This window comes from Eschrichtius robustus, chromosome 6 (assembly GCF_028021215.1).
Source record: "Eschrichtius robustus isolate mEscRob2 chromosome 6, mEscRob2.pri, whole genome shotgun sequence".
Taxonomy (NCBI): Eukaryota; Metazoa; Chordata; class Mammalia; order Artiodactyla; family Eschrichtiidae; genus Eschrichtius; species Eschrichtius robustus.
The window spans coordinates 11724781-11868959 of NC_090829.1; the positions used below are offsets into that span (position 1 = coordinate 11724781).

The window sequence follows — 144179 nt, forward strand, 5'->3', positions numbered from 1 at the left end:
AGGGAATCTTCATTTAAATGGCATTGAAGTTTGACAGGAAGAGCCTTAATTTCACAGGAAGGAATCCCGTGATTGCTTCCTTGGGGCACAAGTTTGGTGGGGACGTGTCTCCCCAAGTAGGAAGACCCTATGACTTTGTCATCTCCGTGTTTGGGGCACTCAAATTGGCACCTGGAATTGTGCATACATGTCAGAGGTGCTTAAAAACATATTGAATTCATTTTTCTGACCACTTGCAGCTTGCAGTTTTCACTTTTAAAAACATTTTTAAAAATCTCTTGTGTAAAATACCTGGTTCCCTCAGGTCTAAGCCATGGGGCAGAGGAAGAGAAGACAAAGGAAGCACCATGAATTAAAGTTTTGTCAGGGGACTTCCCTGGTGGTCCAGTGGATAAGACTCTGAGCTCCCAGTGCAGGGATCCCTGGTCGGGGAACTAGATCCCACATGAATGCCACAACTAAGAGTCCACATGCTGCAACTAAAAGATCCCGTGTGCTGCAACTAAGACCTGGTGCAGCCAAAATAAATAAATAAATAAATAAATAAATAAATATTTTAAAAAAATAAAATAAAGTTTCATCATGTGCCAGTAATTCTGTAAATACCATTTTATTTAATCTCCACCTCTCTGATCGGGAGGCACTGGTGTGATTACTCTTATTGTACAGGCAAGGATACTAAGGTTCAGCTTGTCCAAAGTCAGCTCACAAAGGGTTCAGCTGGGATTTGAACCCAGTTAAGATATCATTTTTGTCATTGCAGCTCTCCAGGAGCCCCACCAAAAGAAGAGATTTCCACTGCACCTCTGTTTCCTGGAGGCCCCCAACGTCAGGAATAAAACCCGCATGATCCTTGAAGACCAGGTGAGCTGGACCCCACTTGCTACGGTAGGGAAGTGTATTGAGGCCACAGGAAAGGTCTTCCAAAGAGTTTTGTTCAACCCTTGGGTAACCTGGATCCCTATTTCCAAGTACAACAGAGTCGAACAGTCAGGGTTTTCCCTTTAAAATCAGTATGTTCTAGAAAAATGACAATTTATTATCTTTCCAGCCCAAACTTCTATAGCATAGGTCCCAATTAATGGTGTCATCGAGTCCCTCAAACTGGAAAGTTTGGAATCATCTTTGACTCTTCCCCCTCCCCCCCTCCCTCCCCCCCTCTCTCCCTCCACATCTTACCAATCACCAGCTTCCATGTAGTCTCAGATCCATTCCCATCTTTCTATCCGTTGATTCAGGGATGGATCATTTCTCCCTGGAACTATTTTAACAGCCCCTCCCTCACCCCCTTACGCCCGCCCTTCCCGTTTGATCCAGGTTAGATCCCATGAGCCACCGTTAAATCCCTACACCTGCTGTCACCCACGATTCCCTCACCCCTCTTCCCCACCACTGTGGGAACCCAACATAATCCCAGCCTTGAGGAAATCTCGTGTTCTTACTACTTTCCACCTGTATCCTGATGCTGAAGTTGGGTAGGCAAAACCATTCATCCTGTGATGAGTGGTCTCCTTGAGAATCTCCAGCCACAGATGGGTCCTCAGTGCAGCCTGACAATTATAATATATTCCCCTGGGCACTCACTTCCCAGCTCTGCTGGATAGCCATTCACATCTCTCCTCTAACCTCCAGGGTTGCTCTAATGCCCCCCATGCCCCCCTTATTCACAGCCGATGACCTTGCTCACAATTTCACTGAGAAAAGGGCAGTAACCAGAAGAGGCATCCTCATCTCCCAGCCTAACTATCTTGCCTTCTCTCCCACCAAGCTCCTGGGACCCCCTATACACGCTTCAGGCGCTGGAGTGCTCTTCCCCAAAGGGACGCGGGGTTTGCTCTCTCATTTCTTTGGGGTCTTGACTCAAAGTGCCCTTCTCAGGGAGCCTTCTCCATAACCACAACAGCACCCCTCTTTCTCTGTCCATCCCCTGCTTGGTCCTTGGCCCTGATCACCCTGACCTATTATACATTTATCTCCATGACAGCAGGGAGGTAGTGTCTTTTGTTCATAGTGATACCTTGACCTCTGGCATACTGTCTAAAACATATTAAGTACTCAGTTAATATTTGTTGGATGAATAAATGGACAAACAAATGAACAGCATCTCATTGTCTATGGTCTGTATTTCAAAGGTTGAGCCTGTCACTCATGACCCTTGAGGACCTGCCCCAGACCCTACTTTAGGCTTCATCCCCTGCCCCTTCCACTTCCCACTGTCCCTCCTGGGTCCCAAGTTGAGATGGTCTCTCTCTTTGCTATTCCTGACCGGTCCACCCCCTCCATGGCTTCCCCATGTTATTGCCTATCTGGGAAGCCCTTTCTTTCTTTCTTTGGCAAAATCCTCCTCCCTTGTTTGAGGAGATTCTGTTTATTATTCAAGGCCCAGTGTCATCTTCTCCATAAAACCACGCTGGCCCTTGCAGGCAGAAGATGGGATGACCTCTGTGTTCCCACAGAGTGTGACACAGCCCTTTACAGCAGCCAGGAGGGAAAGGGCTGCTCCTTCAGCCAGGTGAATGGCCAGCACTATCCCTCATTCTGCCCTAAACTCCATCCAAGCTCCCTGAGGTCAGCAGACCTCCTTACTTCCTCTCAGGCCTCCACTCCTGGGTGTTCATGAGTTTGGGGGAAAAGGTCACGTTTCTCTTTTCACAAAAAAGGCCGAGAACATTTTAAACACAGTTGGAGACCCTCTCTTCACCTGAAGACAGGAATGTGAGGTCTCTTGAACATGGCAGGATTTTCTTTGCATGTTTATTAAATAAACCCAAGTTTCTTTCCACACCTATGGAAATAGAAACATCCCCAAACGCTCACTCCAACTGGGGGACTAAATAAGGAGAGGGTCTCTCTTTGCTGGACACTTGCTTGCTTTATAATTCAGGGAGGAGGAGGCTTGGATGATAAACGTGTGACACCAGTGAGGAGGTGGGGTTACAAAAGGAGAGGTTGACATTAATCCCATGAAAGAAACCAGATCATGACAAGTAAGGACCCAATATGGAGAAATATGTAAACCTAGGCTCATCCTGCCAGATACATTTTCCTCCTTCTTTCTAAATGTCAGCCCACTGTGCTCTGTGGCAACTGGGACAGCACAGAGGCTGTGATTTTCATCAAGGAAGACTTTCAGCTTGAGGAAGTGGAGGGGCAGGGAACAAACGCACATATTTCCTCCCAGTTTAACCAAACTACAAGGAGATAGTAAAAATAAATTGAACAGTGTGGACAAAGAATGTTGCAGCCATCAAGTCATCAGCCCTGCTGGCGAACCCTGCGGGGATTCAGGATGGAGAAACCAGGATACTGGCCCTAGATAGTTACGATGCACATCTAAGGAATAATTTCAATGAGCCCAGTCGCTTGCATCTTCACATACATAGAAAAGCATGAAAATCATTAACTTGAGATGTCTGTTTTTGTGATTAGCAGTCATCTTTTGATGTTTGGCTACATGTTTCCCCCCACCCCGAGCAAAAACTTTTAAATGTCCTGGCTTCCCCCACCTCTTTGGAGCAGTTCCTTCAGAGCTGCCTGAGAGGCTGCCTCCCAGGCTATAGTCCTCAGGACGTTCCCCAAATAAAACATAACTCGCAACTTTTAGGCTGTGCATTTTTCTTCAGTGGACAGCAGGGAGTACGTCTCCTAGTAAAGCAGTCCTTGGGATTCTGCTAAGACGTTGGCCATCCCCACTTTGCCCACATCACGCACCATGTGATCAGGCTGCCAAAAATCACAGCTCTGGTACAGGTGTGCCCCCCACCACGCGGGACCCCCCAAAGCCTGGCAAGCAGAGGCGTGTTCTTGGAAACCACATCACACACAAGGCACTAAAAAGCTGACTGTTTCTCCAAAGGGGCAATGTTATAACTGGGTGATGAATTCTTCATAGGCGTTGACAAAATATAGATCCCAGGAAATAACCATACATGAGCAGCACCTTATCTAATGATCTCAATCATTTAAATTATTAAATTATATTTAAAGTCTTTTGAAATGGGCAAAAATGTACTGTGCCCCAAATACTCCACCAACGGGGTCTTGGGAGGGGTGATGAATCTTTTGAGTAAAGGAGGCAGTGGAACATTTATAGAAACAAAAAAGGATAACTCAAACTGGAGGATATGTTTCCTCTAGCTCAGTGGTTCTCAAACTCTTTGTTGCCAGTACTTCTTTATATTTTTTTAAGCCATTGAAGATCTCAAAGAGCTGTTGTTTATGTGGTTGCATCTACAGGTGGTTACTGTGTAGAAATTAAAACAATTTAAAAAACTTTTTTTATTAATTCATCTAAAAATAACAACACATTCGTTACATGTTAACATAAATATCATAATTTTATGAAAAATAACTCATTTCCAAAATGAAAAATAAAATTGTTTCCAAAACAAAACAAATAGTGAGAAGGGCATTGTTTTACATTTTTGCACATCTCTTTAACGGGTGGCTTTAGCAAGACGAAGCTGGATTCTCATATCTTCTGCATTCAATCTGTTGTATCATGTGTCATGTAACTTCTGGGAAATTCCAGTGAATACTTGTAAGAGAATGAGAGTGGGAAAAGCAAGTCTTGTCTAGTATTTGTCTGAAACTAGTTTTGATCTCATGGGCATCCTGAAAGTTCTCAGAGACCTTCAGAGGTCTCCAGCCCATACCTTTAGAACCGCTCATCTAGATCAATATGGCAGCTAAAATAAATACTAAGCATTTGCTTGGGTTACGAGCCACTTACATGGCTTGCCTTCTTAGCATGTGAGGTAGTCAGAAGTATAAGATTGCCCCATTTCCTGCCCCCTGCTGTACATATTCCTGTAAAATGTGGGAGCTTGTGAATATGATGGGGCAGTCACCACCATGATTAGGTTGTGAATATGGCACAGTTGACTTTATTCTGTGTGGACCTGACCTAATCAAGTGAATCCTTAAAAGGGACTGGGCTTTTCCTGAAGAGGAGATTGTAGTGTGAGATGGATTCAACCCAAGGAAATTCTCTGCTGCTGGCTTTGAAGATGGGGGATGCCATGTGGCAAGGAATTCGGGTTGGCCCTTGGCTGAGAGCAAGGAAATGGGGACCTTAGTCCTACAACCACAAGGAACTGAATTCAGCCAGCAACCTGAGTGAGCTTGGAAGGACTTTTTCCTCAGAGCCTTCAGAAAGGAATGAAGCCTGATCAACACCCTGATTCAGTCTGGGAGACTCTGAGCAGAGAAGCTAGTCATACCCTGCCTCAACGTCAGGCCTACAGAACTGTGAGGTAATGAACAAGTGCTGTTTTAAGCCTCTAAATTTGTGGTAGTTTGTTACACAGCAATAGAAAACTAATACAGTATGCACTATTTTAAATTTATTTTAGAATTACACAAATAAGCATAAATACATCCTCCTTGTAAAAAATGAAAACATTATCAAGAGATTAAAATTTCCCTTTGACATGCCCAACCCCATCCTAGCCAATCTTGGGCCCCTCCATACTGCCTTTTCCAGGGCTAGCCAGTCTTTGTTGGGTATGAATCTTCCTTCCAGACCCTTTTCTATGCATTGATGTGCATATGTATGTGTCAACAGAAATATACAGTACTGCTGTAGTTTATTTATTTCCCTTATTTTAACTTTAGAACATCATGCTATAGCTGACCCAGGTCTTCTAAAAATAAAACAACAAAAGTCTACAGTGATGTTCAGTGTTCAGAAGCAGTTTCCCTATATCCCATAAAGTCATTTTTTTTTAAAGAGACTACATTTTATTTATGTATTTATTATTATATTATTATTATTATTATTATTATCATTGGCTGTGTTGGGTCTTCGTTGCTGCACGGGGGCTTTCTCTAGTTGTGGCGAGCAGGGGCTACTCTTCTTTGCAGTTCACGGTCTTCTCTTGTTGCGGAGCATGGGCTCTAGGCACGTGCGCTTCAGTAGTTGCAGCATGCAGACTCAGTAGTTGTGGCTCGCGGGCTGTAGATTGCAGGCTTAGTAGTTGTGGTGCACGGGCTTAGTTGCTCCTTGGCATGTGGGATCTTCCCGGACCAGGGATCAAAACCATGTCCCCTGCATTGGCAGGCAGATACTTAACCACTGTGCCATCAGGGAAGTCCCCCCATAAAGGCATTTTGAACCACCCTATTGCTCTTAGATCTAAGCTTAAACAGTAATGGAATTTGGAGGCTATTGTTTGAATGGTGATGATGAGGTTCCACCACTTGGGAAGCATTTAGAATCAGGGCTGACCTCACTTGTTTTCAACCTCTGTCTCAGTTTGTGACTCTTAATGGCCATCTTGACCCTGCCTTCATCCATCACTGGAAAATGAAAAGCAACTATGTCTTTAGCAGGGAACTTGAGAACATCTCACAAAGAATTGAGTTGATGTAAAAACAGTGAACAGGTGTGACCTGTTCAGAACCAAACCCATGGTGTACACCTGTGTTACCTCCAGGAGACAAGGAAGCTCCTGGGATGGTGGACCACAGTGCCAGAGTGTGTAGGGCGGAATCTTGCCCAAGGAGTAACCCCCCCAACTTAGCTTTTGATAAAACCGTCATAAGCAGGTTTCCCAAGGTTGGCTTTAATGACAGGCTCATGGAAAGAAGCTCCTTTCTCAAGCAAGTCTGCCCTCCGAACTTACAGAGCCCACAGGCCACAAGCTTCTGTGTAGAAAGTGTGTACGCTCTGCATTTTTGTAGTGAAGGAGACATTAGCAATGGCCAGTGGCAATGTCCTTGCCTGCTTTGCTAAGGTCATCTGACCTTCTGCTCTCCTGACATCACACTGGCCCTGCCATTTCATAAAAGCACAAACATTCCCCTTATTCTTTGGCTTTTTGTGATGTTGAATTTGCCAGGCAAGTTCTGGCTCTCCGCTCATTCAGGTTGGGCAGGAAACCTCACCAGTTCATAAATCCTTGGATGGCGCGTGCCCATTAACAGGGGTTACACTCGCATCTCCTTGAGAAGGCTGTTCTCACAGGCACCCACTCACCCACGCACATCCCTGATCAATGGATTTTCCATGCTTCCTGCCTCTTCAGGTAGGACCATCCCGCAACTGTGAAAGCACAGGAGCTTGCATATGGAGGTCTGCTCAATGGGGTCTACAGCCTTTGGGCAAGGAATCCACACAAGGAGCTGCAGCTGGCTCCCTTCTTTGTTTTTTTGTGTCTATGTGAGCATATGTTTCAGTTCCCTTTTCTGGGGAAATCTTCAGGTACACCCATTTCCCCAGGTTAACCCAAGGGGACAAAAGTGCTTTGAGTGTACACAGGGGTTTGAGTGAGTCTTGAAACTGGTCCAGGGTCACTGAGTACAAGCTTCTAAAGGTGCTTTCAGATGGTGGGAATACCCCAAACTTTCCTTCCATGCAGTCAATTGCCTCAGCAGAGGAGGGAGGGAGAGAAAAGCACCCTGACACCAGGCGGCCGACGTTGGGTAAATTGTGATCTATTCGGGCTGTTATGGTAAAAGGGGGTGAGGGCTCCCCCATTTCGCCACCCTCACGCTTTCCGGGAGTGAGGTTTTGTGACGGAGCCCCGGCTACCCCGGCCGGCCAGGTCTAGAGTCGGGGCAGCGCAGAGCGGGCGGGCTGGGGGCGGAGCGGGCGGCGCTGCGCTGCGCTGACGGCCGCGGCGGAGAGGGGGCGACCGCGCCCACTTCCTCCTGAGCTGGGCCCGGGAGCCCGCGGCGGTGAGCGGCGCCTTCTGAGTGCGCCGGGCGGTGGCCAGACGGCTCCGGCCCAGTCTGCGGCCGCCACCCCCGCGCTCCCAAGTCCGCCGCCCGCATGGACGCGGCGCCGAAGCGGAGCCGTCCGGAGGAGCCGGCCGAGCTGCCGCCGCCAGCCCGGGACTCGGAGGAGGAGGAGGAGGAGGAGGAGGGGATGGAGCCGGGGCTGGAGGAGGAGGAAGAGGTGGACCCCCGGATCCAGGTAGGGCGCGCGGGGGTGCACAAGGACCCCGGCATCTGCACTGAGCCCGCCTCGCAGCCACCTCCCCCAATCCCCCAGCGGTGCCTGCGCCCGCGGGAGGTGGCAGCGTAAGTCCGGGGCTGGAGGAGAGGGTCTGAGTACCCGGTTTCACCCGGTTCCTGGGAGGCTGCGGTGCCCGCGTGGACGCAGCCTGACTCTATCGCCGGGATTCCCCGGCAGGATCCGGGGGTCGCAGCAGCGTGCCCCGCGCTGCGGGCGGTTGCGCAACAAAGAGGAAAGGGGGCGGGGGCGCCACGCCGGCGTCTGGGTACCCGGCCAGGCTCGCGGCGCGGCGGGCTTTGCACAACCTCCGGGCTCCGGGAGCCGGGCCGGCCGCTTAGGCGCGGGCTCCCGGGGCGGTGGGCGTCGTCGGCCCCTGCAGGCGGGCGGCCACCCGTGCCTGGGGGTCGGAGCCTTCTGCTGGCAGAGGTGCCCGGCCTGAGCCATCTCCCTTCTCCTCTGATTCATTGTTAACAAACCGAAGGGCTTATTGTCACCACTGGCTCACCTCTCCGCTTGGCCTCCAACGGTTTAAAACCCAGCTTTTCCTCCTTATGAGGTCGGGTGTGAACAGAAATCTGGGACAAGCGGTGCGCATAGCTGACGCGCGAGAAGGCGAGAGGGTTGGCGTGGTTCCTGTGCCTCCATTTCTCTGGGAAATGATTAAAAACAATTTCCAAGCCGAGGTCTCGGAGTGACAGCTTAACCTCTTCACCCTCTAAGCAAAAAGCACAGCACATCCCTTTCCAAGACCCCTTTTTCTACCCTTTCCATAAAGCTTTCTTTTTTAAAAAAAAAAAATATTGCTTTTCAGCATGTGCTGCAGTTTCTGGAGACTTAATTGGTTTTTCAGCGCACAGATCAATTAAAAGCTCATTTAACTCAGCTGTTGCATTTGAATGAATTGTTATGGCAGGTTAGCAAGATAAAAATCAGGTGGAAAAATCTTTGCATTAGGAATTCTATTAAATAAAATCAGTTCTGGCTACTAAATTTTGTTTTCTTGGTAGGGGAATTCTGTTCACAGGGTCCTTTGTTTGCTGAGTAAAATGAGTTAACTCCATGCTGGGCACTTTTTTACAAAATGTCAGTTTGTAAATGTTTATTTAAAGGATCAGGATTAAAGCTAGTTTTAGTTGTTTGTTTTGTAAAACAGCCAGGTAGGTTGAATAACTGGCAGTTTGAAAAGACTTTTCATTCCTACAGAAAAATACTCAACCATGGATGAGATAATGCCAGAATTGTACTCTTGATTTAAATTGTTTCATTGGGTTTATACTTTAGGCTTGGCTTTGTTTTCTTTTATTATCTTTTCTGCAAAATCCTTGCTCTAAAGCAGAAAGCATTGTTTTGATTCAGCCTCTAAACCATTTGTAACAGGTGGGTTTACCTGAAGGCACATACCTGGAATAAATAATTGACCTTCTAAGAAAAGACAAATTCCTAGGACCATAAAGTCATTTTCAAAAAGGCCACCATCAAGAAAAAGGTTTCAGAAATGCTGACATTTATTTGTTCTTCCAGCCAAGGCTCAACTGTTTTCCTTGAGAATTAACACTGACTCGTTCCTCTTCCTACAAATTGTGCCAGAGTAATTTGCAGGTACTGGGGCTGAGTCATACTGGAAACAAAAGACAAATCCCTGAATCTTTTTTCTGTCCCTTTTCTTGATCAGGGAGAACTGGAGAAGTTAAATCAATCCACGGATGATATCAACAGACGGGAGACCGAACTTGAGGTACGGAAAGCTGGGTCTCTTTTCTCAGTGAAGTGGCGTCTGTCCCGCTGACTCCAGGCTGGTTCATTTTGTTTTAATAGCTGGAGGGTGGTTGCTCGCATTCCCTCCTCGAAGTTGAGCAACAGCCTGCTGCCTGACAGAATAAATTACACCACTGAGGCCAGCTTGTGGGTGGAACACGTGTGGATCCAGTGTCACGTGGTTTTCATCATGGAAGCTCCGAGGGGCCCAAACCAAGGGCATTACACACGCTTAAGCCCTAAAGTTAATGTGTCTGTGGAAAAGTTAAAAGGACTGAGAGGAAAAGTAGCTGTGTTCTTTAATGGACAAGAATGAATGAGCTCACAAAATCTTTTAAATATTTTAGGGTGGCTTCTTACACTGGTACTTGGAAATATTGTGTGTTTCCTCAGAAAGACTTAGACTTGTTTGACTTTCCGGCCCTAATCATTCACCCCCCTTCCACTCCCCTGCTTTTTTTTCTTTATTGTCTGCTTGTGCGTAGAATATAATGATCTTAATGGTACTGAAAAGCTGTTTAGACTGGGAAGGGCTTTCCTGCTGGGAAGAATCTTGGGAGCCGAGAGAACTTGATTTGAATTTCATGAGCATCTTCCAACCTGAGTGTAAACAGATTAGCATTCTTCACAGCTCCCACTTAGTCCGCATCCCTTTTCAGCACTGGTTGGTTTTACCATCCATCAGATTTGAACAACCCCCTGAGATGGTCTGAGAGCTGTGGGAGGACCCGTTTCTGTAGCAGGAGGAATGGCAGGGAAGGTCAGCGGAAGGGGCAAGACACCGCTGGTGCCTAGAGTGAGGGGGTGGGAGATAGGAATGTAATCTTAGCAGCAACAGCCTGGCGACCTTGATTTCTGCCTGCATGTCGAGGCCCTGGAGGTACTGTGGCCCAGAGGGTTAAAGCTAGTTTTCTGAGCTGTGTGTGAAGCGTTCTTGCTCTGTTCTGATTACAGGTGTCTATGAACACTCTTCTCCCCCAGGTGAAGTACAATCTGTGTGTTTAAATTTTTTTCACTTAGGATGAATCAAGTCTCTTCGTTGGGCAATTGAAATCTCTCAGAATCTCGCATTTGTAATACATTCAACAACAAAACCTCTACCATTTCTGTCAGGATTTGGCATTTCCAAAGTGCTTTTACAAGCTTTCTCTCCTTCCTGTCTGTCACAGCAGGCCAGAGCTGTGCCGTCCAGGATGGCAGCCTTTTGCCACATGTGGCTATTTGAATTTAAACTTAAATTAATTACAATTAAATAAGATTATATTTCACTTCCTCAGTCACAGTAGCCACGTTTCGAGGGCCCAGTAGGCACTGTATTGGACAGATCAGAGAAGACTCCCATCATCATAGAAAGTTCTACTGGACGGCGTGGGCCTGGCAGGTAGGGACCGGCAGGGACCACCTCTTCTCCAGGGGAGGACACGGAAGCACAGCGTCCTCACTGTTCTGCGACATGGCAGAGCCTGGTCGTTTTCCAGGTCCCCTCCAGCTCTCGTATTCTATCCCAAATATGAACAGACAACTTAGAAATCGTTTTTTTGTTTCTTTTTTTTTTTTTTGCAAAGTACTGGTTTATTCATTCAACACATATCTGTAGGCCTGCTCCATGCTGGCCCCTGTTCTGGTGGCGCTCCCCTTCTGAGGGCACAATTGTTTGATCTCTTAACTCTTTTCAGCCTTGATTTCTGAGCCCTCTTTCGGAACACACTTAGGTCTTTGTGTGTCACAGGAAGCCACGGGACAGGTGTTTCCTGCCTGCCTCTGGAGAGTATTCGGCAGTAGCCGAGAGAGGTGGTCAGGGCTGGCCTGTGTCACTGGCTGCCCTTTCCATGGCATTACTATAACCCAGGTGGACTCAGGCAAGTATAGTGCCAAGCTCTGTATGTCATGAAAACTTCCTAGCAGCCACGCTCAAAAGCAACAGGAAGCAGGTGAAGTTAATTTTAATCTAGTTCCTTTAACCCAGAATGTCCAAGATACAATAATTTCAATATGGAATCAATAAAATCATGAATGAGATGTTTTACATATATTTTTGTACCAAGTCTTGGAAATCTTGTGCATCTGTTACACCTAGAGCACATCTCACTTTGGACCAGCCACGTTTCAAGTGCACAGGAGGTGCGCGTGGCCCTGGGCCATAGTGGGCGTCTAATCGGGGGGTTTCAGCCTCTGTGCAGGCCCTCTGGATGCTTGTCATGCTCCCGGAACCCGCCAGGGACCTTGTGGCCGTGTGTGTGGAGGGCTGTGTGCCTTCAGGTGAGCACTGGCCACCCACCTTGTGTTGGGCACTGTGGCCCCTGCAGATACAGGTAGATATGGGTACAAGACAGAGGCTTTGCCTCCGGGAGTTGACGTTTCAGGTGGGGGTGAGGCGTGGAGGGTTGGCTAGTAATTACTGATTGTGATGAGTCCAGTAGAAGAGTGATGTGACAGAGGAGCCTCCAGAAGACACCTGAGCAGAAGCCTGCCGAGCAAGGGAGCCCGTGTGTGGAGTGGCAGATGGAGAGAGCAGTGGGGATGCTGGCGGGGGGTGGGGGTGGGGATGCCAGAGGACGCGGGGCAGGAAGCAGCCCCCTTAGTATATGGTCAGTTGTCCTTATTCGCGGTTGTCCTTATTTCACTAAGGTCGCCCTGAACCTTGAATTAGTGAATACTGAGCCATGGCTCCCAAGGGAGACGTTGTGACCAGAGGCTTTCGGGAACTTAAACCTCATTAGGCTCCTGTGAGCCTCTGGTCCCAACACCTTCATCCACTGATCAGTATGTAACTGTGTGTTATGTGTGTTTCTGTTTAAAGACACCTTACTTAATGTGTATTGTTGAACTTGGCCATCAGCACCATGGCTCAGCCTGATTGAAGCTCGTTTAACACATGTTTTCTCCATAATGCTCACCACAGCTTTCCTGGGCTTAGGACACTAACCAGCACTTCAGCACTAGGCTTGGGGGCCGTTTTAAACAGCCAAATCACCAACACAAAGCACAAAAGTGCAGAAAACATGGCACTAAATGGACTGTGTAAAGGATGTTTGTTTACAGCCTGAGAGCTGGACCAGGGTGGAGGGCGTCTGTTCGTCCTCCCTGGAAGCAGGCACGTTGGGCTACTGGAGTTTCTTGCCACTCTGTGCAGGTCCACAAATGACTGTAGAGCAGCCTGGTATTGATTTTGGAATCAGTTTTAGTGAGTCGGCAGATTCACAAATTTGGGATCCACAAATAATGAGGACTGACTGTATATAATTCGCAGCCACTAGGGGAGGGTCTTTTGCTGTCTGCATTTCCTTTCCTTTGCTTTTTGATTATGGTCTGCAGGGCCCAACACCCCTCCTGACTTTTGATTAAAGCAAATTGGTGACCCCAATGTTTGTAGCACTATTTACAATATCCAAGATATGGAAGCAACCTAAGTGTTCATTGACAGATGAATGGATAAAGAAGATGCAGTACATATATACAATGGAATATTAGTCATAAAAAATGAAATAATGCCATTTACAGCAACATGGATAGACTTGGAGGGCATTATGCTAAGTGAAATAAGGCAGACAAACACTGTATGATAGTGCTTATATGTGGAATCTAAAAAATACAGCCAACTAGTGACTAACATAAAAGAAATGACTCGCAGATATAGAGAACAGACTAGTGGTTACCAGTACAAAGTACTGGGTGTAAGAGAGGCTCAAGGATGTATTGTACAACACGGGGAAAATAACCAATATTTGGTAATAACTGTAAATGGAAAGTAACCTTTCCAAATTGTATAAAAAAATTGAAAAAACAACGAATTGGTGACCAGTTTGTGGCGCAGTTGCCTCTGGGCAGCCGCAGCTGAGGTGTCAGCTGGGATTCGCCTTTGGATCCCATTCCATGCCTCGGCAGTTTAAATGGGAGATGACCAAAGGTGTCTGATGGCTGGCCTGTTGTCAGGCAGACACCTGCCCCTTCCCATGACCACGGTTTGCCTCTGACCTTGTCTGGACAGCATGGTATCCCCTTGGCACTCTGATTTGTGTTGAGAGAGCCAGCCTTTTCAAGCTGTTGAAGGGACTAACCTTTTAACCAGAGAGGTTCTTGGATATAAGCCTGATGTTTCAAGTTAAGAAAGCACATGTATTTTCCCACAGGTGCATTGGTTAGTCAGCTTTAATTATTAACTCATGGAGTGTTTTTTGAGCACCTACTATTTGCTTCTGTGAAAGCCCATCTGGAGGGAGAGAGCCTCGGGGCCTTGTGCGGGAAGGGCATTCCAGCAGTGGGAACAGCCAGTGCTAAGGTGAGAGAGAGAGAGGGGCCTGGCCCGGCTGAGGACCAGCCAGGGGGGCCAGTGCGCTGGGGGTGGGGAGAGCAATGGATGGAGAGAGATAAACAGGTCATTCAGTGTGCAGCAGCCCTGCCAGGTGAGGCAGTTCAGGTAAACGTGCTGATGCACTTTTACAATGCGTACCCAATAGAGCGATCTCTTCTCAAATGTTTGTTAAAACAAGAGGCAGCACAGAGAATTTCTAAATCATTGTAATCAAGATTTGTAATAGTCCATGCCAGTTATTTATTTTTTACTATGATGTGTAGTGTTTTTGTATTCCCTCTGCTTCCTCTGAAGGCGGGCTGTTCTAGGGTGTGAAATGGTCCAGGAGGAGGAGGAGGAGGAAGAGGAAGGACACAGCCAGGCCTAGTAGCCCACAGACAGGTTTTCTGGCTCTGAGTAATCACAAGCTGACTTTTCCAGCCTGTCCTTCGCTGGGGAGGCAAAGGCGGTTGATTGTAAATGGCCGTGCGCTTCCCCTCAGTGCTTGGGCCAGGGCGGTTTGAAAAGCATTTGATTCTGGACATCTGTGTGCCTCAGACTCGCATAAGGCCTGCACCCAGCATCTGCCTTTGCCCCTGCCAGAAACCAGCAAGCATTTTCTCTTTAAAAAGAAGAAGAAAGAAAGAACGAAAAAAGGAGACTGTCCTGAGCTTGGAAACTCGGGGTCGCGGGGAGGAGGGGGTGAATTGGGAGCAGCCTCCTCTCTCGTAATGAATTTTTCACACAAGTCAGGGGAAGAGAGAGATTCTTTTCTGAGAGGACAGTGCCGTCACATCTTAGCACTTTCCCCTTGAAGATGTGTGTGTGTGTGTGTGGTGCATGAGTGAGGCTGGGATCTCTTTTGTAGCCAGGTTAGATCTAGTTTGAGGAAACAGTGGAACAGTGGCCTGGAGGCGTTCATGGAACTGGCATTGAGGGCCCCCTGCGGGCTGAGTCCTGTGTGGGGTTCTCACCTTGCAGGGGGGCGGTGGGGGGGGGGGCGGTGAGGGGGTCCTGGATTCAAGCCTTGGCCACAGAGCGAGGGACCCGGGCAGGGTCTTGGGAGCCGGGGGACGCTTTGCTGCAATAGGGGGCATTGGAGTCAAGGCCTGGGGACCCAAGTTATTTGGGAGGATCGGAGGGGACCAGTGCAGACATCCCTTGCAGCCTGTGCAGTGCTAGGGGCGGGGAGCGTTGTTGATGGGACCCTTTGTTCATTGGCTGGTTGTAAAGATCAACACACTTGAGGTCTTTACTGGGCCTCCTGGGCTCCCGAGCTGGGGCTACTTTTGTCCCCACAGCTCTGACCTGAAGTTTGGCCATCGGAATAGTAGGACTTAGGGCTTCCTGCTTGGGTGGTGGTCCCACACTGCTGCTGGGATGTTGGGGGACAGTGACTTTTGACCCAGCAGTTGCACTTGTAAGAATTTATTCTAAGGGGTTGACTGGGCAAGGATGCAGGTCCAACAGTGCTCACTGAAGCATTGTTTAAAAATGTTGGAAAAATTGTGAATCTGCATGACTGTCAGTAGGGGGTTGAGGAAATAAATGAATACCAAGCCCGGGCGATAGCTAAGAGAATCCAGGCTTTTAGATGATGACACAGCTTGCTATTAACCTAGAAAGGCATCTGAATGGAAAACAGGTTCCAAAAGCTTGGAGTCATGATTTAGACTCATGATGCTATTCTAAAAAATATGTTTATATGCATAAAACTATCAGGAAAGGATTACATGCCAGTTATAGCTGGTGAGAGTTGAGCAAGACGTATTCTCTTTATACTTTTCTGTATTTTCTGAATTATTTGCACTGAATTTGTATTACTTCAGAGTCAAGGGGGAAAAACCCCAAAGTCATGGGGAAGGGGTGGGTGGAGGGACGTTTTGGCATCAGGTGACGTGGTTAGAACCTGAGCTCTGCTGACTTTTGGGGGAACTTGCCCCATTGGAGCCTGAGTCCCCTCGTCTGTGAATTGGCGTTGTTATTCTTCCTGGGTGGCCTGGGGGACAGGGGGAGAGGAGACACTGTGTGAGGGAGGGCTTTGCTAGCTGCACAGCCTGGGTGAGGGAGAGGCTTCCTGCGTGCGGGGCTGGCAGCGAGCGCCGGGGACCGCCGGATGCAGAGAAAGTTCCATCGAGATGTGCATTGGAGCCAGGCCCACCGCAGCTCTGCCCTCTTCCCCCCAGGCCCCGCCATGACGTCTCTTTGTCAGAGAACGGCTCCGGGCAAGGGGCCAGAGAGAGGGCTCATAAGGCTAGGATTACAGCAGGGTGGACTCTGCAGTCTCTGGAGCAACAGGGTTTTGCTCTGTGGCTGGTCTGCAGGGTGTGTAAATCAGTTGTTTCCCTGCATGAGCCCTGCTGTGTTAGGCTGTCTTCTCCTGGGATATGCCTGGCACATAATGGGTGCTCAGTAGATGTTTGAGTGGATGAACGTCAAAAGGTTGCCCCTTCGTGGCTGTGTGACCTTGGGCAAGTTACTTAATGTCTCTGGGCCTCAGTTTCCTCATTCCATTGCTGATGCGTAGTAAGCCATCAATAAACATCATTGCTGCTGTTACTGGAGCAGGGCAGGTGAGGGCCGCAGCACGGTGGCTACTTGCAGGAAGGACTTGTGTCCATCCTGGAATATCTTTTCTGCTTGTTTTTGTCTGCTCTTCAATAATAATGATAGCTAATAATAATAACAATAATAACAATAAATGCCTACCATGTACCAGACCCTGTTCTAAGCACTTTGCATAAAGTCACTGAATGCTCAGCCCGACTTTCTGTGATAGATTCTATCATCCCCATTTTGCTTATAACAAAACTGAGGCCTGGAGTTCAAGTGTCTTGCTCTCGAGGAGTTGCGCGACTGCGCTGTTGACGTCGTCTGTTGACGTTCTTTGTTGTGGGGGGCTGTCTTGCCCACTGTAGGAGGGTTAGCAACATTGACTCACTAAAGGCCAGTCAACCGCACCCCCACCCCCCAGTTGTGACAGACAAGCATGTCTCCAGACTTGCAAGTGTCCCAGGGGAGGGGGGCAAAGTTGCCCCTGGTGGTGAACCAGTGCCCTAGAGCAGTGCCATCAAAGTGTGGTCTTTGCATCGAAGGACCAAGCTGGAATTGCAGAGTCTTGGGCCCCACCCAGACCTGATGACTCAGAATCTCCTGGGGTGGGGGGGGTGGGGCGGCGGTGCCCAGGAGTCTGTCCTCACCGGCACTAGCAGCCTCACGCATATCCATTAGGCTGTGTTCTGGTCATTTGTGTATTTGGCTCCCCCACTGGGCTAGGCCCCTGGAGGGAGGGGCTTGGCCTCCCCATCTTTGTGCCCTAGTATCTCATGCGGTGCCTGCACACAGGGGTATGATGAACGTCGGAATGAATGGCTAGAGTTTGTGGTTAGAACCAAACACCTCGTGGACTCGTGGCTCTTGGCGTTGCCATACACAGTGTCCTGCAAAACAGGCAGGTCCCTTTTCCCTAGTGCCTGCTCTGGAAATGCACTGGTCCCTGGGCTTTCCTTAGGCAGGGCCAACCCTGGGCACAATGGCAACACTGCTAAAGCACGACCTGTGACCTCCTTCCCGTCCCCTAAGCCCTCACTCCCAGAGGTCTTAGCTCATGGAGGTATAAGATTCTGCCCTGCTTGGAGATGCCAGGGTTTGAAGAGTGTTTTGCATTAAAGTAGGATGACATGTGTGGTTGTGGACCCATGACCATGATCTATTTAGTGGAAAAAAATCTAGTGGGGGAAAACATATAAAGCTATGTGTAGCGTATACGTAAAAGTATATATACATACAGTAAAAGAACATGTACATTTAACAGAAAAAATGTCTAGAACAGAGATATTCATAGTGTGGTCCACAGGCTATGATCTGTTTGTTACCAATTAAGGTGAAGTACATAGAGAAATTGAGAGTAAGACTTTAGAAATTCTTCTCTTTAGCAGTTTGACATTGCTGTGACATCCAAGTGGCTTTTCACTTTTCTAGTTTATTTTTGTTGTATTCTACAGAAGTGTTGATTCATGTTGGTTGGTGATGGGGTGGAGGGATGCATTACCGCAGAGTCTGAGAAGTATGTACCCTCAGATGTTACTAGTGGTTAGTGCTGGTCGCTAAGAATGCTGGTGATTTTAATTTTTCATTTCTTGATGTTTTCTGAATTATTTGCAATGACCATATTTTATCATTTTCATAGGCAGGGCATGAGGGTGGAGAACAAAGCACCATTATAAAAAGATGTCTTTATGAGTCAAAGAGAGGAATGTCTTCGGAAGGAATTTTAGGAACGATGAAGGCTGGTGGGAAAAAACTTTCAGATTGGTAGTCCCTGCCCTAATTGTAGATAAACGCAGATGTTGGTGGGTTTGCTTGGTGAATTACTGTATTGTTAAACTCTCATGTGGTAATTCACGGAGGGATGAAAAGTGCCTTAAAGGCATTTTAGAATTGTCTGCAGCCAAGAGACCCTCATTTATGAAAATACAAAACAATCACCAAGATAGAACAGTGGAAAACATTCCAAATATTAAGAATATTTAGATATTCAAACTTAGTTACTATATGGATTTGAGTAGTAGCATCCTTTCTACATGGATAAAGACTTGTGGGCACATATAAGTGGGCGTCATTCACTGTAGTCACTTATGCAAAATGATATTAGTGTGGGCTGTTGGCTAGAATATAGAAATAGCTGTCAATATTGAAATGGAGTCTACTGCTTTAAAAAAATCAGATGTGGGGGCTTCCCTGGTGGCGCAGTGGTTGAGAATCCGCCTGCCAATGCAGGGGACACGGGTTCGAGCCCTGGTCCAGGAAGATCCCACATGCCGTGGAGCAGCTAGGCCCGTGAGCCACAACTACCGAGCCTGCGCGTCTGGAGCCTGTGCTCCGCAACAAGACAGGCTGCGATAGTGAGAGGCCCGCACACCGCGATGAAGAGTGGCCCCGCTCACTGCAACTAGAGAAAGCCCTCGCACAGAAACGAAGACCCAACACAGCCAAAAATAAATAAATAAATAAATAAATTAATTAATTAAAAAAAAAATCAGATGTGTCTTTCTTTTAAACTATAAAGACCAGTGAAATAGTATGTAAACTTTCCTGGCCCCTTAACTGGCACCATTGTGGGAACATGGGCCATTGCTGTTGTAGTACAGTGACATGACTGTGTCCCCACATTTATCCGGGATACCGTCCCTCTGACTCCAGGGTGTCTAGGGGTGTCCCCACCTCAAAAGAAGACAGGCTCTGAGGGTTGGCAGATCCATTGTTGTCCCCGCGGTTGATAGAATCTTCAGATACCCCTGTTGGCAGAGAGCTGTGGTCCCTGTGGGCTGCAGCCTTTTAATATTGAGCTGTTATTTTTCCTTCTGAGCGTTTATTGTAGGAACTTTGAACATAGCGGTGTATTTGTGTGTGTGTTGGCTGGATGAATTAAACATCTATTGAACCTCATCCTTTGGCAGCATCCTGGGTATCTTCGCCCAGCCCTCCTTTCCGAGAGTTACTTAATCTGCCTATCGCCACATAGATGCTTCTAACAGTAGAGACTGTATCCCTTTCATGCAACACATCTTAACCAAGAGTCTCACGATAATTTGCAAATTTGCAAAGGCACTCTGAGCTCAGGGAATCAGCCTCTTTCATTTCCTTAAAGGAAGATGGAAAACAATTTCGTTCTATTTTTGCCTGACTTTTTTCCTTTGCTGTGTTTTGCTGGATTATCCAAGAGATATTAATGTTTGCTCTGACAGAAAGAAACTGCCAGCAGGGAGACAATGACAGGAACATCCGCTGTTTATTCTCACTGCAGCCAAACCCACGTAATGTAAACGCATACTCTGTGGCATCAGACTCACCCCAAGCATGATGAACGGGGTCCGGGTATTTTCATCCACCTGACCCTTTTGTTGCCAACATGCAAAAGGCTTCAGCTTCATTCTGATAAGATATGAAACGTGCAGATTTGATGTTCTCTTCCCTGGTTTTTGGCTTTTTAAAAAATAATTAATTAATTTTTGGCTGCGTTGGGTCTTCATTGCTGCGCGCAGCCTTTCTCTACTTGCAGCGAGCAGGAGCTACTCTTTGTTGCAGTGCACAGGCTTCTCATTGCGGTGGCTTCTGTTGTTGCAGAGCATGGGCTCTAGGTGTGCAGGCTTCAGTAGTTGCAGCACGTGGCCTCAGTAGTTGCAGCACAGGGCTCAGTTGCAGCACGCAGGCTCAGTAGTTGCAGCACACAGGCCCTAGAGTGCACGGGCTTCAGTAGTTGTGGCATGCGGGCTCAGTAGTTGTGGCTCGCGGGCTCTAGAGCGCAGGTGCTGTAGTTGTGGCGCACGGGCTTAGTTGCTCCGTGGCATGTGGGATCTTCCCAGACCAGGGATCGAACCTGTGTCCCCTGCATTGGCAGACAGATTCTTAACCACTCTGCCACCAGGGGAGTCCCAGCTTTTTTGGAAGAAGAGATGAAACGAAGATGTTCTTCCTTGTGGTTCTGGTTACTATTTCTACCTAATGAATTACCCCCCAAACTACTTTACCCCAAATCAAATGCTTTATTTTGCCCATGATTTGTTGGGTTGGGAATTTGGAGAGGGCTCCGCAGGGTGGTTCTCGCTGGAGGAGTCTTGAGCAGTTGCAGGCAGATGTCGGTGGGGCTGGGGTGGGGTGGTGTGCTCATCCGAACGCCCGACAGGACTGGATGTCCGAGGAGGCCCACTCCTGTGTCTGGCTGTGGATACTGGCTCTTGGCTGGGGGCTCAGCTGGTCAGTGGTCAGTGTTTACATCCGACCGTCCCAGCACGGCGGTCCCAGGTACTGTGACCTCCTCATGGTGCCTGGCTTCCCACAGTGGGCATCCCAAGATGACCAGGTGGGAGCATCACAGCTTTGGAAGTCTCATAGCAGCACTTCTGTCGTATTCTGCTGGTCCAAGCAGCCATGAGCCTGCCCAGGTTCAAGAGGAGATGGCCCAGACGCCACCTCTTGATGGGAGCAGTCCTAAAGCATTTTGAGCCCTGTTTTAGAATGGCCACACTCCTGGTGGTGATACAGAGACAGTGACTCGTTCTGAGGCCCGCAGGATGTCCGTTTGCTTCATGAACAGCCACATTTCAGAGTGCCTTGCCGAATTGCTTTAATAGTTAACCAGCCAGCAGAGCAAGGACTTTGATTTGTACTGTCAGTAACCCTTAAACCAGCCAGCGACAATTAAAGCAAGAGGGAGCAGTTTTGAGCTGTGCTATGGGTCTTGTGATAGGGAATTCTTTGCTTTGCCTATTTCTTAAAAATGTTGTCTGAGAGAATATTATGCCGTGGCTTCAATGCCTATTACAGAAAATTAGTGGAGCCTAGAGTCCCCAAAGTACAGTAGCTAGACAGACACTTTATAAATTCAGGGGGGAGGTTCTTAAGCTCCTTGGATAGCTCTTGAGCGCTGCTTTCTTTCCCTGCCACGGGTTTTGCTAGCGTCCCCACTGCAGAAATAGGATCCTGGTATTGCATGCATTTGCTGGAAGTTGGATCCACTCCCCAAGTTGGAACTTGTTCAAGCAAATCATGCTTTGATGCTGTGAACCTTGGGATCAAAAAAGCATAGGAAAACTTGTTTTGGAGCTAATAGAGGAAAAGCATGGGCTTGGGAGTTCAGGAGAGCTAGGTTTGAATTCTCCCTCTGCCTTTTCATAAGCTGTGCAGTCTTGGCAAGGTTTTTAGCTTTTCTGGGCTTTTCATTTCCTTCTCTCTAAAGTGGGAAGAGCAATACCTATCTTGCAGGGTTGTTAAGGATTAAGTAAGGTCATGATTTTAAAGTGCCTGGCACAGTACCTAGCATATAAAACATTCAGCCAGCTTCGGTCCTTCCCTTTCTAACCATTGCTATTTATTGAATAACAACACCTGCCACGACTATTTATCAAAAGCTTATTGTATTCCAAGCATTGTGCTAAGTGGTTTGTGTAGTTTATCCTGTTAGTTCTCAAAACTAACACAGTGTCTTGAGGACATTGATGAGACATGGAGATTGAACCAGTTCTCACGGGTCACATGGCCAATGGGATGAGGACCCAAGATTTGAATCCAGGAGTCTGAGGCTGGAGCCCATGCCCTGAAGTAGTTTTTAATATGTGTGTTTGTGGGTGTGGAGGCTTTATCTTCTGAGGTCCTCACCGGGGCTGGTGAGATGAAAGAATGCTGATCTAGAACTTAGGGGACCAAGTTTTCAGTCTTTGCCCTGACACTCGCCAAATACATACACATCCTTGGGAGAGGCTTCAGTTTCCTCCTTTGTGAAATGGGAGCCTCTAAGCTAAATGATGGGCAATGGCTTTTCCAGTCCTGATATTGAATGACCGAGATTTAAAAAAAAATTTTTATTTTATTGAAGTATGGTTGATTTACAATGTTGTGTTAATTTCTGCTGTATAGCAAAGTGATTCAGTTATACATATATATGCATTTTTTCATATTCTTTTCCATTATGGTTTATCACAGGATATTGAATATAGTTCTCTGTGCTATACAGTAGGACCTTGTTGTTTATCCATTCTCTATATAATAGTTTGCATCTGCTAATCCCAAACTCCCAATCCATCCCTCCCCCATCCCCCCTTGGCAACCACAAGTCTGTTCTCTATGTTTGTGAGTCTGTTTCTCTTTTGTAGATAAGTTCATTTGTGTCATATTTTAGATTCCACATATAAGTGATACCATATGGTATTTGTCTTTCTCTGTCTGACTTTCTTCACTTAGTATGATAATCTCTAGGTCCATCCATGTTGCTACAAATGACATTATTTCATTCTTCTTTATGGCCGGGTAGTATTCCATTGTATATATGTACCATGTCTTCTTTATCCATTCATCTGTCAATGGGCATTTAGGTTGTTTCCATGTCTTGGCTATTGTGAATAGTGCTGCTATGAACATTGGGGTGCATGTACCTTTTTGAATTACCGTTTTGTCCAGATATATGCCCCGGAGTGGGATTGTTGGATCATATGGCAGCTCTATTTTCAGTTAAAAAAAGAAAAAATTTATTTATTTGGCTATGCTGGGTCTTAGTTGTGGCATGCAGGATGTTTGTTGCTGCGTGCAGGATCTTCATTGTGGCATGCGGAATCTTTAGTTGCAGCATGCGGGATCTTTTTTAGTTGCGGCATGCAGGATGTTTAGTTGAGGCATGCGGGATCTTTAGTTGCAGCATGTGGGCTCTTTTAGTTGCGGCATGTGAGATCTCTAGTTGCGGCATGCAGGCTCCTTAGTTGCGGCATGCAGGTTCTTTTAGCTGCAGCACGTGGGATCTTTAGTTGTGGCATGCGGGATCTAGTTCCCTGACCAGGGATCGAACCCGGGCCCCCTGCATTGGGAGCGTGGAGTCTTAACCATTGGACTACCAGCGAAGTCCCTATTTTCAGTTTTTTGAGGAACCTTCATACTGTTTTCCATAGTGACTGCACCAGTTTACTGGAATGATTGAGATTTTGATTTGAATCTAGCCACATGCTGAATGAGCTGAGTCCCCCTCAGTCTTGATGATGGGGAAATAGAAAACATTGGTCAATCTGTGCTGCAGCCAACTTAAAGTTTGATCTTTATTGAAGCAATACTTGCACATAGTTGAAGAAAAGGCCCTGAGAAAATGAAAGTCCTCTGCCTCATTCCTTCCCACCCCCAGTTCTGCTAGAAGCAGCCACTTTTCCTGTTTTTAGCCACTTCTTCTGGGTTCCTCCATGTCTCTTAAACCAATGGCAGTGGATTTTTACTTTGTTTCCTTTGCATCCTTCGTCCTCCTTTCTTTCCGTTCTGTTCCGTGAGCTGCAGTCAGAAGGAAGGTCCTCCAAGAGGAGCAAGGCAGCAGCTTGCCTGGAGTGCTGGGCGGGGGGGTGCGTGCTTTCCACAGAGGCCTCACTGCCTGGTCGCTCGAGCTTCCCTAGGCCGGGCCGTGAACTCACCATTGCCCTCATGCTGACACTCATGTTAATTCTAAAACAGACCTTGTATTGCATAACTGCTTGATGGGTGGCTGAAACATCACCCTTGATAAATGTTCACATTAATTGTATGATCTGTCTAAAATCTAATATTTGCACTTTTTTTTTTTTAATAGGAAGGCCTATTTTATTTTATTTATTTATTTTGGCTGCATTGGGTCTTCGCTGCTGTGCGCAGGCTTTCTCTAGGCGGGGGCTACTCTTTGTCGCCGTACGCAGGCTTCTCATTGCAGTGGCTTTTCTTGTTGCGGAGCACGGGCTCTAGGCCCACAGACTTCAGTAGTTGAAGCACGTGGGTTCAGTATTTGCGGCATACAGGCCCTGGAGCACGCGGGCATCAGTAGTTGCGGTGCGTGGGCTCAGTAGTTGCGGTTCTAGGGTGCGCGGGCTTCAGTAGTTGTGGCGCATGGGCTTAGTTGCTCCACAGCATGTGGGATCTTCCCGGACCAGGGATCGAACCCATGTCCCCTGCAATGGCAGGCGGATTCTTAACCACTGGGCCACCAGGGAAGTTCCCCTAATATTTGCATATGTTTGAAAAAAAGTGAGTCTTAAAATTGAGGAAATATGTTAAGCCTTTCTGTGCAGACGTGGAGATAGTTCACTTGTGGTTGAACTGCATAAAATGCCTGAGTTTCAGCAGTTCTGCCTCCTCTCACACAGAGAATCTTGTGGGTTTAAAAACATGTGTTTGGCTCTGAATGAAAAAAGCAGCGGGTCCTGTCAGCCTTCTCAGCTCTGCTGTGTATGTGTGTGTCACTGTGCGTGTGAGAGTGTGTGCATGAATGTGCCTGTGTCTTTCTGTGTATGTGTCTCTGAGTGAGTGTGTGTGTGTGTGTGTGTGTGTGTATGTGTATGTGTGTGTAGGGTGGTTATGTAACTTCTGTCCCTCCTCCTGGGCCTCCTACAATTAAAGGGCTAAAGGGCTGATGGGTTTTCTCCTTTGTGGTGCTTTGGACCTTAGGCTATTTAAACGTATTTTTTGTAATGGGTTAGATTCTATCCTGGTGGCTCCTGCCTATGTAACATCAACAAAAAAGGTGAATTGAAAGTGAGTCTTTCCCAGTGACAGACATTCTACACAATAACTGGTTCATATTATTGAAAACTCTCAAGGCCATGAAAAACTGAAGAATGCTTCCAGATTAGGGAGACTAGAGAGAGATTGACAGTAGATGCCATGTGAGTCCTGGACTGGATCCTGGACCAGGAAAAATATCTTTTTCCCTTTGCTGTAAAAGATGTTGGTGGGACAGTTGATGCAATTTGAACAAAGTCATAGATTGGATTAATGGCATCGTATCAATGTTAATTTTCTGACTGTGATCATTGTACTCTGGTTCTGTGAGAGAATGTCCTCATCTTTAGGAAATACACACCGAAGTATTTCAGGGTAAAGGGACATCATGTCTGCATCTTACCCTCATTTTTTCCCAGTTGGAAATTATTTTAAATTAAAAAAGTTTAAAAAAGAGCTTTTTCCTTATTCCCAGACCTACCGACTGCCTTAACTCGGCCTCCAAATGGCTGTGGAATCTTGACGTTGCACGAAGCTGGGTGGTCCAGTGTGGGGACAGCTGCGGGGGCTGCCTGTGCTCTGGGAGACGGGAGTGGGTCCTCACCTGCTTGTTTGGAAACATCCCTCTGTCAAATCAGAATTCTAGAGCACAGCCTTTCTGCCTGGGAGTAACTTGGTTCCACTTAGGCCTAAAAAAGCTCTCAGACCCTTGATAACCTCGGAAGAGGCCAACTGGCCCCAGGAAACCATGCTGACAGCCGTCTTTTCTTACTTTCCTTTTCTCCTCTCTCAGTGGAAGGAAGCTGTTGGTGGCCCAGAACCAGGACAGGTGGTGTGGTGCTGTGGAAAGAGGAAGCAGGGCTGACCTTGTCACCAAGGCTGCCGAGCTGCACAGGGCCTGCCCCTGGGTCTGGAGCTGGGGTGGAATCCCCTACACTTTCTTCCAAACCACTCAAACGGCTTAAATAAAAGGCAGGATTTTCCTTCATGAACCCCAAGGGTGGGGAGGGCGTTGTAGAGCCTTGAGCAGGGACACCAAGCATCCCCGCATCGTTATTCGCAGTCCTCACTGCGAGGACCTCACGGGTCTTCACTCTCAAAGGTGCCTTGGTTGGGTTGGTAAATGATCTGGCTGTGTAATTGCAGAATTCGGGTCGGGAAGCGGGATCATCGCCCGTATCCCTCCTCTGCTGCCTCCTCTTCTCTCGTTTGCCTTCTCTTCCCTCTCGGTCATCTCTCTCTGTGTCCCCATCTCTCCCCCATCTGGCTTCCTCCGGTTTGTCCCCTGGGAGAGGGTCTTGTGTCAGAAGCACAGCAGCAGGGCTCTGCTTACGCGTGAGGCACAGTCCCCACAGAAGGTGGGTTTGGCAGACGCCTCAAGAAGCCTCTGCCTCTGAAGTTGGGGTTTGAGGTGGGAAAGAAAGAGGGGTGGAGGGAGGGAGCTAGATAGGCAGTGGTCCCTGGTAGTGATTCTGCTGCTTCCAACTCAGAGGCCCTGGTACTGTCTTCCCCTTCTTTCTTTTCCATGCACATTTCCATCCCTTTGCAGCTGTCTTCACCAGGCTCCCTGGTTGGATGAAACTCGCTGATGGGGAATTGGGCCTGAGGGGTGCTGGGCGGGGAGGGGTTGTGGTCCTCACGGGGCTGGCTCCAGCCCCCCGGGGGCTTCTGCCCTCACCCCACCTTCTCCACCTCTGCCTCTTCTCTGCTCCTGGGCCCTCTTGCCTTGGCCTTTCTGGTTTGGCTCCCCAGGTCACGGCTCTGCCCTGGCGCCGTCTTTCCACTTCTGCCTCTGCTGCAGAATTCCTGAAGGTGAAATCAGATTGTCCTGGCTGCCCTTCTCACAGGGCTGTGACAGCCGCTCCTTGTGGCAAGAAAAGCCAGGCAGAGGCAAGGAGACAAGGCAGCAGGAGGACCCGGGAGCGTGGCGTGATCTCTCCAAGTGGGGAGCGGAGTGAAATCTGGGGTCCAGGAGCTGGACCTGTGCTGTCCGGGATGGCAGCCACTAGCCCCATGGGGCGATTTGAATTATACTTTAAAAATTAAAATTTAATACAAAATCCAGTTAGCTGCACTAATAAGCACATTTCAAGTTTTCATTTAGCTGCATGTGGCCGGTGGTGTCTGTAGTGAGCTACACAGATACAGAACATCTGCACTGTTGCAGAAAGTTCTAGCAGCCAGCCCTGGAGGGCACTTGATCCCTTTCACCGAAGCTCTAGGAAGGTGGTTTCTTTGTGTGTTTTAGTAGCTACCACAGGTGCTCTTAAAGAATAGATTGGATGGGTGGGGAAAAAACATGATTTGAAGTAACATTAAAAACATTTCAGGTACCTTAGAATTGGTCGGGAAGTTGGAGTGTTTCTGGTGGTGCCTTTCATCTTGGAATTCTGGAACATTCCTGATACAGAGACTTTACATCCCAACTCTCTCGTTCTTCTGCCTCTGTCATAATTTTTGCCTTATTCTAGTTCTTATGTACCGTTTATTCTGTATTTTCCTTTACATGGATTCACATTCGTACTTAAGTTTGTTTGAAAATGAGACTTCATGACCAGAAGTGAAAAGTCATGAAAGGGAAATAACTTTGTTTCAAGCAGGCTTTTTTTTTTAACATTTTATTTTATTTTATTTGTTATTATTTTTTTAACATCTTTATTGAAGTGTAATTGCTTTACATTGTTGTGTTAGTTTCTGCTGTATAACAAAGTGAATCAGCTATATGTATACATATATCCCTATATCCCCTCCCTCTTGTGTCTGTCTCCCTCCCTCCCTCCCACCCTCCCTATCCCACCCCTCTAGGTGGTCACAAAGCACCGAGCTGATCTCCCTGGGCTATGTGGCTGCTTCCCACTAGCTATCTATTTTACATTTGGTAGTGTATATATGTCCATGCCACTCTTTCACTTCAGTGAAGAATCATATGGACGTGCCCAACTCAAAGGGTCCCGCCTGCTGACTTTGCGGAGCAATGCTCTTTTGTTTCCAGTGGGTTTATTGTTTTGCTTATCAAATTCTAGCAGATTCCCTTTGGGGAAGGCTCTGAGCCTAACTCCCCCTTTCTTAAAAAGGAGATTAGCAAACGTGAAGAAGGACTATGAAGAGATAGTGACCCCAAATGGAGGCTTTCTCCTTGGGAAAATCAGGAGTAAAGGAAGGCCTGAGAAGGAATAGCTGTTTCTCTGTTACTGAAAATACACTGGTGTTTCCCTCCAGCAGGGTCTCTGCAGGGCAGCCCAGGGGGAGGGTGTGGTTTGGTGGCACCAGCTGACCCGATGCTTTTTTTTTTTTTTTTTAATTGGGGTATAGTTGTTTTACAATGTTGTGTTAGTTTCTACTGTACAGCAAAGTGAAGTAGAGTTCCCTGTGCTATACAGCAGGTTCTTATTATCTATTTTATACATATTAGTGTACATATGTCAATCCCAGTCTCCCAGTTCATTCCCCCCACTTTCCCCCCTTGGTGTCCATACATTTGTTCTCTACATCCATGTCTCTATTTGTGCCTTGCAAACCTGACCCGATGCTTTTGGGCCTGAGGTTCCCTTTACACTCCTGTGATCACTGAGCATTTCAGAGAGCTTTTGTTTTTTGTGGGGAACATCTACAGTATCTGCCATGTTAGAGATTAAAACAAAGTTGTTTTAAACACTTGTATTCATTCATTAAAAATGACAGTAATAAGCCTATTACCTGTCAGCGTAAAGAATATATCTTATCAAAAATAACCATTTTCCCAAACCGAAAAAAATTCGTGGGCTTCCCTGGTGGCGCAGTGGTTGGGAGTCCGCCTGCCAATGCAGGGGACACGGGTTCAAGCCCTGGTCTGGGAAGATCCCACATGCCGCTGAGCGGCTTGGCCCGTGAGCCACAACTACTGAGCCTGCGCACCTAGAGCCCACGCTCCACAACAAGCGAAGCCACCGCAGTGAGAAGTCTGTGCACCGCATCGAAGAGTAGCCCCCACTCTCTACAACTGGAGAAGGCCCGTGCGCAGCAACGAAGACCCAACACAGCCAATAAATAAATAAATAAAAATTTAAAAAAAATCGTGAAAAGAAAGCTGTCATTTTATGGTTTTTGTGAGTCTCTTTCATGTCTGGCTTAATAGAAGAGCTGGATGCTCATTTCTGCTTCTTCATTCCGTCTCGTGATGTCACCGCTCAAGTAGTCTCTGGAAACTCCACTCAATGCTCATGAGAGAATGAAGGTGAAAGAGGCAAATTAAGTCGAACTCAATTATGAAAATGGTTTTGACCTTGCAGACTCCCAGAAAAGGTCTCAGGGAACCCCCAGCCCCTACCCCCGTGTTCCCTGGACCAGACTTTGGGAACCACAAGTGAAGGGAAAGACACATGGAACTTAGAACTAGCGGTCTGTGCTCCTGCCGCTAGCCTGCTGCTCCCCTGCGTGTGACCTTAGGTCAAGCCAGCACTTCTCCCCTGGGGCTGAGGTCTCTTATCTGGAGACTGGGGACCGCCCTTCTTGCTGAGCCTGGCCATCCTGTCTTACAGGGTCCTTGTGAGTCTCAGATCATGCCTGTGAAATCTTTCCATGAGCAGAAAGCAGTGTATTTATAAATGGCATTACTAGGGATCTTTTGAAGTTTGGTGTCATCTTTAATTTGTAGGACAGTTATTTTTAAAAACTGACATCGTGTCCTAATCTCGCTTGGTTCTGGGGACGCCTTTGTGAAGGGGAGAGGCTGCCCTTCTCAGCTTACAGGCGAGATCATCGAGGCTTGGGTGAGTGGATTGGCCAGAAAACGGGCTTGTCCCCAGGGTGGTGACCCCTGCCCGCTGTTTCCAAGGCACACTGGTGCTGGTTTCGTGGGGCTGAGGTTCTTGTCTGATATGGGGCTGCATTTTTGACACACTGACATATTCAAACAGGGAGACTGCCACCCTCAGCAGTTCTTCGCGTGAATAAATTGCCCTCAGTCTGAGTCACCTGATGGATGTGACACAGTTTTGAGACTGGAAGATCTGAGGCCTCATCCAGGCCTAGGGAGCCCTTTTAGAACTCTTTCAAGTGCTGATCTAAAAAAATCAGCTGGTGAACAGCCCTGGCTGGTATGTGGCTTATTTTTGTTGACTGGTGAAAGCTCTGCTCGTTCTCCTGAGGTGTTTGTACTTCTGAACTGCTTCCCTCCATGGATCACTTACCGTAGGGAAAACAGCCAGCTCTCCTCCCTGGACACTCCTGGAAGCAGCCCCCATTCTGATCTTGGGAGACACATTTGCCTGTAATTGTAGGAGACAAAGAACCACGGTCGAGTCTTTTCTCGAACTAGGAAATAAGGCAAAAAACACAAGTTCAGTTGTGGCCAGCTGGCCTTAAGATGGATTGAAAAAAAAAATAAAGAAATGCTTTATACAGGATAGGTTGAATTAAGTTCCCCAGACCCTGCTCCTTATAAGCATGGCTTTATTTTCAGGGGCAGAAGCCCTCCAGCAGTTACCTGTGTTTAGTTACAGTGCTTTGCCACGGTATAGACTGTAGATTGACTTTCCCCTCCCTGAATACGTTAATATGACTACCTTAAGGCATACAGTATTTTTCAGTTTTTTTTAAAGGCTTAATTCAGTTGCAAATGATAGAAATTCAATTCCAACTAGCTTAAACACAACATAAAGCAAGGGGGGACAATTGGGTGTGTGTGTACACTATTTTGGCTCTAGGAGAGTGGAGTATGGGGTTAGACTGTAAAGCATTGCTAGGTCCAAAAGCTCAAAGTGTCATAGGGACTCCCTCCCTGCCTTTGGCAGGCTCTGCCCTCATGGTGCCAAGATGGCTGCCATCTGCTCCAGCTTTCATTCCATCTTCTCAGCCATCTCAGTGCAAAAAGTTCCTCTAACAGTTTCAGAAAAGTCCCAGAATGAAATCTTACTGGTTCTGATCGGTTCCGTGCCCTCCCTCAGCAATCACTGAGGCTAGGAGTATCCCCGACTGATTGGCCAGGCATGGGACCAGTTCTGGGACCAGGGTGAGGCCCGGGAAAATCAGGGCTATTTTGTTGGGTAGGCAGGAAAGGTTTTGGTTTGTGGGCTCCCACACCCCAGTATTTGTAGTGAATTATTACTCAGGTAGCCATGACTCTTTGTGGGATGGTACCAGAACTAGGCCCACTCTTTTTTATCGGGAAGAAGACTGGCTTTGTGTTTAGCTTTTAGCACGTCTTGGATGAATAAGTTGTTGGTGCTTGGCTGTCAGCCAGCCATGCGTCATCCTCTCTGGCAACACAGCCTCTTTTATACAGGGAGATGCTGACGTCAGATCATATTTCCTGGGCCCAACACCCTTTGATGGTCACACGCTTGACCAGGCTGGTGGTCCCTGAATCTGCCGACCAGACTCACATGAAGACCCCAGTCCACTCTTTGGTAAAACCTGGATTTGGTCTGGTGATGCCTCTGCTTAAAAATCCACCGTGATACTTTACTACAATTCTAAAAAGGTCAAAAACAAAATAAAACAAACAACACCCTCCCCCCACCCCCGACTGATATCCCACCCCCCACCCCATCCCCATTTTTTTCTCCCTTAGAGGCAATTTAATTGATCAGTTTAACATATTTTAGCTGATTATTTAGGTATTTACATCTGTGACTCTAGTGGCATCTTTAGGATTTTCTATGTATAGTATCGTGTCATCTGCAAACAGTGACAGCTTTACTTCCTCTTTTCAAATTTGTATTCCTTTTATTTCTTTTTCTTCTCTGATTGCTGTGGCTAACACTTCCAAAACTATGTTGAATAATAGTGGTGAGAGTGGGCACCCTTGTCTTGTTTCTGATCTTAGTCGAAATGCTTTCAGTTTTTCACCATTGAGAATGATGTTGGCTGTGGGTTTGTGGTATATGGCTTTTATTATGTTGAGGTAAGTTCCCTCTATGCCTACTTTCTGGAGAGGTTTTATCATAAATGGCTGTTGAATTTTGTCAAAAGCTTTTTCTGTATCTACTGAGATTATCATACGGTTTTTATCCTTCAAATTGTTAATATGGTGTGTCACATTGGTAGATTTGCATATATTGAAGAATCCTTGCATTCCTGGGATAAACCCCACTTGATCATGGTGTCTGATCCTTTTAATGTGCTGTTGGATTCTGTTACTTCTGTGGCTCTAAACAGTAGGCTTTGTGTGGCTACTTCTTGACTTTTTAGTTTTAGTTCTTATCTATGGACACCCCCTATGGAAGATGAGGCTTTAGTCTCCTTCCTCCTGTGTCCTCCTCCACCCCCATCCCTCCCAGCAGGACCGCGTTGTAGTCAGTGTTTAGCATTTACACTGTTGCAGCTAGGAAAGCTCTATTCACAGCCATGCCGTCCAGGGAACGATGAGAACTTTTGTTTTTTGTGGTAGAGAATTCTTCAAGCATTGCTGACAACAGGCACGTGGCAAGTAAATTGAGACTCACACGAGAAACCCACCCTGTCTCCCATTGTGTGTGGGATAGAGTTCAAAGGCCTCAGTGTGGCCCACGTGCCTTTCTTTCTTACGTCCCACCAGCCCTCCCACCTGCCACCCTTCGCTTTGCTGGTCCCTCGATGCCCCCTTCTCTGTCTGGTGAAATCCTCCTTCGTCCAAGGCCTGGCTGGGATGGTGCTTTCTCTGGGTGTGTCCTTCCTGGTTGTGTGTTCACTGCGGTGTGTAGACTGAGGTCTTAGTACTTATCACACTGCACGGTGCTTATTTATTTACTGCTTGAGTTTAAATCTTGGCTGTGCTGTTTCCCAGCTTTGCGACCTTGGGCAAGCTACCTAGTTGCTCTGTGCCTCAGTTTCCCTCTTTGTAAAATGTGGATGACAACCATAGCACCCACAGGGGACTATACTCAAGATTTTGTAATAACCTATAATGGAAAAGAATCTGAAATAGAATATATGTGTATAGCTGAATCACGGTGCTGTACACCTGAAACTAACACAACATTGAAAATCAACTATACTTCAATTAAAAAAAAAAAAGGAACAACCATAACACCTACCTGGTAAGGTTGTTAGTGATTGCATATGCTGATGGAATGAAAGCATCTGTAGATGTCTACCCCAAGGGAAACTGTCCATCTGTTCCCTGTACCCGCCTCATGCAGGCAGGCGGCTTATATTCACTGGTGCCCAGAATAGCTCTGGGCAAATCAGAAGTCTCTGAGGGCCTGGCAGGGGAGCTCAGTGAGTGAAGCAGGCTGGGTGTGGCTCAGGCACAGGGCGTGGGGACTGGAAAGGACCGTCTCCAAGGGGTGTCTTCTCCTTTACTTCTAGCCAGTGGTTGCCAAGTAGGAATGGGGGCCCAGTTTTGCCAGATCATCTGATTTAAAAAAATGTTGTTTTTTTTTTTTTTTTTTTTACGAGAAATTTGAGTATCCACATTTAAAAAAATATACGAATTTTCCTGACATTTAGTACACAGCGTAGAGGCTGAAGGCACTAAGCCTGTGGGCCCATAGGCCACTGGTTTGGGGCACAATTCTCATTTCCCAGAGGAGGTGCAGCGTGATGGCTGTGACCTGCCCTGGGTCACACGCTGACTGATTTGGCCCCTGGTGTTCCCACCTGCGGTCTGGACGTGGTGCTGGCCCCTCCCCTGCCAGGGTGGTGACTGGGAGGGTTCAGTCGTGTGTGTGAGTGCATCTGCCAAGCCTCTGCCCACACAGGGTAGCAGGTTATTCCCGCCCTCACGTCAGCTCCCCCTGCCTCAGAGCCACCCCCTTGGTGGTGTTTAATAGGTCGTGGGTCTCTTTTTATGCCAGGGGAAAAAAAATTGTGTGCATTTATTGAATACCTACTGTGTGCCCAGGAACTAGTAGGTGTTTCACGTTTGCATTCTCTTTTATTCCTTCCAACAGCCCTCCCTATGAGATGGAAAGTCACCATTTTATAGGTAATAAAAATTATTCATAAGGAAGTTACCTGATGGGGGCCTCACAGAAAGGTTTAACCAGGATTAGATCCACCTCTCTGATAAAAATCCCTGAGCTCTAGACAACATGTTACCTCCCACGTACTGGAAGTCAAGTCTAACAGCAGCTTGGTGGAGATTTGCTCGTCCCTGGCGGCCTGCATGCATCTGTGGCGCTTCCTCTGGAGGACAAGCCTAGTCCTGTTCTGCCTTCGGCAGCTGTAGCTGTAGCACGTGACTGCAGGCCTGGCCAGATAGGAGGGAAGGCAGAGAAAATTAGGAGGAGGAGGAGGATACAGGCCTGGGGGAAGCAACCAAGGCCTCTGTCAGAAGTAGGATGGGGCTCAGGAGCTGAGAAGCTCCCGTACAAGACAAAGGCCATGTCTTCATATGCTGCAGCCCTGGCACTTTCAAACCCATGTAGAAAGCCCACGGTATGAGATGATGGGGGAAGGAAATTAGAAGTGATCGGGGCTTTCCTCACCCCCATGAGCCATCCCGTTGGCCCAAGAGGCCCATATAATTTTATGTTTAGAAATAGTTTTCAGATAGTGAGGCAGCCCCTTTGTAGCCAACGGAGCACACGTGTTTTACCAGCAGTGTGGCCGGCTGCTCTTGGGGCCGCCCCATGTCTGGTGATCATGTGTTGTTCCTCCTTCCCTGAGTACCCACTTCCCCTCTCAAACACACGCACACACCCCGAGGCATGGCTGTGATAGGCCAGTGCCCCAGGGAAGAGGAGCAGAGGGGAGGGATGTGGGGTCTCTGAAGCCCTCACCGACCGTCCAACATGTCCTCCTAGACCTGGGACTGAATGTTGTCTTTTTAATTTTTTTTCCTCCTTGTGGAATCCATGGATCTGGTTTCCTGACTTTCACAACTCGGTTAACCCTGGCACCGCCCTGTTCTTCTCTCCCAAACTCTTATCCAGGCCACCTTGCTCGTGGCATCTCTGGGAGGGGTGGCCGCCCTTATCTCTAGCCATTCTCCGCATTCCAGACGTCCAGCTTCCTTCAGTCTCTGGAAAACGCCACACTACTCCCTCCCCCCACCCGGTGGGCCCTGGTCTGCCACCTGCTCTGGACTCAGTATTTTCCTTCCTCCCTAGGTGCCCATCCATGATTCAGGCTTCTGTGCAGATAGTAACCCCTGGAAGTTTCCTGCGAGTCTCCCTCTAACCTCGCCCCCCTCCCCCCGCCCTCCTGACCTGGCCCTGTGAGGTTCTCTGCCCTGGGTTCCACGGCACCTGTACTGGTCCCATCCTGGCTCAGACTCGCTGGGATGGGCTGTAAGTGCTTCCCTCACCCACCAACTGGAAGTGCCCTGAAAGCAGGGACCAAGCCCAAGGCCTAGCTCAGGGTCTGGCATGTGGGAAATCTGTACCCGCTGTTTAATGTTGAGCACGTTACACGGGTGGGGACATCATGGGAGTGTGGCAAATGGTGCCATCATTAGGGACTGAAGCTGCCAGGGGTGGCCGGACTGGACATCTTCCCCTGGATGGAGCCTTTCAGTCTAACCTGCACTGTCCAGTGAGGTAGTCACTGGCCACATTGTTTAAGTTTAAATATAGTTACTTAAAATGAAACAAGTTAAAAACTCAGTTCGTCAGTCTTGCCAGTCAGTGTCAAGTGTTCAGTACCATGTGTGGTCAGTGGCTGCCGTACTGACCAGTGCAGCTGGTAGGACACGCCAGCATCGTGGAAGGTCCTCTTGGATGGTGGTGCTCTAGACACCGTCTTGTAAAGGCATGAACTCAGGGGCTTGTAGGCCGAGTGGAGGCCCTTCTGGGTGCTTCCGGTTAAGTAAAGCAGATTTCCGCACGTTCCTTCTTAAGCCTGAACTGTGTCCTCAATTTCCTGTCTGCAGGACATTCGTCAGAAGTTCCGCTCTGTTCTGGTTGAGGCAACGGTGAAACTGGATGAGCTGGTGAAGAAAATCGGCAAAGCTGTGGAAGACTCGAAGCCCTACTGGGAGGCACGGAGGGTGGCGAGGCAGGTAAGCTCTCCTGCTCTGCCCGTCACCCCGCCCCGCGCCGTGGGCGCACCTCTGACGCGTGGGCCTCCTGCTGAAGCTCAGGGGCGCGGGACAGCTGTGGCTGTGTCCACAGGTGCGTTTGGAGTCAGCCCCTTGTTTTCCTCCCCCGCACAGGTTGCTTTCACTCCCGCTCTTGGTGCTATTAGTAGGGTGAGCGTGCTGGCATTTGGATGCCCCCACCAGTGGGCGCTGCCCTGCCGCTGGAGCTGGTACCCAGGTCCACCTCCCAGGCGGCCGGACCAGAGGCTGTGCTTAGAGCGTCGGGCTTGCCCTCCGCCCTCCCTGATGACTGCCTGTCGGGCAGCGGGAGGAACACTGCCTCCCTCGTATTCTCCTCCCTGGTTTGGGAGAAATTAGCCATCTGCTTCTCTTGGAACATTGGTTCTTTGTCCTGAGAGCCCAAATTGGCAACAGAGGAGCCAAGACCAGAAAAGGGGGCGGCAGAGGGGCTGTGGTCAGGCGACTGCCGGGGCTGCTGGTTTCAGTGTCTCCCTTGGATCGTCACTGATGTGGGGACTTCCCAGCCTGAGATGCAGGCCCTGTGAATGGGAAGGAAAAGAGCTCCCAACACATGGTGGTGCCTGCTGTGTGCCAGGCCCTGGGCTGGGGGCTCTCACACCCCTTGGCCCACACGGGGGCTTCTGCTCAGGTGACTCACGAGCAGCTGGTCCCGGTTGAGTTCCTGTCCTGCTGTGTGTTATGTGACAGAAGATGCTGCCGCCTCCCAGGGTCTCTACCTGTAAGCAGATGCTCAGGGAGTGCAGGTACCACTGCAGGCCCCTACTGTGTGTGCGCAGTGTGCTGTTGGGCTGGGGTCGGGGGCGGGGGAGGCGATGGGAAAGTGAGCCCTTGGGAAGCGAAGCCCCAGGAATGTGTTAAGACGGGAGCCATCGAGGATAAGGGGCCAGGACTTGGGCATTCCTCTTCCTTGCCCCGCTCCGTGCACCCCTCAGATTTCTCATCAGGGATCCCCTTGATGCTTTGGTGGTTCTACCGAGATCCTAGCTACGTATTTGGGTTTTGCACTCTGAACGCTGAACTGAGCTTTCTGGTTGGAACCTTCCAGATAATGTGGCCTTTGTTCCTAGACAGACCAGCTGCCCGAAACCCTTCCTTCCCTGTTCTGCTGCCCTGGGCTGTACAACATCAAAGTGCCCATGACTTGTTGGCCTGCAACAAGCCTGAGCAGCCGTCCTTCTCTCCGCCTCCCTCTGGGCCCCACCCAGGCTGCAGCTTTCTAGAGAGAAGGAGCCCTTCTCCAGAAGGTGCTCACCAGTCCCCAGAAGCTCCCCAACCCTAAGGCATCCTCCCTCCAAAGTGCCCTGTGCCACGACCTTCAAAGTGCCCCACGTTGGAGATGTGTCTCACCCACCATAGCCCAGGGGGGTAGTGGTCTTGACCTTGCAGTGAGAAGGCTTCCGGTTAGGTTTGAGGAGAAATTTCTGATACTTTAATGTAAACATTGGGTCAGTGCTGAGGAGGTCATGAAACCTCCTCTTCTGAAAGTCTTCAACACTTGAATTTATGGTCCCTTTGAGGACACAAGTATCTATATAAAAACATCCATGTCCCCATGCCGTGGGGTGATTATATAGTGGTCTGTGAAAGCATCCCCTTGGAGCCTGGGCAGTGGCTTCCCCACGGGAGTTTCCCCACTGGGTCCCCTGAGCTCAGATTTTGGAGCAGAGCTGGTAAAGGGACCTTTGTGTTCAGGGGCCTCTGGAGGTTGGCCGTTTAGGCCAGCAGCCCCAGCTGATGGGCCTTCTCCTCCTTTGGCAGAACGGATGTCATACATGCTCCTACCTCAGAGTCTTTGAACTTGCTGCTCCCCCTGTTTGTTGTTGTCTTAACCATAGGATTTGCATGGTCCACTCCATCTCCTTCAGCTTTCTGCTCAGATGTCACTTTATCAACAAGGCCTTCCTGGGCTGACATTTAAATGACAACTGCCAGCCCACCATCTCTGCCACCCCAGCCCTCATTCCTCGATTGGCTTTTTCTTCATAGCAGTTCTCACCCCCGACCTGTTATTGTTTACTTGTTTATAGTAGTGAAACCCCACAAATTCCCAGACAGGGTATTTGGTCTGTTTGGGTCATTGCCAGCATACAGAAGGTGTTCAAGTCTTGAGGAAACAAACAAATGAACCAATGAGTGAATGATGAGGTTGACCAGATGTTCCTCCCGGCCTTCCGTTGGCATCCCGAGCTTTCCCTCTCCATTGCCGCTTTACTCACAACTTCTCCCCTGCAGAGGGATAGGAGCATGACTGGCAAATCCAGCTTCATCTGGGTTGGGTTCATTCAAATCTCATTTGGTGGGTGGGTCCCCAGTTGGCTGTGACACACCTGGGATAGATTTCACACCACTCCCTTTTTGTTCCGCACCCCAGTCCTCTTTGATGGAAAAAGAGGTAGGAGGGAGCTACGTTGGGAGGGTCCCACTGCTGGGCAGCAGTGAAGTGTGGCTTTGCGCCTTCCTCTGGTCTTACCCCCACCCCTTCCTTTCTATATTTACAAACCCCTCTGACTGTGTGTAACAGGGATGGTCTCTGAGAGATGCCTTCAAGGCGTCTCCTCCAAGTGTGTCTCGTGAGGCACTGCGTTCTCAGAGCCTCAGCGTCCTCGTCTCTGTGGAAACAGTGATCGAAAACAGTGAAACAGTGATGGTCATGGACCATGCGAGTCCTGAGGTGTCCTTAGGACTTAAATGAGCTAATGTTTGATGATGGAATCCCTGTATGATCTTAGATTTTGGTTTCACTAAAAAAAGATTGTAGAAAATTCAGAAAATAGACAAAAAGAAGAAAATAAGTCCCCATACCTTCTGTTAATATTTGATGTATACCTCCTTTTAAAAAAAAGAAGAAGAGGTAATACTGTAATGATGGTTTTATAACGTCTGGAATGCTCCTGTCCGTCCATCCAGAGTCTCAGCGAACAACGGAGACTTACAAAGGAAAAGACTTCTACAGCTTGGTTTTCCATAAAGAGTTTACAAAGACTTGTGATTGTTGGGCCAGTAGGAATTGTGTCTGATCATCAGAAATTTGCACTGACTTTATTGTTCCTGATGTCAACTCATTTTCCTACCAGGAGTCGGATCCAGTTCTGTGATCTTGAAAACCCAATCCACATTCTGCCGAGAGCAGGCAGAGCACTTGTTTTTTTTCCTGGGCCAGGTGGGGGCAGGAAACTGGCTTTGATTTATTTGAGGGTTTTGTCCGTGAGCCAGAGCTTGTTTTTAAGGTGGCTTTGACATATCTGCCAGCCCATCTGGCCTTCTGTGTGTGGCAGGGGACATTCTGAAGGGGGATGGGGGTGGGTGTGGAGCCCGTGTGACTCAGCAAACTTGAATGGCAGAGAGTTTCTTGCTTCCTTGGCTCCCTGTGTTCTAACTAGTCCAACAGTGGCCCCGGGCCTGGCATTTTATCACTGCCAGTCCCAACCCTTGTGAGTATTTTCCTTTTTAAAAAATGGTGGTAAACTGTATTTAGCATAGGATTTACCGTTGTAACTGTTTTTAAGTACACGATTCAGTAGCATTAAGTACATGCACATTGCTGTGTAACCCTCACCGCCATCCTCCTTCAGAACTTTATCATTTTCCCAACTGCAACCCTGTACTTAATAAATAATAACTCCCCACTCGTCCCTTCCCCCAGCCTTTGGCAACCACTGTCCTACTTTGTGTCTCTGTGAATTTGACTCCTCTAAGTACCCCATGTAAGTGGAGTTGTGCAGAGTTTGTCCTTTTGTGACTGGCTTTTGTCACTTAGCATAATGTCTTCAAGGTTCATCCATGTTGTAGCCTGTGTTGGAATTTCATTCCTTTTTAAGGCTGAATAATATTCCACTGTATGTGTAGACCACATTTTGTTATTCACTCATCCATTGGTGGACCTTCGGATTTTTAAATGGTTGGAATGTGTCAGGAGACTTTGGAACCCTGAAGGGCAGCATAAATGCAAAATAGTGAGGGATATTCAGTGCTGACAGTTGCCCGTTTTGTGTTTATGGGACCAGGTACGTCCACGTGCTTTAACCTCCTTTGGGGGAAGTAAGTGGTTGGGGAAATGTTTGAAACTTAGCTGACTTAACTGTAGGACCACTGGCAAAGCTTGGCCTCTGAGCCAGACTGCCTGGCTTTTAATCCCAATTTACCACTTAATAGCTGTGGGACCTCTGCAGGTTACTTAATGTTTGTGCTTTAATTTCTTCATCTCTAAAATGGAATTGTGTATCAGTTAGTTGTTGCTATGAAACAAAGCAAACTCAGTGACTTAATACATTTACTTAGCTCATGATTTTGCTGGGCAAGTTTTCTGAACTCAGGTTTTGGCTGATCTCATGAATGTGCAGTCAGTTGGTGGGTTGGCTGGAGCGTTGGCTGATCTGGGTTGGCTTTATCTGTCAAGCAGTTGGCTTGTTGTCAGCTGAGGTGTCGGGTGGCTGGACCACGTGCATCTCATCCAACAAGCTAGTGTGGGCTTCTTCATATGGTGCTGGGATTCTAGGAACAGAAATGGCAAGCCCTTTCCAAGCCTCTGCTTGCATCACATTTGTTAATGTCCTGCTGGTCAGAGTAAGTCACATGGCTCGTCCAAAAGCAAGAGGTAGGGAAAAAGCAAACTCCACCTGCAAAAATACCTGCAAAGTATTACGGCCATTTTTGCAGTTTACCACAGTGATTAAGTTAGTTCGTGTAAAGCATTTGGATGAAAGAAAATGAATGTTAAGTTATTATTCCAGATGTATTTTTCTATCAAATATTATATCTCCAAGGTGAATCTGCTATGTTAAAAAACAAAACAAAAACACCACCGCCACCACAAAAAAATACCCTGTGGGTGGAAGAAGAAACAGTCCTCTGCTGGCTGGGAGGGGATATGGAAGATGTAGAGACAGAAGGGTGACCCCAGGCAGGGTGGGTACATACCAAGTTGCTTGTGAAGATAAAATGTGGCAGAGGATCGAAAATGATGATGAGGGGATAGCTGACTTACCTTGCGACTGATGGAAAGCCCTCCAAGCCCAAACGGATGAGTGGCGGGGACCTTGAATGGAAGGGAAGTCATGTTTCCAATGAAAGGAGTAAGTCAAATATGTCAGATAATCCCCTGAATTCTTATGTTAATCACTATTGTAGTCTTCTGTTGTTGGGAAATCTGGATGTTGATTTTGTTTACAGAAGACCTTCCCTAAGTGGAGAACAGGAAGCCTGGGCTTTGCAGAGATGGGACGAAAATGCAAGTGTATGTCAATACAGGTTATACTCTACTTGTCCATGAATTTTTTTCTTCTAATTCATTATTTTCTTTCATTCGACGAATATTTACAGTGTTCCTACTAAGTGTCATGCACTAGTTTAGCCACTTGTCAAGAACGGAAGAAAGACTCTGTCCTGTAGAGCTGACAGTCCCCTCTTAGCAGTCTTACAAAAGTTGCGTGGGATGGAATGTTTTGGGCAAAAGTAGAATCTTTGTTACTGATCTGGATTCACGTGTGTGTGTGTGTGTGTGTGTGTGTGTGTGTGTGTGTGTGTGTGTGTGTGTGTGTGTGTGTGTGTGTGTGTGTGTGTGTGTGTGTGTGGGTGTGGTTTTTCCCCCTTCATTTGAGAAATGGAGTGAAGCACTGCTCCCAGGGAAACAGAGGATTGTTCCTGAGAGCCTCTGGTCACGATTTCATCAAACACAACTTTGTTTTATGTATGTTTCTCTTTAAAGACACCTTCTTTAATCTATATGTCTTATGAATAATTAATTCTATACAATGTTTCTTTACAATGAAACACTAGCCCAGAAGGGATGAACATTTCCCTGCCCCCTGGGTGACAGAACCAAAAATTTCTCTGGCTTTCAACCCCACACCGTGTTGTGCTTCCGTCGTGACCTCTCAGGCATTGTTGCCAGATGGAATCCACACATTTATCCGCGTTTCCACGGCTTCATCTTGCACTACAGACTTGACGTTGGCGCTTACTGGAGCAGCGACTTGTACGGATGTGCACATTTCCTCTTCCTTTTTCTGGATGTACTGTATTGTTGATTCATTAAAAGTGAACTCATGGCCAATGGCACGATGACTCACGCCTGGAAGCAGCTCATCTAAAACACGTATTTTCTCTGTAAGGCACGTCACAGCTGTCCGGTGCTTAGGTAGGACCCCAGACGGCACTCAGCACTAGGCTTGGGGGCCACCTTAGAGAGGAACCACCACCGAGAAGCACAGAAACGTGAAAAACATGGCACTCAGTAGACTGTGAGAAGGATGGGTGTTTGCAACCTGACAGCTGGAACAGAAGGCAGGAGGTCCTCTCTGCTTGGCCTCAGCTGGCATCGTGCACATCAAGACTCACGTTTTTTTGCTTCTCTGGGCTGGTCCGTGAATGACTCCGAAAGTGCAGTAAATACTGATTTTGGGGTTACAAGTAAGTCATAGTGGGTAGGCAAATTCACAAATATGGAATCCACTGAATGATGAGGATCAACGTACTCAACAAGTGGAGAGCCCAGTGGGGAGGAGCGTCTGTTAGAGAACAGGTATAGATGGCACAGGTGTAGACGGTGTGTGCAGGAGGCCGGTGGAGTGAGGTCACGGGGTGTGTGCGCTTGTGTGTAAAGCTTTGGAAACACACCTGAGCCCCTGAGTATGAGACAGTCTGGGTAAAGGACAGAGGAGCCGCAATCTGAGGGGGGAGCCGGCGTGGACAGGACCTGGCCTGAGTCCGTCAGCTCCAGGGCTGTGCGGTGGGGCCTCGGGCAGCTGAAGGACCAGGCAGGGAGGGAACCGCATGGCCCGATGAGGGAGGGTGCAGCCTCAGCCTAGTCTCCTGCCTGGGTAGAGTAGCCGCGGTGGCTCTTGCGTGTGGGCTCGGGTTGTGTTGGAGAAACTGATGGGGCACTGATGCCACCTGTCGGGTCCGTACCGGTGGCAGCTCTGCGTGGAGGTCCAGCGGTGTCTCAGGCACCACGTGTCCCTATAATACAGATGAGGAAACTAGCCTCGGAGCCCAGAGACCATCACTCGGGCCTTCGCATGCGCCTTTCCCGTGCTGTGATCTGATCTGGGAGGAGGTGGAGGGGGCTGGATCGGACTGAGTCGTTAACCAGCTGCCAAGAGTGAGTCATGAGAACTCCAAGGCTGTGACCCGAAGAGGCAGCAGGCAGTTGAAGCGCAGTTGGGTGTAGCCCTGGGAGAAGGTGGTGAGCTCCTCTTCCCCTGAAAGTTCTAGCAGCACCTGGTGCCCGAGTGGGAGCCTCACAGTGATGTAGGCACGTTGCAGGGGGGCGCTGGGCTTGGGCAGCACGGAGGTGACTGTTTCCGGGAAGACAGGGTGTGGACAGAGCCATCAGAGGTCAAGGATGGATGGGAGGAGGGGAAGGAGAGTTGTTGTAACACTCTTTGTACACCAGGCACTTTCCCAAGCACCAGGGCAGTACTTTTAAAAAACCTTCTGCAGAGTAGGAAACTGAGGCTTAGAGAAAGTCAGGTTATTCAAGGGGCTCCCACGGCCCTCATTTATTCAGATCCGTGGGGTGCCTGGGCCTGCAGGGGTGGGTCCCTTATAGACATGAACCCACTGGGGCCTGACGGAAGGTGGCCAGGCGATGGTATCATTACTGCCGTCACACAGAGGGGACGGTAACTAAGGCTTTGGGAGGTAAGGGAACGTGCCCAGACCACAGACCCCCATGGAGAGGAGCGAAGATTTGAACCCCCATCTCCCTGCTTCTGGCTGTTGCCTGCAGCCTGGTGCTGGCACTCTGACAGTACTTAGGGACTGTTGGAAACCTGACCACACCCTGGCACGTCTTGTGGAAACAGGTAAGAGAAATAATCGACTCGTAGGGCTAAGGGGAGATGCTGGGCTCATCTGCAGTTGTTTCCCTGCCTTTGCTGCCCTGGGGCACCTGGGAGGCTCTTGCCAAGTCATCGGTGGCCCTTTGAAACTTCTTCCCCTCCTGGGACCTGAGTGCACTTTCGTCCTGCCTCCCTCTTTCCCGGTCACTTTTGTTTCTGCTGAGCCTGTGCCTGCCTGGGTGGCAGCTGTCTGCGTGAGGCTCGGGTGAAGAGGTCTGGGTCAGTGACGTCCGTCCCTGTGATCCTGGTCACGTTCCCACTGGGCGGCCACAGGCCAGTTCCTGGGAACTGCATCACCCAGGTGCCCGGGCTGAGGGCAGGCCGCTGGGTGACGGGGCACCTGTCCCGAAGCAGAGTCCCTGGTGATTTACGGCAGGAGGGAAATGTGCTATATTAACCCTCCTTGGCCCGCAGGACCGCCCTGCCTTGCAGTCTTGGCTGGAGATTCCGGGGGGAGAAGCAGCTGCATTGGGAGGCCTGGAATCTTGCGTCAAGATGGGGTCAGTGGGGAGACGAGGGGCAGCCTCTGACCCAGGGTGAAGGCTCCTGACGTAGAACAGGTCTCGAGGCTTCCAGACGGGCCCACCCCCCTTTGGAGCCGTTGCCCCTTCTGCTGGGCTGGCTGTGCTTCAGGCATCCTCCACTCTCCCATGACTGGAGAGGGAGTGCGGCTGATCTGAGGTTTTCTCTTCTGTGGCGCGAGGACCACCTGCATTTGACCCTTTCCTGCCTGGCGGGCAGCAGGAAGCCAGGAATGGGGCTCGTGGCCAGCAGGGTCTCAGCGGGGCAGTATGATGCTGGGAGTGCTGCCCCCGCGCCCCCGCCGATGCCTGGTCTGTTGGGGGCTTCTCGGGGACAGTCCCCTTTTCCTTTCAGTGGCCTTTTGCTGAGGCCTGGCTGATACCCATAAGTGCGGCTTGAAGCTGACAGATGTGGTTTGTCACTGCAGGACAGCGGTTGGAGGGGAAGCAGGATGTGGAGTTCTGTACCGAATCTGAAACCATGAGGCTCCTTGGATGTTTCTCTTTTTCTTTTCTTTCTTCCCTCCCCCGCCTCCGTCCCCCCTTCCATCTATTGTCAATAAAATCAATGAAATTGCCGCTTCCACATGGATCGCCCTTCCCTCCCCCTCCTGTAAACCACTGGCATTCCCTAGAGGGGGCAGCAGGGTGACTGATTTCTCAGTTGAAGAAAATCAGAGTATGGGATGTATTTTTGCTATCAGTTTTGTCAACACGGGTAGGCCTCTTATGTTGCCAGGCGACAGGGTTTGGTCCCCAGCCAGCGGTGACGTTTCTCTTGAACATTTTGACTTAGCTTTCCTCGCCTGGGGACACCCCCTGCCCACCCTACTTTCCTCCTTTTCTCTCCCCCTTCCTCACCCTTCCCAGTGTGACTTCATGTTCCCCCTTCCCTTCTAGGAAAACTTCCCCCTAAGAATCTGATGGACTGATTCACGCTGAGAAGTGGACGACTGATAAGGCTTCGAGATTTATGGTCTTTGGATGTTCAAGTAGTTCTGCTTAGAAATACTCCCATAGCTTGGGTGGTTCTGCTTCCTGCCTGGTGGGATGGCTGATTCCCAGCTCGGGGCTCATCACACAGGGGGAGCTTCTTGAAATGTGTGTAACAGAACCATGCCCATCACACCAAGAGGGAGGTGCTGAGGAGTCCAGGCCATAGACGAGTTTTCATTTCTGCCTGGTGAAAGAAAGGTCCTTGTGGAGTTTAAGCCCTAAAGGTAGGGTCGGCAGATAGAATACAGGACACCCAGTTCAAGTTGAATTTCAGATCGTTTTTTTTAAGCATCACTCTGTCCCATGTAAACCTTGGGACACACTTCACTGAAACAGATTATTTGTTTATCTGAAATTCAAATGGGCCTGGGAGTCCTGTATTTTTATTTGCTAAATCTGGCAGCCCTGCTGAGGAGGGAGGTTGTGGTCTGAGTCATCAGCCAGGTGGAGAAAGTAGTTTCAGAGTCGGCCGCCCCTTCTCGGGGCTCCTGAAGTCACAGCGCTCAGCCGTGGAGAGTTGTGGTCCCCGCCTTGCCACCTGGCAGGTACAGGACAGGCGCTTGTGCTAGGATTCCAGATGGCTAAAATGCCCTCAGCTTGGTGCTTCTAGGCGGAAATGGGCTTCCTAAGAGAGGTGCCTGAGGCTGACATTTTTTCCTGTCCCTTCCTGGCCCTCCCAATGCAGCTTGATCGCTGCATTCCGGAGGGCCTCATGGGAGGCCACGCCACTGGGTCTCCTCTGAAGGACCTTCCAGAAGGTGAGCTCCCCAGCTGTCCTTCCTCCTCTGCCGGGCGTCAGCCTCCCTCCAGCTCTCTCCCCTTCCCCATCCTCGAGTGCCTTTATTAGTTAGTTTGGTCATTTATTCATTTGCTTGTTTATTCATTTTTCCATTTAGAACTTCCTTAGGCACTAGAGGAAAGGGTGCCTCTTTGCTTCAATTAAGGCAGTGATCAGCTGGCTTTAGGAAGCCTCACTTTGAAGAAGTGGTTTCAATGGAAGTAAAAAAAAACACAAAATACCATGTGTTCATCAATTTGTTACTGGCCTCCAGTGCATTCCACAGCCTTTTGGCAAAGCACTGTACTGCAGGGAAGGTGCTGGGCCTTTTTTATTTCTGAAAATCGTGGTGTATCTTCTAAGTTCTCTCATTCTTTGAATTTAAGTCTCTTGATCTCAGGCTCAAGCCAACTGAGCGAAGGTTCTGTTTATACAGGGACGACTGGGAGGTGTTTTCACACTGACCCTGGGCACTCAACCAGGGTGGCTGCAGGCACCTGTAGCGGGCTCTCCTGAGAGCAGTTGTTGGAAAGAAATTGATATGTGAGGCAATGTATTAGTTTAGGTAGGTTCATCTTCAATCTGGCTCTGCCCCAAGCCCATAAAAAATATACAGATGAACTTCTACAACCTAAAATTCTGAAATGTATATTGCCTTGTATGCAAAATAATGGCCTCATCCTGTATCAGCCAGGAATTGCATTTTGCTGCAAGTAACACAGGGCTTAAAAACAGTGGCCAAAACACACAAGAATACTTTCTCTCACCTGAAAGAAGACCTGAATTAGGCAATCTAGGTTGATGCCATGAGTCCAGGGTCATCTGAGATCCAGTGTCGTATTTATTGCTCAATCCTAGTATGTGAGTCCCATCCTCAAGAGTCACCTCCTGGTCCAGGATAGCTCCAGACGCTCAAGCCATCCATCTCATCTGTATTTCAGGAAAAGAGGGAGGGGAAAGGACGTATGCCCCTTGTACTTTAAAGAATCTACCCGGAAGTCCCAGGCAACACGCTGCTTCTCTTTCATTGCTGGTTCTCTCATTCTTTGAATTTAAGTCTCTTGATCTCAGGCGTACAGCTGAACAAAGTTTCTCTTTGTACAGAGAAGGCTGGGAGGTGTTTTCACACTGACCCCGGTCATGGTCGTGGGTAGCAAGAAAGGCTTGGCTTGGAGCGTTTTAGCTAGCAGGGTTGTTTCTAAGGATGAAGAGAAGCATGGATACTGAGAGGCAGCTAACCACCTCTGCCATGTCTGTGCTGTGGTTTATTCATCTTCTAGAGAGGCTCTTGGTTGGAAAGACTTAGAGGTGGGCATATGTGACCCGTAGAGCAGGCACAGGACTTCTCCGAGGAGGGAACTGCTGCAAACCCCGTATCTCTGCTCCATCACTTCTGTCCCTTTCTGCTACATGGGAAACTTCCTTTCCTTTGCATTGTGTTGGAGTCCTAGGAGAAAATGCTAGCTTACCATAAAGGAAGGTGTGTGTGTGTGTGTGTGTGTGTGTGTGTGTGTGTGTGTGATTTCGTCAAGTCACAGAATCCATTCATACCTTCTTTTAACACACACTCATTAAACGACTCATTTCCCATCACCACTTCTTCGGTGGAAGCCCTCATGTCTTGCCCGGATTGTTGAAATCGCCTTTTTCCGTTGGAATTCTGCCTCTCCCAGTCCCCCTTCTCCACTTCTCACCCATAACCTCCCAACTCAGTCTTGGCGAAGTCAGTTTTGCTGATAATCCTGCTCAAAAACTGTAGTGGATGTGCTGCTTAATTTTATGTGTCAACTTGGCTGGACCACAGGGCCCAGATACACGGTCAAACATTATTCTGAATGTTTCTGTGAGGGAGTTTACTGGATGAGATTCATATTTACCTCCGTGGGGTTTGCATAAGCAGATTGCCCTCCATGGTGTGGGTGGGCCTCACCCAATCAGCTGAAGGCCTGACTACAACGGAAGACTGCCCTCCCCCGAGCAAGAGGCAGTTACGCAGCAGAGGTGTGCGGACTTGACCTGCAGCATCAGCTCTGCTTTGGGTCTCCAGCCTGCTGGTCCACCTCGCAGATTTTGGACCTCCAGCCTCAAAAATAATCATATGAGCTAATTCCTTAATATAAATCTCTTTCTATACACAGATCTTCCTCAATTTATGATGGGATGACATCCTGATAAACCCATCATAAGTTGAAAATATCATAGGTCGAAAAATGCATTTGATACACGCAGCCTCCTGGACATCCCAGCTCAGCCCCGCCCACCACACACGTGCTCAGAACACTCACATTAGCCTGCAGGTGGGCAGAACCCTCTAACGCAAGGCCTAGTTTATAATAAAGGGTTGACTATTTCATGGAGTTTATGGAATACTGCACTGAAAGGGAAAAACAGGATGGAGTGTGGGTCCGGATGGTTGTCAGTGTGTCTATCGGTTGTTCACCCCCGTGACTGGGGGCTGCAGCTGCCCTGCCCAGGATCAGAGAGAGGGTCGTACTGCACGCCGGTCCCCCAGGGAACGGTCCACCTTTGAAGCGTGGTTTCTACTGAATGCATATAGCTTTTGCACTGTCATAAAGTCGATAACTTAGAAGTTGAACCATCGTGAGTCAGGGACCGGCTGTGTATACACAGCCCACTGGTTCTGTTTCTCCGGAGGACGCTGCCTGACACAGCGCTGCTTCTGTCTCTGGTGACACTCCCAGGTCTGAGCAGGGCACACAAGGCTTTTACCTCCTCCTCCGCGTCTGCTCCTCTCCATGCTGAGCCCCGCGTGCGCCCGCCTCCGCCGCTACTAACAATTGCTGGCCGCATCGTGTTGTTTCAGTCACAACCTCTGGGTACGTCATGGGGTGTTTTGCATCTGCGCACACCCTGTTCTCTTTGCCTGTGATGTTTTCCTCCCCAGACTGACTAGGTCTGTGAGGTTCAAAACAGTGGCCAGTAGCCACGCGTGGCTACTTAAATATAAATAATAAAATGAAATACAACCAAAAGTTCAGTCCTTCAGTCTCACCAGCCACACTTCAGATGCTCACTGGGCACAGGTGGCTGATGGTGGCTGTTTGGGGACAGTGCAGACAGAGGACATTTCCATGGTTGCAGAAAGTTCTATGGGAAGCTTTTGCCCTTTGCCTGATGACCTGATAAAATGAAGGCACAGGTCAGTGCACCTTCTTGAGACTCTTGCTGCAGGCCCCCTCCCGCTCTGAGCTTTCCTGCAGCTTTGCTTTGAGAACTGGATGAAAGTTGTGATGTCATCCTCCGGGAACACACGGATATGCACGGGGGTGTATACATCATAAACACAATTTCAAGGTAATCGTCAGCTCCCTTTAAGGGTGAATAACAAACCCACAGGACAGGTTTGTCCTGTGGGTTAATAACGACGAGCTAATACTACGTCATGCTTGCTGGTGTAACAGCTGACACTTCTGTCCCGCTCGCGCATGCCTGTTCTGAGCACTTTACGTGTGTTAACTCACTTGCTCCTCAGATCAGCCCCACAAGGTGGCTTCTGTTGTCCACATTTTACAGATGAAGAAACCAAGGCACTGGGAATTAAAATGCTCAGGGTCACTCAGCTAATGACCCAGGCAGCCCGATTCCCGCGTCTGGGTTCCTAACCTTTCCAACGAGGGCTGAGAACCCTGACCGCCCGCCCTGAATCTGAGCTCCTTGATGACAGAAATCGCATCTTATCTTTCTGACCTTTGCAGATCTTCATGACGCATGGTGCGTGGTAGACGTGAAATGAACGCTGGGTGGAAGGAGGGTGCTCTGACTGCCTGAGTTATACAGCGGCTTAAGGCAAAGTTGTCACGGCCCTGAGACCTTGGATTCTTCCCCTGGGTGTCTTTTCCTTTTTCTTTCTTCTACCATTGGCTGTGGTTTGTTCCTGACCCCCTAGGGCCGGGAGAGGCCCCGAGTCCTCAGACCTGCTTTGCTTGGCAATACCAGATGGAAAGCCAGCGGGTGCCCACCTGGCCTCCCCAAGTGGGGGGCCCTGCTGCACCCTGGCTCTTATCACAAGGCCATTCCTGTCTTTCTCAGAGAGCCCTAGGTGGCTTGAAGTGGCGTGGGCTCCGAGGCCTGGGTGTGCTTGCTTCTGTGTCCTGTTGCAGTGACGGCCTGCTCTGGCCCTGGCTGGGGGCTGCTGGCATTTCCATATACCGAGCTAGGCGGGAGGTGTGCTGTGCTTACTCTTATTTATATTAGGCCCTTGTTTTCATCTGTGTCCTCCTGACCTTGAGTTCTTTTGGGGTTCATCTTGCCGGTGGTAGTTAAAATTAAGCCAAGTCATGCTAACCCAGAGGCAGAAGATGAGTTGGAGGGGAGGGGGGTTGACCTTTCAGTGAATCAGTTGCTCCTCTGGCTGTGCTTCAGTGTCCCAGGCAACCCCTGGTGCCAGATGATCCAGGGCAGGCTGAAACCCGGAGAAGGTGGGAAGGGGGCAGCCAAGGTCCCTGGCGATGAAGGGCTTGGAATAGCTCCTGTTTCCAAGTCACCGTCCTGGTACAAAACATCACTGCCTTCAAGGAGTTAGCAGTCTTGTCAAGAAGGCCAAGTGAAGGATAAAATGATTCGAGATACGTTGTCAGTATGTTCATATGTTGGACAGTTTTCAAAGTGTTAATAACATGGCAAACTGTTGAAATATAAGTATAGAAGTTTGGTCTTGTGAATTCAGAGGGTAAAATTTCACCTGGCAACAAATTTCCTGAAGACCCACTGGAACCTGGGTTATATATCAGTCAGCTTGGAGGAGGCGAGGTCGAGTAGAAGGGGAATTATTTAGATCTCAAGAGAATGACATTCACATCACACGATTTAGTGTATACAGTGAAGTCCTTATTCAGGTGAGTTTTCACATCACGTAAATGGGCACTTCCGAGGATATGTGCGCCCAGAGAGATCAATGTCTCCATTGGTCTGGAGCCACAGAAGGAGAAAATTACAAGGTGCATTTGGATGACTGACCACCAGGAAGTTGTTTGTGGCTTATCATTTGTACCCTAGCTTGGTACCTAAACTAAACAGAGTACACTATTAAAATAAGACATTTCTTAAACGTCTGCCATGTACTGGCCACTTGGCTAGGTTTTGGGAATTAAAAGTTCAGGCATGGTCTCCCCGTCACTAGGGCTCCCCGGGTCACTGGGTGATGCTCTGTAGAGAGATCATGGAAACTCCCTGTGAGCTTTTCTGCTGTGGCACCAACTCTGAGGGCCCTCAGCCCGGAGGACTGACCAGGTGTCTCTGGTCACCAGCATGTGTTGGGGGCCCAGGGGTTGAGTTGCCCTACTGTTCCCCCGCCTCCCTGTCTCCCTTCATGGCTCCTCTGTGGGTGTCTTCCAGCCCCCAGGCCAAGAGTAGAAAGCTTTGCGAATCCTCTTCCCAACCATCCATCTTTAGTTGCCAAGTAAGTTGTGTGAATGGAAGTCACTTTGGAATGGGCATGTCCCCTGCCCCCGTTAACAGCAGCCTCTTGGGAGTGAAGCCAAGCAGCTGTGTGACGGAGGCACCGGCTGGGGGGAGGCCAGTCCTGGCCAATGTCAGGAAGCTTTCCAATTGAGAAGCCCCTTTTGTGGATCCCAGACTGGCGGGGAAGGGGCCCTTGACAGATATTCCCGTTATATCTTCTGAGTATTTCTTATCTCAGAGGCAGGAGGAATTTTTTTTTTTTTGGTCGTAGGGCATAGTTATTTATTTATTTTTATTTTTGGCTGTGTTGGGTCTTCGTTTCTGTGCGAGGGCTTTCTCTAGTTGCAGCAAGCTGGGGCCACTCTTCATCGTGGTGCGCAGGCATCTCACTATCGCGGCCTCTCTTGTTGCGGAGCACAGGCTCCAGACGCGCAGGCTCAGTAGTTGTGGCGCACGGGCTTCGTTGCTCCGCGGCATGTGGGATCTTCCCAGACCAGGGCTCGAACCCGTGTCCCCTGCATTGGCAGGCAGATTCTCAACCACTGCGCCACCAGGGAAGCCCAGGAGGAATGTTTTTTGAGCCCATTTATTTTAATAGTGTAGAGGCTGGAAATGTCTTTGGAGCCCATTCGGTCCTTGGTACAGAGCTGGGGGTGGGGAGGTTGGCCGGGACTTGTCCAGCTTTGGATGCTCTACAGAGAGAATGCCTTGGCCAGAGGGCTGGGCAAAGTGAATGTGCAGATGGCGTTGTAGAGATAGTTTGTCAAACTGAGGGTGGCCCGGTGGGTTCTGTGGTTTCTCATCAGGGTCTAGAGACATCGGTCTTGTCAGTCTCCCTGCTGGACAAGTGGAGTAATATGGGGCCTGTGCTGGTGCTTTTCCTCTTCCAGGACACTGCAGTCATGGCACCTGGGTCCGAGCCTGGTCTCCTTTCTTTCCTCCTTTCCTTCCTTCCTTCCTTCCTCCCTCCCTCCCTCCCTCCCTTTCTTGTATAGTTGATTTACAATGTCATGTTAGTTTCAGGTGTACAGCATAGTGGTTCAGTGATACATATATCTGTGTGTATAAATATTCTTTTTGAGATTCTTTTCCCTTATAGGTTATTACAAGGTATTGAATATAGTTCCCTGTGCTATACAGTAGGTCCTTGTTGTTTATTTTATACGTAGTCTATATCTGTTAATCCCAAACTCCTAATTTGTCCCTCCCTCCCCCCTTTCCCCTTTGGTAACCATAAATTTGTTTTCTATATCTATGTGTCTGTTTCTGTTTTGTAAATAAGTTCATTTGTATCATTTTTTAGATTCCACATGTAAGTGATATCATGTGGTATTTGTCTTTCTGTGTCTGATTTACTTCACTTAGTATGATAATCTCTGGGTCCATCCATGTTGCTGCAAATGGCATTTCATTCTTTTTTATGGCCGAGTAATATTCCATTGCATATATATATACCACATCTTCTTTATCCATTCATCTGTTGATGGACATTTAGGTTACTTCGGTCTCCTTTCTTTCTAGCCGTGTGACCTTGGATCAGTTCCTTAACCTCCGTTTCTTTGGGTTTCAAATGGGTACAGCAATACTTACCAACAGGGCTATAGGCTAGATTCCGTAGGTGAATACTGGTACAGCAGGAGTTTAATAAACACCCTTGACCTGGTTCCTTTTATCCTTTTGGCAGTAGAAGTGAGGTGCAGGTCAGGGCAGGGCTTACCCAGGTTTCTGCAGTTTGGTTTCTCCTCTCCTTGGAAGTGCTTTGGGCTGATAATGTGCTTTGTCATTGTAAGTGGGTGCCCTCCCCCCTCCCCCCCTCTCTTCGAGGGACGAGGGTTTTAAATCACAGCAGAAGAGATCAAGATTAGAGGTGAGCCGGAGTGGTTTGGCCACTAACAGGATGGGGGGGGGGCCAGTGTTGGACACCACCACATTTTTGGTAAGTTGCCCATGTGGGCAAGGTGGGTTTCGAGGGGTCAGGAGCCTTTCCAGTCTTGTAAACCTGTCTCTCGCTTGGCTAAAATTTGGGCTCTTTACCTCCCCTCATTGGCAATCCTACAGGTGTTTTGTTTTATTTTTTAAATTTTTATTTATTTTATTTATTTAGCTTAAATTTTGCCTTCAGTGAGGAGCACCTTTGATAAATACCTTTGGTTTCCCTAATCTTTTAGTGAATAGCATTTTCTTGAGTTTTGTGATTACGTGGCAGGTAAATAGCAAAAGTGATAACTGATGAACCAAAGCCTTCAAAAAACATTTCTTTACCACGTTTTATTATGTCATGTTTCAAGTGTGCACAGAAGTAGAGAGACTGTCAGTGAACCCCAGGCACCCGTCAACCAGCATCAGCAGCAATATCTTGCAAACCTGTGTTCCCCAGTGTCCCCAGTTTTAATGGTAAAGCTGTTCACAGATACCATATCACTTTACCCATAAATACTTAAGTGTTTATCTCTAACAGATAAGAACCTTTAAAAGATCACATGTCACACCTCACAAAATGAATAACAGTTCTTTTTGTATCATCTCATGCCCAATCCTTTTTCAGATTTCCCTGGCTGTTTGAACAATGTATTTTTCTTATGATCGGTTTAAAGCATTTGACTAGAAACAGCTGTTATATTTTGATTTGATAAATAGGGTGGGCCTCCCCTTTTCCCTCATGTGATGCCCTTACTCAACCCAGTGACATAATTTTGAGTGTGAGGAAAGAACTATGTGGTAGATAAATAGCAAAGTAACAGCTGATTAAGAAGTGCATCAAGAAGCAATTTTGTAAGCTTTTTATTATGGAAAATTTGCAAATATATACAATAAAGATGACAGCAAAAGCAGACTAGCTCAGTGGTAAACTCACCTGCTGATGGACTGTTTGCACATGTCTAAGCCAGACGCTGCGTTCCAGGCCGCGGCCTCAAAAATCCTGCTGTAATTACATGTCTTCTGTACTGGGAACCAGGCTCCCTGGGAGATAAGAGAGGCCTCGCCCTTTCACCTCCAGTCTGAGACATCCAGTGACTTGTTCAAGGTTGAAGACCCAAGACAATGGTCATTGCTGGTGCTGGGAGTGTACCCTGCTGCTCCCAGTTCTTTGGACACAGGACGGGGCCTCACAGTGGCCCAGCTGTGCCAGGCGATCAATGCCAGTTCTGTGTAGGGCAGGGGAAGGTTTCTTCCGCCAGCACTATGGTGTGTTTAGAACCAGGGGCCCTGGGATTGGAGAGCTGCAAGGGGCATGTTTGTCCACGTGGTCCTGGTGGGCCTGCCTTCTGGAGAGCAGGCCCTGGAGATGTTGGCAGCTCTGCTCACAATCCCCAGGTAGAGGGAGGGCTGTGCCCACAGAGGCAGAACGGGGTGAGGGCCAGCCAGCCTCCTGGCTCCCCGCCGGAGAGAAAGGAGAGGAGTAGGAGGTGAGAGCAGGGACAGAGCTTTGCCAAGGCAGCTGCTGTCTTCGGGTGCGAGACTGGCTGTGGCTGAGCGGAGGGAGATGCCGTTCCTCATCCTGGCATCCCGATTCTTCATCCACCCACCTCTTGGCTCCCATGCTCCCTCTTCCCCATGGGAAACCAGCAGCCACTCATGAGCTGTGAAGGACTGTCATGAGGCGTAATTACAGAGCCCGGGGCTCTGCCCACGCAAAGCAGCCCCCTCCCCTCCCTCAAAACCTCGGGCCATGGTCGGGCACCCTGTCGTGCCCGGGATCTGTGCTGTTTTCCAGGGAAGCTTCCCTGACGGGTGCGTGTGTCTTTCTGACCCCGAGACTTGGAGATGCTGTGCTTCTTGTGTCCTGGGAATGACCTGGGGGGGTGGGGGGCGGTTTGGGGACAAGGCGGAGAGAGAAATAAATGGGAGGATTTGCGGGGAAGAAGGTACAGCCCTGCTGAATCTGGGGAACCCTCCACAGCAGAGAGGCTCCCCAAGTGAGCACGTATTTGAGGAAGTTAGAGGTGGTATGTGACTTGTCCCTTTGAGCAGGCCAGTTTACTTGTTAGGCTCTTGATTTCGCTTCTGTAAAACAAAACGGTTGGTCTCCATTGCTTCTATCTCCTCGAGCCCAAAGACTTCGTGATTTGACCCCCGTGGGCCAGGGGTCTGGGTGTGGTGGTAGCTCCCGGCGTGCTGCTGGGTCACGAGGGCCTTGGCCTTGGGCACCGTCCCCTGCCTCAGGCCTGCCCTGGACCGACTCTTGCCAGCTTGGAGCCCAGCCACATGAGCATGGGAGCAAGAGGGAGCCCAGGGGGTGGATGTGGAGGCACTTTTCTGGCTGGGGAGGGGGGCGCAGAGAGAGGCTCGGCATCTGTTGGGTCCCAGCAGCGGCAGCAAGCCTTTGATTTGGGGGCCCGCGTGGGATGTGCCGTTCCCGGAGACCCCGCCACGCGTGGCTGGCAGGCTGGGTGAGCCACAGTGATCGTGCAGGGAGAGCCGAGTGTGAAGGTCAGAGACGGCCGTGGCTGGCCAGCCCTGACCTGCTGACTTGGGCTAAGAGCCCCATGCCCTCCCTCCTGCCAGCAGCTTTTGGCTGGACCGGGGACCGTCTGTAGGGAGGCAGATGGTGCCCACCTGAGGCCGAGGGACAAGTGGCAGGTGAGTGAAGCGGGAAGCCCCCGGGTGTGGTGTGGACGTGCGTGCTGGGCCCAGAGGTCAGGCGCAGGCTGATGCCTCACACAGGAGACAAGCAAGGTGGGCTCCATCCCAGATGAACCTCCCCGAAGCCCCCAACGAGTCAGACCCAGCCCTGGTCACTATGGGGCCCTGGATGACCCGGGGAAGTGGGAATTGTCCTGCCAGAAACTGGGTCATAGCACCCTATTGAGTGGCTGGGCCTTCCCTGCACCCAGGGTGTCACCACAGTGTACCCCCAGGTTTCCTTTATGACAGGTTTTTAACTGTATGATTATTTATAAAACAGAGCAGGAACAAAAATGCTGCTTTAAAAAAATTTTTTTATTTTATTGAAGTATAGTTGATTTACAGCGTTATGTTAATTTCTGCTCTACAGCAAAATGATTCAGTTATACATACGTATACATTCTTTTTCATGCTCTTTTCCACTATGGTTTATCACAGGATATTGAATATAGTTCCCTGTGCTATACAGTAGGACCTTGTTGTTTATCCATTCTACATGTAATAGTTTGCATCTGCTAACCCCAAACTCCCAATCCATCCCTCCCCCACCCTCCTCCCCCTAGGCAACCACAAGTCTGTTCTCTGTCAGTGAGTCTGTTTCTGCTTTGTAAATAAGTTCATTTGTGTCATATTTTAGATTCCACATATAAGTGATATCACATGGTATTTGTCTTTCTCTTTCTGACTTACTTCGCTTGATATGGTAATCTCCAGGTCCATTCACGTTGCTGCAAATGGCATTATTTCATTCTTTTTAATGGCTGAGTAATATTCCATTGAATACATGTACCATGCCTTCTTTATCCATTGAATATATGTACCACATCTTTGTTATCCATTCCTCTGTCAATGGACATTTAGGTTGTTCCATGTCTTGGCTATTGCAAACAGTGCTGCAATAAACATAGGGGTGCATGTATCTTTTTGAATTATGGTTTTCTCTGGGTATATGCCCAGGAGTGGGATTGCTGGATGTTATGGCAACTCTATTTTTATTTTTTTGAGGAACCTCCGTACTGTTCTCCATAATGGCTGCACCAGTTTATATTCCCACTGACAGTGTAGGAGGGTTCTCTTTCCTCCATACCCTCTCCAGCGTCTGTTATTTGTAGACGTTTTAATGAATGCCGTTCTGATTGGTGTGAGGTGGTGCCTCACTGTAGTTTTGATTTGCATTTCTCTACTAATTAGCAGTTATGAGCATGAAGATGCCGTTTTGATGAACACAAACCAGAGGTTGTGGATGGTAGCTGAGACCTTCCACCAGCCTTCACTCATTGTTGGCTAGTGTCTAGGCCAGCCCGTCCAGTAGCACTTCCCGTGATGCTGGAAATGTTCTGTGTCTGCACTGTCCAGTGTGGGACCACCGGTCACATGTGACTCCTGAGCCCCTGAAATATGACTGGTGCGACCGAGTAACTGAAAACCTAATTTATTTCATTGTAATTAAATGTAAACAGCCACCTGTGGCCAGTGGCTCCTGTATAAGACATTGCAGATCTAGAGAATAGTAAGTAGGTAATTGCAAATGAGAATCGTTTTTTTCTTTACTTTTTATTATAGGAAATTTCACATAGATACAAAGTAGAGTAGTGTAGTGGAGCCCTATATACCCTTCACGCAGCTTCTATAATCACTAACCCATTGGCCAGTCTTGTTTCGTCTTTACCTCCCCACACCCCGACCACCCCAGCTCTCCCTTCTGTGTTATTTTGAAGCTGATATAATAGCTTTTTAATTTTTGTTTTTAAACCGCTCATCTTTAACCCCAGGACAGAGCAAAACTATTTGACCTTGCTTTTTTCTCATCCCTTAGGACTCCTGACATTCTGCTTTATTGACGAGCCTTCCACTAAACCAGCTGCAGGCCGCCCTGTACGATGTCTCTTAAGACTGCTCACGGCTTCCTCGTATTTCTCTAATGAGAGATACGCACCATAGATCTTTCATGTAATTTGTAATAGATATTGTTTAATATGTTTTATATGATACAGTTTAATAGTAACTGATAATGGCTCAAAGTGTACATGGTGACATTTGGGACTGATTAAACATTGATGTCCCATATGTTCAACACATTTTTAGATCTGCCAAAATTGGTCCAGGAAACTTGAGTTTGACAGAAATAATGGAAAACTCCATGGCATAGGCTGTATAATGAGTAAAGTTTGTGGATGAAACTGCTCTGTGGCTCAACTTGATTTGAAATGGAAAAGAACTGATCCTAATGAAACTAATTTTGACTAAATAAAAACGAAAAAAATTGGGAACACTGGATATGAAAAATAATCAAGGAACTAAATGGACTTGGTGACCTTCTCTCCAGAAAATGCTTCTGATTAAAATGTTTGTGTCCGGGACATCCTCAGGGTCAAAGTGGCCGATGCCCATCTCTGGCCACTCTTCCATTAACCTCAGACAGGCTTGAAAGGGCGTGGAAGGAGGAAGTTTGCAGAATTGAAAGTCTCAGACTCTGGCAACTTCCCGTCCCTGGGATCGCTCAGAACACCGGCGGACAACCAGAGCTTGAGTGAAACCGAGAACACATGCCCTGTCTCCTGCCCGCTTTGATGTTCATCCTGATATCCCTCCCTCGCTGGGGATCTTTGATCTTCCTCAGATGGCTTGGAGAGGCATCTGTGGCTTTTCTCCATGAGCTTCTAGCTGGGGGATGGATTCTTCCAGCAGCACATGCAACAGTCACCGTAAAGGGGCAAGGACAAAATTGTATCTTTTTTTTTAAAAAAGGCAAGGACAGGGGGCTTCCCCCCAGCGGATGTCCAGTGCAGCAGGCACCTTGACCTTGTCCTGCTCTCCCGTGGGGTGGGGTCATCCCAGCCAGAGCACTCGGGCCACAGAAGGCAGGCCTCCCTGTGGTGCTCTGAGGCCCATGGCCACCAAAGGGCTGTTGCTGCCCTCACACTCTGGACAGCCTCTGCTCTCCCCAGGCTGGTGACTTTCTGATCCTCTTTAGGAGGCAGCGGGGCACCCCATGTGTCCCGAGGTTTCCGGAAGCCTCTTGTTGATCCGTGATTGTTCCCGTCGAGCACTGGGAGGTGCGTGCAGATGGAGCCCATTGGTTCCTAAGTAAACCCAGAGAATCCCTTTGGGTTTCAAGTGCTAATGGCGTTCATAGGGAATAGGGAAAGCCATCCAGGGGCCTGTGACCTGAATGGGAGTGTGGTTTTGATAGAAATTGTGACTGCCCCATGCTCCCCTGGGAGCGGGGTCCAAGTTGTTGCTGAGAGCAGGTGAGGGAACAGGGTCGGGGTGCAGGAGAGGTCACACTCAGAGAGCTTTCAGCATCAGCCTCTATAGACCCCACCATCTGCTCCCCAGCTCCTGACTAGGAATGAGCTCAGCTCTTACACCGGGGATCCCACATCCCTTACCCCCTCACTCGCACTCTGTGGAAGGGAAACGTGCTCTCCTTGGTGGCTGACATCTTTTCTCCCCGCAAACCCCCTACCCGTCCCCATCTATTTAGCAGTGGCCAGTGTGGCCCTGTGATTAGGGAGGAGAAGTAAGAGGGACCTCGCTTGGGCTTCCCTGGTGGCACAGTGGTTAAGAATCCGCCTGCCAATGCAGGGGACACGGGTTTGAGCCCTGGTCCGGGAAGATCCCACATGCCATGGAGCAACTAAGCCCGTGCGCCACAACTACTGAGCCTGCGCTCTAGAGCCCCCGAGCCACAACTGCTGAGCCTGCGAGCCACAACTACTGAAGCCTGTACGCCTAGAGCCCATGCTCCACAACAAGAGAAGCCACCGCAATGAGAAGCCCACGCACCGCAACGGAGAGCAGCCCCCGCTCGCCGCAACTAGAGAAAGCCCGCGTTCAGCAACGAAGACCCAACGCAGCCAAAGTAAATGAATAAATAAATTAATTAATTAAAAAAGAGGGACCTCGCTTGACCAGCACCTCTTGGTCAGGAGTGTGTAGCCCAGTGGGTGGTATTTGGTAGAAGTTTAGCATGAAGGCACTGGGTCAGGGTTTGAATCTGGACCCACCCTTGCTACCTGTGTGACCTTGGGCAACTTCTTTAACCTTTCTGAGCTTGGTCTCCTTTATAAAGTAGGGATGACACTTGGACGACCTCACAGGGTAATTTTGAGATCTAAATGAGACGTGTCCCAGAACACCTTATTATATATTATACTCAGAATAAATACTCCGACAGTAGCTGCTGTGATTTTCTTCGTAATCATCTAAATCCACATTTAGGGTTTGTTAGGAGTCAGGTACTGGGTTACTCTCATCTTGCAGGCATTCTGCGTGATCTGGAGCCACCCGTAGCTACAGCATGGCTTTGGGCAGCCGAGTGACACGACCCCTACTCTTTTTCAGTTTCTGCAGCTCACTGGCTGGTGTGAATCCCAGGTAGGGGCGCAATCCTGCACAGTTTGAGCCACCATCTGGTCTTTGGTCCCTCAGCAGCTCCTCTGCCTGTGTATTATTTATGGGTAGACTGTCCACTTGCCCCACGATCATGTCACTGGCAACGTTACCCAGGTTGCGGGCACCTTGTGGTAGAGCAGAAATAGCCCCACCAGGGGTTGGGGGCTCTGGTTTCCTGGCTCTGGCCATCTACCAAGTAGCTGTGTGACATTTAACAGGTGGCCTTGCTTCTCTGGGCCCTCCTTTGAAAAATGAGGGGTTGAACTGGATGGCCTGCGAACCTCCTTCCGCCTTCTATCTCTGCTGCAACCAGCGCAAACATCCGGGTGATCTTGTTCCTTCCTGAGGCCGCTTGTGGGCTGGCGTGGAGTGGAGTGAAGGCCGTGGCCGTGGCCTCGACAGTGGCCGGCCTCTCCACCCTCTCCCCCTTTGTTGATGACACCGTGGGAACCCACTTGTCAAATCCATTCACGAGCAGCCTTTTAACACTCTCTCCACAGCGCTGTTTCCGTGAAAGCCATTAGTGTTCACGAGTCATGAAGATATTTCACCTTCTTCCTGTGTTGCATTGTACAGCTCTAGCCTGGTTCTGCTAACATCTCCCACTCAGCGCTGTGTCGGGCAGGCCTCAGCTCTCTGGTTTGCTAACTGGGCTTCCCTGCCGTGCGTGAGCCCCGCTGGGCCGTGTGCGCGCTTGGGGAGCCCGGGAGTGTAGGGCCCTTATTCAGATAATGTATTAATACCAGGGCCTGGGTCCTTTGTTGGAGTTTGAAGGTAAAACCTAGTTGGCTGTGCTAAAGATTTCTAGGTATCATCTTTCATATGATGGTGAGAGCCAGATAGCCTGCTCTTTTCTTGGACTGTAAGTTGGCTTCTGATTTTCGAGGTCCCGTGTTCCTGTTAGGAGGCTGGGAAGTAGTCTCTCAGTTAAGCCTCCTCGGTTAGACGTGGGTGTGAGCTCTTGGATGCCTCCTGTGCTCCATGGTGCCTGGTGCCTGACGCCCTCTGCTTCGAGAACTCTTCCCTAAGAAACCTTCGACTAATCACTCTCTCTTTCCAACATTCCCATGTGCTTTACGCCGGTCACTTGTCACTGTCTGTCTTGAACTGGAGTTTGTAATGAATGTGTCTGTTTACCCGACTGAGTTGGAACCCCTTATGTTGGTGTGAACCCCTCCCCCCCAGAACTCAGCGCCCAGGAGATGCCTCATCAATGTCCAGTGGCTCGTGTCCTGCTGGGGGGGTGTGATGGCATGCTCCCCTCCCCACCTTGTGTGCACCCGCCTGGTCCTGCCTTGTGTGTGTGGGTTTAGAAAATGTTTTATGAAATGCCTTACAAAGAGGCCATGTGCTTTGGGGTTCTTTAGGAAGTCCCCAAAGTTGTTTCCTTGGGCTTAACAGTTATAAAATAGGCTGTGAGCAGCAAGAAAGAAGTTGAGGGAGATCTGACCGGTCTATGCGGGCTGCTATAGTCACGTCTATCAGGTTTACAGAACAGCCCAGCTGTGTGGAGGGGAAGATGTGTTATCATTTAGGTTTAGATTTGGCTGAACATAACAGAAAACCCCCAAATACCACTGGCTTGAATATGAGACTTTATTTTCTCTGTCATGTAAAAAGTCATTTCAGGGCAGGGACCTAATTTACTGTTCCTTCATCCTTAAGAGAGTTGCCTCATGATCCAAAAAGGCTGTTGAAGCACCAGCTGTCATATTAATATCACAGATGGAAAGACAAAGGAGCTCTCCTGAAAGTCTCACTCAATATCTATTTATATCTCGTTAGCTAAAAGTTAGTAGCAGGAGTACTAGCTAAAAGTTAGCAACAAGGTTAGTAACAGGGGTACCAGCCTCACTCAATATCTATTTACATCTCATTAGCTAAAAGTTAGTGACAGCTGGGAAGTAGGTTTTAGCTGGAACATTGCCTCACCTGGAGACATGGGGGCTCTATTTCCAAGAAAGATGCAGCGAATAGACAGTGAGTACAGAACACATGCCCAGCACTTACTTGAATGAATGAATGAGTGAGGGGATAAGTGATGGAGAGATGCCATCTGGGCCAAATGTATGCCAAACCCTCATATTGGCAGGATCCACAATATGACAAGGAAAGCACATTTCTGGTACCACAAGAGGGACAGAGCCTTGAGGAAACTTCAGAAACTCCCCAGGGACTCAAAAGAGAGCATGTTCTACAGGGCCACTTCAGATGGGCATCCTCTTTTCCCTCTTTGTAGGGATCTGGTTCCCTTATTTGGAACACAGCAGATGCATAGCAGCGGGTCAGGAAGGGCTGGGCCTGGGTCACGGTAGCCACATTTCAGAAGGTCCCCATGAGGGCATCTGTTTTTGCCTTGTTTGAAGAAAGAAAAGCTTCATCACTCAAGCAGGGAGACGTGGCTGAATTGAAATACTAAAATTTCCTTAAATACAGATCCCTTCTTAGAAAATGTTAGAATCCTGTGGGGTTAATTATGGTCTGATGGTCCTGGTTTGAAGCCTGTAGGTGGTCTGTGGTTCAGCATGGGGCGGCTTCTCGGTGCCAGGTGCCCTCCAGCACGTCTGGGCAGGTGGAGGGCCCCCGAGGGCTGTCCTCACACTGGAGAAGCACGGTGGGCCTGGAGCTCGGGCTCTGGAGCAGTGAGTGTGCTGCTGACAGCAGGTGGTGCTGTCTTCTCAGTGGTTTGTCCTAGAGGGCGGCCCCTGGTCCCCACTGTGTCCCTGAGGCACACCTGTGTGGTCCCAGGGCCACACAGTGGGCCTGCAGCAGGCAGGTCCCCTGGTTGAAGCTTTAGCCTGGCATTCATTCACAGTCTCTGTTCTTGACTCCCTTTTGAAACCTTGATGGGAGCCTTTGTCAAGCCTCCTACAGACACTGTTTCATAACTCTGCTTCTTCCTCCAGGCCCCCCACCAACCCGCATTTTCAGATCATCCCCATCTCCAGCCCTCAGTTCGGGATCGTCCTCATTTAAGAAGCCGTCCTGGATTCCCTCCATGGGAAGAAATTTCTCCTTCATGTCCCCTCACTCTGTTACTTCTGAATGTCCACTCCCTCCCCAGTTTGGCTCCCTGACCAGGTTGTTGCCGCCTGAGGGTTGGGTCGGGTGTGACCTGCAGTTACACGATCACAAAGATGGAGGGGGCACCGAGGGGTCACACAGCTGTCCCTCACCCTGGGGGCTGATGGGCTCCAAGTCTGATTTTGTTCCTCTCAACTGTCTTTGAGAAGTGTCCTTGGCCTGTGGTATCCGAAGACTTCCTCTCAGTCACGTGAGACTCACTCTGGGAATGGGTGTGGGCCCAGATGTTCCCCCCACCTCCTGGGTCCCAGGGACTGCCTCGGGGGTGTCCCCCAGTTTATGTAACTGACTGAGGGATCCAGTTAGCCAGGGGTGAGTGGGAGGCTGCAGCAGGCCAGCATCTGGCAGCGGCTTGCCTGAACCCTGGCAGGTAGTTTAAGGTGGGCCTGCTGAGAGCAGTGACAAGGACTTGCTGCAAATTTCTGGTGCAACCTCATGGCCCACTCCTGGGGGACGCGTTTCTACTGCATGAAAACAACAGAATGTGAGTCAACTATGTGACTTACAATTTTCTAGTCCCAGTAAAAAATTTAAAAATAGCAGGTGGAATTAGTTTTAAATAATATATTTTAACCCCTTAGGTACAAAATATTGTCATTTCATCATGTAATCAACATGGTCGTTATTAAGGAGATCGCTATTCTCTTTTTGTTCTAAGACTTTAAAATGTGGGGTGTTTTACACTCAGTTTGGATCAGTGACGTTTCATGTTCTCGATAATCCAGGCTAAAGGGGCTCTGCTGCCGCTTCTGTTGATTCTCCCACTTGAAGTTCCCCGAAAGCAGGGACAGCATCGTGACGATCAGGGCCTTCCCCCCACCCATCGCAGGTGTCGGCGCGTGTGATTTGAGTGGGGGCCTGTCCCGCAGGGTGACCGCACGGGGAGGCTGGGACTCGGAGCGGCTGGAGTCTGGTCACAGCTGCGTGAGCTCAGGGACGGTCCTGGCCCGTCGAAGCCACGGTTCCCACTCAGAATGACGCTGCTGGACAGTAATCTTCGGGGCTTTTCTGATTCTCACGTGCTGTGAGCTGAACCATGTGTCTGGGCAGGGGTGCTGCTGGGGACACTGATACCCTTGGCCTCATTAGCAAATGAGATCATCTCTGTGAAGGGCCATGGTCGACTGTACCCACCACGGATGGGCCAGTTCGCTGCCGCTAACTCTGACCCAGAGCCTGCGTGTTTATCTGGTATGTTGGGTCCCGGGCTGTGAAGACCCTCCACTCCCCCATCCAGCGTCTACACAGACCTGCGGGTGCCCGGCCTGTTCCCAGGCTGCCCAGGCAGAGGAGGACAGGACTCGTCCAGGCCCTCGGGACGCCCACCTTCTGGAGGGTGTGATGAGCCAGCGGGAGCCCCTGCTGTGTCCGAGGCTTTATGCGGTTTCTCTCTCGCGCAGGCGCAGCTGGAAGCTCAGAGAGCCACGCAGGACTTCCAGAGGGCCACCGAGGTGCTCCGCGCCGCCAAGGAGACCATCTCCCTGGCCGAGCAGCGGCTGCTGGAGGATGACAAGCGGCAGTTTGACTCGGCCTGGCAGGAGATGCTGAACCACGCCACCCAGAGGGTATGAGTCTCAGCGGAGCGCGCCCGTGGGACCAGGGCCGGGCTGGGCTTGCGCCGGGGTGCGCGCCTCTGCCTTGCGCCTGCCTGTGGGCAGGGACAGAGAGGGGGGCGGGGCATGCGTCTGCGTGTGGGCGTGGGGTGGGGAGAGGGGCTGGGCTTGTGTCCGCATTGGGTTCCTGCGGCCTCGGGGTGCAGGTGCCCATCAGACCCAGACTCCCCGCTGGTTTCCCCGAGCAGAGGAAACAGACCCCCAGGCATGTTGTACGTCACAGGTGGTCATCTCCATGGGGTCTCTGCGGGCCTGGGACTGAGCCGTACTCCGCGATGACAGTCACCCGGTGACAGGCGTACCTGCCCCTTCCCTGTCGTTTGAGGTTCGTCTGGTTCAGATCACCCCTGACGGTCCTGACTGTGGATGGGGCTTCCCCGAGGGACCCGATCGTTCTCCAGAGTCCCCTCCCTCTGAGTCCCAGGGGACTGGCTGGGTTTGGAGCCCGGGTGGAGGACCTTGATTACTTGCCGAGCCTGGACTCAGGGGTGGGTGCCAGTTGGTGAGAAGCGGGGGCCACGGCAGATGAGGCCAGAATACAGGGGGTGCGCAGGCTGGCCTTCGGGCTGGGCTGGGGTCTGGGGAACCAGTGTATGCACAGGAAGTGGGCTTTGACTCCTAGGTTTGGTGCCATCATTGTTTGGCCCTTTACCAGCTCCCACGATCTGCCCTCTGGCCACATTGCTGAGAATCAGAAGTGGTGGGTATAGCTGGACTTGTCACCTCTTTCTTCCCCTCCTCCAGCTGGTTTGCTGTGGGGAGGTGGGTGAGGCCTTGGATGAAGGGTGATGTAGGGGGTGGGAGCTAGTCTGGATTCCCTGAGAGGCCGCCTGCGGGACTGGAATAGAACCTTTTCAGTGTCACCTGCCACGGTGGCTCAAGTCCTGGGGGACCTGATAATTAAAGATGGCCTTGTGCTTCCTTAAATAGAATGCCTGACGCACAGCCGGCTTGGACTTGGTGTCAAATGCGGGTCGACTCTGTAGCACCTCCCCTGCAGCCCGGGCTCCTGGCCGGGCTTTTGTGGCCTGGGGCCTCCTGCCACCTAGTGGACACGATGCTGGGAGAGCCAAACACAGCTTTCCTGGGTCCACTGGGGAAACGCCAAATGGGAGGTTGGAAATCTTGGAAATTTACAAGCCACAGCCTGACAGAGTGAAAAGGACAGGAAAAAAATAAAAATGAGAGTAGCTCCTTCCAAGAAATTAGCTGAAGGCCTGCCTTTCTTTACTGCCCTTCTTCCACCCCAAAGAAGATCCAAATCAAGCTAGTCAGAATCATTCAGAAATCACTTAATCTGTTCTTTGAAAAAGAACAAAATGGGTTTCTGCTTTTTTTTTTTTTTTTTTTTCCTTCTACTCTTTAAGTCCCGGGACCGTAGTGGATGGTGAGTGGCAGTCCAGGAGAGGTGTCCTCAAGACCTCCACATCCCATGACTCCGGAAGCATCATTCACACCAGTCTTTGGGAATGGCGCTTCTTGGGGTTGTGCAGTGTGCAACTTGTGGGGCTGTACCGAATGGCCCTGGGCCTCCTGGCATCGCATGGGGCTCCTGAGGGCCCGGGGAGGGTCATCTGATGTGCGCTCTCACTGAGGCCACTGGAGGTGTCTTGGTCATGGGGGTAACCCCTGCAGATGAGCAGATTTTCTGGGTCACAGGCCAGGATTTCCACCCTGGGGCTGCTGTTCCTCTTCCCTAGATTCCTGCCCAGTTTTATGGGCCTCAGATGCTGGTCCTTGACCTGATGAGGGAGAAGGAGAGTTGGAAACTGACACCAGCAAGAGACAGAGCCCTTGGCAGAGCTGTCCTCGACCGTGTCCCCGTGTCACTGAGAAATCCAGCCTGGAGGGGGCACGCTCCAGGGGTGTGACGGATGGTACAGACGCTCGTGTGTGGCTTTGCTGTGAGCCGCCCTCTGACTGAGCATGCTCCTGGGGCCATGCGGGCCTGGCACGCTCGGCCTCCTGAGTGCTGGTGGACGAAGACGGTGAACGGTCTGGAATATGTCCCCGGCCTTGGCTGACTTCTGGATCCTCCAGGAAGCCTGTTTCTTCAGGAGAAGGGAACGTCATCTCACCCTCTTCTGAAGAAACTGCCACGTAAGAGTCTAGAGAAAGATGCAGAGCTCAGAAAGGTCCAGGCTGTCTTGAGGAAGTGGCAGTGCTTTGGGCTGTGCGACCTCCACCCCAGGCACAGTGGAAGGACCCTGGGGTCCCCACATTCCTTACCTGAGGCCATCCGTGTGTCCCTTCTGTTCCTTCAGACTTAGGGTGACAGCGGGCAGCCCCACTTGGAGCCGGGCTGGAGCCCCGGGGTCTCTCTTGTTAGGCCACATGCAGTGCCCTGGGCAGGGACAGAGGAACAGTTCTGCACTCAGAGCTGGGATCAGCAGGGCTTTGGAAGCCGCGATGCACTTGTGTGGCCTCCCTGGGGATGTGGGGTCCCTCCCGCTCCCACTTGGGCTTTAGGCAGCTGAGGCCCCTCCAGCTTCACCCGGTTCGGCCGCGAAGCAGCCCTTCTAGGGAGGAGGTGTGGGGAGGCATGAACTGTCGGGGACCAGCAGCTCCTGGAGAGGAAAGCCCTGGGGGCGTGGATCTGAGCCCTGGGATGCACATGAGCCATCTGGCCAGCTTTTCTGTGCTGGTGGGCTTGTACCACCCGTCCCCCAAGGCCCTGGGAAGCTACCTCCTTGGCCCTATGCACCCAGGGCTGCAGGAGGAATCAGAAATCAGCCTGAATGGGCCGAGGATCTGAGGAGACCGTGAAGCCACCTTCCCGGGAGCGGAGGACCCTGCTCTTAGCTCCGGGATGTTGGGGATGAGGGTGGATGGCCTCGAGGATGGGAGAGCTCAATGTGAGGCAGAGGAGCCGGGCTGGCTGGACATCTGCTGGTCAGTTGAGGTCATTCTGACGGCAGGGGACCCAGCCTGGCTGGCAGTGCCCGTTGGTGTCCCTGTAGGAAGTATCTGTTTGAGCATCTTCTGTGTGTTGCTGTGAGCAGAGGGCCTGGGCTGCCCTGCGGCTCCTGGGAGGGGGCCCGTCAGCACTGCTGGGCCCCATTCTGTCTATTCTGCTGACCCAGGGGGAGGCCTGTGGCTTCTCAGGGTCCCGAGCACCAGCGGTGGCCTCCCCACATGCTTTCTCCGGGGCCCGCTACCTACTGCCTGCCTGGGCCGTGGTGCTGCGGCTGTTCTGGTCACTCAGGCCTCACGCCTGGGGCCTCAGAGCCTCCCATTGGGCAGCAGCGGGTGGTCAGTCCTTGGGCATCTGGAGCCGGCCCGGGGTGGGGGGCAGGAGCGTGTGTCTGTGGGTTTTGGGAACCCCAGGGATGCTGACTTCTTAGTCGTTAGGATCCGCAGAGGCCAGTGCACCCAGAGGTTAGCACAGAGCCCGTGGGTCAGCCCCGGGACATGGTCCCCCTGAGGAAGAGGGGCCCAGGGCTGTTGGTGCCCAGACAGTGATTTCTCCGGGAGTCTGCCAGCTCTGGGGAAGGAGGCGGGAAGCTGAGCGCTGCCCGCGGAGAGTGGACGGGTGGCTCTGCTAAGCACCCCCAGCCCTAAGTGCTTCCCTGCCCACGCCCTTTCCCCCAGCACCCTGCACTGAGCCCCCCAGCGCAGCCTCTGCTGCCGGCCCCCACCCACCCCCCTGGGCTGCGGTGGCCCTGACAGCCTGGATCCCAGCTGCCCGAGTAGCGCGGTGCTGCTGGGCGTCTGCCCCTTGAGGCTGGCGGTCCGGGTTTGGTCTCCAGTGTGCTCTGTGCACACAGTAGGTGCTTAATCAGAGTACACAGCTCTGAGTTGAATATGCTGGTGGTAAACTGAAGAGCGTGGTGCTGAGCGGGGGCTCAGGGGCCCAGAGTCCAGGCCGAATATCTGTCAGTCCAGCCTTCGCGGAGGTCTGGGCGCTGGCGCCCCAGGGCTGGGTTGCACGTGCGTCTGGCCACCTTGAGGTCTGCAGGGACATCTGCGTTGTGCTTCCATTTGTGGCTTCCACCTTCCCAGAATCCGCCCTTATCCCCCCCCCCCCCCCCCCCCGGTTCCTTTCCCACCCCTGGGCACACAGTTCACGGCTGGTTCCATGTTTCAGGGGCTGCTTGGTTACCTAGGAGATGTAACCAGGGTGACCTGCTTGGGGACTTTCTCCCTAGAGGCGGGAAGCGGAGTGGGGACTCTCCTCCGAGAGCAGGGGGTTATGTGCACGTGTGGTCGGGGGGTTGGGACGGGGGATGGTAGATGGCCTGGTAGGGGTGAATCGGGACGGCGTCCTTGCTGCCGCCTCACTGCGCTGGCAATGTCGCCAAGTGCTCGGAGCCTTCTGAGTGTTTAATTTTAGGAAGCTTTTTGCAGACGAAGGGCCAAGGAAGAACAAGGGCCTGTGTGCAGTCGGTGAGAGCCCTGCTTCTTGCAGGGAATGCTCTGTATTGTAGCCTCTGATCACAGCTTTTGTAGATCGTCTATTTAAAATGCTTTCAGACTGGTCCTTAAAGGTGAACCCTGCATTGAATCCTCTTGCAGTGGAACAGATCACCACAATACGTTGCCTTCATCTGTCTGATATGCTTGGGTTTTGCGTGTTCATAAAGGTTACACCAGTAAATTCTTAAAGCTTTAGATTTAAGACAAGACTGAAGAGTTACTACTGTTTCCCTAAGTGACCAAGCTGGGGAGGTTTTGAGTGCATTTTATGTCACTGTGACATCTTTGGTGTTAGAAGCCAAGGGGGAGGGTTCTCCGAGCCTCTTGGTCTTGATTGAGAGGTCATTTTAGCAAGCCTGTCACCACATTGCCAGCTTGTCTCGGTTCCCTATTTCCCTTCTCTGACTTTTTTAGTTCTGTTTTTAAAAGTATCTCAAGCATTAGAACCATTGTTAAAAGATATACATTTTAAAGAAGGTAAAGGTTGAACTCTGATAAGTATAAAGTGTTCTCCTGTCAAAGATTTTATTTAACTCATTAAGGACGGAACTAATAAGATGTTACAGCTCTTTCAAAGGAGAATTCAAAAAACACACTCATACAGAAGTTCAGGAATGCTGAAATGAATTTACAAGATATAGAATTGGTCAATATTTACAGGGCAATCAATAATCAAATGCATCTCTACTGGACACAATCTTCATTTCTAGGGGTAAGAATCATTTATATTACTATCAGTTTTCCCCAACTTACAGGGTCATAAAATAGCTCCAAGACAACGAAAGGCAGAGATAACCTGGAAGGGGGCATTAGACAGGACACCCAGTCGTTTTATGCTCATATCAAAGTATTCCAGAATTTTTCCTGACACTTAAAAAACCCCTTATTATAAGCGCATAAGTAAACTTCCCCGGGCTGACCGTGGCTGTTGCCTGGAGGGGGTGATAGACCTCTGGCTTCCTCCTGGGTGGTGTCCTCCTGCAACTGTCCTGCTGGGTCTGAGACAGTGGACCAGTGGCCTGAGGGCCCTCGGGGCTCCTCCCTGCTGCTCTTTGGGTAAAATAAAGCACGGCCCTCTCGGCCCACCTCACTGCTGCCTTTCCAGTTCATCCCGTAACACTTGGGTGAGCTGTAAGTAAAAGATGAGAAGGAAGTTGTGAGCCGCTGACGTGACCTAAACTGCTGTTTATCTCCTGCATCATCTCTCCTCCCAGCTGGCCTTGTTCTGATGCTTTTTAGGTGATGAGGGAGAGAACCAACATTGTCCCTGTTTCTAGGAATGTGCCTTTGAGCTGCCGTGGAGAGCCCTTGATTGTTGGGTTTTGAACTCATTTTTAAAACCAGAATTTCCCACCAGAGCAATGACTGGTCACCTGGTCACAAATTTTTGTAAACCCCAAAATCTGTTCAGTTTGACCCTCTGGATCCTGGATTCTTGTCCACCAGCTAACTCAGGATATTTGGGAAGGGGCCAAACAGCTGAGGTCACCATTGCCTTGCCGTCCTGATGTGCACATACCTGGCTTTGTAGGGCTCCCAGGCCCCTGATATCTGAGTTCCTGCTGGTACCGCCTGCCTGCCCCTCAGTCCCTGGCCCCAGGTGAGAGCAGGAGGAACCCACAGTGGCTACTCAGAGGAAGTGGACATCAACTGAATCAGAGAATGTTTCTTTTTTTTTCCCCCTCTGATTTTTTGTTTTTCCTTCTCTTCTTTCCTGCTCATTGCCTCAGCCGATCTATTTCATCTTATCTGACATGACTTTTCCAGAATAGATGAATAGGGAAAAATAATCCTGTTCTCTTTGGAAGTTCATTTAATCTTAGTCTGCCCACTAATTTCCTCAAATAATTTTTTTTCATTTATTTTTTAAAATTTTTATTGAAGTATAGTTGATTTACAATGTTGTGTTAGTTTCAGGTGTACAGCACAGTGATTCAGTTTTATATATATACATATATATTCTTTTTCATATTCTTTTCCCTTATAGGTTATTACAAGATATTGAGTTTAGTTCCCTGTGCTCTACAGTAGGTCCTTGTTTATCTACATTATATATAGTAGTGTGTATATGGTAATCCCAAATTCCTAGTTTTTTTAAATGACATAAGTAATACCCCAACAACGGACCATTCTGGGTTTGGCCGGGCTGACCTCTGCTGTCATTCGAAGGTCATGGAGGCAGAGCAGACCAAGACGAGGAGCGAGCTGGTGCACAAGGAGACGGCGGCCAGGTACAACGCGGCCATGGGCCGCATGCGGCAGCTGGAGAAGAAACTCAAGCGAGCCATCAACAAGTCCAAGTGAGCCTGGGCGAGCGGGTCCCTGGGCTGGTGCTTGTTTCCTCTTCCTCATCGTCTCAACCTTTTCTGTGGCCCGCCCCACCAGAGCCCCCTGCCCAGGCTACCTGTGCCCCCCCAGTTCTCTGTAAGCCCCCAGGGGTGGGGCTGCTCCGACCTGGGAGCACAGGAAGAGGAACTTCAAGAGCAAACCATTAGCTGGCCCGTGGGCTGGGGCTGGGCTTTGGGAAGCTCAGGGTGTGCCCTTGGCTCTGTGGCTGATGGTGTGGATGAGGCCCTGTCCCTCATTACCTGTCAGCACAGTGGGGTGAACTATGTACATAATACACATCCTTGTAGACCAAGAGCTGATGAAATGGAGCAAGACTGGTTTCTTTTCTTCCTTCCTCCCTCCCTTCCTTCCTCCCTCCCTCCCTCCCTTCCTTCCTTCCTTCCTCCCTTCCTTCCTCCCTTCCTTCTTTCCTTCCTTTCTTCCTTCCTCCCTCCCTCCCTTCCTCCCTCCCTCCCTCCCTTCCTCCCTTCCTTCCTTCCTTCCTTCCTTCCTCCCTTCCTTCCTTCCTCCCTTCCTTCCTTCTTTTCTTCCTCCCTCCCTTCCTTCCTTCCTTTCTTCCTTCCTTCCTCCCTTCCTTCCCTCCCTTCCTTCCTTCCGTTTCTTCTTTCCTCCCTCCCTTCCTTCCTTTTCTTCCTTCCTTCCTCCCTTCCTTCCCTTTCTTCCTTTCTTCCTTCCTTCCTTCTTTTCTTCCTCCCTTCCTCCCTTCCTTCCTTCTTTTCTTCCTTCCTTCCTTCCTCCCTTCCTTCCTTTTCTTCCTCCCTCCCTTCCTTCCTTCTTTTCTTCCTTCCTTCCCCCTTCCTTCCCCCCTTCCTTCCTTCCCTTCCTTCCCTCCCTTCCTTCCTTCCTTCCTTCCTTCCTTCCTTCCTTCCTTCCTTCCTTTCTTCCTTTCTTCCTTCCTTCCTTCTTCCCTCCCTGCCTCCCTTCCTTCCTTTCTTTCACAGGATGTTTATTTCAAAAGTTTCATATAATGTTACCAAGTCCAAGCTCACTCTGCTCACCACACGACAGGCCAATAAATCGGGAGATGAGGTGTTGAGGCAAGGAATACGACTTTATTCAGAAAGCTGGCAGATGGAGAAGATGGAGGACTGGTGTCCCCCAAAACCAACTTTTCGGGGTCTGGATGCCAGTTTCTTTTATAGAACAGAGGGGGAGGAAGTGAGGAAGTAAAGTAAAAAGGCCATTAGTTGTGCCTGGCTTGGCCAGCATCGGGGAGGGGTTGTGTTAATTCTTTTCTGCAGCCATTCTCAGGTGGGCAGGGTCAGATTGTCTCCCTGTGAGCTGAACAAAGGCACTTTAATATTCAGGCAGAGGGGCAGGGTTTCCTGAGGCAGGCCATTATGTATGATTATAATAACAAAAGCAATGAAAAGCAAAGGTTAAAGTCAAAGAAACAGATCCAACATGGAGTCAGATATTCCTCTTCCCTGTTACAATTATACCAAACACTAGGAACAGTTAATTTGTCCGACAATATAGTCTTTGGTTAAATAAGTCTTGACACTTCCAAACACTGGAATAGTTTAGAGCAGTTAAAATAATGACATAGATTCTGTCTTCATTAGTATATAAATATATTCATAATATTTATATGTAATAAAGGTAGGCCATAAAACAGCACTGAAAGCACAATTCATCTTATTACACACACAGATGGGCCCAAAGGAGTAATTTTTTTTTAATGTATATATTTTTTATCGAAATATAGTTGATTTACAGTGTTGGGGAGACTGGTTTCAATGGAGGTTTCTTCCGCTTTTCTCACTACCACTCCTATATGTTGTCATATGACAGTGATCTTGGGGACTAGTCCCAGCTTCACTCACAGTTGCTGGGCCTCCAGGCAAAGAGACAGGACCTGGAATGGCCTAGGCCCCACAGCCAGAGACAGACCCCGAGCTCATGGAGGGTGAAGGGCTCAAGAATAAAGTATTGTCAACTCCTCATGCTCGGACACCCAAGTTCCTGAAAGAGCCAGTGTCTTCCCGCTGACCCAGAACCCACGACCCGTAGAATGTTGGCCTTTCTTGTCCTCTCTCTTGCCCGTGACCTGGCTGGGTCTGCACGCTGTCCAGTCCCCCTCGTCCTGCACAGAGTCCAAGAGGCCGACCTGAGGCCCTGTCCTTGTGGTGGCCCCGCTGTGCTCAGTGAGGGACGGTGGTGCCTCTCCCTTCCCCGGGTGAGCTCGGCAGAGCTGGTGTGTGTTGAGGCAGCTTCTTCTCCGCCTCATCTGCTAGGCATCCCTAGGAGAGGAGGCTGGGCCACCTTAGCTGCTGGGCACACCCCATGTGGCCTTGAACAGCCCCCCAGAGAGGACAGTGAGCCAGGGTTTGGGGCCCTGGGATACGTGTGCATGTGTGTGGGTTTCCCGTGTCTTGAGATAGGCCTTCTGGCAGCTCGGCCCTGGGGGAGCGTCTGTATCCATCAGGCCCGGGAGCTGGGAGCACCCCCTTATCTCATGGCTCATCAGAGCTGAGTAAATGCTGGAGGATGGCCTGGCCAGCTGCAGCCACTGCCCCCTGGACACCCCGTGGAGTTTTTTGGGGGCACTGCTATCGTGCTCTTATGGGTTTCCTTCCTGTCTTCTACAGGCCTTACTTTGAACTCAAGGCGAAGTACTACATGCAGCTTGAGGTACGTGTGGCCTTTGGCTTTGAAGCAGATCGGAGTTTTCTGCCCTCAAAGCCCCCCTTTCTGTAGTGGGCTTTCAAATGGCCCCATGGCTGCCAGTGAGGGGGACACATTCTTGACCCAGTCTTCAGGCTTCAGAGTGGTCTTGCTGCATCCTTAGTGCTCTCTGACGCCCTCTGAATCTGCTGCAGTCACTTTCCGTATTGTACTCGGTTAGTGGTTCTCAGCAGGGCCCCAGAGCTTGCTGGCGGTGCAGATTCCCAGGCCCGCCCCAGAGCGACTGAACAGAGATTCTGCAGGCGGGGCCCAGCCATCTGGGTTTTAACACACCCTCCAGGGGGTCCTGACGCAGCTCAAGTGTGAGGACCACAGCCCCGGGATCAGATGGCTGGAGTGTGGGGCTTCTGTGGGAACTTGACTCCCACTGCTGCTTCCCTGATGGGCTTATTCCCAGTGGTTGCTCCTGGGTATAGAGCTTAAGGTGTCACCTGGCTGGGAGTTAGGGGGTGGCGGCTGCTCTCGTATCTGGTGCGTGGAGAGCTGTGGAAGGGGATCAGGGCCCCAGTCGTGTCTTGAGAGTAGAGTGATGGGCGTAAATGTTTGAACCCGTCACTCAAGAGCATTGCCCGGCCGGCGGGGGTGGCCTCACTCACAGAACCTCCCGTTCTCCCGAGCAGCAGCTGAAGAAGACGGTGGACGAGCTGCAGGCCAAGCTGGCCCTGGCGAAGGGCGAGTACAAGACGGCCCTGAGGAACCTGGAGACGATTTCGGACGAGATCCACGAGCGGCGGCGCTCCAGTGCCATGGGGCCCCGTGGGTGCGGTGTCGGGGCCGAGGGTGGCAGCCCGGCTGCCGAGGACCTGTCGGGGCGCAAGCCCGAGCCTGACGCTGTTTCTGGTGAGTCAGGGGCACATGTGCAGCTAGTGCGGCCTGCTTCCTGGGGCCTCCCCCGTTGGTGGGACACTGTGTTCACCACGATGCTACTGAGCATCCTTGGAGTCAGGATTCTGTGGTTAGACATGTTTGGGAAATGTTACACTTGCACCCCCGAGATTCCAAGTGCATGTTAGGGCATTGAAGGCTCTGAGAAGTCCCGCAGGGAAGAAGAGTCGTCTGGAATAGGGACTTGGGAATCAGATTTGATTCAAGTCCTGACCTTCCCACTATGACTAGTACGTGACACGGGCCAGGGTGTAACTTCCTGTTTCTTCCCCTGTAAAGCGGGGGGCACGTGATGGTCCCTGTCGTCCACTACGGAGAGCGGTAGTCAGGATTAAATGAAGGAGCACCGGCCCCCAGTGGTCACCGCACATGCGTCTGTCCTTGGGGGCCTGTTTTCCAAGGACCACCCCTGGGAAATGGACACAGAGGGTTGTGGTGGCTCCCTCTATGTCAGTCCGGAAAACCACCCCAGCACTGTCTCTGCGCACATCCTTCTTTGCCTTTTCTGTGGGATGATGGCTGTTGGCCCTTCCCCACACTCCTCCCTTGGGTGTTCCTTAATTCAGCCAATAAACATTCAAGTGCCAGGCCCCAGGTAAAAGAAAAGGAAACTAATTTGAGCAACAGTGATGTGAGTAGTTTAGTATACATCATCTCATAAACCCTGTGTGGAGAGGAACATGAAGCTCAGAGAGGTTAAGTACCTTGACCAAGGCCACACAGCAAGTAGTGGAGATGGGATTTGAACTCAGAGCTGAGCCCATCTTCTGTGCTCAGCATTACAGTACTTCTCGTGGATGATCATCTATGGGATGCTACAGGCTGTTTTTAAAGCAGAGGGAGGAGGAAAGGGGAGTGGGATCACGTGCGGGCTGAGGGGGAAATAGTTCAAAGCTGAGGCGGCTTTCAAACCGTGAGAATGACGTTGTCTCTGGGCCTTGGTCATAATGGTCCACAAAACAAACGAGGCACAAGCCACAGAGCACTGTAAGGGAATTGTGTTCTTCTGTGGCCAGTAGTGATCTAGCTGGGCTCCGAGCACGTCTTTTATGAGATCACAAGTTACTCAGAAGGTGGTCCCAGCAGACACTCCACGCAGGGCCGTCTCGTCCAGCAGCTTCTGCTGCCCATCCCGTGGAAGGAGGCAGCCCTGAAGCCTGGCTGGCTTGGTTCAGGGTGCGTTACGCAGGCCAGCTCTCTTCCTGTGCACGGGGGGATCTGTTTGGGGGACTTGGGTGGATAAAACCCCTGATCTGCGGCTGAATTCAGCTTCCACCTTCAGGTTTTGTCTGGTGACGGTGACTTCTAGGGCAGGGGCTGGAAAGTGATGGTTAGGACACTGACTATCCGTGGGGTCCAGCGGCTTCCCTGCAAGGTGCTCTGGAGTCTGGTCACGCGAGCTCAGGACGGCCACGTCACTCCTCTCCAGCGCCCTGATCCTGGGATCAGGTGGCTGGACCCTGCAGCTGCCAAGCCCTGTCTAGCTCCTGCCTGCAGCGGACGTGTCTGGAGACGTGTAAGGAACTGGGTGGCTGTCTGTCTGGCCTGGGTGATGGCTGTTCTCTCTCCTCCTAGTGGCCTCCGAGGCCTTCGAAGATGACAACTGCAGCACCTTCGTGTCTGAAGATGATTCGGAGACCCAGTCCGTGTCCAGCTTCAGCTCGGGACCCACGAGCCCGTCGGAGATGCCCGAGCAGTTCGCCGCAGCCGTGAGGCCCGGCAGCCTGGACCTGCCCAGCCCCACGTCCCTGTCGGAATTCGGGATGATGTTCCCGGTGCTGGGCCCCCGCAGTGAGTGCAGCGGGGCCTCCTCCCCTGAGTGCGAGGTGGAGCGAGGTGAGTTGAGCCCCCTGCCCGGGGGTGCCCGCCTGGAGGCCGCGCTCAGGGCCTCGGTGCACATGCTGTGGTGTGGCGGCCTGAGATGGCTCCCAGCTCCACTCCCAACCTGCTTCCTTCTGTATCTCCCATCACAACAGTCCTCTTGACAAGCACCTGCTAGAGAGGTTTCTGTTTCCCAGCTGTTACATGAGTGTGACAGATTTCATCTGCAAAGATGAGGGACATATACGGTTTCCCACGCAACGAAAGCAGTAGGCAGTCCTGTGATGGAAGCCCTTGTGTGATGCGCACAGTGGGGCCACACTGGGAGTCTGGAGGTTGAGCCGGCTGACTGGCTGGGGCCCAGGGGACCCTTGGAATTGTCGGTACTCACCCCATGATCTTTACGTTTCTACAGGAGACAGGGCAGAAGGGGCAGAGAATAAAGCAAGTGACAAAGCCAGCAACCTTCGGGGTCTCGGCAGCAGCAGCGGTGACAGTGGCGAGAGCCCGAGCAGCACGTCCCCCGAGGGCCAGGCCTTGGAGGACAGGATGCGGCAGCTGTCCCTGCAGGGCTCGAAGGGCAGGGACAGGGTCATCGCGGACACAGACGTGGTGCAGATCGGCTGATCGAGCCGCGGCTCTGGCCCAAGCGCGTATCAGTATTTAGACATGAAACCGTATGGAGAACAGTTGTGCCAATAATCATTTAATATATGCCAAATCCCAAGCATTGCCTCTAAACTGCACTAATGATGTTTCAGTGAGCTTGAGAGCTGAAGATGTTTCTTCTGGGTAAGAGCTCTCAGGCTGGTGTTTTTCAGCACAGAGTCGTTGCAGGTGGGCTGTGACCAGGCCCACGGCCTTTGTGGAACGTCCCCTGTCAGTGCTGTGGACGCAGTAACCGGTTCCCAGGAAAAACCCCCGAGCCGGGAAAGGGGCCGGGGAGCTGAGCCCCAGCGGGCTCAACGGCTGGCTCAATTGGGAAAATTGCCTTGTTCTCTCCTTTATATCCCAGGGGATCTAAAGGAAAACAAGTACACAAGACAAAACTCAAATATTCAGAACGACACCTTTTCGACCCAATGAAGGCTTAAAAAAAAAAAAATCCAAGGACACAATTCATTTTCATCATCTCTGGTTTTCAGAGGGGGCTTTTAAAAAAGTGAATTTGCTGGGACACCCATTAAAATCATCTTCTGTAAAAGGTCACTGAGAGCTGCACTTTTGGGGGTGGGAAAGGTGAATGCCGGTGTGGGGATGGGGGGGGGGGACGAGGGCAGCCAGGGGCCTGTCGCAGAAGGGGGTTCGTGGCTGTGGAAGACAAGGTTCTACAGCGTAAGCCTCATCCTACCGGCCCAGGGGACTTATTCTAAGAAGTGCATGGGGAATGGTTGCCAGTGTTGTTCTAGATTGACAAGGTGTTAATTTCTCTGTAGGCTGTAACTTTAAAAATAAAAAATTATTTAAGGGTTATGCTGCACTAGTATTTCTTAGAGGAAATTGTTCTTTACAGCTAGGAAAGGGAGGAGGCACATGTTGGCAAAGGCTGTTAAATAGAAGCAATGGTGTCTGTTATGCTAATAGTGTAAGTGTTCTATTACTGCTTTTCTTGTTTTCATGGTTACACATATTTAGAGCACTGTATTTTATTTGTCCTTTTTTGTTAAGAAAACTTAGCATTTCTAAAAGAAAAAAAAGCAACCCCATTCAAGTTGCCCATTAAGTCTGTCAAGCTTATATATTTGTCATTTGTAAATCCCTTCATACTATCCTGTTCTCTCCTTTTTTAATGACCGATAACAGTATCCTAATTACAAGGTTATTTTGTACTTGTCTTAATACCTTGAGTGTAATAAAAATGGCTTACGAAAATGTCTTTCTGTGACTTCAAATAAGAAATCCTGATGTTGCCTAAATCTTCCAGACAATCCTCTTGCCATAAGGAAGAGCATGGAATGCAGTGGTCATCTGTTCTTATTTTCAGTTAAGGTCCTGGATCCTAACAAACAATTTAAGCCCTGATTACCAGGTTTGAATTAGAATTCCACTTCTGCTGCTACTAAAGCTGAGCAGTACGGAGATGCAGTGGCAGGAAAATAAATAAAGATGAGGTGCTTATGCTGGAGGCCTGGTTCTCCTGTCTGTGGCGCCTGGGCATCTCCTAGGTCTCAGCCCCAGAGGTTGATTTAGTGATTCAGGTATACTTGGGCACTGGACTTTGAAAAGCTCCCCAGTTGTTTCTATTCTCTTTCTATATTGGCCCAACCAAAATTAATCTTTACTTGTACATCGTGAGCTCTATTTAGAGCTCTGTTACAGAAGTCAACATTACAATATAGTAAATTGTTTATATAGGTCTCCTCCATTGGATTTTGAGGGCAGGGATTAGGTCTTAGTTTGCATCCCGTATAAGATCTTTAACACAAAAAAGCTTCAGATCATGTTTATAATAAATATACCTCTTATGCTTTAGATTTTTCTTTAAAAAGTCATTGAAAAGTAATCCACCTAAAATATGCTACAAGTAAAAGCACTATTTATCAAAGTGAAATCTCACTATCAATCACTAGTACAATCTACCACTGAATGTAAAAGAACAGACTTTTTTTGTAGAAGTGTGAATTTTCATGCAAGTAATGAGTTCTGTTTTATATGGAACATACCACATGAAGTCCTCTAATAATTTCTCTAGGTTAAACTATGCAGTTTCCATAAGTATAAACATTTTATTTCAATTAAAGATAATAGAAATACAAAAGAAGTTTTAATAATCAGAGATGATGAAAAATTCCACTGTGTTAATTTTTAGATCTTTAAAATCTTGAGCATCATTCTACTCTGATGAATTTTTATGTAAACAACTGGGAATTTTTTCAAATGCAACCCAATTACCATATATTAAATCCTCAATTGTATTTTCTTTAGAGTGATGATGTTACCATAAGAACGCTGAACTACAGAGCAATTTAAAAAAGACTATACAAACTAAATTGTAATGTCTTCAATGTCTCAGACTACTACTTTCATCAACCTGATAAACCTACACTGATGAATATACCTCAGTTCTCTTTACATGAGTCAATGGGAGACGGGTATCTAACTTCAACAACCTTCATTCTTAAGCATGAGCATCTTCATGCTAAGTTAATTAGTATTAAAACTTTATCCTTTCATAACCTATAGGCAACAGTAAACATTTAAAGCCATAAATAACGCAGAATTAAAATCTCATGGTTAACATGATTCATTTGGTAATTAGGTGCCCAGGATGTACAGGAGAGTCACGACACAAGACAAGCAGGTCTACCTTACAACATGCTCTGCCAAGAAGACACAACATAATGTAAATACTTCAGAATATTATCCCAGCCTACTGTTCCACTCAGTGAGTCTACACCCCTCATTTTCCTCGTCTGGTCTCGGTTCCCTCTTAGCAAGGGCACTGATCTCAGTACTTGACTGAGCCTAATCTTTAAGCGCCTACACTTCTTTGTACAATGCGGCCCCTAAATGCAAGCCCACTCCGTATATACACAAAACCATGTGAATGGTACTCCTAAGTGACACAGGGTAATTCTGACTACATACAGTTCTCACCACACACCCTGACTTCAGCACCAGATTCCACAGGAACGTTTTTAGAGATTAATTCTGTTCTGATGATTGTGTTCAGTGTCCTGGAGATCTGTGTCCTCATTTGAAGAGTTGATGTTTGGTGAGTATAAGATCCAGCTATTGCTGAGGTTTCTCTGTCACTGCAGTTGTGTTGTCTTGATGGGGACAATACTATTAAAGTCCAAGAAAAACGGTCCTTCTTGTTTAGGCAAAAAAGTACTGGGAATGATATTGTAGATCCCAGCAGGTATGTTTTCTAGTTCCAGGTAGCAAAACCCACACCTATATTCAGGGAAAATGAGAACAAGGTTTTCAGGTGATGATGCCACAGAAAGTAAAGTGTAGCTTCGAGAGCAATCAAAATGCCAACCGTACCTGTAGTCACCACTAGATTTTCTCTGAAAGCCATGGGGACCAGGGTCTCCCACCACAGAAACTGTTACAACTTCAAATCCAACACTATATTGCCTAGCAGTAAAAAAACAAATTTTTGCTGTTATTGAGTCGTCTCAAACACATACCCAAAATAACTATACCTAAAGTGCGGATGGACTATTAAATCAAGTACATGCTTCTAAAAGCTTCAGTAGGAGGAAACAGCACTCTGAGACACATGCATACTATTCTGACTCTTAATTACAGAAAACACCATTTATATTTTTAAATTGATGCCGTAAAGATTAATATTTTATTAAACTTACTTTAGAAGAGACTATTTTTACCACAGGCTCTCAGAGAATAATGTTAAATTTAGATGATAAAATAGTGTATTAGGCAGAAAAAGTAGAACAGGAGAGGACCCTGAAATAAGATCTAAATTTACAGAAATAATTAGCGTATGGTACACATGGCATTCCAAATCAGTAGGGAAAGGATTATTTATGCAGGTGGTGATAAGGTGACAAAAGCTTAGAAAAAAAATTGTTAAATTGTATTTCACACCAAATATAAAATACAATCCATATGGACTAAAAAAAAATAATGTAAAAAATAAAACCATAAAAGAACTAGAAGAAAATACGGTGAAAATTTATTTGATATTAGGGTGAGAGTTCCTGCCCACAGCAAAATAAACCAAAAGAAACAGATCTGATTATAAAGAAAAATTTTTTTCTACGTGAGAAAAAAATTAATCTGGGAAAAATACCTGCAAATATGTGAAGGAGTTAATACCTTTTCATACGTACCCTTATTCACGCTTACAATTAAGAAAAACGTGACAAGTCCAACAGAAAAATGGTCAAAAGACATGAATAAATATATGAATAAAGGAAAAAACATATCGTCAATAAACATTTTTCCATATTCAAGCTACATGGTAATGAAATACAAAAGGGCAATTAGGTACCTTATTTCACTTATCAAACTGGTAAAGCCTTTTAAAATGACTGTGGAAAAATAGCTTAGTCTTATCTAAAGGATTATTAGTTTCTTTCGAAATAGTCTGTAATTACAGGAAGGCAAAATTAAGCCTAGTTTTATTTAGAAGCTAGTACTATTTTTATTTGTATTCTCTGTATTTTTTAAACCTTTTTAAATTGTGAAATATAACACAGTGCACATAAAACAAATACACAGCTTAACAAGTAAGTCATAAAGTGAACAAACACCTGGGTTACCCCCACCTCAGTCGACAAAACCCTCTCAGCACCGCAGAAGTCCCTGTGTGCTCCCTTCTCATCACCGCCTCTGTCCCCCAGAGCTAACTCGTCTGGTGATCACTTTCCTGCTTTGTCTATAGTCTGACTACCTAAGTGTGCATCCTTCAACAATAGTTGTTTTACCTGTTCTTGACTTCATACAAGTGGCAGTCAAGAACAGGTAAACAGTCACATATTCTGTTATGTGGCTTCTGTCACTCAGCCTTGTTCCCAAGACTTACCCATGTTGTGGGGAGCTGTAATTTATTTTCATTGTTATGGGGGACTCTATTACTGTATGACTGTTTTATAATCTTAAATGCCACTGATGAACACTGGCTTTTCTCATTTTTGGCTCTTACACAATTTATTGGCCATTTGGATTATTTCTCTTATGACATGCCTATTCAAGTTTTTGTTTATTTTTGTTTTTAATTTTTAAAAACTGCAGACTTGGGACCTCCCTGGTGGTCCAGTGGTAAAGAATCCGCCTTACAATGCAGGGGACACGGGTTTGATCCCTGGTCAGGGAACTAAGATCCCACATGCCGCAGGGCAACTAAGGCCACATGCCACAACTACTGAGCTCGTGCGTCTCAACTAGAGAGCCTGCATGCTGCAAACTACAGAGCCCACGCGCCCTGGAGCCTGCGCGCCACAACTAGAGAAGAGAAAACCTGCACGCCACAACTACAGAGAAGCCCATGCGCCGCAACGAAAGATCCCACACGCCTCAACGAAGACCCCGTGTGCCGCAACTAAGACCCGACGCAGCCAAAATAAACCAAAAATGCAGACTTTTTCTTACTAATGTAGGATATTTACAAATCTTTTTATGTGCTCTTTGTGTCTTAAGTCTTTCCTTATCCTGAGGTTCTTATCTCCTGTATTAGTAATCCACCTGGAATTGATTTTTAGACTGGATGTGAGACAGGGGTCTAATCACCTTTTTGGTATGTGGATATTAATTATTCCAGCACCATTATTGAATGGTGCCCTTTCCTCACTCCTCTTTAATACTAAATTAAGTGTCCACACATATATATATTTCAAAACCCTATTCTGTTCCACTAAACTCATTTTTAATATAACATTATTAATTTAAGAAAGTTACTTATCACAAACCTTGGTCCTCTTAGCTCGATCAGTAGTGTCCCAGTCTTCTCTATATGGAATTGGTAAATGGGGTTATTTTTGTGTGTCTCTTGGAAATTTCCACATCCTCCGGCACTCTGACCACTCCACCTTCCATTAATCTAATAAAACAAAGCTTTTTTATTAACAAAACTTCACATTCTATAATTCTACTTTAAAGACAAAATTCCTTTGGGCCTTAAAAAAAAAGAAAAAAGAAAAAAAAAAAAGCAACTCTCCACCGTGGCTGCATCCTCCCTCTCCAGGCTTTATTGCCACCGGCAGCCAGCATCCCTCTCCAAGTCAGCCCGGCCACTTTGCTACTCTCAGCCCTGTCTCCAACTCTCAGCCTTCAAGTCTGCCCTGCCAAGAATTCTCCCTAAAGTCCTCTTCCACACGTCCAGCCCGCCCTGCAGAGTCAACCTCAAATTCTGCTTGAGGCCTTCCCTTCTGACCAAGGTTTGCATCAGTCTTCTTTCTCTGAATTAATTTTTTCCCACAGAATCACTTAACGGTGCTCACTGAAGAGCTTGTATTCCAACCCAGACTGGAGACTACTCACATTTCCCTTGTAGTCCTGTCAAGTCCCAGAATGTTTTTACTTTGTAAGAAATTGTTAAACATGAAAAAAAAATGAGAAAAGGAGAAAAAGGAAAGGGAATTCTAAGATTTCAATGAGATTATGACCCAGAGAAAAAAATTCTCTTACCTGTTTTGATACGGTATATGGTGAAGGAATCTTTGAAAAAGTAAAGCTGCATGCTGAGTATACCTAGAGTAAAAAAAAAAAAAAAAATTATTATAGTGATAAAATTTATGCTTATAAAAACACTGAAGTGATGAAAGAATGTTTTGGAAGACTAAGAAATTAGTTGGCGTATATAATAGTCCTGATTCTGTAGGCAGCCTGGCATCAGGGCAGGAATAAAACAACTGCGGGTTGGGCAGCTAGGGCTCTGTCTGCTGCTCACTGTATGACTCAGGACACACCACAGTCTCCCTAGGCCTTGGCTTCTGCATGTGAAGAATGAAGGGGTGAAAGCAGCTCCCAAAGTCCCTTTCGTCACTAAAAATCTATTCAAATTGAGCTTCTTGACTGATCTACGACAGATTTTGATCTTTGCAGAACAAAATTACAATGACCTCCCCAGCTACCTGAGAGCCATGTTTATAGGCAATCGATTTCCTTTCACTAAGTTCAAGGTCTTCTTTTTTAATTCAATAAAAGTATTACGTAGACTAAAGGAGATTTTATTGCTCTGTGAATTTATTAGTCCAACATACCAAATTACCTCAGGACTAAACTACTACTCTAAAAACTAAAATGTTCATTCAAAATGTTATTCAAAATAAAAATGTTACCATTCAAAAGCATTATTTTCTGCATGAAGCATCATCATAATTTAATACTGAATTGTTATACAGATAAACACACACTCAACAATATATAGATCAATCTTTATAAATAAACCTTTTTTGTAGATAATCCCACTTACAAAGCAGAGATGTTATGTACCTTCTATTATTGTTCTGTCATGTTGGTTTACTTACCCGGACCGTGTAATGGATTGTGTTCTGTTTTTCATACTGAGAAACCACTAATGTAAAGGTATGGGTCCCAGGTGTGGTTAGCTTTATCTTAGTCAAATAATGAGGGCTGTTAATTCGAATCCCATCAATGTACGGAGGTGGATCAGCTGCAAATAAACAAGTAGGTTTACAGAAGACAGGACTTTATTTTCTTTAGTTTTTAATTTAAGTTTTATGGTTGATGTAGGAAGAATAATTAAATGGATGGACAACCCCTTAATTAATTCATCTTTTAAATATAACGTACTAAAGAATTACAATTTCAATTTAAAACTTTACAATTAAGCAATTTAAAACTTTAAAATGAAATAGTTTCTAATAAATAAAAAGAGATCTTTTGGAATACATCCAATGAGGTATATGATAATCCCTGCTATTTGCACTATGGTTTATTTTTCTCTCCTGGTAGAGGATTTTAAAATCAAGATTAACTTTTTTCTTTTAAGGAAAATTTTTAAAAAGATACAAAGAAGTATATAAACATATATCTATTTCCCACCACTCAGAATTAAATTAACATATTTTTGTCACACTAGCTTCTTTATAAAACAAAGTTCCTTTCAACCACCACCCTTAATATTCCATTCCACTCTGATGGATTTGATGGGCATCCTTTCAGACTTTCTCTCTCTCTCACACACACACACACGAGCATATATCTAAAAAAACAGACAGTATATGTCTTATCTTTCATTTTTCACTCAAGTTTTTGAGATCCATGTTGATCTACATAGATACAGTTTATCCCTTTTAAATCCATGTGAACAGTATTATATGCCATCATATGAATAGGATATATTTTATCTATACTCCCTCACCTAGTTATTCAGACAATGTGGAGATTTGGATTATTTCCAATATTTTGCTATCACACACAATGCTGCCTGTCATATTCTTTCACAGTCTCATGAATTAAGGCTGATACAATAAAATCATTTCATGCATGTCAATTAAGTCATTTAAGATCAATGCTATATCACTGAGGTTATTTAGGAACACTGAATATTTATAATGTAATTTGTAGAAAAAATTTTAGTACCTCAAACAGGTAGTAAGTCTCTCAAGCTTAGAGGTGGTGCGACCTAGTGTGAAGGGGAAAAGAATGGGCACGTCTGTGGTCCTGAAAGGTGTGACCTACGTCTCAGTTTACTCTCCTGTCAGATGGAGAACAGTCTGATTTACCTCAGAGTATTGTGATGAAAATAAAACTATAAACCAGAAAGTATCCTGAAATGGCAAAGTCACTATGTGTAAGAGAGGAAGCACTGTTTTTTAAAAAATCCAAGTACAAAGAGTAACAAGTTGTTGAAATTCAAAAGCCATGTAACATGTTAATGCTAGGAATATACTCACAAAATCTGTGCTTTTTTGGTTATATAATGACCAACATGAAAAATGGAAAATTTAGCTAGTTTAACTTGACATTTATCACTGGACCTACAGTGTGCCTGCCATGCACATCCCAGAAAACCTTGGGATACCCTCAATGCAGCATAATGGGGAAGAAGGCCATGTTTTCCTATGATCAAGCAAAACGACCTGGACAAAACCACTTTTGATCCCATCTCCCCCATCAGTGCCCATGTCTCTGCACAGCCTTCTGGAAAGAACGGTCAGTGATTGCTTCCTTACCTCAGGCCCTCCTCAATCCACTCCACCTGGGCTTCCAGCCCACCTCTCGCCAACTCTGTTCTTGTCAAGGCCAACGATGCTGCCAGGGCGCTAGGTCCAACAGTCTCTTCTCTAGCCTCATCTCACTGGACCTCAGAAATAGCAATGGGTGGAGCTGTCCACTCTTTCCCACACGGAGTATTTTCTTCCTTTGGGTTATGTGAAACCTTACTCTGTCTCGTCAGGTACTCTGTTCAAATTCTTCTGTGGTAACTTGCCCTCTGCTCAACCGTAAGATGCCAGAGTCCAAGGGCCAGGTGCTGGGTGTTCATCTCTGAACCTACAACTCTCTCCGTAGGTGATTTATATACAGTCCTACCTTCAAATGCCTTCCTTATCCCCGACTCCTCCGTCTGTACCTGCGGCCCTACCCTTGTCCCAGAATTCTGCTCAAAACCCCAACTGCCTACTTGGCACCTTCACTTGGAGAGCTAACAGGGATCTCAAATTTAACAAAACCAATAATTAACTTTTGATTTTACTCCACAACAAATCTGCTCCCTCCCCTGCTCCCACCAACATTTACATCTCAGTCAATGTTACACCTTTCTATGGCTCAAGCCCAAAACAGGGATCATCCTTGACTCCTCTTTGACCACACATTAACCCAAGTCCTGACAACCCTAACCAAACCCAAATCAAACCCTAACCAACCCAAACCAAAGTCCTGACAACCCTAACCAACCCAAACCAAATCTGCCCACTCCCCATCTCCACTTTAGCACCCTCAGTTCAAATCACCATCACTTCTCACATAAATAAAATCACCTAATTGGGTTCTCTGCTTCCATTTTTTGTCCCCTCCAATATATTCTACAAAGAATTTTCTTAAAAAAAAATCAGATAATGCCATTTTCCTGACTAAGACCCTCCAAAGATTTCCCATCGCACTTAGAGCAAAATCCAAACCCTTTCCTGAGCTGATAGACCTCCTGTGATCTAAGCCTGCATACCTCTGACCATTTCTGTGATACCACACTTCCCAGGTCTCCTGGCCTTTCTTCTGTTCCCAGAAAACACCTATCTTTCCCTCATTTTAGGGTCCTTGCACTTGCTGTTCCCTCTGCTTATAATGTTTTTACCTCTACTTCTAATGCTTTTACCTCTACTTCTTTGCATGACTGACTCCTGTTCGTGATTCAGAGTTCCTCTTATCTCTTCTCAAAGAGGCCTTCCATGGCCACCCAACCAAAGTAACCAATGTGACCCTATGCATTTCTTTACAAATATGTGTCACTATCAGGTCTTTTTTTTCCTATTGTTTGTCTCCCAAACTAGAACATAAACTAACAGCTCCTATCATGAAGTGATAAAAAAATTTTTTTTAATGTGAAAGCAAAATGGTCTCAACACAGTATGTTAATGCCTTAGGGAAAGATTTACTTTGCCTGGCAAGAAGGTTATCACAGAGAAAATAACATAAACTGGATCCTAACCACATTCATTACGCAGAATAGGGTAAAAGGAATATGTGGGCAGAGGGCAGGTAGAAGAGATTCTCGGCAGGTAGAAGAGATTCTCGGCAGGTAGAGGAGATTCTCGGCAGAAGAAACTGTGTGAAAAGAGGGGCAACAAGGGCAGGGTGTGTTCAGGAGAAGCCAGACCCACTGTGAAATGCTGGGGCATGAGATAAAGGGGGACAGTGAGGTGAAGGCCGGAATATAAAAAGCCTTAGACATCAAGCTGAAGAGCTCGGATTTTATCCAAGAGTCCATGGAAAACCACAGAATTTTTGATCAGGGAAAAAAGATAGGATTTAAATTTTAGAAACAAAGCTCTGACAGCCATGTGCAAGAGTGCAGAAATCCCAAATTCCTGAGGTCTCTAAATTAAAAATAAATCAAAACCAAACACACAAGTAGCATAAATACCTACCCAACTGTTTGAGTAGTTTCTGTTAGTCTATCAGCATAATTATTAATTTCTGCATATTATCTACATAAAATTTGTCATTTTCAAATTAATCACACAAATAGAATTTTAATGTTTGTTTGAATGTCTGTTTACTAAACATACCTGGGTAATAAACTTTTTTCCCATCCGTCTTGTATACAACCATTGTGATAAATTCTCGATTATTTGCAAAATCATCCTAAAAGCACAAAGAGTCCGATATGGTTAGGAAAATGGGCTCAAAATGCTCCTGTGTGTGTGTGTTTGTGTATGGAGGTGGGGAGGGGAGGGGAAAGAGATTATTTCTAAGTTTAAGAGCATGTCTATTTAGTGTTATTAAAAAATGTCATTTTTCTGAATTAAATTGTCATTTCAATAGATGACCATATTGTATGAAGCAAGATACTAAAAAAACCACTCTAAAGCCATTAAAATTATGGTTACCCTTTATAAAATCAGGCCCAATGAATCAACATTTCCAAACCCTCTTTAGCATATTTTTATGTTAATATTCTTAAGATCTAAGCATATAGAATCAACAGTAAAACCCTCTCTAGAAAGCATAAACTCCCTCATATTTCTCTTCATAGATTTTTTTGAATGAGATTTTAAGTGTATAATTATAAATGACCAATTTCCTTTGAGGAAAATATTCATTTATCTAAGTAAACACTATTTTCAAGCCACCTATATAAATGAAACAGGCTGGTGATCAAATTACATATCTTGCTCACAATGGTCTAATTATGTTTAAAAGAATTTCTGTATGGGATATAAGAAGGGTATCAGTACCTTGTCTGTTATGTGTCTACTAAGCAAAACCCAAACCGCAGCGCCCCCCTGTGGACACTGCACCTCCAACTTGTACTGGGGATTGTTGGCCAGGCTATAGGCATCTTTCACAGGTCCTTGCTTCGCATCCCAAGTGCTAAAGGACAAAATCAACAAAGAAAGTAGTAATTAAATTTCTCATAGAGCTAAACTGAAATACTATTTTTGTTTTGTGTTTCAAAAACAATTAGGTTATCGGGTTTTCTTGTTTTTTAAATTTTTGGCGTAACCAAGAAGCATATACAGAGAATATTACACGATAGTCATCTGTGGGCATGACAAAAAGAGAGAGAATACTAGTCTTCCCAAATAATTTTATTTTAAATGGAAAAAGGGAGACTACTATAAAGCATATTCTGAAATGTGCAAAAAAGTTACCTGTGAATACATGTTGATTCTTTAAAAAGACCTGGATTCCAACTCAAATAAATCACATCATAATACTGGCAGAGATCATCCCATGAGATCCAAAATATTCCTGAAAATCAGACGTCTTTGTTAGTCTAAAAAAAAATCTTAATGACTTGTCAGTTAAGTACATTTCACACTGTTAAAGCATGTTATTTATTTAAAGATCAAATATTATTAAATTAAAAAGATATTTACCATTGTCTATTTTCTGAGCTGTTCGAGGATCAAAGTTTAAACACTTTTGCAACTCTGGGGTCCAGTTTTTTACATCGTTTTCACTATATCTTCCTTTCCAACGTAAATGACTCCAAGGATTTTTCAGTTGGATAAATCGCAGCCCCTATTTAAAAAACCAGGAGATAACGAAGTTGCAAAACAGTTTTACCATATTTTTATTAGTTATATCATTCTCCAAGCGAGGATGCAATTTGAATACTTATCCATTCTTTTCCCTACAAATAAATTTGAAATTACTATTCTTTAATCAATACTTCCCCGAATCCCATATCTGATCAAAAACTATAAATGGCTACCTATCCCTAGAGCTATGCTGTCCATATGTAGCCACTAATCACACGTGATTAGGTATATTATAATTAAATCGGGACTTCCCCGGCAGTCCAGTGGTTAAGACTCCGAGTTCTCAATGCAGGGGGCACAAATTTGATCCCTGGCTGGGGAACTAAGATCCCTCATGCCTCATGGCGCAGCCAAAAAAAGAAAAAAAAAAAAAAATTGGTATCATGTAATTCAGTTTACAAATCAGTTCCTTAGTCACAGTAGCCACATTTCAAAAGTTCAAGGACCAAGTGTACTAGTAGCTAAATGCATCGCACAGCACAGACACAGAACATTTTCATCATCACAGGAAGTTCTATTGGGCTGCCCTGCCTTAGAGCATCAGGTATTTCCTGTCCTTTCAGAGCCTACTCTACCCTGGTCTCAGTTTTCCAGTACCCATGCCCCACGTATTTGGCTCTAATCGAGCCCTTCCTCTCACAGTCCCACAAATGATCCTTATTCAGTTTCACCTCTAAATGCCCTTGCTCATACTGCTCCTGTTTCTGGAAGGCGCTCTCTGATCCCTTTTAGATCATCTTTAGCTTCGTTCTCCACTGTCTCTCAGTGAAGACTGAAGCAATGAAAAGAACATGAACTTTGGAGTCCTAATGAAATGGGACCAAATTCCAGCTCAACTATTTATCAGCTTTATGGGCCTTGGTTGGTCATTACTCTGAGTTGTTGTGAAGATTAAATGGAGTAACATATGCAAAATTTCTAGCACTTAGCAACTTCCTTCTCATTTTAATTACTACCTCTCCTTTAAAGTTCACAGTGCTAACAATCTGTATTACGTTAGTTTACAACAAATAATATCCTATCTTATATCGTTTCCTACTTGTGCAAATGCAGGAGTCTTGTCTCCCCAGTGCGACTGTAAACTCCTTGAAATGGTAACACTGTTATCCTTTTTCAGATGTCTCCACTGAGTTTATGGAACACAGTATGCGCTCAGTAAATACTGGGCATGTCTACAGAGTTGATTACATTAATTCAGAAAAAACAAAAGAGCCTGTAAATCCAAAAGATTTGTCTTATTTCAAGGAGTCAACTTAGAAAATTGAGTTCTTTTTCTAATGATGTCACAAATCAAACTATTTGGAAGACATTTGAAAAAAAAACCCCATTCCTTTGCTATTTCAAATGTGGCAAATCATGGCCTGGGGAAGATGGGATTTCTGGACATAAGCCAGACTAATTACTCTCAGGCCATATTCCCTAGAATCTCATTAATACAGTTTCTGTTCTCAATCTCTTCTACACCATTTGTGCCTCACCCTGCCCCTGCCACCCATCAGCCAACAAACATTGAACTCTAACTCCATTCAAGGGCACTTTTGGTGGGAATGTAAATTGGGTCCAGCCGTTATGAAAACAGTATGGAGATTCCTCAAAAAATTAAAAATAGAACTGTCATATGATCAAGTAATTTCACTTCTGGGTATTTGTCCACAGAAAACAAAAACACTCATCCAAAAAAGACATATCCACACCAATGTTCACTGCATCGTCATATATAAGAGCCAAGATATGGAAACAACCTATGTGTCCACTGATGGATGAATGGATAAAGAAATCTGGTATACATATATACATTGAAATGTCAGCCATAAAAAAGAATGAATTCTTGCCATTTGCAACTACATGGATGGACCTAAAGGGTATTATGCTAAGTGCAATGTTAGAGAAAGATAAATACCATATGATTTCACTTACGTGTGGAATCTAAAAAACAAAACAAATGAACAAACATAACAAAACAGAAACAGACTCCTAGATACAGAGAAAAAACAGGTGGTTGCCAGAAGGCAATGGGCTGGGGGGGATGAGTAAAATAAGCGAGAGAGATTAAGAAGCAGAAACTTCCAGCTACAAAATAAATGAGTCATGGGGATGAAATGTTCAGCAGTGGGAATACAGTCAATAATATTGTAATAACTTTGTATGGTGACAGATGGTGACTTATTGTGGTGATTATTTTATAACATGTAGAAATATCGCATCACTATGCCGTGCACCTGGATCTAATGCAGTATTGTACATCTATCATACCTCAATTTAAAATAAAAAAAAAAATGTATAAAAAAATAAAAAACAAGTAGCCTTAATCATTACAGAGTAACTGACACATGGGATTGATACTGTGTAAACAATGTTAACTGATTTTTAACAAGGCTATTATTTGAAATGTTTACTGAAATTTAACAACTTTTTAATGTTTTGTTTTCAAGTCAAACCACAGGTACCTATTTTTCTCTTAAATATGTTGTTTTTCTGGTTTCCCTTGAACAAACATAACAAACAGTCTTACTACTTGAAGTAAATGATACATCTTTACAGAAATTTTCCTCATATTCAAGCTTACTTTCATATTGACTGTTTCATTATCTAAAAATTTAAATCTCTTGCCAGACACATTCATTAACACCTATCTCAAAGGATGTTCTAACAATAAAATTGTTACTAAATAATAGCAACTGTTATTCCCAATGTTTTAATTGGTGTTTGTGGCAAATTACATTCCTGAAACAAACACAAACCTCTCAGCTTATTCAATTTCACATAAATTTTTGTATTTTTTGCTTTATGTAGTCAATTTTTATGCCACTTTAAAAGGAAGAGACAATTCTACACAGAATGTTTGGAGGCACCACAATGGGGGCTGATTTAGAAAGCTTTGAGACTATAAATCTTTAAATGTTGCAGCAGGTCCCAACTGCCTTTGTAATTCATACAGTTCCATGTGCCACATAAGAAAATCAGACTAATTAATACACAGTAGTACTCTGTTCTTGCTGATTAATCACTACTTCTTTCTATAAGTTTAAACAGAAGAAACTGGAATACACTGCTAGTTAAACTTTCCAGTAACTAGACAGCTTAGTTTCTATACCATCAGGGAAAAAGAGTCCTTCCTTAATAATTTCTGTATTTTCTAATCCATAGAACAGATCTATTTTTCAGTGAAAAATAACTAATTAATAACATGAGAAGTAATGAAGTCAACCGTGCCAACAGCCACACACAGAAAAAGGGTCTGAAAAAAGCCTCGTAGCATGCAAGGGCTGTTAGGAAAACACCTGCAAACCCACTGGCATGTTTCCTATTCATAGGTATCCTCTTATTTTTTCGTCTGCGCATAGCTATTCACTGAATGTCTACTATGCTCTATAGCCTGACACTGCGATTGACCCCCAACGCCAACAGACAGCCCAGAACCTTGAGGGACATGTTTTCACTTCGACCCTGCTACTTTTATGGGAAAAAAAAGAGGCATACAATGTTCCTGTTCTGTCATCAATATCTGTGCTGCTACTGTCATTACATTTCCCATCTTTTTATTCATAATTTCCAATGGTAGAGGTCAAGTTGTTTAATGTAATAGATGGAATGATTTTAAAACCTGGCCTAAACCTGGATTTGTCAGTATTTAAAAGGCTCATGTATCACTTGGAATCCTTGCAACGTCTTACTAGCACACAAGAAAAACAAGGGAAACAAATGCAAGGCAAAACCTTGAGCTCTCTGATGTCCAACACGGCGTACGCGTGTGTGGGGACCAGGCCCCACCGCTCGCCTTCAGCTTCAGTCATCACTCCAGTGGATGCGGTGATGAGGACGTCCCCTTTGTGAAACCTAGAATGGACCCGACAGACCAATAATCAAAGGAAAACACATCTGTACTCTCAGATCACACCATCTTTCCTTTAGCCTCATGGTTTACATGAAAATTTCCACAAAGTGGAAATCTTTTCCAAAATGGGCTATTTCCAACAGCCCTCAGAGAACTTTTAACAAGTACATTTCTATTTTACAGCAAATCAGAAAAACTATCACATTTCCTTCTTTTCCCTCCCAGTTTTAGACAACTTAATTCTCAGGTAGAAACCTATCAGTGAAGGCAAATAAATGCTAAATTTTCAAATGATTTACAAATAAAGGTGAAGATGTGAAATACCAAATGTATTTTTCCCAAAGCCACATCATTTTATGTATCAAATCAGTGAGCTTTCTGGTTTCAATACTGAACGTGTATTATTGTACAGACAGTTTTCCGGTTCTTCATGTGGATTATCCATTTAAGGCTTAAGCTATCTTCCTCTTTGTTCTCACCCTTCTCTCTTCCCACTTTCCCTCAAATTGGTAAGTACTCAGGAAGTACAAAATTACATATTCTAGATTCAAATGTTTGGATTATCTACCATCTGGATTAACTGTAAGTAAGCATCAGTGAGGATGACTGAGGGCTGGCTGGAGCGAGTGCATAAAGTGAAGTCTATTTTAAAAACACGACTTCCCTAATAACTGAAAATGACAGCCTCTGCAATATCCACTCTAAATAAGACAGGAAGTTTTTATTTTTTTAACATTTTTAAATAAACTTATTCTTTATTTATTTATTTTTGGCTGTGTTGGGTCTTTGTTGCTGCATGCAGGGTTTTTCTAGTTGCGGTGAGCGGGGGCTACTCTTTGTTGCGGTGTGTGGGCTTCTCATTGCGGTGGCTTTTCTTTTGCGGAGCACGGGCTCTAGGCGTGCGGCCTTCAGTAGTTGTGGCTCGTGGGCTCTAGAGCGCAGGCTCAGTAGCTGTGGCGCATGGGCTTAGTTGCTCCGCGGCATGTGGGATCTTCCCGGACCAGGGATTGAACCCGTGTCCCCTGCATTGGCAGGCGGATTCTTAACCACTGCGCCACCAGGGAAGTCCCAACATGAAGTTTCTAAATAGCCTCTTTTAGTACAAAAGACAGAGACAGAGACAGAGAAATGTTTACCTTTGATAAAGCATTCGGAAAGAATTATCCTTACTGAAAGTCTGGCTGTCTGAATGCATGGCGATCCTTTCTGGTATCCATCCAGTCAGTGCATGAAGATCAATATTCTGCAACATAAACACAGTCAGGACTCTCAACGTGGTTTTCAAGCTCTTAAATAAATCCCCAGGGTAGTTATTAAATCTCTTTGATCTGATATGATGATTCTGATAGAAATAAATCAGAAGGTAGTAAGTTGTTCTCTACCAGTAATAAATCTCTTATTTAACTCAACTTCCTACCTGGATTTAAGCAGAAGCCTCTCTTCTTACAATCTCTGCTGCTTTTCTTGAATTCAAAGAATTGTTTTACTGATAAATATGATGAAAACTCAAAACGTTTAACAGAAAAAACTGCTTTGATGATGATGATGACAGTCACTCACCATTTGCTGAGTTTTTACAATATGACAGTCACCTTTCCTAACATTTTACATATATGCTCATTCCTTCTCTCTTTAAGCTGACTGGGTAAATCAACAGGCAATGGATTAGAAAGCTAAACTAAAAATATGTGAAGGACAGAGCAACTGAACATGGAGGCTGGGAAGAAATTTTAACATCCTATTACCTTTAACTATGAACTATACATTCTTTGACTAGCATTATAAGAACCAGAAGGATGAAGGAGGCTGGGTACTAGGCAAGGATACTAACCAGGTATGAATAATGGGTGTCTGCATATATTACTTCATTTAATCTTTACAGTTCTTGAGAGGTGGGTATTATCCTATCACAGACAAGCAAAGAGGCTAAGAAAGGGTAAATACCTTTCTAAGGCAACAGGCTGATTAGTGTTATAATTCGAAGTCATGCTAGTCTGAATAATTTCTGGCATAAGGCCAGTGGTTTACAACTAAAGGACACTGGCACATACCTTGATTTTACAGGTTAAGTTGTGCTAAGGTTGGGAAAAACTAACTCCAAACTCCTTGAACCTGAATTTACAAATCAAAAAAAATATACAAGGATGACAATATGACATATCCCTTTGATCTGCAGAGGCTTCTCTGGAAAGGTACACTGTATTTAACTGGCCATATATCCCACCAGAACAGTAGACACATACACTCTAGGCTTTCCTGAACACCCAATCTATACAATGTGCAAATATAATCTTACAAAAGAAAATATGTACTCCCATGATAAGGTGATTGATCAACATTTTTCAGGGGCTGATAATGTTTTCATTTAAACCAAATATATCATCTATAATCTTTCGAACTTGAAATAATCATATCAGACAGCAAAAGTCTGTGCCTGGATCATCTTACTACTTACTGAATTGGATCCTGGGAAATCATATCCTCCCATGACTTTCATGTATGCTTTTTCTATGAGAGAAACCCATAATTCACTTTTGTTGTTAGAATAAGAACAGAGCAATTCTCCCTTATGATCCACAGGTAACTGGTCATCAATTATCACCTGGAGAAAGAGAACATTAATTTCCTTAGGTGGTACAAAATATCTTAAAATCCTTTCTATCAAAAAACCTCCACACCTTTCATACTGATAAAATAAAAGGCATGCTATGCCTATTGTTAAGGTAATGATAGTTTCATATTTCTAGAATCTGATCAATTATAAAATGTTTTGTGATGTCTTTCTTCAGGTTGACAAGTTAATCTCCCTGTCAGGTATTAACTTTGAGCCAACTGGTTGGTTAAATGTTATGGATCTACCAGCAAAATTGTTAGAAATTCTAGAAATGTATACTATATCTAAAATAATTACAAAAGGGCTTCTCACTATTAAGCTAAATAACAATATTAACCTAAACCTGCAGAAAGATTCATGCTGTGTTTAGTTGTAAAATGTTATGGCTAAAAAATACATTTAAATAGTACAGAAATATAGAAGTAATCGCCACAAAGATACGGCTTCTAATTCACATTATAGAGTGATTTGGGAAACAAGAGGATAAGAATTTTTATCTAATATTAACAGAAGAAGTATGCAACTGCATTTTGAAAGATTCTTTAAACAAGAGGTTATCTAAAAATTATAGTTCAGAAAAACCACATCCTCAATAATTTTGTTTAGTTTTTAAGAAATCAGCTAGAGCAGTGGTTCTGAAAGGGTGTTCTCAGACAACAGTATCATCATCGCCTAGGAACCTGTCAGATATGCAAATTCTGGCCCCCTCCGCAGACCTACTGAATCAGACACTTTAGGGATGGGGCCCAGCAATCTTTTTTAACAAGCTCTCCAGGTGATCCTGTGCACAATACAGTTTGATTATCATTCAACTACAGAGCAACTTCTCAGCTTCTCACACGGGAATCACTAGGGGATCTTGTTTAAATGCATGTTCTGATTCAGCAAGTCCAGGATGAGGCCTAAATTCTGCAATTCTAACAAATTCCCAGGTGATGCTAATGTTGATCCCTGGACTTCCGTGAGTCGAAAGGAGCTAGAGAATCCTAACAACACAAGGCCCTTACAACATGGTTCGGAATCCTTAAAGAAGTTAAAGATGTGAAATTTATTATTTTATTTATTTATTTATTTATTAAATTTATTTTTGGCTGCGTTGGGTCTCCATTGTTGCGCGTGGGCTTTCTCTAGTTGCAGCGAGCGGGGGCTACTCTTGTTGCGGTGCACGGGCTTCTCATCGCCGTGGCTCCTCTTGTTGTGGAGCACAGGCTCTAGGCGTGCGGGCTTCAGTAGTTGTGGCTCGCGGGCTTTAAAGCACAGGCTCAGTAGTTGTGGCACAGAGGCCCAGCTGCTCCACAGCATGTGGGATCTTCCCGGACCAGGGATCGAACCTGTGTCCCCTGCACTGGCAGGCGAATTCTTAACCGCTGCGCCACCAGGGAAGTCCCAAGATGTGCAATTAAAAACTATGTATGTATTTCACAAAGGAAAACAATATGAAAGGTATCTTACATCTCAATTTATGACTGTACACTTAAATTGTTCTGACCTAACAGACTTAGTATGTCTGATATCCTTTTAATCAAAAAGAGAATTAACAACAGATTAAAATTCATTTTAAGCATTAGCAATCATTAGCTCAATGTCACTTCTGGGAACTTTCTATAAATTTTCCCAAACCCATTTTTTAAAAGACTTTATGCTTGTCATGATTTTTATTTTTAATTATTACTGATGATCTTACTGTAGAAATATGTATAATATCACAGAGTCAAAATCAACTAAACTGACTTGTAAAATGTTTATACAAATAACATTTCTTAATGCTTCTACTCAAGAGCCAAAGGTGGGGAAGAGAGAAGGGGCCGATATGGGGAGAAACATTCACCTTTCTAGGGACACCATTGAGGTGAAGTTTTACCATATACTTTCCACATGGGTTGTACTCTGGCTCACCATCCTTATTCTGAGGGTAAATTATGCTTTAATGAGGAAAAGAAATAGTGAAATACCAACATTAATATTCAATATAAACTACTATGCAGACTATTACATTTTATTTAAACATATGCTATTGTCTTAGAGATTTTATAAAAATAAACATAAGAATATTTGTCTATAATAGGCCTGTAATAGAAAAAGAATTTTACCCTAGTCAAAGTTCTTATTCAATATAAATAAATGAAGAAAATATCTTATGCAATCATACAGCAGAGCATATATTTTACAATATTCTGAAAGATGCTCAGTTTTTAATTATATACTACAATAAATTTTCTATTAAGTGGATATATTTTAAGCCAGTTAAAATAATCTACTTTTGTCCCCAAGACATAAAGAGAAGACCATTTCAATTAACCACAACTAAGGAAATTATAACTCTGACAGAGATAAAGTTAGCAGAACTCCGATAAAGTACACAAAATTATCTAGTAAGAAACCTGTAGAAACTATCAGTATCAATTTTCTTTCACAAACTGCACATTATTTACTTACATGGTCTGTTTATCCAATGGCAAATGGCTTGAAACTAAGGTCTGTATCTAATTCATCTTTGTACTTTCAGGACTTAACAAAAACCACTCGGGAAGAGTTGTACAAAAAAATTATAATGCTTAATTTTTACAATGAATAATTTTAAGGTAATAAAACTTTTAAAAATCGAAAGAAAAAGTATTTCCCAGTACCATTTCAGTACATTCTAAAGCAGTTCTAGCCAACAAAAATGTTATTTTATATTTCATACATTATATTTTAAAGTCTTATTTTATCCCAATATATCAAAAACATTATGATTTCAATAAATAATAAATATAAAAATTTGAGATATTTTCCAAGAGACATTTTTTGGCGCTAAGTTTTCAAAATCTGATCCATTTTACACTTATAGCCTATCTGAATTCAGACTAGCCCATTTCAAGTATGTAATATCCACATATGGCTTATGGCTACTATACAGTACAGTGCAATTATAAATATGATATGATTTTAATTTGACCAATTTCATTTATTTCAAAACATATTTATTTCGTTTATATTATTCTAACTATATGTGCATATGTTCTTAGACTGTCTTAGCAAATCTTTCCACACTCACAAACCATCTGCTTGACACACAAGGGCCCTAATATTCTAAGTGATATGCCCTCCTCACTTTCTGTGCAGATAAAGCCCAAGCTTTTAATTTCTAGTTAAGAGATAATCCTATGAAAAGGGCTAAAGGGACAAATATAAAATTTTACCTGGTAATCAACTTCTTATTAAATCGTCTTTCATAAGCTGCACTGATAGCCAGTGATGCCACAAACGAACAATCTGATACTATTGTCTGTTAATAAGAATTTATTAATACATTCATTTATTCATGCAATTTCAACATTACCATAATATTTAAGCATTGCATCTAGAGCCTAACTTTTTACACTAAATATCTTGACTGTTGCTTGAACAGGAAAATAATAAATAGAAATGCCATAGCGCCAACTAACACATATTTTGTTCCAACAAATCCTAGGAAAAACAAAGTATTTCAATTAAGTTAATTTAGAATAATTAAATATGGATGAAGCATTCCTACGTGGATAAAAAGCATACTCAACTGAATCACACTTTTTTTTTTTTTTTTTTGCATTCTTAATTTATTTATTTATTTATTTTTGGCTGTGTTGGGTCTTCGTTTCTGTGCTAGGGCTTTCTCTAGTTGCGGCAAGCGGGGGCCACTCTTCATCGCAGTGCGCGGGCCTCTCACTATCGCGGCCTCTCTTGTTGCGGAGCACAGGCTCCAGACGCGTAGGCTCAGTAGTTGTGGCTCACGGGCCCAGTTGCTCCGTGGCATGTGGGATCTTCCCAGACCAGGGCTCGAACCCGTGTCCCCTGCATTGGCAGGGAGATTCTCTACCACTGCGCCACCAGGGAATCCCCACACTCTTTTTAATGACAAAAAATTATGGGCATTTTTAAAAAGTTGGTTTACTATAATATGACCAATTAAAATGAATATGCACATCAAAAGATTTGAATCATAGTATTTCAGGACCATTATTTTTATACTCATGTGGAAAACATCTGTGACTTCAATGCTCAAATGTCATTAATAAAGTTTACAATAAAGTCACAGAGTTGTTCTACCACTGAAGTGTTTTAAATAAGCCCAATACCTTTCTATCTTTCATATCTATTCTCTTATCAAAGGTGAAATTCAGATTCTCAACTTTCTCATCCACAAGCACATATCAATAAATAGGATGTATATAAAAATCTGTAATTGTTCAACAGTTATCATATCTCAGTATGTCTAAGTCAAAGTATGCAGGATGAATAATTTTTCCAATTATACTAATGCATCTAAATATATAATAAAAATCTAAGAAAAAAAGGCAAATGCATATTCAAATTACTTTAAAATGTTGGCTTTTTATATAAAATTATACAAAATAAAAGTTTACCTGCTTTATGCTGAAACTAGACACAGTATAAATCATTGTAGGATTGTTGGTGAGGTCTTCTGGTCGTACCCATTTAGAAAATGTAGCTTTCTGTTTAGGTGCTAATGGTAGCTTGCCACATCTATCACTGAGGTGATAACAAAAATTAAATAATAATAATAATGATAAAATTAATCTTAAAAGATGACTCAAAAGCAAACTTAAATTTCCTAGAGAATTTTTTTTGGTATAGTGATCACAGCTAAACTATATAATCCTAAAAAAACCCTCTGGTCAAATTTGGCTCTTTACACTTAACCTTGAATCCAATCTGATTATCCTCTTCAATTAAAAAAAATGTACATAGAAAACTGAAAACAGAAGAGCAACCTAAACTCTTTTATATTTATTTTAAGAATATACTTTAAGAGTTTAATTTAGCATGGTTATATTCAAGAAATTCAGTTTCAGTAAAATGGAGCCATTAACAACAATACAATCTGATTCACTCAAAAGGACCGAGGAAGCTACAGATCTTTATGCTGGCTCTGGACAAACTTTTCTCTGCAAGGCTAATAATGAGCGTATCTAATTACTGAGTAATAAACATGTGCCAGGCATCACACAAAAGTATTTTACATACATTATTCATTTAATCTTCAAAACAATTCTATTAAAGCAAATTTTCTGGAAAAAGCTTTAAGTGATTAAATAACTTGCAATGTCGTAGAGCTAAGAAGAAGAAAGGGTATGTGAATCCAGGTCTCTGGTGCCAAATCCACCATCTTACCCATTACCCTCTACTCACACTGTGTAAGGAATATACTGTGTAATATTTCTGTAACCTTGACGTACAGCACAAAATTTTAAAAATCTACCTTTCTTCAAGCTGCTTCTAGAGCAAGGGCAACAAATCTTTGGGTTTCAAAAGATTTCTAGGATAATATAAGTTGTATGATATGCAAACCGAAAAAATATAACTTTTTTTAAAAAAAAGACTGTTGATAGACGTTAGGAGAGAGAGAGTCTTGTGGTCAGATGGGATCTGAAAACTCCTCGTTAAAGTATTGGTTTTTCTCATTGGAAGGACATCTCTAAACCTTTAATAAGCCAATGTTTACTGGAACTCTCTTAGAGCAGAATATGGTATATAACACTTCTCAAACTTTTTTGATGACCATCTCATGCATCTCATAGAACCACTGGTGTTCTAGGCAACATTTTGGTACCTGTGTAATATCAGGACCTGACTAAACAGACAGTGAGTTGGGTGAATTGAGAAGAATTTAAAGACAGCTATCATAAAACTTTTAGGAGAAAAAATAAGGCTGAGTCAAATCTAACCTGCCATATAAACCAGAATTCAGTAAATCCAAGACTCCTTAATATCTGTTCTCTCAAGTCACCACTAAATTAACAAATTCAATGTTTATTTCTTAGAACTTTAAAAATATTTAAAATATTTTATAAATATAATGTTTATTATAATACATGGCCAGAAAAGAAAAAAATTTAGTCACCCAATCTTTCTAACCAAAGATTCATACACTGGGGAGCTTTTAGCCATCAGTCTGCTATCTCTGAATTTTAAAATGTTTACTGTTACTTTTTCTTCCGATTATTCTTACTGTAAAATAATCCAGAAAACGAGAAAGGAAAAATCTTGCCAGTTAGAGCATTTAATTTTACTTGATTTTTCTTAAAATTTAATTAACTCAGTAAGTATTCACTGAGCACCTGCCACATGCCAGACACTGTGCAGGCACATGTTCTCTGTCCTCATGCAGCTTATGGTCCCATGTGGAGGACAAGCACAGAGCAAGGGGTCACACACACAATGTAAAATCCCAACTCTGACAAATGCCATGCCTAAACTAAGGGAGTTGGTACAGTTATATTTTTCTGTTTCCATTACATTGTAAGCATTTTCCCATGTTACTTAATTTCTTGAAAACTTGATTGTTCATGATTGTACAAAATTCTTCTTAGGGACATTCTGTTGTATGAGCACTAAAAATATGATTTATCTCAATCTGTTACACAAAGACTGGAACTACTTATAAACAGAAGTTTATATCTCTACTTCGATATAACCATTTAAGAGCATTATAGCATAACTGATTCACATTTTCATAATTATAATAATATTGATGAATATCTTTTATATAAATCTTCGACTAGACCTGTAAATATTTTTTAGAATTGGTTTCTTGAACTGAAATCACTGGTCACAGGGGTATAAACATTTTTAAAGTATTTGAAATGTACAGCCAAATTATGTAATATAACTTAGTATTTAACAAAATAATTATGTTCTAATAGTTAATCCTTATTATATAGCGCTTGCTACAGAACAAGCACCCTTGTAAGTGCTTTATATTTTACTAACTCATTTAACCATCACAGTAACACCATGAGGTGGATTCTATTATTACTTTAAAATCTGAGACAGATTAAAAAACTTGCAGTGGAGAGCGTGGGTCTGGATTCTGTACCCTTAACATCAGTGCTATAAGCGTCTTAGATATAAACATTTCCTAGATCCAAATCAGTCACTAGCATCACATGGGTGCCTAAGGAAAACGTTATGCTGATAACTTACTGACTTTGAGATGTTTAACTTCTGCCTATCCAAGAACAGCAAAACACTAGAAATGAGAGAGCAGCTCTTTTGTTCTTTATAGTCTTTATATATTCTGTACACAATAAGCATTCAACTCTCTGATGCTTTCTGATAATAAATACAATATAACATGCTCACTGCAGAAATTTTGAAAAATAAAAATGTTTTAAAAAGTAAATCACCTAATTTTGCTGCTTAGAGATAACCACTATAAACATTTTGATGTATAACTTAACACCACGCTTTTCTATATATCTATAAACACAAGAAAAGAAAAATAAAATTTGGATGTTATATATAATTTTCTATCTTTTAAAATTCATATATCGCAAGCGTTCTCCCTATATTCTTTGGACTTATTTTTTGTGGAGAGCATACTATGTAATATAATAATATGGGCATGCCATTATTTAATCACTCCCATATCGCTGGATACCAACTTTCTTTCAATAATTTTCTGCTGTAACAGACACTTTGGTAAATGCTCTTATTATATACATCTCTGACCGAATTTTAGTTTCCTTGGGAAGGCTAGGAGCTGGGAGTCCTGAAACAAACAATGGTTTTAAGGTTCTTGACATAAGCTGCCACTGTCCTGGCAGGCTGTGCTAACACTTTCATAATGAATCCTCTTCTTGAATTGGATCTTCTTAGTAAACAACAACCCTGTCATTCTATTCCACCTTTCCATTCAACATCTCTGCTGACTTGCCTTTCCGCTGTGATCCAACACCAACTGGGCAAATATTTACCCACTACTTACCTTGTGCCAGGTACCACGTCAGACACTATGAGTATAACCTTAGGCAAAAGGACGCGCGCGCTCCGTCACCAGGGAAGGGTCGGAGGCACCCTCGCGATGCTGCCACACCTCCTTCCCAATCGAATTTTTTTATTACGCATTTTAATTTCAAGGCTATGGATTTAATTGGACTCTAGAGGATGGGAAAAGTACTGAAAAATCAAAATGATTTTGAAAGTAAACATTGCAGTAGTGCTTACTTACCAGAAAGGCATTGGGTAAGCAAAACGTTCCCTCAGATCAATGTTCATGAAAGGAACATATTCTATACCATTTATTTTTGACGTTGTCCTATAAGTACAAGAAAAAAATCTAAAGTAGATGTTCAAGTCTACCTTAATTACCAATTTTATTTAAACTTCTTAAAATTTAAATGACAAGGTATGGTACTGTAATAAAATTAAACTCACCACCTCATGTAATGTTGATAACTTTATTTGAACAAAATTTTCACGAAATAGTTGAATACCAGAAAATAACTAATCCAATTCAATTCAATCAGAGTTATTCTTTTAAGACTAACATCCTTTACAACAAAACAACTGTCTCAAGATAGGGCTACACTAGAGGTACTGAAAGTGTCACCAGGACACAAAGCGAATTGTTTCCTAAGCCCAAAGAGAGAAAGCAATTGCTTAGTTATTTGGGGATTTAGAAAACATAACATTTACAATTCTGGGAAATATGTTCTTTATACTTCCTGGTTATTAGACTAAGGAATGGGTAGTGAAGAAGGTAGTGGCACAGATAACAGTTACAGCCTCTTGACAAATTTAAGAAATGTGACTTGTAGTAGTTTTGCATGTTCTCTTACTGTTTTGTTTATATGTTTACTTGCATATATTAGCTATTTCCTTCTGTTTCTTTCCCTCCTTTCCTTTAGAAGGAGTTGCAGGGTAACTTCACAATTTAGTCTCTAGGTAACAATATACAATGAGACAACGACTGAATTGGAGGACTAATTAATACAGCGGGTGATGAACATAACATCTGTGTACCCTCATCTTGAGATGGTGAGAGCTTTTCACTTGTATGAAGGACAGCTGCATCTTGTTAGGTAGAAACACAGAGCTGTTCTGTAGTAGTGCGGAATTTCAAACGTGTGCAGAAGGGAGCATGTGGACGCTGAGTAGCCAAAGTGTTGGACTGTTACTAACTTGTCTCTCAGGTCCAAAACCACTCTTTCTGTCCTCCTTTGTATTGTGCTTGTTCATATGCATTTTTTCTAGGCAAAGAGAGCCAGATTAGTAGGAGTAGAATTAAAATCTTTAGCAGGAAGAGAGAAAAATGCCCTCAGGTGGCTGCTAAAGAGGAAGGAGCCCTTCTAGCACAATTCCAGCAAACCAGAAAGAGCAACTTCATGACGCGCGCAGCTCTAAGCAGGCTGATCTCCTTCAAAGCCCAAGTGAAGAGCAGCTGCACCGGCTCAGAAAGCGACCAAGGATTTCCACAGCCTGTTCTTTTGCATTTTTAATATCCCCTGAGGCTGCTTCCAGACATTGAGCTGGCTTCCCAGCCCAGGTGTTGGCAAACTTTTTCTGTAAAGGGTCAGACAGTATCTAGTTTTGTCTTTGCACTGAGGTCTCTGTCACATATTCTGGGTTTTTTTGTTTTGTTTTTTGCAACCCTTTAAAGAAATATAAAAAAACCATTCATAGCTTAAGGCTGCCCTTTGCTGACTCTGGCCTAGACTGCTATTTCAAGGTAACAATTAGGGCTCTGGTCACAAGCTGGAGGAGATGATGAATGGTCTGCCATAGTTCTACTTTGCCCCATAACCTTTATTATTCAATTTTGAAGAATGCTAGATTTTCAGAAAAAAATACATCTAGTGGAAATGAGAATCCTAAAATATATTAGAAGAAATTTTAACCATTTCAAGTTGTGACCATGTGACAACATAATTTATAATTACATAACAGCACGACACATTATACCAAAGATGTGACTACAACTCAGCAAACCTAATGAGTAACATTACCTGCATTGATTATGTTAACAAAACTTGGTTTTGTTCATTACAACCAATCATAAACTGATTTATTTACCTGAGAACTTCTATTTCTTCTGCTGTGTATCTCTGTCCTTGTGCATCACATGACTGTGGACTTATAACTGGCTGAGGTCTTTCAAGGAAGGGATTAGTTCCTAGTGGAAAATGTGCTCTCACTGGAGGTGGCTTTGGTTTAATATTCGTTGCCTTGATTTTGCATGATGGCTTTGTTAAAGGCTCACTCAATGCTTCTGCTCTACAATAGAGAGAGGTACAGAAAAACTGTTCTAGTTTTTCTTCTCACATTTAAGCTTTCCAGAACATAAAATTTACTTCAAGAACCAGTCAAGCATCCCTAATGTAAAATTAGTATATAAAATTCCTACATACTAGTCAACAGTTCACTACTTATGCTACTCCCAAAGGTAAGTATTTTTGCAAACAACATTTTATTGACAACATTAATTGAGCACTTATTGCATGTCAGATCCTATGCAAAGTAAGGGGGATACAAGAATGTACGAAAGACAAACCCTACTCTCAAGGTGCTCCTAGTGTTGTGGGGAGAGAGACAGTTGCATCAAAAGTGAGATGCGAGGCTGGAAGTACTCTATGCAAGTGAATGCACAGTAGAAATTACTGACTTGATGGGAAGCGGGTGAGTCAGGGAACATTTTTCCAAATTGACATTTGAGCTGCAGAAGAATCCACCTGGGGAGCAAGGAAGGGTTCTAAGCAGAGTGAACAGCATGAGCAAACGTGTAACAAGCTAAGGTAATTTCAAAAGAATGGACGGGGCCCCTGTAACAGTACAAATGAGAGGCAGCAGGAGATGAGACCAGTGGCAGGGATTGGATCACAGAAGGCCTCACATGGTATTTAAGGGAATTTTGACTTTATTCCGTCAAAGAACTAACAAGCTAAAAACAGAAGTTCTTAATCTAAGGTCCTTATATGAGTCTTGTTAACACTGAAATTATATGCAAATAAAATGTTACGTTATCTTTTCCGTAGAGCGTGTCCATTCTTTAGAAGAGATCCTCAAAGGATCCCATGACTGACCCATGCCCCTGCGCTGAGGATCCACTCAGAGAGTACTAGATGGGTTACCCACATAGGTAATAAAAGCCATCTATGATTCTGACTGGGGAAAGAAGTAAAAATGGAGAAGATAGCTATGTGTCGAGTGCCCATAACTTCATGAATTTGGAGAAACAAACTAAATGTTAGCTGATGGTAATGAAAAGGAGGGATAACTGCTATACCTCAATAAAAAAGAAGGGCTGGGGGTAGCACAGCTACCTAGTCTGAGCCTCAAAAGGAGATATTTTATTAACTCGTGCTATAACTATAAGTGCCATTCCACCCTTTTCCTTTGCCTACAATGCTTTGTCTATAAAAGAGGTATAAATCTCTTGTGCAAATACATTCATTATTTCTCAACAAATATCTACTGAGCACATATTGTATGTCTGCCCTCTGCTAGGTGCTTGGTTTCAGCATTGAACAAAGACAAAATTCTCTGTCCTCAAAGAGCTTATATTTGGGGGACAGGGATTAGAAGGGACACAGACATTGATAACAAATATGATAAACTGGTAAATTTCATATACCTTAGAAAACAGTAAGAGCTACAGGAAAGAATATTAGAACAGACGAAGCAGGATGAAAGTACTGGAGGAGATTAAGTTTTAAACAGAATGGTGATGGCAGGCCTTACTGAAAAGTTGACATTTGAGCAGTTAAGGGAGATACACACATGTATAATTTGAGGTATCTGCACAGCTGGCTCACTCTGTTTCTCCATTTCTAGTAGTAGCTCTGGAAGGCTCTCTGGAAGTTCTCTCTTTGGAAGTCTGATATTAAACAACAGAAGGGAGTCTTCCATTTCAAATACCTCATTTTTGTTTTAGACACAGCAAAAACTAAATAAAATATTTCTTGACTCATTTGTTATTTTTTGAGTTTAAAGCAGGGATGAAGACACTAAGATGCTCTCTGTTCCCCTAAGGAGTTCACCATCTAATGAGCCAAAATGACATGTAGAAAAAAGCAGCAGGGAACTAGAGAGGGGTATATTCACTCAGAGGAAGAAGGCAACTTTGCTCTGGATCTCAGGTTTGTTACCACGAGCTCCACCACACATTCATATAAACCTGTCGCACTGAAGTAACACAGTACGCTGCCATCCACAGATAAGAACTCGAGGGACCAAAACTCACCTGTCTAGTGCCTGTCGTGCCAACTGCTTCAGTTTGTTTTGCAGAGTTTTATCAGCGGTTTCATAAGACTTAAGAGAAAGAGAGACAGATGTTCCAAAGCATAATTATTAATTTGCCTGATCCATGATATTTCTAAGCAAAAAAAAAATTACAATGCACATTACACTTCTTAAAATTATGAGAGAATAAACCAAGACACTTTATTTTTGTCCTTAAAGGTATCATTTAAATGGTGTTGAAAACTCGTCGCTGAGGTAAACCCTAACACCACTTAATTCGGGTGAACACAACCGTATAATCACAGTGCCACAGGCCTGGCAGCAGGAACCCCAGAAGAGCAGGGCTACCATACTAAGTGAAATAAGTCAGCAGGAGAAAGACAACCACCTTATGCCTTCATTCATATGTGGAGTCTAAAAGACAAAACAAATAAACAGACAAAATAAAACAAACTTATAGGTACAGAGAACAGATTAGTGGTTTCCAGAGGGGAAGGGGGTTGGGGGACGGGGGAAATGGGTGAAGGGGGTCAACTGTATGGGGATGGAAGGTAACCAGACTTGTGGTGGTGATCACTTTGCTGTGCATACAGATGTCGAATTATAATGCTGTACTGCGCACTGAAACTCAGATAATTAAAAACAAAAAAACCCAGCACTTACCCGTAGTCTCAGGTACCTACAGAAATGAGGCTAGATAGTTCCTCTGAATAAAAGCCCTTGGACAAAGAGCCGGCCCTCTGAACAATGCTGAGAACACCACTCTCGACCACGTCACATGCTCCTGTCAATGCGCTACTCTTACGCACTTGATGCCCCGGAGAGCTAACAGGCCCACCGGGCTCCTCGGGAAGCAGTAAAAATTGCTCAACATATAGCCTCTACACTGCAAATTAATAAAGCTCTCCCAAACCACTAACTTATTTCTTAGTGTATGAAATTGAAAAAAAGGGGGAAGTTTTATTTTTTTTGTGATGAACCAAAGTTGTTTTTTCCCTTTTTTTTTTCTTAAATTGAAGTATTTACAATGTTGTGTTAGCTTCAGGTGTACAGAAAAGTGATTCAGTTAAATATATATCTATTCTTTTTCAGATTCCTTCCCATTATAGGTTATTACAAGATATTGTGTATAGTTCCCTGTGCTATACAGTACATCTTTGTTGTTTATCTATTTTAAATACAGTAGTGTGTATCTATTAATCCCAAACTACTAATTTATCCCTCCCCAAGGAAGTTTATTTTAAATTCACAGATGGTGATGGTGAATTCTTCCTATAATAAGTTAATTTTAGTTATAGGGGTATAAAAAGGTCAAAAATGGTACTTATAATTTAAAAAACAATTGCCAAGGGACTCAATCTCAATACTGTCAAATTTTTAACAAGATGTTAAAGTCTATTATTAATTTTCTATTCTTCACTATCTTTTAATGAGGAGTAACTTAGTTACATGTATAATAACAGGATAATTTTTTTTCTTTAAGGAATTGTTAAGTAAAACTCACTAGTAAGGGGAGAAATTTCTTAGCATAATTCCACCAAACTTAACTTGTAGCTATTATACATACGGTTTTCAGACAGAGATCTACAGCTTCTGTATACAGTTCTATAGCATCTTCAACGTTCCCTTTTTCATCTTCGTCAAAAGCTTGTGTAACGAGGAAATGGGCACGCTCTAAGTCCAACTGATGTTTTGATTTCAAAGGATCCGCACTCTTTGACTGAACTAGGATAGGAAAAAAAGCCACATAGAAGAACTAGCATAGGAAGAAAGCCACATACCTATATATGTATCCAGGGAACAACATACCATTTTAATACATTCTTTACCAAAACTCTATAATCCTTCATTTAAAAAGCTTAGCAAGGTCAAAAAAAAATCCTTAAAAAAATTTCCCCTGAATTTCTCTGTCCCTACCAGCACTTTCTTCATTTAAAAAATAAAACATAGGAGTTCTCCCCACAAAAAACAAAACTGAAGCTTGGAAAAGACTAAATCGAAAGAAACTCAATTATGTTTTAAGGTAATTTAAATTTTTATTCAGTATAGACAATAATTATATAATATACGAGGCCTTGATAATAAAATGCATGCTGTTTCCCATTCATCTGGGTCCAGAATAAGCTATATTTTTACTGCTCTTTGAAATAAGCGCTTCTGTTTGTTTTTAATATAAAGATATGTATCCATAAGAGACCTGCATCTAGAACATATAAAGATCTCTTACAACTCAACAATAAAAGGACAAACCCAATTTAAAATGGGTGTGATGATTATGTCATCAACTTGTGTCAACTTGACAGGATCACAGGTTACCCAGCTATTTGGCTAAACAAGATTTCTGGGTAGCCTGTGAGGATGTTTCTGAATGAAAGTAGCATTTGCATTGACACTGAAAGCAGACTGCCCTCCCCAGTGTGGGTGGGCATCATCTGATCCACTGTGGGCCTGAACAGAACAAAAGGCAGAGGGGGAGAATCTGCCCTCACTGCAGGACTGCTTGAGCTGACACATTGGTATTCTCCTGACCTCGGACTGGAACTCACACCATCAGGTCCCCTACTTCTCAGGCCTTTGGACTTGGACTGAACCACACCACTGGCTTTCCTGAGTCTCTAGCTTGCAGAGGGCAAACAGTGGGACTTCTTAGTCTCCATAATTGCATGAGCCAATTCCTCATAATAAATCTCTTTATGTCCATCCTACTGATTCTATTTCTCTGGAGAACCCTGACTTATACCATGGGCAAAGGATCTGTATAGCCATTTCTCCAAAGCAGATATTCAATGGCCAAATGGCACGTGAAAAGATGCTCAACATCATTTGTCATCAGGGAAGTGCATATCAAAACCACAATAAGATGTCATTTTATACCCACTAGGGTGGCTAAAATAAAAAAAGACAGAAAATAACAAGTGTTGATAAGGATGTGAAGGAAATGGATCATTGCTGGTGGAACTGTAGAGTGGTATAGCCACTGTGGAAAACAGTTTAGCAGTTCCTCGAAAAGTTAGACATAAAGCTACCATATGACCTAGCAGTTCTACTTGTGGGTATATATCCAAGAGAACTGAAAACATATGTCCACACAAAAACTTAGACACAAGTGGTCATAACAGCATTACTAATAATAGACAAAAGGTGGAACCAAGCCAATGTCCACCAACTGATGAATGGATAAATAAAATGTGGTATATTAATACAATGGTGTATTAACCATAACAAGAAATGAAGCACTGATACATGCTACAAAATGGATAAACCCTGAAAACATTATGCTAAATAAAAGAAGCCAGACACAAAAGACCACATACTGATGACTCCATTTATATGAAATGTCCAGAATAGGCAAATCCATGGAGACAGAAAATAGATTAGTGGTTGCTAGGGCCTAGGGTGTGGAATGGGGAGTGACTGCTAATGACTAAGAGGTTTCTTTAAGGGTGACAAAAATGTTCTGAAGTTAGAGGTGATGGTTGCACAACTCTGGGAATACACTAAAAACCACTGAACTGTACGCTGTAAAAAGTTGAATGTTATGGTATGTGAATTACATCTCAATAAAACTTTTTTTAAAAAGTTTTAAATTTTGTTTGTCTCAAAATTGTGTCTGATCTTTTAAAAACTGTAACCCTCGGTAACACCTCTCTAAAGTATGTATTAATCCCATTTATTAAATGAATGTTAAAATATTTAGCTCAAGGCTTCTCAGCCTTGGCACTACTGACATTTTCGACTGGATAATTCTTTGCTGTGGACGGTGCTATGCATTATAGGATTTTCCCTGCAGCACTATCCCTGCCCTCTACCTAACCAGATGCTAGTAGTATACTGCATCCCTACCCCGGCATAAACACCAAACACCTCTCCAGACATTGCCAAATGTCTCCTGAGGGGCAAAACCAATTCTAATTGAGAATAACTATCTAGCCTAAGGTTTCACAGCTACAATGGAAGGGTAGGGACTCAACTTAGATCTTTTAATTCCAAGTCTTGAGTTTCTTATACTACACTGGTGAATTTCAAACTGGGTTACCTTTCCCCAACCCTAAAGTCAAGCCATCTCTCAAAGTCTCTTGACTGTCAGCAGACTTTATCTGTTTTAAAAATTGGGATTCTGAACAAGATTTTTATTTGATAAAGGACTCTCCTGCTTGAAATAATAATTAAGTAAACCATTTAATTCTCTACAAATTACATGCCATTTGTTGAACAAAATAGGTCGAAAAACCGGCAAAACATTTAATGTATATTATGCTTTAAAAATCCTTTTTGAACTTTACTTCTGTTTCACTGGTAAGTTTTCATTCTTCAAGAGATTAGGGCTGTCTCATTCTGTGCCTGAGTATCATATAAACATCACATTTATAAATTTAAAAACTTCATTTACTTAGCTGGGAAAATGAAGTGCCTCTGAATTCCATTGTATTTTGAATACATGAATCAGTATAACTCTGTATTAAGTGAGGCCCTGACACACAGGCAGTCCACTTTTCAATGCATGCAATTTCTGGGCACTGTCTTAAAGAAAAGTGCCATGTCTGTAAGGGGACTGTCATAACAAGAAATCCAACAATCAAATCTACTTTATCCTGACTATGAGCTTGTAACTGCTCATATCTATTCAGAATGAGTGGTAGAAAGTAGCACAAAGTCCATCAGAGAATGCTGAATAAGACTCCTCTAAGCTTGTGGCTTTATTATACAGCCACAGAAAAAAAGGGGTTAAAAAGAGTCCTCAGTGACATGAACGCATTCCTAAAACAAAATGTCAATAGATGATCATTTTCTTTCCTACCACGTGAACAGCAGATTTCGCCAGGAACCACTTACCTCTAACAGAACTGCGATCATTAAGCCTGTGAACTTGTTTCACAGCGTTTGCAAAAATAACTACAGGTTGTTCCAGGTCTCTGCTTACATGTCCCTTTTCCAAGATATGGTTTAAAACAAGAGTTTAGCTAAGGTCTTGAGGTTGAGGATATCGATATAGTAAAGACTGTGAACCCACTGTTGAAGTCTTCAGACACTGAAGAGGAGGAGTCATTTAATTTTAATAGCAGGAGGGGGCATGTGACAGATGTTTAAAAGCAGATTTTAACAGGGTCCTAATACTGACTCTGCCAATGATACACTGTTCGAATGTAGATCGTTCATCTCTATCCTCTGGGAAATTAGGATATCAGACTATATCACCTCTAAGGTTCCTCTTCACAGATTTATCACTTACTTCCACATTATGATTTTCAAAGATGTGATTACCAAAAAAGAAATGAGCAGCAACCAAGTGAGGATCAAGAATCAAAGATGAAAACGAAAAGGAAAGAGAAACACAGGGGAAAAGTAAGATGTGATGGGACAGAAGAAAAAAAAATACAGTGACATGGTTAGTAGTCCTTTACCAACCTGCTGAATGTAAAGCCTGCACTCTTTCCAGATACTCATTTATTTTTTCTTGAATATGTTCTAGGCTTGATCCTGCCATCTCAGCATAAATTAAAGCTTGTGCAGCTTCCTAAAAATAAAAAAAGAATTCAAAGGAATCTAACAGATCAATTACAATTTGAATTTTCTTTACCACTTTCTAACTATTGGTTTCTATGAATGACAAAACAAGAATGTCTTTATGATACCAGTAATTTTTTTCGTAAAGTAAATGAGTTATATATTCCTTTACTACTTTTTTTCAGTTCTCAATGCTCTCTTCCTCCTACTGTTGAAAATTTATGAAGTCAAATAGAAGGGGTTGATTATAAGTATTTTCTTAGAATAACTGTGATTTATATGTTCTCTGTTTTCCTTTTTCTTTATGCAATAGGTCAGACTTGAAATTATACACTGTTAAAAGGTGAACTGAGTCTCGAAAACATTAGAACAGATAATACCTGATACAATTAAATTAAATATCAATAAAAGGTTATCAGAAATTATAAAGGTTAAATATCTCACAGTGGAAAGAAAATCTTTTTCTCCACAGAAAATATTGTCAAAGGGGGACACATTTTAAGGCAGATTTCAGTTGTATGAAATAAACTTATTTTAATTAAGAAAAACTGGATTTGTCTTCCAGTTATTCCATGACTTTCTCAGCCAGTTAGGCTGTGCTCGCGAGGAAAAGCCTCCATTCTCGCCATCACCATTCCAGGAGGGTGACCAACGCTACCACACACAAGAACCACAGAGAGACTTTCCCAAGTACCACCACCTTCCCTGCAGTAATCTAAGCATGTGCACTTCAAGGAACCTCACGCCTCGTTATCTGGATCCAAAGAAGCCATCTACTCAGCATCACTTTTTGAATCCAGTTATTGGAGCAGGAGTTGTTTCCCTGAACCTACAAAATCAGTAAGATGAGTACAGTTTTGATCCAAATGGAAACTGGGGGTAGAAAAGATATGTTTTCCTAGATTCTGCAATTCAGATATTTCAGGGGAGGAAAATATAACTCTACATGTAAATATTAAAACTAATTTTTTAAATTGTTGATATCAACCTTATTTTGCTCATTTTGTTTACACTTGAAAGTGATTAACAATGAAGGCATCCCTAACAGAACAGCATGAAGACAGAAAACACTAAATATCTGATACAGTTTACATAAATAGCTCCTAGAAACACAACCACTTTTCTGATTCTCTCAAGGAAAAGAAATTCTTTGTAACAACACGCGTGTCATCCTACAGCAAAACAAGAGGCACTGTACAGTACTTCCTTTCGCTTTAAAAAAGCTATTTTACATGGCACTATTTTTACCTATGAACATCTGTCAGTTATTTCACAAAACTAATAAAACACAGTTTTACTTTTAAAGAAATACCACCGTCATGAAATTGTCAAAAAAAAAAAAAAAGAGTCCAAAAAGAATGATTCTGAAACACACCCAAAGTCTCTAAATATAGATTATAAAATGAAGGCAATCAAATATTAATCTGAGAAAAGCAAACCACATATTATTGACAGCATATAGGTTTATGGAAAAAAGTTACGACTACTGTATTATCGAATTCTTTCTAAAAGAAAAGATGACAATGTCAAGAGGATACAGCTGTCTGCACGGGGAGCCAGAGGGGTGTGTTTGCAAATGCTCAGGATTGGGGAGCAGGGGTGGGCTGTGCGCTCCTACTCTGATTTAATATTTCTGGCCCCAGTAATGTACCCAAAAGAAATATCAAAGAAACGTGTAAAGCATTAGCTATAAGGGTATTATGATGCTGAAGATCCATAATGAACATAAAATGGCCAGAAGAGTTTGTAAATAAACTATGGCACAGCCACATAATGGAATACTATACATCTATCATTAACAAGTTTATACTATGAAACCTTAAAAAAAATCAAACATTTTTAAAAGTTCAAATGAAAAGAACAGATTTAAAAAAGTATAAACAGTGTGATCCAAGTTTGTTTTTTTAAAAAGGTGTGTACACATACATGCGTAGAAAAACAAAGATACGTAGATGTCAGATACTAGGATACACGATGTTTTATTCTTTGATTGACTTTCTGCGTTCTTCCGTGAGCACTGTTTCCGTGTACATCCGTGACGGTGAGAAGCTGCGAGCTGACAGCCCAGCTCCGCCGCCGCCCTCAGGAGCGGTCACCTGGGGACTCGCCGGCCAGGACCGACCCCAAAGCGGCGACCAAGCCCGCCGCGGGCCGGACCCTGGGGCGGGAGCAGGCCTGACCCCTCAGCCCGGCCACCGCCCCGAGAGGGACAGCGGGACGGGGGACCGCCACGCCGAGCGCGCCCGTCCCCTCGGCACATGGACCCGTCCCCAGCCCACCTTGTAGTAAAACACGGCCTCCGAGTAGCGGCCCTCGTGGTCGCGCTGCACTGCCAGCCGCGCGAACTGCACCGCGTCCCGCTCCAGCGCCGCCGAGTCCATGGCTGCCCCGCGCCGAGGACCCCCGCCAACCGCCGCGCGCCCGGGGGCCGGGCGAGGACCCGGGCCGCGCGGAAAGAGCGGCGGAGCTCACTTCCGGCGGCTGAGAGAGGACGCCGACCGGCCGCTCGGCAAAACTCCGACTCCTCGCCCGCGGGCAGCCTCGCTCCGCGGCCGCCGCATTCCCCGTCCCGCCCACCGGTCACACTGCGCAGGCGCAGCCCGGCCGGCGCAGGTGTTTCGGTAGCCTGGGCTGCCGGGCTCGCCGGAGGGTGCGGGAAGGCGCGGGCGGTGGGCAGGGCCCGGCCTGCGCGGTGCCGTGTGCACGTGACTGCCGGGGCGCCCGGGATTGGGCAGGCAAAAGAGGTGCCACGTCTGAGCGGCTGCCGGCTTCGCAGTCGGCCTGTCCGGGCAGTGACTGTGGAGCCTGTTGCCGGCCAGGCTAGGAGGAGGGGCGCATGCGCCTCCTGGAACATTTTTTCCCCTCTTGAGTGTAAAGAGAGGGTGAGCAGTGCTTCCCAACATCATCTGAGATGACTTTTTTTTTTTAATTAGGGAAGTGAAGTAAGGATATACGATTCTTATGTGATACTTTTTAATAACATTTATATCCACAAGCTGAGTCTTAATTAACCCTGTATACATGCCCCAGTGTATGGTATTGATTGAATTGTCAACAAACAAGGTAATGCATTTTCCCGTGTACTTCTCCTTAGGTTAACTTAATGCTGTTGTAATTAAATACTCAATTAGGTCATTATTTGATTAATGTCTCTCTCTCTCCCTTAAAACTCTGAATTCAGAAATAATAAAAATAAACTAGTGAGAGGCTCCACAATACGGATAAAACTCAAAATTCACGCCAAGTCAAAGAAGCAAGACACAAGAATACAGACTGAGCGACTTTGTTTACAAGGAACACTAGCAAAGAGGAATCTAATCAATAACGTAAGAAGTTGTTAGGGAGCCATTGACTAAAACTGCCTGCCTTGGCGGGGCACCGTAACACCTTTGCTTCAGTCTCCCACCTCAGGATGCTTCAAAAGAACACAAAACCAGTGAAGGACCCACAACCAACCCAGGGAAAATCCAGGAGGGGCCAAGAAGCGGAGGAGACACCAGTCCATAAGATGTCTTGCCAGTCTCCCCAGAAATCCTCCCGCTGGAAACCATCTTGACTGAAGGATGCACCAGGAAGGGCCCTGAGTTGGACCAAATGAAGGCAAAAGCAAGATGATTGGCCAGAGACAACCGCAACCCAGAAAGCTAACTGCACCACCATAAAACCTGAGACTGCGAGCCGTGAGGCAGAGCAGTTCTCCTGGGTTCCCTTACCCTGCTGCTGTCCGCCTAAGGGACCCTTTCCAATAAAGTCTTTTGCTTTGTCAGTGCGGTGTCTCCACGGACAATTCATTTCCGGGTGTTGGACAAGAGCCCAGTCTCTCGCCCTCAAAAAGATGCCATCCAGTGACAGAATTACATCAATGGTTGGGAAGGGATAAGGGAACCTTTGGAGGTGACGGAAATGTTTTGTATCTTGTTGGTGGGTGATGTCAAAATGTACATCCATTTGTTAAAACCCATCACACTGTACATTTTAAATGTGTGCTACTACCCTATTTACAATAGGCAAGACGTGGAAACAACCTAAATGTCCATCGATAGATGAATGGTTAAAGAAGAGGTGGTAAATATATACAACGGAATAATACTCAGCCATAAAAAAGAATGAAATAATGCCATTTGCAGCAACATGGATGGATCTAGAGATCATCATATTAAGTGACGTTAGAAAGAGAAAGACATATACCATATGATATCACTTATACGTGGAATCTAAAACACAACACAAATGAACATATCTACAAAACAGGAACAGACTCACAGACGTAGAGAACAAACTTGTGGTTGCCAAGGGTGAGGGGGGGGTGGGGGAGGGAAGGATTGGGAGTTTGGGATTAGTAGATGCAAACTATTATATATAGGATGGGTAAGCAACAAGGTCCTACTGTATATAGAAACCATATGGAAAAGAATATGAAAAGAATATATGTATATATAACTGAATCACTTTGCTGTACAGCAAAAAAAGATAAATGCATGCTTCTAATTTTTCTTAATTACACCTCAATAAAATTGTTTTAGGGCTTCCCTGGTGGCGCAGTGGTTGCGAATCTGCCTGCTAATGCAGGGGACACGGGTTCGAGCCCTGGTCTGGGAAGATCCCACATGCTGCGGAGCAACTAGGCCCGTGAGCCACAATTACTGAGCCTGCGCGTCTGGAGCCTGTGCTCCGCAACAAGAGAGGCCGCGATAATGAGAGGCCCGCGCACCATGATGAAGAGTGGCCCCCACTTGCCACAACTAGAGAAAGCCCTCACACAGAAACAAAGACCCAACACAGCCATAAATAAATAAATAAATAAAAATTAAACTAAAAAAAAAAAAATTCACTTTCTAAAAAAAAAAAAAAAAATTATTTTAGTCAGTTGGCCTGCATTTAAATGGGACTCATTTCTTAACTAATTTAACCGTTTCTTCACATTTTGTGAAGTTAATAGTAATAACTATCTCATTGGACTGTTATAAAGAGCATAGGTGGAGAATTTGACTCTGCCTGGCACAAACATGGTTCCCATCATTAGCTACAACAGTTTTATAACTGAAGCAGGGATGGTTTCTGTCTTCACCAGTTTTATCCCAGAATTAAGCCCAAGCTTTGGCCCAGAGCAGCTGTTGGATAAATATTTCAAAATGTTGAATGAGTGAACTCCCCAACTAAATATACTCAATGCGCCCTCCCCCATCTTTATTCTAAAGAATGAAATAGAAATTCCTTAACACAGAGTAGAAGGTCCTTCAGAACAGGAGCTCAGGGTGTGTTCCGAAGGTGTCTGCAGCCACTGTCTGGCAGGAACTGATCCACAAGTTACAGCAGATGAATGCAGTTTTACTCGCTCGTAAGAGGACTTCTGTGTCTAATGTCCCCCTCTCATCTCAGCTTATAGAATTCCTAGCCCACCTTGAAGGGGGCTTTTCTAACTTTCCCAGGCAGTTGTGACCCATCCTGGGACCTGCTCATTTATTCCCTTATTCCTTGTTCACTTATTCACTGAACACTGGATGCCTGCTTGGTGCCAGGCACAGAGTGACACATTGAAAATACAAAGACAAATGAGAGAGTGTGAGATAAAGCTGGGTAAAAGCAAGTCGAAGCTTCAAAGTATCTGCAGTCTTTAACAACATTGAGACTTCCAATCCATGAACATGGTAAACCTCTCCACGTATTCAGGCCTTCTCTCATTGCTCTCGGCAATGTTCTGTAGGGCACAGGTCTTATACATCCATCTTTTGGCAGATTTATCTCCAAGCATTTCATATTTCTGATGCTATTTTAAATGGCATTGTTTATCTAGTTTCAATTTCCAATTGTTTTTGCTAGTATATAGGAATAGAGTTGATATTTATATATTGACATTATATTCTGCAATCACAGATTATCCAGAAAACCCTGGAGTGAGGTGGTGGAGCCTCATGACAGCTACCTCTGGGGAATGTATGCCAGTATGTCCAGTAGCACTGCCACCTGCTCTGCCAGGTCTGTGATGCTTACCAGGGCAGAATTTGCCCAACGTTAAGCACTCAGAGGTGCTTGGTCAAAATGCCCTCATCCTGCAGTATGGGGGCCTCCACCCTCCAGAGAGCTGAGAGAGACCTAGAGAGAGGGGTGAGTTCAAGAAGACTGGCCACACCTCTGTTCAGGAAGCCCACGCTGTTGTTGTTGAATCTGTGGCTCCCTTCTTACACATGGCTTCACAGGAGGAAGCAGCAAAGCATCCTTGTGACATCCAGCCTTGCAGAGGCTAATGGAAATAGCACCATCTGAGCCACTGTAAGTAGAAAACAGAGTTGTAGTAGTAGTAATAGTAATAGTAGCAATAGTGTAATAAAAATAGTAGTAGTAGTACTATTGCTCTTTTTTTAAAGCTGCTAACCCGGTAATGGTAATTTATTACTTCAGTCAACAAATAGTAATTCTGTTGGCCAGACAGTGGGGATCAAAACAAAATGACCAAAACAGCTCACTCTGTAGTGAGTAAGACATGCATAAGCCAACAGTTCAAACAGCCTTTAATAATTGCTGGGAGAGGGGTAAGTCAGGGGCTGGGAGGGCCAGAGGATCAGCATCCAAATCAGCCCAGTGGATGCTCGCACCGCGTCCCAGAGGAAGGGATGCTTGAATTTGTCCACCGAAAAATTAATGCAGGAAGCTGTGAATAAGAAGAGTTTATCTGGGATCTTGTTTAGTGTAGCCACCTTCATGAATGTCTTAGCTGGATCCTCTAGATAACTTGCTACAGCTTCTACATCAGCACTTGCTGCTTCACTTTGCACTTTTATGTTATGGAGGTGGCTTCTCATGAACCAACCTCTGCTAAGCTTCAACCTTTTCTTCTGCAGCTTCCTCACTTCTCTCAGCCTTCATAAAAATGAAGAGAGTTGGGGCCTTACTCTGGATTAGGCTTTGTCTTAAGGGAATGTCGTGGCTGGTCTGATCTATCCAGACCACTCAGACTCTCTCCATCTCAGCAATAAGACTCTTTCACCTTCTTATCATTGGTGTGGTCACTGGAGCGGCACTTTTAAGTTCCTTCAAGAACTCTTTTGCTTTCACCAATTTGGCTAACTGTTTGGTGCAGGAAGCTTAGTCTTCAGCCTATTTGGGCTTTTGACATGCCTTCCTCACTAAGCTTAATCACGTCTAGCTTTGGATTTAAAATGAAGATGTGTGACTCTTCCTTTTACTTGAACACTTAGAGGCCATTGCAGGGCTATTAATTGGCCGAATTTTAGTATTGTTGTGTCTCAGGGAATAAGGAGACCCTGGGAGAGGGAGAGAGAGCAGTCAGAACACACACAACATTTATGGATTAAGTTCACCATCTGATATGGCACAGTGTGTGATGCCCCAAAACAATAACAATAGTAACATCAAAGATCACTGATTACAGATCACTGTGACAAATATAGTAATGAAAAATTTGCAATATTGTGAGAATTACCAAAATGTGACACAGAGACACCAAGTGAGAAAATGCTGTTGGAAAAATAGACTTGCTGGACGCAGGGTTGCCACAAACCGTCAATTAGTAAAAAACACGCTATCTGTAATGAGGTCTGCCTTTAATGGAAAAATGAAATAATATTCTTTCCCACAAACAGCACCCTGTGACCTCCCACATGGGAAGAGAAAAACCATCATTGGATCCTGGTTTCTTGTTAGAGTTGCTCACGAGTATGATCAGGGACCAGTTTTTCAAATCATTGACAGATTGGGGACACTGGAACTAGAAACAGACAACAGAGTGTTCTGAGGGAAGATTGTACAAAATGAGTTTTATTTTCCAACAGATATGATTATTTTGGCCCATTTGAAATATTAGGTTTGACTATATGAAATTGCCATTTTTGTAGGTCAAAAACAGTTGAATATCTTCTGCTGCAATCTTCAATTTCCTATGGTTCAACCTGATATGCATATATATCTCCTAATTATTTTTATATCCCAAAATGTATATATATCCTATTTACTTCTATATATTCCAATTATATATCTTAAATTAAATATATATTTCAATTATATACATGTATCTTAATTTTATACATGTCTTAACTATATATAAATGATATATTAATTGAATATATATGTAATTTACATATTATATATAGTAGGTTATATTATATATAGCTTAAGTATATATAATATGTAAATGACATATGTTCAATTAATCAAATATATACCTAAAATTAGAATATATATATAAATATATACACACATACACTATTAGAAGATATACAAAATTAGAATGTGTATATATATATCATATATACACATGTATACAGATACCCTAATTCTGTCTCTCTATTCTAATTTTTAAATATATCCTAACTATATACACATATCTTCATTTTATTTATACACACTGTAAATTTATTTGTATATTTTAATATACAAATTTCATAATCCTAATATTACATGTCTCCTAATTTTATATAATCCTAATATTATACGCATCCTAACTACATACACACACACTCATACGGTCCTGAATTTGAAGTCTGGCTGGCAATAAAAATTGAGAAAGTGCTTGTTTGGACACAGGATTACATTGCCATCTCACCAAACAAACAAACAAACAAGCATATCAAGAACTGAAAACCAAGCAAAAACCAAACAAAAAGGGTTTGTAGGACAGTTCATCCTGTTTAGTGCAAAGCATTACCAGCCACAATAGATTTGTGAATTTCTGAGAGCACACTGTCACCATGTGTTTCCATGTGACATTGCATCTGTATGGCATAGTGGCAGGTTACCACACAGATGTTTATGGTCACTGATTTATTCTTTCAATGAACAGTTATTTAAAACACTTACCATGATCCCTAAAGAGCACAGTGATTCCCAGTCCCAAGCTTCCCTGGGGCTCTATGGGGTTTATAGCTCCATCCCTGAGGCAAGAAATAGGGACAATGGAAGCAGGCTGGTGGTAGAGAGCTGAGTTGAAGAGAGATGCCCTGCTAACTGGGCAGCCACTGCTCAGCTCTAGAAAGTTCAAGGGAATGTGGGCCCAGAATTTACTTTTTTTAATCAAGAGAAGCCAGAAATTCAAATTTTAGTGTGAAAATCTCTGATTTTTAAATGAACACAAACTCCAGTGTTTTTCTAAACACTATGAGCCAACAGTGCAGATCTGCAGGCTACCTTGGGCCCACATCTTGCCATTTTGATCCTCTGGCTTGTACTTTATTTCTCTTCATAATTTTAGAGGGATCTCAGGGAGGATGCAGGTGACTGCTGACAGCTGTGGATGCAGTGGTGTGTGGAAACGGGAACAGCCCTCCTCTCACAGGCTTTTGGTCTCCCAGGGGACACAGACCTCAATAAAAAAAAATCCAGTGGTGAATGAATAGTTACAGATGGAGGGAGTGCTCCAAAGGTAATTAACTCCATCCTGTAAGAGCTTATGAAAAAGAAACTGACCTTAACTAGGCGGTCAGCAAAGACGTCCCTCCAGATCGAGGGACCTGCTTGTACAGTGGCCCTGTGACAAGACTGAACAAGACTGAACAAGACTGGGGAGAAGGCTGGTGTGGCTGGTGCAGAGAGCATGAGAGGGTCAAGGTGTACAAAGAAGCCAGGGAGGTCAGGGGGCAGGCACTGACCATGCAGGGCCTTGTTGGCCAAGCTAAGGGTTTGGATTCTGTCTTAACCCTCAGTACACCATAAGGACCACTAGACCCAATTTTAGTTTCTGAGTTGCTTTCTGGAGGAATTTTAATTATTTGTAGGGATTGATATTTCAATGACTTTTATTCTTCATTAAAGTTGTTCCAAGGAACCAAGAAAAAATTTCCTACCTACTATCTATCTACCTATCTATCTATCTATTCATCCATCTATCTAAAATCTATAATTCTATTTAGCAATTATCATATGGGTCTATTGGATCTTTTTAGAGATCACAGCTACCTTTTAGTATCTAAGCAACCTTTGGGGATCTTTTTCTGTGTGTTATAATATTTTGCTATTTTATCATTCTATAAATTACTTCATTATTAATAATTCCAATCTGTGCTTAAGAAATACTAAGATAACAGGAAAACAGAAGAAGGATGGAATGCATAAATCAATGAAGTAATAATGAAATAAATCATCACTATTACATCACCCTTCAGTTTTCTCATTGCATTGCCAAAGTACTGCATCATCTCTCAAAAAGATATAAAAGAAGTCTGGAGAAACCATCTTTGTAGGGCAGTTTTAGTTTTGTTTTTTAAATTAAACTTTTATTTTGAGATAATTTTAAATTAACATGCTGTTGTAAGAAATAATACAGAAAAATCCCAGGTACCCTTTCCCCATTTTCTCCCTATGGTAACATCTTGCAAATCTATTGTACAATATCTGAACAGGAAATTGGCATTGTAACAATACAGCAGCCTTACCCTTTTAGTTTTCATGGAACAAAGTTGAGAAGTCAGAATTTTAAATTTCCACCAGAATAGCAAAGATAAGAAAATTGACAGAGAAAGTTGCGTCACAATTTTTGTTATGATTTTCTAGTTTGCAAACCTGAGCACACTGCTTAACATCTCTAAGCCTCAATTTCCTCATCTAAATGGGGACAAATGAGCTGACATAGATGGGGATGTCAGTACCTACCCCGCTAAGTTTCTGGAAGATTGAATGAGATAAAGCCTTTAGCACAGCGCCTGGCGAATATGAGATATTTGACCAAGCTCTGTCCTGCTCCACTTGACTGTACTCATTACTCTTCTGGCTGTTTCAGGGAGTGATCTGTCAGTTCAGGGGCAGAACGTGTGGTCCTGGAACAGTCTTGCCTCTGAGCTGCTTGGAATCCCACGTCCTGGAGACTGATCTCTGCGGGGAAACAGAAGCCCAACAGCATCATCTGAAGAGCTCCATTGTTAACAGGCAATGTGAGTGTTTATCAGGTCCTTTTCTTACAGTCTATGAGTGCAGGTCTACCGTCCTTTATCACATCCTTGGAGCCAGATGTGTTTCAGAATTTGGAATTCACAGGACACAACCCCCTGAGAGTCCTGAGAAGGAATTGGAGGCCCAGATGTTACTGAATCAGGTCTGGCTGCTCACCACTCAAAAATCAATACTCAAGAGAGAGACAAATGTTGGTAGAAAGGAAAGATGCTTTTAACCAGAATGCCAGCAACCTGGGGAGACGGTGGACTCAGGGTCCCCAAAAACCACCTCTGAAGAGTTTGTTCAAACATGAAAGTTTTAAAGGGAAAAAGGGAAGTAATCTTGAGGCAGGAGACAGATGGGGCCCAGGCTGAACAGCTGGACCCTGTCTCCTGTGGACAGATATTTCAAGATAAAGATAATGACAGGATCAAGGAGGATCTGAGCCCTGCTTTGAGACAAGATAAAGAGAGCACATATTTCTCATTCTTGAGGTCAAGGAGACCTCCCACCCTACACATGTGCAGAAAGGTTCCTCAGGGGTCAGAGAAGGGAGGGGGCTCCAGGCCATAATACATTCTGTCAACTTCTGAGAGACCCTCACGCTGGAATCCATCTTGGCTACAAGATGTGTGTGCACACAGGGAAGGACCCTGAGCCAGACCAAATATGGACTCAAAGCCAGACAAAGCAAGATGATTGACCAGAGGAAACCCAGAAGAACTGCCCCCATATAAGTGATTTAATCCACCCCAAAAACATGTGGCTCTTTTTCTGAGCCCACCTGTGTGTCTATCCACACATACATTTTTTCTCCTAATAAACACTTTACTTGTTTGGCTGCTTTCCATCATTTTGCTGAATTCCTTCTTCAAAGCAGACAAAGAGCCAGCTACTAGTCCCTGGTGGTCTAGTGGCTAGGATTTGGCACTTTCATGGTCGCAGCCTGGGTTCAATCCCTGGTTGTGGAACTGAGATCCTGCTTCAAGCCACTGCAGGCCAGCCGAGATCAATCTCAGTTAACCATTGAGATAAGGGGTCAGAGTCATTGCCATCCCCTACTGTGTGCAGGCTTGTCAACTCCTCAGTGATCTTCCTCTAGGTGTTATCTTGTTCACACAGTTTGGTCACACGGTTTGTTTGTGAGATTACTGAAGGGGAAGGTAGGGAAGAGATCTGGTCATCTGTTAATTACTTATTCTTCATTTCTACTTCTTTGATCTGTGGAAAAAACCAACAAGTTAGCAAGGTATTGTGTGATGAAAAGATTTGAAAGGTGTACTTGGGCCAGAGATGAGTAGGGCATGGGGGTGCCTCGTTTAAAAGTTAGTGACAATATAGCTTTGCTAAAGTGACAAGGAAAGGGGCTTCCTGCTGAGGTTGGTTTCCGGCAAAATGCTGCTTGCACAGACACAGCTGGATTTCAGAATAAGTGTGGATTATAGCTGTGTGCCCCCCTTCCCCACCTGCTTTTGAATGGGATTTTCTGTAGTGACCATCCTACAGCTGACTTGTTGTTGTCTGTTGGATACGATGGGGGAGGGAGAAGGAAGCCGATTACTTGCCTCTTTTATCAACAGCTCTCCAATACAAAGGACTCTTATTAAAGGAGCAGCACCCAGTGAATCGCACCCAACGAGTCTCATCTACACCTGAACCTGATGTAGATGGTGAGATCAAACTGATGCCATGATGGTTGAAGACAGGTTACTCATATGGACCAGTTTCCACCCAGGCCCTCCGGCAAGCAAGTTGCTCTGATAGGATGCACATCCCTCTGCAAAGAGACCTGCAGCTCAGCCTTCCAGGGCATGTGGCCCTTGCCTAACTTTCTCAGTTCCTCCTTGTTCACGTTCTCTCAGCCCTACAAGCAGTAGCTGCTTTCTGCAATTGCTACTGTAAGTAGATAGATTAGAGGGTCCCCAGAGAAAGAGAACCAGCATGGCTTTCTTGACATAAGAGAACACACTTTTGGCCTAAGCTATTTTGGGTCCTAAGCCTGGCCTCAGTGCTTGGCCTTGAACAGGGCTCAGTAATTAATGATCTTAAGGGAACAAAGGAATGCAGGAACAGAAAAAAAGCAGTCAAACAATAGTGTAGTGATAAAGCAGAGTCCTAGGTCCTTCTCAAGGGATATCCATAATAATATATCTTTGAGTCCTGCTGGAACTCATGCCCCCACCCAGGAGGAGGATGGAATGATGACGTTGACCCTCCTGACTTCAATCCACTAAAGCTTGGACTCTGTGGACTTTTGCCCCAATTCTATGCTGAATTCTCCTCTGCTCAAGCCCCCTCATGAATATGCATGTACCCTGAGCTTAAAACTTCCCCAGTTTTGCTGTTCATGGAGACACTGCTTTGGGAAAGATCTCTGGTGTTCTCCTTACTTGCCGTAAGTAATGATAAATCCTTCCTTCTCCTGATCTTTGGCTTGGTTGTGTCTATTGGCTCAACACCCACCAAGAGGCAAACCCAGTTTTTCGGTAACACTACTTCCGTAGGACTGAGAACCCTTAAAAATAATCCCTTTTAGTAGTTTACCTCCTTTTAAGATCTAGTGTTTCTTCACATTTAATTTCCCTATTCAAATTACTTGTATGGTTTCTATCTCCTAATAACTTCTATCTCATAATTAAAATATGTTTTTTATTATACAATGTAGTTAACTCTGCCAACTGATTGTAGGATCCGGAACAAAGAAAGAATACATTGTTTCCAGTAAAGTAGGTAAAGTTTCTTGGGACTAGAACATGGGATTCTCATTGTTTCTGTAGTTACAGCATCCATCTGGCTGATGTCTAAAATAGTATCCACAATCCCTCTCTGGGTAGCCACTTAAAAGTGCTTCCACTCTACAAATCCCCAGAGGTGTGTAGACTGAAAAAAAAAGCACAACCTAAAAGTCGAGAATTATGTTTTATTGGACAGACTTTTTGAGGACTTAAGCCTGGGAGACAGCCTCTCAGATAGCTCTGAGGAACTGCTCCGCAGAGCTAAGGAAGGGGCTAAGATGCATAGGCGTTTTTGCAACAAAACAGAGGTAGTTGGAACATCAAAAGATTACTGTTAATTAAAGAAAAACCAGACATCTCAAGTTTATTAGTTTAGTGCTTTTCTATGTATGGGAAGATGCAAGAGTCTGAGCTCATTGAAATCATTCCTTTGATATGCACCTCAGCTACCTGGGACCAGTATCCTGCTTTTCTCCATCCTGAATCCTCTCAGGGTGCACAGTCAAGGGTGGCTGCAGTGGCTTCTGGCTTGAGGCTTGATGGCTGCAACATCCTTTGTTTACTGATATGGCAGCCTACCTTCTTCGTCCACAGGTGAAATGTGTAATGATATCAAATTAAGGAAGTTTATACTTTTCTGATGATCTCAACCTGGTTTATTAAGTAGAAACTGAAAATATGATTGTCTCCCCCGTTTTCCAAAGAAATTATGTTTTGCTATAGCAGATATTCCTATTATCCAATAGGTTGCAGTTGTGTTGGTTTATACACAATTTTTCCTAGGCATAGGGGGGACAGGTAATATGAGCAGAATTTAAAACATCAGCAGGAAACAAAAGGCAAAGCTCTCAGATGGCTACCACCCAGCCAGGAGCCTTTTCAGCTCCATTTTAAACAAATTGACAATGAACACCAGGATTTACACACTACTTGGTGGGTTGTACCTCTTCCTGTGCTGGCCCTAAGTAAGAGAAGCCACTGGCTCAGAGAGAATGGAGAGTCCACCTGCTTGTCTCAGAATGCCATCCAGGATTCCCACATGGTGTTTTCGTGCATTTACAAATATCCTCTGAGGCAGTCTCTAGACATCCAGGGAAACCTGCCAAGATGATTATTTCAAGGTAACAATGATCTCTTTTGTTAGGGCTTTGGTGACAAAGTTGTTTATGTTCTGAGTGACCTACTCACAGGCCTGTGTTTCCCCATAAGCCTTCAGTGCTTAATTTTGCAGAATACCAGGTTTGCCAGAAACATGTATCATGTCTAGAAGGAATGCATACTACAGAATATTAGAAGTAACAAATTTTATAACAAATGCTGGAGAGGGTGTGGAGAAAAGGGAACCCTCCTACACTGTTGGTGGGAATGTAAATTGGTGCAGCCACTATGGAGAACAGTATGAAGGTTCCTCAAAAACTAAAAATAGAGTTGCCATATGATCCAGCAATCCCACTCCTGGGCATATATCTGGACAAAACTATAATTAAAAAAGATACGTGCACCCCTATGTTCATAGTGATAGGGACAGAGTAAAGGGACAAAATAGGTGATTTAATAGTTAATCCCACTAGGGGATTGTAAGTAAAGAAAAAAGTATGGGAGTCCCCTATAAGTTAATGATCACACAAGGAAGCAGGTTTGCTTAACCACAAAACCAAGCAGGCTTGCTTAGCAACAAAACCATGCAACAGAAGCATGAGACATGTCCCAAAACAATAAAACAATGGTGGCATGAGACCCACATCCTGCCCAGTGAGCTCAGTAATTTAATGATTCCTAGGGCACACTCTTCTGCGTGCACTAAAGACAAAAGTGTAAGGAAAGGGTAATGTTATACTAAACCCTGAGATGATTTACCATTTTTAGCATATGTTACCACCTTTTTGCTCATTTCCATTGTGCCATGAGAGACTGGGCTTGACCATGTAAGGACAAGAAAACTCCCCCACCTGATGTGGAGGAGGAGCTGATGATGGAAGCGTGACATCTACTCTAGACTGAGGAAGAAGGTGGTCTTTTCCCCCTCCCCTCTTTTCCTTTGATTATAAAACTGTAGCTCACTAAGTTCTCAGGGTGTGGCACCCTCTTGCCCACCCCCTTGTACATCCCACAAGCATCCTGTTCTAATAAATCATTTCTTATCCATCACTTTGCCTCTTGCTGAATTCTTTCTGCACTGAGACAAAGGACTGGAACTCCTCAGAGGCCCCCTGAAACGCCACCTAGCAGTTTCAGTAGCAACACTATTTACAATAGCCAAGACATGGAAGCAACCTAAATGTCCATCGACAGACGAATGGATAAAGAAGATGTGGTACATACATACAATGGAATATTACTCAGCCATTAAAAAGAATGAAATAATGCCATTTGCAGCAACATGGATGGACCCAGAGATTATCATACTGAGTGAAGTAAGTCAGAGAAAGAGAAATACCATGTGATATCATTTATATGTAGAATCTAAAATATGACACAAATGAACTTATCTACAAAACAGAAACAGACTCACAGACATAGAGAACAGACTTGTGGTTGCCAAGGGGTAGGGCATGTGGCAAAGGGATGGAGTGGGAGTTTGGGATTAGCAGATGCAAACTATTACATAGAGAATGGATAAAAAACAAGGTTCTACTGTATAGCACAGGCAACTGTATTCATTATCCTGTGATAAATCATAATGGAAAAGAATATGAAAAAGAATATGTGTGTGTATCTGTGTGTGTATATATATATATATATATATATATGAAACTGAACCACTGCTGTATAGCAGAAATTAGCACAACATTGTAAATCAACTATACTTCAATAAAATAAATTTTTAAAAAGTAACAAATTTTATCAGTTTATTTCAGATTTTTAACTATAGGATAATATAATTTCGAATTACATAATAGCAACACTGTACACTATGACTAATGTCAAAGTAGGACAAACCTAATGAGGACAAAGTTATCTGCCTTTGATATGTTAACAAAATTCTTCATGTCAGTGAGTCATCAGCTAGTTCCTGACTTACTGAGCATTTCCATTTTTTTCTCCCGTCTCCCTGTGTCCTGGCGTGTCACATGGCTGTGGACTTTTACAAGGCTTTTCAGGACGGAACTAGATAGAAGAGGAAAAAGTGCTTTCATTGCAGGTGGTGTTCCTTTAACATTTGTTGACTTGATTTTTTTAAAAGAACTGTCCAGAATTCACTCAATGTTTCTCCTGTAAAATGAAGGGGAAAGTATAGGCAGAGAAAAATGTTTTTTTCTTCTCACATTTAAACTTTCTGGGAAATCAAGTTTACTTCAAGGCCCAAACAAATATCCTTAGTATAAGAATTAATATATAAAATTCATATGTATCTGCCACCATCTCATGGTTTAAGCTATTTCTAAACGTTAGAAAACCATTTCTGTAAACAGTATTTTATCAACATCAGTTGAGCATTAATTATATTACAGATACTATGCAAGGTGATAGGGGTACAATGTGGAAAACAGAGTCTCTACCCTGAAGGTGTAGTTTCACAGTTTTGTGGAAGAAGACAGACATTTAAGCAAACAGTTGTATCATAAAGTACCAAATGCGAGGCTAGAAGTATCCCATGCGAGCAAATGCACAGCAGAAATTATTGACTTAATGATGGGAAGAGGGTGAGTCAGGGAACGTTTCTCCAAATTGACATTTGAGCTCCAGAGGAGTCCACTGGGGAGCAAGGAAGGGTTCTAAGTAGAGAGAACAGGATGTACAAATGTGCAGACGAGTTAAACAGCAGAACGAGCTAAGGTAATTTCAGAATGGACGGAGCCCTTGTGAACAGTGCAAATGAGAAGCAGCAGATGAGGCCAGTGGCAGGTATCGGATCACAGAAGGCCTCACATGGTATGTAAGGGAACTTGGACTTTATTCTATGGAAGAAATAATAAACTAAAGAACAGACCCTCTTAACCTGGGGTCCATATACCGCTTCAGGAGTATTGTGTATACCATGAAATTAGATGCAAATTTTGTTGATAAACATTTTCCCTGAAAAATAGTCCATAATTTTTAAGATCCCCAAGGAGGCCCATGACTACATCCTCCCACCGGGCAACATTAGGCTGCCCTCAGAGAACACTGGCTGGGGTATCCACGGAGGTAGTAATGTCATCGGTGACTCTGCCTGGTGAAAACAACGTGTCGAGTGCCCAAATCTTCATGAGTCTGAGGAAACAAACTAAGGTTTGAGATCTGATAATGATGAAAAGGAGGGGTGTTCTACCTCACAGAAGTGAAAAAGAGAAGGGCTGGTGGGGTGAAGCTACCTAGTCAGAACCTCGGAAGGAAACAATCGTATTAATTCATGCTATAAATACAAATGCCATTTCCACTCTTTTCCTTTGCCACCAATGCTCCTCAATTTCTCTATTTTTGGCAGACCTCTCCTCTTTGGGACACTTGAAATATGCCTAGTCCAAACTGAGATGTGCTGCAGTATAAAACTTATACCAGACCTCAAAGACTTAGTACAAAAGAGAGTGTAAAACATCTCATTATCTTTTATGTTGATTACACGCTGAAATGATATTTAAAATATATTGGATTCAATAAAATACATTTTAAAAATCAGTTTCACCTGTTTGGTTTCCTTTTTAAATATTTGTTCTATGGAACGACATTTCTACTAGAAAAGTTAAAATTACACAGGTGGCTGATGAAAGAAATTTTCACACATTGAGGTATGGGGAAGTCATTCTGGCTTATACATGATTTAACTAGCATTTTATGCTAACTAGAACAGCCTGTTTGTGGCCTATCAAACATACATTATACATCTGCTTTAATTTTTAAAGAAAAGTGTGCATTGACCAGAAGTAAAGAATGTCTATGTTAAAAATAAAGATTAAATGCCTCCCTTCCTGGGACTCCAGTGCTGGTCCTCCTTGGATGATAAGACTCCCTTCCCAGGTGCCAAGGCCACACTGACTTGCTATGTATGTGCTGGTACGTTTTGTTTTTCAACATTGAAGGAATGTACTCCTGACTTGTTTGACCTTCTTTTTCTGACAAGATATAAAACTGTGCTGAAAACCGTGCTTCTCTGGAGCGGTTCCTCAGAGTTATTTGAGAGGTTGTATTCCAGGCTGTAGTCCTCAGTTTGGCTCAAAGAAAACTCTTTTCTGTTCCTATTATAGATTGCTTATTGATTATTTCCATCGACATGGCTAATATTATATTTCTGTTAGCAGCATTATCCTAAGGCATTCCATTAGTGCATTTCAGACTGTAACATTTGCTTTTCAGGCAACGTCTTGGTTGTATTCTGTTCATATGTCCCATGGTGGGTTCTCAGGGAATCAGATGTTGAAATGGACAAAAAGGAGTCTTACTTGGAACGTTTGTGAAAGAGAATGGGAGGAAGAAAGATTGAGAAGGGGAGCCATCAGCCTGCCATGTAGACCTGACAAAGTCTCTTCCAATCTAATGGGGACACCAAGCAAATACTGCTCTGGAGATGTGTCCCACTTTGGGCACAGATGGCCAGGCCTTGTATTGCTGCCTTGCTTGGTTATTGGTTGGCGGCTTTTCCAAGAAGAGCATGCCCTCCACTGAGAGTTGAAGCAGATGAGACGGGGTTAACACCTAGAGGCTAGGGGCTAACCACACTTCTCAGCTGGGCACTGAGTTCTTTCTTGTCGTTCTGAGCAGAACATCTCTGTGTTCGCCAAATTATGGGTTTTTTTCTGTTTTGTTTTGTTTTTGTTTTTTTTAACATGAAACATGCACACACACATACACCTTGGAGAGTGGTATACAAAGAATATCCATAACCCCTTGGAAAGTGATATACTATAAATATACATGTATCACTTTCCAAGATCCCCTCCCTCAATTTCCAGGGATTGCTATAAGGGTCAATAGTCTGAACAATTTCATATAAAATTTAATAATAACCACTCTTTTGCTAGTATATCCAGCTCCAAATTACATATGCCCTAAGGACTCTAATTTGCTTAATCTTTAAAAAATTTAGTTATAATAATCACTTAAAGTGCACCAGTCTTTTGTGTATACCTCAATAAATTTCTACATTTCTGTGCACCCATTTAACTGCACCCAAATTAAAATAGAAAACATCTTCAACATCCTAGAAGACTCCATTGTGTCACCTCTTAGGCAGTATCTCCCTTCACTCCCAGAAATGACGACTATTCTAACTTGGTTCACTGTAGATTAGTTTTACCTGTTCTTTAATTTCATGCTGTTGGAGTCACGTAGTTATGTGCCCTTTTAGTCTGGTTTCTTTAACTCATCATTATATCTTTGAGATTTATCTATAATTTTGAATGTACAGTATCAATGGTTTATTGCTTTAAAACTACCATATGATATTCATTTGTTTAATGGCATAATTTATTAATCCATTTCATTCTTGTGGCTGTGCCGCGTGGCTTGTGGGATCTCATTTCCCCGACAAGCGATTGAACCTGGGCTCCGGCATTGAAAGCGCTGAGTCCTAACCACTGGACCACCAGGGAACTCCCATCTATTCCATTCTTGATGAACATTGGGTTGTTTCCAGTTTTGTGTTATTGTGAATAAAGTTGCTAGGCACATTTTCTACCTAGCTTTTAGTGGACACAAGCACTATTTCTCCTGGGTATATACCTGGGAAGGGAATTGCTGAATCAGAAGGAATGCATATGATCAGTTTTAAAAACATTTTTCCAAAGTGGTTGTAGTAATTTACATACCCACAAGCCATGTGTGAGTTCCAGTTGCTCCACATTCTCACCGACACTTCATATTGTCAGCCTATTAATTTTAGTCATTCCAGTGGCTTCTAATTTAGATTATTTAGTTCTCCTGATCTAGTCCCAGTGAGTGGGTAGCCAAGCCACCAACACTGTGGGGTATGGTTGATCTCTAGTTTTGCACACTTTTTCCTTTATCAACTTAACACCCACCTGGGATGGTTAAATGTGATTAAGGAGATGCTTAGCTCTTTTGTAAGAACTCTTGTTAGCTCCCCTTTATCACCTAGTCTCTGTTCTGTGGCTTGCAAGAATTCAGGACTGGCAGACTGACAGATAGTTCTAGAGCAAGGTCAGTGGGTATGCTTTTTCTAAGTCTAGAAAATTCTCTCATTAATGTAGATATTAGGAAACTGCCATTTTTTTTCTGTTCGCATTAAGGTTTTGTTTATTGATGATAACTTTAAGTAAATCATTAGTATTTTATTTTATTTTTTACTGAAGTATAGTTGATTTACAATGTTGTGTTAGTTTCAGGTGTACAGCAAAGTGATCATATATATATATATGTGTGTGTATATATATATGTGTGTGTGTGTGTGTGTGTATATATATATATATATATATATATATATATATATTCTTTTTCAGATTCTTTTCCCTTATAGATTATTACAAGATATTGAGTATAGTTCCTTGTGCTATACGGTAGGTCCTTGTTGGTTATCTATTTTATACAAACTAATGTGTATATGTTAATCCCAAGGGATAAATCAGGAGTTTGGGAAAACTGCCATTTTTGTAGCCTCATGAGAGGAGGGCTGTGTCTGTTCTTGCTCACCACTGCATCTCAGGGATCAGCATTTGCCTCCTCTCATTGCTGAGAGACCCTAGAATGACGGGAAGGGTTAAAGAAAGCACAAACCAAAGGTTCAAACCCGGCAGGGTGTGAGCTTAATGTAGTCCACAGATGCCTGATGTCGGCTCATGGTATTTAGAAATAATTAGAATTAGTTGTTATCTAAAAACCAGGGATTTTCAAACCAACACTTGAATTTCTGGTTTTCCTTGGAAAAAACATTCTAGGCCCATATTCCCTTCTTGGAGCAACTGTCTAGGGCTGAGCCGTGCTGCCCCAGCTCTGTGGGACGTGCACTCTCTAACTCCCGTCCTCCAACCAGCATGCTTCTCACTGACATCCTTTGCCTGGGGGTGGGTGGAACTAATGTGCCCTGAGAGTCCCAGGGAGGCTTCAGACTGGAAAACCCCTGCTTTGAGTCTATCCCACTGCGAGGTTCATGGCAGGTGGTCAATAAATGTTTATTAAATGGATAAACAAGGGACCCGAAGTCCTCCCCAGGGCAACACGCTGATACTCACATGTAGCTCTGCAAGGAGACACACAGTGGTGCTGTGCTCTCAGAAATCCACAAGCGCCTGCCATGCAAACAAAGTGAACATCAGTCCTGATCTTCCTTACTGGCCAGACTGAATTCCATCTGCTGTGACAGTGCGCACGTAACCTCAATGATATACATATATCATAATTTTACATATATCCTGATGTACATGTCTTTATCTACACATACACACACATGCATATACAATACGGGAGTTTAAAATTAGAAGATACATAATTAGATATATATATATATACATAAATTTAAGTAACACATGTGATTAAAATATATATGATTTGTACATATAGAAGGATTATATAGTAGAATACACAGCTAAAATACCTTTAAAATTAGATGTATAATTAATATGTAATACCTATTAAAATATATAGTTAGGACATGTGAAATTAGGGCATAACTTTGGATACATATTTAATATTTACAAAAAATTAAGATGTATATAGAATTTTATATATTTAATATAACTAGAATACATAGTTATGTTGAACCATATGAAATTGCAAATAACTGAGTGTTTTGGCCTTCCAACATGGCAGTTTTATATAGTTGGACCTAACATTTTTCAAATGGACCAAAGTTATTATATCTGTTAGAAAACAAAACTTATCTGTGTTCTCGTTCACTAGAAACTTATCCCTCTAAATTTTTTTTTTTTTTTTTTTTTTTTTGTCCACGCAGTGTGGCATGTGGGATCTTAGTTCCCCAACCAGGGATTGAACCCTGGTCCACGGCAGTGGAAGTGCAGAGTCCTAACCACTGGACTGCCAGGGAATTCCATCAGTTTCTAATTTTAATGTCCCCAATCTGTCAATGACATGAAAAATTGGTCCCTTATCAGAGTAAGGGAGCCAATATTACCAAGAAACCAAGGACAAACAGTTGGTTTTGCTCTTCACACGTGGGAAGCCATAGGCGGTGTTTGTGGGTAGGGAAGTTATTTCATTTTCCCATTGCATGGGAAGGGAAGGGGGTCACGGGGGTTGACAGTTTCTGTAAGAAGTCGGGGCCTGAGGCATCAGGGATGGGGTCTGAAAGGGGTAGGGGAGCACCTCGGGGTTACTCACCTGCACGCAGGTAACTCATCAAAGCTCCATCTCCTTACAAGTGTGCGAGATGGTGAAGCTTGGTCAGACGCATCTCAGGATCAAAAGCAAAGTACCCTGAAGGGTCTTAGAAGAAGCAATTAGGAAGGAAAGACACTTCAAGGACACAGACCCACACGGCAAAGGCAGGACGGCAGGGAAGGAAATCAACTCACCCCGTCTCGGCACCATCATCACAATGTGCTGAGTCCCTGAGTGCTGGAATTTCAAGGTCATGGGCCACGGTCAAGGGTCTTGGCTGGGAACAGACTTGAGTTTCCCATGCCTCCTTTCAAATCTAGAATGGTGCTTCTCTAAGTGTGGCCTCTGGGCCAGAAGAATCAGCATCACTTGGGAATCTGTCAGAAATGCACATTCCAGGCCCCTACCCAGACCCACAGAATCAGAAACCCTGGGGGTGGGCCCAGCAATCTGGGTATGAGCAGGCCCCCTCCTCCGGGTGATCCTGATTCAGCCCAAGTGTGGGAAGCATGGCTCTCAGGTCTCATGGCCACCACCTCCCCACAGCCAGACCCAAGGAGTCACCGTCCTCCCCATGCCCTAGGCTCAATGCTCCGGCCTCTAGCTGAGCCTGAGACATCCTCTCTTCCTCTCCTATTTGCTTTTATTCCAACTTTGGGACTTGATTCAAGCATCTCTTCCTCTGGGACATGATGTGAGACTCCCCCGGGCTGATTTTGATGTTGCTCCTCTGGGCCTCCCAGTTCCTGAAAAATCTCTTTCTTAGCAATTATTAGTTGGTGTTCAAACTGTGGGTGTGGGTCTTTCTCGTTCTACTAGGTAAACTGTTTCGTCCATTTCCTAAAACTCCCAGTGCCTGGCCCATGGAATTTTTTTTTTTTCACACACACACACACACACACACACACACACACACACACACTGTATTTTATTTTTACAAGAGATAAATAGACTGACACCAAGCATTGTACATGGATGACCACAACAAAAGCAACAATGATTGCAATTACCAAACATGAAACCCACTCATACTATGTCATAATATTGACATTCAGTCCAGTACTCCTCCACTGTAACAGTTCCTTTACTTTGCAGTGAAAATTGATTTGTATATTCTTTGCCTCTGAGTCCTTGTGGGATTTTTTCTTTTTTTAAATTCAAACAGAAAGTCACAAAAATTATACTCATCCTCATCAGTTCACTCAGTCCCATGTAATTAATTTTTTTTTTTTATCTTGATCTTTTGTTAACACTTTTATGAGCTCATCAGTTTTTCATTAGAGTTCTGAAAATGCTTATTCATTCAGTTCAGCAGTACAGTCAGTTACCAGAAACCTGTACTTGTCAGAGTCTTTTCCATGAATTTCCTGAAGATGAAACCCTTTTATAGGAACATATTTACAAAAGCATCAGAGTACACCCAGAACTGTCTGTAAATGACAAAAGACTTAAAAATGACCACGGTTAAAGATTTGATGAAAGTTCATAATAATGCAGTTGACAAGAAAATTAGTTATTTCTGAGATATACATTTTAAAGTAATAACTAGGATTATGACATAACATTATACCAGAACATATAAGATTTTTAGAAATTTCATGTAATGCCTGAAACATTTATATTAACATATTTCCATACAAATGACCCAATGAAAGTTTAGTATTAGTTGTTTTGTTTGTTTGTCTGTTTATACTGCAGGTTCTTATTAGTCATCAATTTTATACACATCAGTGTATACATGTCAATCCCAATCGCCCAATTCAGCACACCACCATCCCCACCCCACCGCAGTTTTCCCCCCTTGGTGTCCATATGTCTGTTCTCTACATCTGTGTCTCAACTTCTGCCCTGCAAACCAGCTCATCTGTACCATTTTTCTAGATTCCACATACATGCGTTAATATACGATATTTGTTTTTCTCTTTCTGACTTACTTCACTCTGTATGACAGTCTCTAGATCCATCCGAGTCTCAACAAATGACTCAATTTCGTTCCTTTTTATGGCTGAGTAATATTCCATTGTATATATGTACCACTTCTTCTTTATCCATTCGTCTGTTGATAGGCATTTAGGTTGCTTCAATGACCTGGCTATTGTAAATAGTGCTGCAATGAACATTGGGGTGCATGTGTCTTTCTGAATTACGGTTTTCTCTGGGTATATGCCCAGTAGTGGGATTACTGGGTCATATGGTAATTCTATTTTTAGTTTTTTAAGGAACCTCCATATTGTTCTCCATAGTGGTTGTATCAATTTACATTCCCACCAACAGTGAAAGAGGGTTCCCTTTTCTCGACACCCTCTCCAGCATTTGTTCTTTGTAGATTTTCTGATGATGCCCATTCTAACTGGTGTGAGGTGATACCTCATTGTACTATTGATTTGCATTTCTCTAATAATTAGTGATGGTGAGCATCTTTTCATGTGCTTCGTGGCCGTCTGTATGTCTTCTTTGGAGAAATGTCTATTTAGGTCTTCTGCCCATTTTTGGATTGGGGTGTTTGTTTCTTTAATATTGAGCTGAATGAGCTGTTTATGTATTTTGGAGATTAATCCTTTGTCTGTTGATTCGTTTGCAAATATTTTCTCTCATTCTGAGGGTTGTCTTTTCGTCTGGTTTATGGTGTCCTTTGCTGTGCAAAAGCTTTGAAGTTTCATTAGGTCCCATTTGTTTATTTTTGTTTTTATTTCCATTACTCTAGGAGGTGGATCAAAAAAGATCTTGCTGTGATTTATGTCAAAGAGTGTTCTTCCTATGTTTTCCTCTAAGAGTTTTATAGTGTCCAGTCTTACATTTAGGTCTCTAATCCATTTTGAGTTTATTTTTGTGTATGGTGTTAGGGAGTGTTCTAATTTCATTCTTTTACATGTAGCTGTCCAGTTTTCCCAGCACCACTTATTGAAGAGACTGTCTTTTCTCCATTGTATATCTCTGCCTCCTTTGTCATACATTAGTTGACCATAGGTGCATAGGTTTATCTCTGGGCTTTCTATCTTGTTCCATTGGTCTAAGTTTCTGTTTTTGTGCCAGTACCATATTGTCTTGATTACTGTAGCTTTGTAGTATAGTCTGAAGTCAGGGAGTCTGATTCCTCCAGCTCCGTTTTTTTCCCTCAAGACTGCTTTGGCTTTTCGGGGTCTTTTGTGTCTCCATACAAATTTTAAGATGATTTGTTCTAGCTCTGTAAAAAATGCCATTGGTAATTTGATAGGGATTGCATTGAATCTGTAGATTGCTTTGGGTGGTATAGTCATTTTCACAATGTTGATTCTTCCAGTCCAAGAACATGGTATATCTCTCCATCTGTTTGTATCATCTTTAATTTCTTTCATCAGTGTCTTATAGTTTTCTGCATACAGGTCTTTTGTCTCCCTAGGTAGGTTTATTCCTAGGTATTTTATTCTTTTTGTTGCAATGGTAAATGGGAGTGTTTCCATAATTTCTCTTTCAGATTTTTCATCATTAGTGTATAGGAATGCAAGAGATTTTGGTGTATTAATTTTGTATCCTGCAACTTTACCATATTCATTAATTAGCTCTAGCAGTTTTCTGGTGGCAGTTTTAGGATTCTCTATGTATAGTATCATGTCATCTGCAAACAGTGACAGTTTTACTTCTTCTTTTCCAATTTGTATTCCTTTTATTTCTTTTTCTTCTCTGATTGCCGTGGCTAGGACTTCCAGAACTATGTTGAATAATAGTGGTGAGAGTGGACATCCTTGTCTCGTTCCTGATCTTAGAGCAAATGCTTTCAGTTTTTCACCATTGAGAATGATGTTTGCTGTGGGTTTGTCATATATGGCCTTTATTATGTTGAGGTAGGTTCCCTCTATGCCCACTTTCTGGAGAGTTTTTATCATAAATGGGTGTTGAATTTTGTCAGAAGCTTTTTCTGCATCTATTGAGATGATCATATGGTTTTTATTCTTCAGTTTGTTAGTATGCTGTATCACATTGATTGATTTGCATATATTGAAGAATCCTTGCATCCCTGGGATAAATCTCACTTGATCGTGGTGTATGATCCTTTTAATGTGTTGTTGGATTCTGTTTGCTAGTATTTTGTTGAGGATTTTTGCATCTATATTCATCAGTGATATTGGTCTGTAATTTTCTTTTTTTGTAGTATCTTTGTCTGGTTTTGGTATCAGGGTGATGGTGGCCTCATAGAATGAGTTTGGGAGTGTTCCTTCCTCTGCAATTTTTTGGAAGAGTTTGAGAAGGATAGGTGTTAGCTCTTCTCTAAATGTTTGATAGAATTCACCTGTGAAGCCATCTGGTCCTGGACTTTTGTTTGTTGGAAGATTTTTAATCACAGTTTCAATTTCATTACTTGTGATTGGTCTGTTCATATTTTCTGCTTCTTCCTGGTTCAGTCTTGGAAGGTTATACCTTTCTAAGAATGTGTCCATTTCTTTCAGGTTGTCCATTTTATTGGCATAAAGTTGTTTGTAGTAGTCTCTTAGGATGCTTTGTATTTCTGCGGTGTGTGTTGTAACTTCTCCTTTTTCATTTCTAATTTTATTGATTTGAGTCCTCTCCCTCTTTTTCTTGATGAGTCTGGCTAATGGCTTATCAATTTTGTTTATCTTCTCAAAGAACCAGCTTTTAGTTTTATTGATATTTGCTATTGTTTTCTTTGTTTCTATTTCATTTATTTCCGCTCTGATCTTTATGATTTCTTTCCTTCTGCTAACTTTGGGTTTTGTTTGTTCTTCTTTCTCTAGTTTCTTTAGGTGTAAGGTTAGATTGTTTACTTGAGCTTTTTCTTGTTTCTTGAGATAGGCTTGTATAGCTATAAACTTCCCTCTTAGAACTGCTTTTGCTGCATCCCATAGGTTTTGGGTCATCGTGATTTCATTGTCATTTGTCTCTAGGTATTTTTTGATTTCCTCTTTGATTTCTTCAGTGATCTCTTGGTTATTTAGTAACGTATTGTTTAGCCTCCATGTGTTTGTGTTTTTTACATTTTTTTCCCTGTACTTCATTTCTAATCTCATAGCATTGTGGTCAGAAAAGATGCTTGATATGATTTCAATTTTCTTAAATTTACTGAGGCTTGATTTGTGACCCAAGATGTGATCTATCCTGGAGAATGTTCCGTGTGCACTTGAGAAGAACGTGTAATCTGCTGTTTTTGGAAGGAATTTCGTATAAATATCAATTAAATCTATCTGGTCTATTGTGTCATTTAAAGCTTCTGTTTACTTATTTATTTTCATTTTGGATGATCTGTCCATCGGTGTAAGTGAGGTGTTAAAGTCCCCCACCATTATTGTGTTACTGTCAATTTCCTCTTTTATAGCAGTTAGCAGTGGCCTTATGTATTGAGGTGCTCCTATGTTGGGTGCATATATATTTATAATTGCTCTATCTTCTTCTTGGATTGATCCCTTGATCATTATGTAGTGTCCTTCCTTGTCTCTTGTAACATTCTTTATTTTAAAGTCTATTTTATCTGATATGAGTATAGCTACTCCAGCTTTCTTTTGATTTCCATTTGCATGGAATATCTTTTTCCATCCCCTCACTTTCAGTCTGTATGTGTCCCTAGGTCTAAAGTGGGTCTCTTGTAGACAGCATATATATGGGTCTTGTTTTTGTATCCATTCAGCCAGTCTATGTCTTTTGGTTGGGGCATTTAATCCATTCACGTTTAAGGTAATTATCGATATGTATGTTCCTATGACCATTTTCTTAATTGTTTTGGGTTTGTTTTTGTAGGTCCTTTTCTTCTCTTGTGTTTCCCACTTAGACAAGTTCCTTTAGCATTTGTTGTAGAGCTGGTTTGGTGGTGCTGAATTCTCTTAGCTTTTGCTTGTCTGTTAAGCTTTTGATTTCTCCATCAAATCTAAATGAGATCCTTGCTGGGTAGAGTAATCTTGGTTGTAGGTTCTTCCCTTTCCCCTTCATCACTTTAAGTATATCATGCCACTCCCTTCACGCTTGTAGAGTTTCTGCTGAGAAATCAGCTGTTAACCTTATAGGAGTTCCCTTGTATGTTATTTGTCATTTTTCCCTTCCTGCTTTCAATAATTTTTCTTTGTCTTTAATTTTTGCCAATTTGATTACTATGTGTCTCGGCGTGTTTCTCCTTGGGTTTATCCTGTATGGGACTCTCTGAGCTTCCTGGACTTGGGTGGCTATTTCCTTTCCCATGTCAGGGAAGTTTTCGACTATAACCTCTTCAAATATTTCCTCTGGTCCTTTCTCTCTCTCTTCTCCTTCTGGGACCCCTATAATGTGAATGTTGTTGCGTTTAATGCTGTCCCAGAGGTCTGTTAGGCTGTCTTCATTTCTTTTCATTCTTTTTTCTTTAGTCTGTTCCACAGCAGTGAATTCCACCATTCTGTCTTCCAGGTCACTTATCCGTTCTTCTGCCTCAGTTATTCTGCTATTGATTCCTTCTAGTGTAGTTTTCATTTCAGTTATTGTATTGGTCATCTCTGTTTGTTTGTTCTTTAATTCTTCTAGGTCTTTGTTAATCATTTCTTGCATCTTCTCAATCTTTGCCTCCATTCTTATTCCGAGGTCCTGGATCATCTTCACTATCATTATTTTGAATTCTTTTTCTGGAAGGTTGCCTATCTCCACTTCATTTAGTTGTTTTTCTGGGTTTTTTTCTTGTTCCTTCATCTGGTACATAGCCCTCTGCCTTTTCATCTTGTCTATGTTTCTGTAACTGTGGTTTTTGGTCCACAGGCTGCAGGATTGTAGTTTTTCTTGCTTCTGCTGTCTGCCCTCTGGTGGTTGAGGCTATCTAAGAGGCTTGATGGGAGGCTCTGGTGGTGGGTAGAGCTGACTGTTGCTGTGGCGGTCAGAGCTCTGTAAAACTTTAATCCAC

At 44.7% G+C, this 144179-nt stretch overlaps 2 protein-coding genes and 1 long non-coding RNA gene across 4 annotated transcripts; 2 read left to right on the forward strand and 1 right to left on the reverse strand.

The window, feature by feature from the left end:
- Positions 1-7645: 7645 nt before the first annotated feature.
- Positions 7646-78877, forward strand: SH3BP5 (SH3 domain binding protein 5). Its single transcript, XM_068545891.1, has 9 exons — positions 7646-7918; positions 9633-9695; positions 35779-35907; positions 65033-65197; positions 71831-71961; positions 74602-74644; positions 75319-75538; positions 77159-77419; positions 77820-78877. The coding sequence occupies exons 1-9, from the start codon at positions 7775-7777 to the stop codon at positions 78029-78031; spliced, it is 1368 nt and encodes a 455-aa protein (XP_068401992.1). The 5' UTR covers positions 7646-7774; the 3' UTR covers positions 78032-78877.
- On the forward strand, positions 35914-58334 carry LOC137766134 (uncharacterized). The gene is made up of 2 exons (XR_011074276.1): positions 35914-36019; positions 57967-58334. It is a non-coding gene; the product is annotated as an uncharacterized lncRNA (long non-coding RNA).
- A 1747-nt stretch (positions 78878-80624) lies between the features above and the next one.
- Positions 80625-117162, reverse strand: CAPN7 (calpain 7). 2 transcript variants are annotated; one of them, XM_068545892.1, is made up of 21 exons: positions 116786-117162; positions 114408-114516; positions 110569-110726; positions 109003-109070; positions 106836-107036; positions 104992-105078; positions 101384-101510; positions 100181-100266; positions 98827-98920; positions 96840-96986; positions 95521-95627; positions 94266-94386; positions 90385-90529; positions 90157-90256; positions 89740-89875; positions 89071-89146; positions 85345-85490; positions 84503-84565; positions 83785-83915; positions 81395-81487; positions 80625-81301 (listed from the first exon to the last, which is right to left on the reverse strand). In XM_068545892.1, the coding sequence occupies exons 1-21, from the start codon at positions 116885-116887 to the stop codon at positions 81157-81159; spliced, it is 2442 nt and encodes an 813-aa protein (XP_068401993.1). In that variant the 5' UTR covers positions 116888-117162; the 3' UTR covers positions 80625-81156. The 2 variants fall into 2 exon arrangements, with proteins under 2 accessions (XP_068401993.1, XP_068401994.1); XM_068545893.1 differs by lacking the exons at positions 85345-85490; positions 89740-89875.
- Positions 117163-144179: the final 27017 nt, after the last annotated feature.

Bases quoted from the DNA above. Each gene is read 5' to 3' on its own strand.
- SH3BP5 (XM_068545891.1), top strand. From the start codon at position 7,775: ATGGACGCGGCGCCGAAGCGGAGCCGTCCGGAGGAGCCGGCCGAGCTG. The intron at 9,696-35,778 runs GTACGGAAAGCT...TCCTGTCTGCAG, and splicing joins GACGGGAGACCGAACTTGAG to GACATTCGTCAGAAGTTCCG. The intron at 65,198-71,830 runs GTATGAGTCTCA...TGTCATTCGAAG, and splicing joins TGAACCACGCCACCCAGAGG to GTCATGGAGGCAGAGCAGAC.
- CAPN7 (XM_068545892.1), bottom strand. From the start codon at position 116,887: ATGGACTCGGCGGCGCTGGAGCGGGACGCGGTGCAGTTCGCGCGGCTG. The intron at 94,387-95,520 runs GTAAACATTTCT...GGTCCATTCTAG, and splicing joins TTCCGAATGCTTTATCAAAG to GTTTCACAAAGGGGACGTCC. The intron at 83,916-84,502 runs GTAAGAGAATTT...TTGTTTTATTAG, and splicing joins CATATACCGTATCAAAACAG to ATTAATGGAAGGTGGAGTGG.